The 144,179-nt window shown below is 42.2% G+C and overlaps 5 protein-coding genes across 7 annotated transcripts in view; 4 read left to right on the top strand and 1 right to left on the bottom strand.

Moving 5' to 3' along the window:
- The window catches only part of vps13c (vacuolar protein sorting 13 homolog C), a 77,352-nt gene extending 64,151 nt beyond the window's left edge, over positions 1-13,201 (top strand). For both annotated transcript variants that reach the window (XM_084436541.1, XM_084436540.1), the window contains 14 exons: positions 1,517-1,628; positions 2,149-2,262; positions 2,901-3,034; positions 3,163-3,244; positions 3,370-3,483; positions 3,954-4,029; positions 4,314-4,477; positions 5,173-5,218; positions 6,579-6,702; positions 9,226-9,340; positions 11,192-11,283; positions 11,520-11,643; positions 11,779-11,862; positions 12,398-13,201. In XM_084436541.1, the coding sequence (XP_084292667.1) occupies positions 1,517-1,628; positions 2,149-2,262; positions 2,901-3,034; positions 3,163-3,244; positions 3,370-3,483; positions 3,954-4,029; positions 4,314-4,477; positions 5,173-5,218; positions 6,579-6,702; positions 9,226-9,340; positions 11,192-11,283; positions 11,520-11,643; positions 11,779-11,862; positions 12,398-12,499 (1,483 nt within the window). In that variant the 3' untranslated portion in view covers positions 12,500-13,201. The remainder of the gene's footprint in view (positions 1-1,516; positions 1,629-2,148; positions 2,263-2,900; positions 3,035-3,162; positions 3,245-3,369; positions 3,484-3,953; positions 4,030-4,313; positions 4,478-5,172; positions 5,219-6,578; positions 6,703-9,225; positions 9,341-11,191; positions 11,284-11,519; positions 11,644-11,778; positions 11,863-12,397) is intronic.
- A 21,844-nt stretch (positions 13,202-35,045) lies between these two features.
- On the top strand, positions 35,046-43,800 carry LOC311308047 (RNA-binding protein, mRNA-processing factor 2a). The gene is made up of 8 exons (XM_084436973.1): positions 35,046-35,395; positions 37,345-37,422; positions 38,800-38,838; positions 39,229-39,291; positions 40,344-40,494; positions 41,520-41,668; positions 43,356-43,428; positions 43,660-43,800. Exons 1-7 carry the CDS (start codon positions 35,153-35,155, stop codon positions 43,419-43,421), a joined length of 789 nt encoding a protein of 262 aa, XP_084293099.1. The 5' UTR covers positions 35,046-35,152; the 3' UTR covers positions 43,422-43,428; positions 43,660-43,800.
- Positions 43,801-47,824: 4,024 nt separating this feature from the next.
- On the top strand, positions 47,825-52,296 carry LOC311307843 (ceroid-lipofuscinosis neuronal protein 6 homolog). Of its 2 annotated transcripts, none has more exons than XM_084436729.1 (8): positions 47,825-47,929; positions 48,525-48,642; positions 48,792-48,890; positions 49,573-49,761; positions 50,383-50,438; positions 50,527-50,649; positions 51,021-51,298; positions 51,504-52,296. In XM_084436729.1, exons 1-7 carry the CDS (start codon positions 47,871-47,873, stop codon positions 51,289-51,291), a joined length of 915 nt encoding a protein of 304 aa, XP_084292855.1. In that variant the 5' UTR covers positions 47,825-47,870; the 3' UTR covers positions 51,292-51,298; positions 51,504-52,296. The 2 variants fall into 2 exon arrangements, with proteins under 2 accessions (XP_084292855.1, XP_084292854.1); XM_084436728.1 differs by having other exon boundaries at positions 47,892-48,018.
- A 12,467-nt stretch (positions 52,297-64,763) lies between these two features.
- On the bottom strand, positions 64,764-65,788 carry rxfp3.3a2 (relaxin family peptide receptor 3.3a2; the record flags this gene model as incomplete). Its single annotated transcript, XM_084436528.1, is given in 2 exon segments — positions 64,764-64,790; positions 64,793-65,788. Coding segments are annotated over 2 exon segments (1,023 nt in total).
- A 1,847-nt stretch (positions 65,789-67,635) lies between these two features.
- adamts7 (a disintegrin-like and metallopeptidase (reprolysin type) with thrombospondin type 1 motif, 7) lies at positions 67,636-141,084 on the top strand (the record flags this gene model as incomplete). The annotated part of the gene is made up of 24 exons (XM_084437338.1): positions 67,636-67,759; positions 73,870-74,237; positions 77,369-77,549; positions 78,921-79,111; positions 84,308-84,391; positions 86,302-86,426; positions 88,115-88,264; positions 90,971-91,114; positions 99,829-99,973; positions 105,321-105,413; positions 105,743-105,888; positions 108,388-108,557; positions 110,254-110,387; positions 111,992-112,112; positions 112,996-113,240; positions 116,333-116,480; positions 122,436-122,562; positions 122,820-123,033; positions 124,843-126,768; positions 127,679-127,831; positions 128,184-128,357; positions 128,768-128,914; positions 132,877-133,045; positions 140,936-141,084. The coding sequence occupies 24 exons, from the start codon at positions 67,636-67,638 to the stop codon at positions 141,082-141,084; spliced, it is 5,628 nt and encodes a 1,875-aa protein (XP_084293464.1).
- Positions 141,085-144,179: the final 3,095 nt, after the last annotated feature.

Here is a 144,179-nt window from a genome sequence, read left to right as displayed (position 1 = left end):
GTACTTATGTATATTAATGTTCCAATGGAACCAATCAAAACCATTTATTGATTTAATAAAAAATTGAATTCCTAATTCCTTCCAAATCAAGGTTTCACAATTAATGGCAACCTTAAAGATTATTGTAAATAGCATCTACAAAAATTAATCCAGATATTAAATTCCTCTCACTGTACTTAAGCTCATCTAAGTCTTAACGAACTATATTGAGCCATTACATCACTTAATGTTTCACAATGGTATAAAAATGAGGAAACACGCATGCAATATCCCTTTGTCATCCAACACCATGAAGAAAACAAAAGAACTGGCAGTTCAAAAGAGACAGATGGTCGTAGACCTTCATAGATCTGGTCATGGCTTCAAGAACATCCACAAATGATTTAATATACCACTGAGCACTGTAAGGGCAACTATTTAAAAAGTCTAAAGACATGGAACTGTTGAAAACCTCATGGGTAGAGGACGCAACTGCATATTGTTCCCCAGGATACTGAGGAGGATGGTGAAGCAAAAATAATTGGAATCACAGTGAAAGAATGTCAGGCCTGGGTGGCGTCTCAGGGTCACCAGGTTTCAGGAAGTACCATCAGCTTAACCTCCATGACCACAGTCTCTTGGGAAGGGGTGCCTTTAGAAAGCCTTTTCTGACAAAAAGACACAGAAGCAAGCACATCCTGGTGACGGGAAGAAGGTGCTTTAGTCAGAAATTGAACATTTGGGTCAGATACAGCATTGGCATGTTTGGCGTTGAATCAGAGATGCATACAAGGAGAGGCACCTCATACCCACAGTGAACTATGGTGGGGGGTCAGTGATGTTTTGGGTCTGTTTTAATTCCAGAGGTCCAGGGGCACTGGTTAAGATTGATGGGATACTGAATTCCTCAAAGTATCAGACAACTTTGGCTGACAATCTGGTTGCCTTTGCCAGAAGGCTGGGACTTTCCAACAAGACAATGACCCAGAGCAATCCTCAAGATCCACACAGAAACGGCTCCCTGACAACAAAATCAATGTTCTGCAACGACCATCTCAAGTCTCCAGACCTCAATCCAATAGAAAACCTGTGGGCTGAGTTGAAATGGGCAGTTGAAGCTCAAACCCACGAATATGAAGGATCTTGAAATGGTCCAAAGTCTCTCCAAATGTCTCATTAACCTTGTCAAATATTACAGGAAAAGACTCCATGCTGTTATCCTTATCAGAGGGGGTTGCACTAAGTACTAAATGAGGGGTGCCAATAATTATGAAACCTTGATTTTGTTTAAATTAATTTGGCATTAAATAATTTTGATTTTGGTTGATTCCATTGAACTATTAATAAAGTACAGTATTTCACACATGTTGGTATATTCAGTTTCTCTATAATTATATTCTTTATATTTTTATGCACTTTTAAGCTTAGCCAGTCAGAGGTGCCACTCATTTTGCAGCCCACTGTCCATGTGAATAGTCCCATTCTGATAAGTCAGACAGTATTTGATGTCACCATGGTGTGGCCCTGTGTGCTGTAGGTACTTCATGGCCCTGGTTCAGGAGATGGCTGTGAAGATTGACCAGGGCTTCCTGGGAGCCATGTTGGCTCTGTTTACCCCAGCCACCGATCCACAGGCTGATAAACTGAAGGTAACAAAACCTCTCTCTCTCTCTTCTATCTCTCTCTATCTCTTCTCTCTCTCTCTTGCTCTCTTTCTATCTCTATCTCATTTCTCTCTCTCTTTCTCTTCTATCTCTCTCTTTCTTCTCTATCTCTTCTATCTCTGTCTCCTCTCTCTCTTTCTCTTTCTTTCTCTCTTCTCTCTCTCTCTCTCTTTCTCTCTCTTCTATCTCTCTTCTATCGCTTTCTATCTCTTCTCTTTCTTCATTTTTGTTTTCTTCCGCTGTGTCGTTGAAATTTCCCAGCATTCCAATTACCCTTCACTACATGGCATGGCGCCCTCATGTGCAGTCAGACCCTAAATCATTACATTTCACACAACTCCCGTTGATAATGTCAAAGAAATAACATCCTTTCGATTAACAAGCAATTAATCGAGTAACCAACTAACCAACTCAACTAAATTCTTATCGGCAATTAATCGATAGTCGATTAACTGTTAACATCCCTAATCCATATTCATATGAAACGCACTGTTTCCTCTCATAGACCAAGCTGATAGAGAAAGACCTGGAGATGCTGCAGGCGCAGCTGATGGAGGCGTCCATGACGGACGCGTCTGGACTCAGCTTCTTTGAGCACTTCCACATCTCCCCCATCAAAGTGAGATCCTCCTCCTCACACCAGGACACCGAGCGCAGATAGAGAGCACTACAGACACAGAGTCCTCCTCAATTTCCTACTGTTGTCTGCGTTGGAAATGTAAATGTCTCACATGAACTGGTGACACAGCTAATTTGATGGTGCCCTGGAAAAAAGAAAAAAATATAATTTGTGTGATTGTATGTGTGTTTTATGGCCATCTCGCCATCTTTTGGAATTTGATTGAAATTATCAAGTACATTGAGATTGACCTATTTCATTCATATGCTAATTGCATTTGACCACAATCGGGTTATCATTGCGTGCACTCGATTTGCAGACGAGAGCTGTCCAGGTTATGCCCGGATATGCGTGGTACTTTGCTCTCAATTTCAAGTTCACAGCTGCAGTCGAATGCAATAGGCTATATGCACAACTCCAGTACTTCCTGAAATTAGACATGCTTCTCTATTTCCTGTCCTACACTATTGGATGAAGTGATTAATCAGGTGTGCCTGACTGCAGCACAATGATCAGGTACTAATCAATAATCATTTCATCCAGTAGTGTATTGATGTGCTCTCACTTTACCATTTAACATGTAATAATTGGGACCGTTGGTCAAAGATCTAATGGTGTTCTGTCTCTCTCTTCTCCAGCTGCACCTGAGTCTGTCTCTGGGGTCCAGTGGGGATGAGTCTGGACAGCAGGAGATGGTGGCCATCCAGTCGGTCAACCTGCTCCTGAAGAGCATCGGGGCCACGCTCACCGACGTGGACGACCTCATCTTCAAGTGAGATGCCGGCGCCGTTCGACCACATGCTTGTGGTCAGAAATCGAAGTGTCATCGTTTGTGTAAGACTCGGGTTAACTGGTTCACGCTCGTCTTGTCTCCCTCGCTCCCTTCTCCGTCTCTGACAGACTGGCGTTCTTCGAGGTGAGATACCAGTTCTACAAGAGAGAGAAGCTGATGTGGGCTGTAATTCGTCATTACAGCGAGCAGGTTAGATGGCACGCCCCCCCGGTTCACCAGTTCCTCTGACCCATGTTAACACAAGGAGTACGTTGACATTCTGGTATATTCCACCTTAAAGATCACTATACTCTTCTGACCTCCCTGTCCTGTAGTTCCTCAAGCAGATGTATGTGCTGGTGTTGGGCCTGGATGTCCTGGGGAATCCGTTCGGTCTGATCAGAGGGCTCTCGGAAGGAGTGGAGGCCTTCTTCTACGAGCCTTTTCAGGTGACGCACACGCACACACTTGCACACACACAACCTGAGGTGCACACACCTACACACACATTCCAAATGATCTTATTGCTGTCCTAGATGTTTCGATATGCATTGGTAAATGGTAAATGGACTGCACTTATATAGCGCTTTTTCACCTTAGCGGCACTCAAAGCTCTTCACAATGGCCTCTCATTCACCCATTCACACACCAATATCGGTAGCTGCCATGCAAGGCATTAACCTGCTCATTGGGAGCAATTTGGGGTTAGGTGTCTTGCTCAAGGACACTTCGACAAGTGGACAGTCGGAGCTGGGATTCGAACCACTGACCCTTCGATCATTGCACTATATAAGTGCAGTCCATTTACCATTTTACCATTGAACGACCCGCTCTACCAACTGAGCTACAGCCACCATGGTGGTCTTTGATGGCTCTTGTCCTCTGCTTATCTAGCTGTGCCTTTCCACTACTCTCACAGGGAGCTGTCCAGGGGCCCGAGGAGTTCGCAGAAGGCTTCGTGATCGGAGTGCGCAGTCTACTCGGCCACACCGTCGGTAAGGCTGTACAGTATGTGTGTGTACGGTGTGTGCAAAGGATTGTGGGTGTTTATGTGTTTGACTGCATATGTATATGTATGCTTGCTAACGTCTACAATATTAAATCCACAGATAGCAAGCGGATCTGGGCCATATACAGGCCAGATCTGGCCCTTGTGGCTTAGTTCCGGCCCATATATGGCCCAGAATCATTACACATCCGCTTGCTATCTGGGTCCCATGTGGGTAACTGTGTTAAACAGTGCTGCCCGTCTGATTGTCTTTCCTCTTCTGTCCACCAGGTGGAGCCGCCGGCATGGTGTCCAGAATCACAGGCTCAGTGGGGAAAGGTCTGGCAGCCATCACCATGGATAAGGAGTACCAGCAGAAACGCAGAGAGGAGATGAACCGGCCGCCCAAGGACTTTGGAGAGAGTCTGGCCAAGGGAGGGAAGGGCTTCCTCAAGGTACTGCTAACATAGAACCATGCCATGATTATGGTAATGGAATTATGGTTATGGTACTAGCTGTTCAAGCAGACTTCTCTTTACAACTAACATAACATGGAGATATGAGGATATTAATAATTGTTCTGGGTCAGACCATACAGGGTTGACAAATGGAGGTCTGAGGTGACGAAAGCAAGTTTTAGCAGAATATATTTCAACCATGGGATTCAACCATCTCAAGTTTGATGTGCACCTCCTGTTAGCTTTATCATTTCAATATTTTTAGTTCCTTGATATCAGGATGGGGGATCTGCTCTCTACTGTGCTCTGTATTTCCCTCAGTAGTTAATCAGGGGTTAAGGCCAGACCTGTTCTGAACATCGAACTAGCCCCTTTTACTAAAGCCACCTCAACGTGACCACCTACTGTAACAAGACAGTCAGTCAGGGACCTACTGTTGAGAATATTAGACCTGTGACATTATGTATACTCACAGTACATAACTTCTGATGTTAACTTTCCATTTAGTACCACAACCCATTGCGGTTCTCTTTTTTCAGTTCAAAACACAACACGTTGAACTGAATGAGCTACTAGGATGCACTGTCCTCCCCTAGCACCCTTGTTAAGAATGCAGTTAGTCTATTTTGGCAAGTTTTAATCTTGAAATGATGTTTCCATGGCGCCCTGACAGTCGTTTTCTCCGCCCTCAGGGTGTCGTTGGCGGGGTAACGGGCATCATCACCAAACCTGTGGAAGGTACGTTTTTGTCCTCTTTACATTTTTTGTAGCTTTCTTGAGTTTTTTGACCAGTTCACCACAATTTAGAAGATGTTTTTATCCAGAAGGTAAAAACGCTGAGGCCGAAATAGGTGAGCTGTAAAGATTCTTACCTGGTTTCTTACCTCTCTCCGTGAGATGATCGAGCAAGCTCCTGGAAGATGTTTAAATCTATTGGCTAGGAACATTTACAGAGCAATAAACATGGTTTGAATAATTCATAGGAGAGACATGACTATCAGTAGAGTAGATACATAGTTACAGGTGTTACAGTAGCTACATCGTAGGCCATTATCAGTTAACTAATGTATCCATGTAGACCAGTGAATAAAGAAGAGAACTGCCACTCACGAGATGGACAGTAGTATAGTCTTTAAAGTTTTAAGGGGAGACACTACAGTTGAATAGGATTTTTTGTATAACACTTTCTCTCTCAAAAAAAGTTTAGGTATACAAATTAGGCAATAACTCATTAAATATGTGTAAATGTGCATATATTTCGGTACCTACTATCTAAACAATTGATAAAGTCAGGCTTAATGTTTTACTTTTGTTTTGACAATATACTAAAACCTTAAATATTAATAGCTGGGTTGGTTCCAACCCTGGAAGTTGAGATAGCAGGTACCAAGTGACGTCAGGTACTGAAAAAACGTAATTTTAAGAAAATGGCCGGTAAAGATAAGCGTTATGCATTCATATGCTTATTTCACAGGTACAACAATTAGAAAAATAGCAGTTTTTAATCAAGTCTCGCCATTTCTCTGTTAATGTAGTGATAGTATACATGTAATAGTAGAAGAATATTGAAAAATCTGAAAATTGAAGTTCAGAAGAAAAAACACCATTTTGACTGTAGTGTCTCCCCTTAATGGGCAAACGGACACATTTTGGCCTTAAGTCATCATCACCATCAAGGCCGAAAACTTGTTCATTTGCCCATTAAAACTTTGCAGACTATACTGTTAAGCCTCCTAATGACACTGTCAAAGAGTAACATGTATAGGCTGAAAAGTAAGGGCCCTAGGATGGATCCTTGAGCTGTGGTCACCAAGGGCAACAAAAAAATTCCCAACCGGTTAGATAGATCCTAAACAAATTTAGGACTGGACCGGAGAGGCCAACCCACTTCTCCAATCGTTCAGTGAGGATCACATGATCTTAAGTATCAAATATTAAGATACTAACGTACTAGAGAGGCCGGGACCACCTTTCCCCCATTGGCTAGTTGGCTAGTTAGCTCAAAATCAAACCACCAACTCTAGGCTTTCAACTATGGCTGTATTGTAGTAAAGTTAAGTAAAGTGTTGTAAAGTGAATCCAACCTGTCTGGTTTCAGGGGCGAAGAAGGAGGGGGCAGCAGGCTTCTTCAAGGGCATTGGGAAGGGTCTGGTGGGGGTGGTGGCCAGGCCTACAGGGGGCATCGTGGACATGGCTAGCAGCACCTTCCAGGGCATCCAGAGGTAAGAACATCACATTTATGCCCCTCTTAAAACGTTTTTTTGTGTTTTTGTTGTTGTTTTAATTTTCTACTTTCTACCATTTTATTGCATTGTCTACATAGTTGTGTTCAGCAAATAAGGATAGCTTCAATAATGTGTGTTATTTAGTTTGAATGATTTGTTTTTTAGTCTGTAGAGTGTAACAGTGTTTTTGTATGATTTGCTTTGTAGTGATTTTGTAGTGGTTTAATTTAACATGTGAGTGTTTAACATAATGCTTTACTATGAAGGTATATTTGGTGAAAAATAGCTGCACACCTGTAGAATATTTTCTCACAAATACAAATACTGCTCAAACACAAGTCATTAACTACAACCGCTTGAATCTGCCGCTACGAGTCACAAATCGCAAGTTCCACGCGGCTGTGACTTTTGCTCCTAACCTTGTGATACATATGGTGAAAAACTAACTTGTACACTTGTAAGATCGTTGTTGAAAGCGTAGAGGTGGTGGGCGGGAGACGCTTTTCGCAGAGAAAAGAGAGAGATCAGTCTACTCCAACAGCCCTGTCCTGAACATTAACGGCCAAGGTAGCAATGTTTTCTGATATATCAGCCACCAGTAGTTAATGACTTTTGTTTGCGCAGTATTTGTATTTGTGAGAAAATATTCTACAGGTGTGCAACTTTTCCTCTGTGACTACGAATTTACTGTTACACGTGTGGCTATTTTCTACAACTACGAATTTACTGTTACACGTGTAGCTATTTTCTACAAGTACAAATTTACAGTTACACGTGTGTCTATTTTCTACAAGTACAAATTTACTGTTACAGGTGCTCAGCTATTTTGCACCAAATATACCTTCATACTTTACTTGAGTTTGATTTGGTGTGTTGTCTGTCTGTGCCGTCATAACCACATCCTGTGTCTTCTGTTAAGATTCTTGTGAGCTGACTAATTTTTACCATTTTGTTTTCATGTTTTTGTCTCATAAGTTAATTCCTGGGAGATGTTGTTTTGTTTTTCCTTTTGTTGTGTGAGTATTTGACAAGTTGAGAGGGTCGTAGGGTTGTATCTGGGTAGTGAAATGAGGGTGGGGGGTGCTAGCTGGGAGGAAGGAGGCACATAGAGAGGTAAGTTCCTGCATCGTGCGGAAGTGGAAGACGCCATCATCCATTATGTACTGGCATACTGAACATGAGCACATAGCAGACAACCACAGAGAAATTATAGGATTCAAGCTCAATTCATTTGACCCTCCCCCCACACACACACACACACACACACACACACACACACACACACACACTGACTGCAGCATTGTGAAACCAACAGGGCTAGCTTGAGAGATGGAACAGGTCCAAGAGGAGTTGAAAAAGAAAACAGTTTGAGACTGAAAAATATGATAAGCACTAAACTATTCCCTCGAGTCCTCTTTTGCAGTAACTTGAGAGTCTAGCATGGTCGTTTTTAGAGCCCAGCAATGTAAGCTTAACCTAATTTATGCTTGTAACGCAGATTAATTTCAGCAACTCAACGTCCTGAGGCAGTTTGAGGCTCAGGATCGCCCCCCCCTCCTCCCCCACCTGTTCCCTGCTCTGGGCCTGGCTGACTGCACGTGCCCACCGCACCGCCATGCCCAGTTTGGCGTGCTGCACAACTGGCCGATCAACTGTAGACAAATGAAACACACCAAATGTCTCACGACTATTGGCCTCGTCTGTCCATAGCTCACCTGGGTGTAATGCATACCTAAAATGTAGACTGGGATGACATTTCAGGGAAATGTTCGTAACATTTGCTTTTAGCTTCCGTGTGGGGCTGACTCACATGAGCTAGCTCTGCAGGACTGCTACAAAATGAGTTAGCTCTGTCGGAATGCTACAACATGAGTTAGCTCTGTCGGACTGCTACAACATGGAGGACTTTCTCTGACCCACCCTGGCTTTGTTACCCCCCCCCTGCACCTCACCTCGCCCCCCTGCTTCTGTGTAACCAACCGTTGGCCCAAAACGCCCCCACTTACCCCCATGATTCTGAAATGCCAAAACGCGCACAACCTCACATAGTGTTTCAGTTCCATCAATCATGTAATACTCATCCTTCACAAAACCCAATCAATCAAGTTAATTCCGGATAATCTGATGAAATTATTGTTCCATGCTTTCACACTAGAGAGAATCTAAGGTGAGATACCAGTTTACAGACTGCACTCTTTGGCTCCTTATTGGAAATGGCCATGGCGTATGTTCTTATGTTTGGGCAGCCGCTATCAATTTAGAAATGTGCGTCTTACAGTAAGTGCATCTAATCTGCTGATAGGCGTCAATGGATTGTAATGTTTTAGGTCTTGTTTTAGTCTTGATTCCAAGACTTGTTTGATCAGACTTTTGGCTGAATTATCAATATCCCTTATTCAATAAGGCTTATTATGCTGTTGTCATGTGTCTGTCAAAGCTGCTTGTCATAGTGAATGTGTATAAGCCCTGATATGTATAGCAGAAGGTGTTTGTTAACGGCACGTTGTGATTGGTTGTCAGAGTGGCGGAGTCGACTGAGGAGGTGACCAAGCTGAGGCCCGTGAGGCTGATCAGAGAAGATGGCGTCATCAGACCTTACGACCAGGGGGAGTCCCGTGGCTATGACCTGTTCCAGGTAAGACCCCGCCCTAAACACACACCAGCTGCTGAACGTCGCCATTTTGAAAATAAACATTATTTTCTCTTTCTTTATCCATGGAACTGATCTGCTTACCAAACTTTGAAATGGTTAAGGAAATAGGCAGTGATTTGACTTATAATATAAAGGGTCTCAAAGGGTTGGTTTTCTATGTACAGATCTAGACGTCCTCAAAAATATCCTCAATGCATCCTTCATTGAAAGTGTTTTTAGTACAGGACTAGAGGAACCTTTTTTATGATTGCCAACTTGGTGGCTCTGTCTTTCCTTAACTTCTAATTCTGTCCTTTCCTCTCCCTGTCTCTCTCCTTCATGCAGCATGATGAGGAATAGGAGTTGGGCTTGTTAACGTTGTTACAGGGTTTTCTCCTAATTGTGTAATTCGAGTGCAGTTCAGTTAATTCGGCCACTTGGGTAAAAACAATTAAATGTAAAACTAAAGTACTTATTGTACAGTGTTTGCCCAGACTACTACTAGTCTAACGTTAAAGCCGATATTCAGGTTTCTTTGCAGCTGAATAGTTTTGCATGCCAAAGCAAATATCTATTTCCATAATACTGTATACCTCAAGCTTTTTCTTCTTCTTTTTTAAATCTAGATGTTTGTTTAATCCAGATTTTATATGATTTTTGCCAAACAAACTTGTCTATTTTTATTTTCTCTGGAGAACTGATTAGAGTAGTTTATATGTACTTGCTTATATTTTACTAAACTAGTAAAGTTTATTAAACTTTATAAACTAAAGTTTAAAGTTAAAGTTTATTAAACTTTATAAACTCTATAAACTAAAGTTTATTAAACCTGGAACACTGAATGACACACATTGAAAGATAATTATTTTACTAAAAAGATGTTGATTGTGTGGTAGCTTGTAGGAGTTGGTAGCAATATTTTTGTAAAAGGTTAGTAGGATCACCTTTAAAATCACTGCTTTCATACCTGTACATAACCAATCATAATAAGTATCCTGTATTTATACATAATTATATACTCCAGTATTTGTTTATATACTCCAATATTTGTTAGTGTATGAATTGATGTAAACTTCTGCAAAGGTTATTTATAAACAATGTTTGATGCATGACCAAATTTGCATACATTCTTTGATATATACACACTATACAGGTATGCCATAGCCTCAATAAACTATATATTTGTTGTATTTTATCTTTCTTAAGTTAGCCTTTGATTGCCTTAAGGTATATGAATGTATGTTATAATATGAGTAATATAATTTCCTTGATGTTCAGTGTGTGAAGTGTTATTTTTTGTGTTCTAAAATGTAATAAACATAAATGCTAATATATTGATGTGAAAATAAGATGGAACGACTTGTTTATTTAATTGTTTGCTTGGGAAGTAGGTATCATTAGCTGTGGAAATGTTTAACACTGCAATAATAGATTTTTTTCACATTTTGTTAAAACTAATTAAAACCACCTGATATCAGATTATTTCATTGAGCCATAGTGTTCTAATAGCGTCCAACTTCAATGACTCACCCCTACCAGTCTTGTTATTCTAGCATTTCTGCCTGTGTTGTCAAATTATGGTCTGTAACTTTTCTCCGCGTGCCTTAAACATACATTATACGTTTTAGGCCTTTGGTTTGTAAACAAGTCTCTTACTGCCATCTAGCGGTAGGAAATTAATTATTGCCACTTTAAGTATAGTAAATCATGTTGCACTGAGAAAATACAATTAATGGATTGTACAGATATCAACTCCCAGATCCACATGATTTTTATTAAGATTAATTATTAAGCTTGATACTGTATCAGTTCATCACAAATCATGAAGTCTGTCTTCCGTGTGCTTCTGTCCAGAGGTCTCAGATAAAGCAGTTGGATGGAGAGGTGTTCAGGGAGCACTGTGAGTTCCCTGGACACTGGAAAACTAACATCATAGTGACCAACAGGTACAGTATGGTTCTCTCATAACCTCAGTGCAACACAGCACCTGTATTGTCTTACAAACACTTTATTTTTTATTTTTTTAAATCTTAAATAAGTGGTTATTATAATATTGATTTAATTTAACAGTGATTGAGTTGGGCTGCATCTTGAGTATACAGTAATGACAGTATTTCTTCATCCATGTCATGCTCATCATTTAGTCCTCTCTCCATGGCTTTTTTCCTTTTACGTACCCTAGGAGAGTGATGTGTGTGAAGGAGATAGAGTTTGTGGGACACTTCAACAAAGAGTGGGAGTGCTTGCTTGAGAACTTTGTCAAGCCTCCAAACGTGCAAGGAGGAGACCTGCGGATCTACTGTAAGGTACAGTACAGTAGGACTGACCAACATCTTGCCTGACTAATAATCCCTGAGTTTTGTTACCAGCGAGGTATTTATAGTGGTGACTTGAGCAGCGTTTTCTTTTGTGATGGACCGGTTTCCCTTGCATCACTACAGGAACAAAACATATTGAAGATGCCAAAGAGAGATGGACACGACCCAGTGAGGGTGGTGCACCTCAAGTCCACAGACACAGCCCAGGTAAGAGCTCTGTTGGGTGGGTGGGGGTGGAATTTGTTTTTTTTTTTTTAGAAGTAGGTGGATAAGGTAATAGAGGCCTCAAGGTTTATCGCTGACAATGCTGCCTCTATGATCAACATGCTTTGAGTGGGTAGCTGTAGCAGCTACTACATAATGGAAAAGAGAGATGATTGTTCCTAAATTAGTTCACTGATGAATCATCCAATCCCAGTGTCTGTGCTGCTGCCTAGCAACAGACAATGTGGGGACATTTAAATAATGACCAGTCATACAGTCTGTTCTAATTGTTATGCAAACCGTTTCAAATCAACTAAAAACAAATGAACAAATAACATGCCCTGGTGTCTCGTTGTTTACCCAAGACATACCTGAAAGAAATGAATTCTGAAAAATGAAATCCGGCAGTGACAATCTGGCACGTTTCACTGCGTGTCACATCAGTTTAGAGTGTGTGTAGTGTTTAGAGTGTGTGTAGTGTTTAGAGTGTGTGTAGTGCAGATGTTTTTTTAATAATGCCTTTCCTTTTCCTCACCAGAAACTGCAGAAGGCCATAGAGGAGGCGCAGTTGGCGCGGCAGCAGCACAAAATGGTGAAGCAAAAATCTCAGCGCTTCCTCAAACTGGGCAACAAACCTTGACATCACTTCCACATGACACCACCACTTCCCCTGCCGCTGCCCTGCCCGCACAGTCTCACCGTCTCATTCGCTAACACATATATCACATGACCACTGCCTTAACTGACAACTAGGGTTATACATCCAAACACTTTTGATTATATCTGTCTAGATCTTTTTTGTGCCTTTTTTCCATAATTCCCTCCAGAATGCATCAGTGATTGTAATTGGATACATGTGCAATAGGAACATGAATAGGAATTTTCTTTAACATAGTCATTTAATTAGTCATTTATTACAAATCATTCTGAACTATTGGGGTAATAGTTAGATTAAGCAAATGCTGTAGGGGTAAATTGTTATATGGGTATTACAGTATTTCTTTTTTGAGCAGAATGGAGGATTTCATTTGTATCTACTATGCAAGTGATGAATAGTATGGAGCATGTTGGTATGTTGCTGTTATATTGATGCTGTTGCCTATACGTTTACAGTGCACTTAAGTTGACGGACCAAATGCAATGAACAAATTTGAAAAATAGGTTGCCTTTTGAAATTATATCTCGTCGGGTTAAATGTCTTTGAAATTAATTTAGTGAAATTGGTAACTGTGATTGCTGAAAAGGTTGAAAGGTAAACCGACTAACCCAGCACCACAATAACTGGGAGGTAGGCTACATGTTTTCTCCATTTTGGCCTTACTGTTAAATCTATGCTGTTCATTAAAACTGACATTTTATGAAGTATGCTGTTTGCCTGTCATTATATTCATTTTTTATTCGTATTAATGAGCACAAAGTAAGCTAAGGAATATGCTAATCTGTAGACATATTTCTCAGTGCATAGTAGTCCTACTGTAGCCTACCTAGCAAGCACAGTAGTATTCCTACCACCGAGAGAAACATGCTGGGTTCCACAGTGGGTTTTGGGGGCAATATAAAAAGGGTTTTAAGGGAACCGTTGAGATGGTGTCCAGCATGATTTCATGGTCTAAGGCAAGGCAAGCACTAACAGATACATTGTCAGTTGTTATAGGGCTACTACAAGTGCAATTGTGTAAGAACTTGAGATTAAAGTCGCACTGAAACGGACGTTTGAGATCATCTAACTTCCGTAGTTTGACGTATTTCCGACGCAAACAAACTATGAGGGTGGGACATATGTTTAGAGGAATTTGATTGGAACATTGACAAGTGGACGGGTTTTAAGAACTTAAGACAGATTCGATAGAAGGATAGCGTTGATTGACGGGTGGATGTCGTGAGATTATTAGCCTAAAATCTAAGGTACCTGTTGTCGTCATTGCACGTGATCTACCGTTTTCCAGGAAGTAATAAATGATATACTTTGATATAAGATTACAACAAAAGTAGAATTTTGTAATTTTTTTGGCATACATCGTTGAATAGGTGAACACTATGACCAATTATGTGAACCAAAATGGGACAGAATGCTTTTTTCATTTCAGTGCGACTTTAAATCTTCTGTAGCCTATTGTAGGAGGATGTTGTTAAACCATCAACAAGCAAAGATAGTCTGATGTCCGAAACCTACACTGTTAAGATCATGTAACCATTTGGCGCTAAAAAATGTGTTTGTCATTAATACCATAGACATATTTACGTAGACGCCCAGATAGATGTAGATGGCATATAAATGTCTGATATTCCTTACCTGTAGCTGCAGCTACTAGAATGTCAACGGACACCAGTGACCGACACCAGTGACCACTTGGTGAGTTTCCTAACCCTGAAAACCAGAGTTTATAGTGTTTTTGAGGGGTTTTGTCTATGCACCTATGGATCCATTGAGTGTAGCGGCGATGGGCTATATCTCGAGAGTGCACCATTTGACAGAACTTTGATAAATAAATAACATAAATAACCTTTAAACATGGCTTATAATGCTAGATTCAGAACTTGTCCTTTAAATGTAGCCTGACACTGACTGAATTTCCATTTCATTTCACTGCAATTTAAAATATGGAAAACTGCCACTTGATGCACTTGATGGAGCACTATAATGAAGACATGGTGAGTCTTGTGTTCAACTGCCTGGTCCTTTTTTAAATATCAAAGGGATTCATTTTCATTTTGACTTTCACTGAATTATTTGATGGTGCTTTTAGTTTTTAGGTTTTAGTCCTGCCTGGTAATTTTTTAATAGCGCATTTGTCTACCGACATATCGTTTGAGTAGTTGGGAGTCTTTGGCCACTAGATGGCGCTGTGTACCTACTCTTATCATATTGTGGTCCTGAGGCTTCTGGTGATCTCTATAATTGTGGTGTTTGTGCTGGTTGACAAATCATTGCACTTTTTAAAAGTAGCCAACTCAATTTAAATGTGTTCCTTATTAAAGAAAATTAGAAAACGATAAGGCTGTGTGTATGATTTTGTGTGTTTCAAAAGAGTTATCTGCCTCGGCTGAATGTCCACTATAAAGCTTTCTCACTGGACAAATTGAAAGGTTTGAGTTAGTTCATAAAACCCCTTTAACTCCTATGTGTCCATAGTGACATTCCTCCAGAGTTTGTAGAGGTATAATATTAGCCACAAGCTAAGGGTCAGAGTTGTTGGAGGTCGGGAGTAGTTTTTGCTGAAGTGATTATTGAAACAGCAGGTGGTGCTTCTCTGGCAGTGGCAGACATGCGTTATCAGTGTGTGGTCAGTAATGGCGACTCAATTGCTCGCAATCAGTTAAGCTGTTGTCTCGATTGATACCAGCTGCTGCCTGCTATACCACACATGAAGAGACATTGGTCGTGTTCCAGTCTGTCTTCAGAACAGAGATGAAGTCTTCTAAATGGCATAAACGTTTCAGCAATACCAGAATCATATCAATGCTCGCCTGTTGTTGTTGTTGACAGAACTGGCCCATTGGATACAGTGATCCATTCCTCTTTTGTTCATGGACTACAATAATCAGATCCCCCAGGCACCATACTAAAGTGTGACAACTGTTTCGATTACTTTAAAATTAAATCAACACAACATATAAATCAAAAGTAATTTGTAAAGGGCAGAGGCAATGAGGTCATGGTGTTAGTGCTCGCTCTCATTGTGTTGACCTATCGGTCCAGGCCCTCTTATGAGTGGGAGGATCTTGGCAGCTATGCCGTGGAATAGCCCCCTTGGCCTCCCGTCTGCAAGCGAGAGAGAGGCCCACTGCTGTCCACTGCGTCGAAGCAGAGAGAGCAAGACAGAGAGAGAGGGGGGGATGGAGAGATGGGGGAGCTGGGTAATCTGTGGCAGTGTAAACACAGGCCTAGAAAGGCACTGGAATGTTTCTGCAGTGGGAGCAGGAGGACGAGGTCAGATGGGGGCCAGGGCAGGTGGTATACATCAGCCCCAGAGCTGACGTCTCAGCACTAACTTATCCAAACAAGAGACAGGCGGTGCACTAGGCCGGTAGCGGAGGAGGAGTAGGAAGAAGAGAGGGAGGAGGTAGAAGAAAAAAGAAGAGTGGAGAGATGGATAGACAAGGGCCGTAGTATTGGAGGGAGTCCTTTTTCATCCTGGCTTCGCCTCTTGTCTGTCCTCGATGAGGAAAACAACGGTTAGCGTATGAGGCTAACCATGAGGCTAACCATGAGAGGGGACTGTGTTCCAAAGCCCTTGAGCTTATCTTGTGAGCTCCTGTCACAAATCACTCCAGGCAGGTCAGAGATGGTTGTGTTGCAGAACAGCAGAAGAGATAGGCTACAGCTCACCCTGGCCAAGCTGGAGGAATGTGACACAAAGATGAACTGGTTCTCTATTACCATCTTTGGAGTCTACATTACACAGACGTAAAACTTGACAGAGGGTACCTGTATACTGGCTTTTCTCTCAAGGCGTGTGAGACTTTAAACAGGGTCTGACAATGGTGTGATGACCAAAATGATAATCACCTTGTCACTTTTTGCACTTATGTAGAATAAATCCCCTATTTTTTTGGGCATCCGAATGCCTCATCTGTTGTTAGTGTGCGAGTCTTTTTCACTTATATGTTGAAACCATAAACAGTGCATTATGCCTAAAGAAATGTAGTGTTTTCACGTAAGTTCTCTTTAAAAGAACCAGTTCGGACCCAAGTTGAGTCAGACAGGCCCGACCATATACATTGGGTTAGGGCAGAGTAGGGCCTTTTTTCCATCAATAACATGGGTAACCATGTTACAGGGTATACCCTAGCCTAGGCAATAACCATGTTACATGGTATACCCTAGCCTAGGCAATAACCATAAGGTATAATTTTAATAAATTACAAAACGTGTTACCTGGCTGACTCAATTTGCTCCTGCACTGCTCTGATGCATATTAATTATTATGACAATAAACAAATATGCATCCCCTTAATACGGCACAGTAAGTATTGCCAAAGGAAATATTTTCATATTATCCAACTGATAAATGCGTTTATAAAACATCAAAGAAAAGTGTAGGCCATCATCACACCAGACTCTTACAACTCTTAAAAATGCACGTCAGGAAAACTGTAAATAGATAAAACAGCCTTGCAAAATGATATCTGCATATTAATGCCACTCAATATATAGCCTATGCATCTTCGAATTGAAGGATGAGCTCCCGCAATGGTATTCAATGGACAGTGCATCTGTCTGTCCATATGACTATATATCTGTCAGTTGTGTGTATTAAAGGTTTAGGGCGCAAGTCATTGCAATATGAAATATTGATAGTAATTTATTTTTCAGGTCGGGTTGGACCTCATATTTGGTAGGAGCAATCAGATGTGGGTAGAGTAGGGCTTGAACATACATGCGCACGGGTAGGGCTGAAATGTCAGGACTCTAAATGGAAACAAATAAACAGTTCCCTTTAAGTGAACCAAAAAGTGGGCCAGCAGAAGAGAACTCTCTTTGCATTCACAATGTCCCCTTCCCTTGAAACAAATCTTGACTCTTGAAATCCCGTCTCTTTCTTGTCAACTTTCAGCTCTCATTCTCTTAGTCCACTTTCCATTCACACTGTTCTGTTCATTAGATGCACATAGCCAAGGCTACATCTCACCTGCATGATAAAAAGGCATACCAGCATAATAGCCTAATTCAAAAAAGCTTAATGAATAAATATAATGTCAACGGCAGTGAACCTGTCGTCCCCCACCCATGATGCATGTCACAGCATGTATAGCTCAAATCAGATTTATAGATAAGCTGTTGGTACTTATTTTTGAAGTTCACAGCTAGCTATGACAGGGCCGGAACCAGTGATCTAGCTAGCTATGAACATAACTAGCTAATTCAAAGCAGTAATCTTCTGCATCATACCATGAAACAAGTCCAAATGAATGGGTGGTTGTGTGTGGGACGCTTTGTGGGCTCTCCACCTGCCCCCCCATTCCAAACCCTGTGTCTCTAGCACCCACACACAGGGAGCTGGTTTCACTCAAAGTGTTGTTTTGGCTCTGTGCTGTCGCTGGGGCGGAGGTAATAATATGGTATGGTAGGTAATAATATGGTATGGTAATCTGCTATTCATTTTGTGTGTGCCTCCCCCTGCTGTTTGCATAGTGTTACCGTGCCATAGTGGACCAATGCATTCTACAGGGTCTGACTTATGCTACGTTCACACCGGGCACGGTGAGAAAATTTGCGCCGGCCAGTTCGCCCCAATCTCACCGCGGGATCAATGGGTTGCCGCGCGAATCTGCCGCAGAAAGTTCAAAAAATTGAACTTTTGCGAATGTCGCCGCGCGGCGAATCCCGGCCACCGCGCCACCAAGTTTACCTGTTTCGCACCGCCCATGCCGCCTGCCGCCCAGTTCGCGCGAATTGTATTGACTTTCTATGTAAACTCGCTGCGTGGCCGGAAAAAATTGCGCCCGGTGTGAACACAGTATAAGAATAACCACCAAAAGATCTACTAAACACCTCAAGCTCTGAACTCTGTGGATGTAGCAAGTAGATGGCCTCCTGAGTAGAAAAGTCAGTACTTTTAATGAGGCACCAAGCATAGTTTTTATGTACCAAACAAAGTGTATCTGGCAATAGGAAAAATGAATTGTGTCTGGTCCCGTACGTCCACCCAGTACATTGCCAGGTGGGGGACAATAACAATACATGTTGATATAATTATTTATCTTGTTGATTATTGAATCGTTGTATCCATTGTGATCTTACTTGAGAGATTGATATGCAGGTTGCCATAGGACAAATGCAGGGCTCTCTCTCTTGTCCCATGATCAAGGAACACAGACTGTCATTGCACCTTCATTTTGGAAAACTGCATTCCGGAACTAAGTGCAGTGCTCCTCTTCAGACCATACAACTCATCTAGCAGCCGTGACTTCAGAGTTGCTTTAGGAGCGCTCCAGTGTTGTCATGTGAGCTGTGTATGCTACTAGAGTGCCAAGAAATGGATGCAAAAAAGTAATTGTTATAACATGCATACCTAAAGAGCTTTAAGTTCACAATGCATAGGTTAAAGGTGCTTTCATATATAGTTCGTATGGAGCGGCTGTTCCAAACTTAGCTCAGTTAGTGTGTGCGGATGAGGACACTATTCGCACTCGGGTGTGCACCAAACAACTGCTTTGAGATTTGCTTGAGAGGGGTGGTCTCGGTTAGCCTTGTGAGACCATCCTGATCTTGCGAGCTCATAGTTTTCTCTCTCACATCAGCCTGGAAAAGCTTGATATAAAATGTATCTGCCGGCCAATCAGCGTCCTAAGAGGGAGTTATGGGCTTGGTTTAGGTGTGATGACAGCGAGAAGCTACACTGTAGGGTACGTTGATCTGATTGGTTGATGTCTGCCCGCGATAGATGGTGATAGATGGTTCAATCATTCACCAGCCAAGCATTTTTGACAGTGCCTTCCCTTTTCCTAGTCTGGGCCATTCACTGATATCCTATATAATTGACAGCATTTTTAGTAGGCTATATGTACCTAGGTAGGTTCTAATTCACCATAAATGGAGTCATGATTTACATTGAAGTCATCAGTAATTACGGGCTTGTAGATGTGACCTAGTATGGCGATGTATTTACCAGCTGTTTATACTGGCACATAATGACAGGTTGCATTGCTGGCAATCCTTTCAGAGGAGAAAGCTGCTCTGTTCTTGTCTTGTTATGGCAATGCAGAAACTTTGACTAAACATTCATTGTATTCATTGTTTCTGTGAATTTTGTTAGAAGGATAAGCCAAGCCATATATATATGTATATATAATCATTAACTAATATAGATAATGATTTCATTCTGATTGGGAACCAAAGTTAGGCTTACTCTGTGTCTAGACTAGTGACTAGTGACTGTGTCTCATTGTATTGCTAACTGAGAACAAACGGTTCTTGTTATGGTGCTGGTCTGTTCCTGCTTCCACAGCTTGTCATTGATTGCCAAATAAGGCAATGATGTAGCTCCACTTGCTTAATGTGGAAACAGTCAAGGTACCAAGGCTGGAAAAAATATGTTGTTGAGACACTGTGGTCTTTGTCTTATACCAAACTTCCCTCTAAGTTAATCTACACACTACATGTAAAGATATAGGGGCAGCAGTCTTGCCTTGTTTGAGTACAGTAGTGAAATAGATGTTTCAACAACATCCAGCCTCCAGGACCAGTATGACATGGCTCCAGGATGTGGACACATGGACGAGCACACAGGCTATTGTCTAGTTTGTGACCGATGGAATGGACAGGCTCTCTCCCTGAGTCAGGAGACCCAAGACATTATCACCTTGTATCACACATTCTCTTTGCCTTTGTCTCAGGGAGGAGAGCCTGGTGTCTATTTACTTCACTGCCTTAAGCCCGCCCCTTCTTCCGGCTCGAGCCTGTAGAGCCCGCCTCCTACTTCCGCTTGCTTTATTTAAATCGATGGAAGAAAACATGGACATACCTGAGGAAATATTTCAAGAAGTCATGGAAGAAGTGTGCCAGATACATAATATCACACATTTGAAGCCACTGCAGCGTCTTAGCCTCCAAAATTATAGATACAACAACTGTTCTTCTTCCGGTCCAGACCGGAAGATTATGCGATGCAACATCCTAGGCGCTTCCCCCCCCCTAGGCGTTGAGTCAGACTACCCACAAACCAATACAACTCATTGTTTTACCCTGCACTGTCTACAAAGTCTACAAACTGTTTAGCGAGTGCATGAAGTAAATGGGCTTTCAATGTTCTGTTGAGCAGTGCATCTTGTCCTGATCATATGCAATACAATAGCACATTGTTCTCGGCCCGCAGTCGTGATGCCTACTCAAACTGGATATGTTGATCATATAGGTACCGAACATATGAACCAGAGAAGACCAATCAACGCAATTATACACATACACCATTGATGATCCATTTTCGATTACGGGTCGATCACCGGTGTCAGCGAAGAAAGGACTTCCAGAAATCCAACTTCCCGCAAAATTTGGACCAATCACAAAACTCTTTACAAGCGCGTGGTGTTGAAGGCGTATTCAGAACCAGAGCAGACCCGGAGATCGTTTGCTCTGTCCATATTGCTGTGTGAACACGAATCGAGCTAAGGTCCAAGTGCAACATTGTTCAGTAACATATTATTCTCTGAATCTGAATAAATTCAGGCATGAAAGTGTATGTACATTGGAGTTGGTGGAATGGGAGTTAACGCAGCCCCCCTCCAGGATTCCAAATTGCAGCGCTATCGTCAAAATTAGCAACCCAGTTTAAAACCGACACAACGCTGTTAGATTTGAAAACTGGAATTGTTTAGAGGACACTTCGAGCTACAAAGTAAGCTCAATTGTTATCACCAAACGTTGTCTGGTTTTATACATTTATAGTTTTTGTGACGTTGTCGCCTCAGAGTGGATGTTAACGTGTCTTAGTTAGCTAGCGACAGCTACCGGAACTAGCTGGCAGAATTAGCTAATAGTGGTAGGCTACGCAAGCACTGTACACTAGGCAAGGCAAGTTTATTTGTATAGCACTTTTCACCAACAAAGCCATTCAAAGTGCTTTACATGAGACATTAAAAGCATCAAGAGAAAGTGAAAGAAACACATTATAAAAGGACATTTAAAATGCAGGAAAAATAAAATACAAGAATAAAAGTATTCAGTCTTGATTGAAAAGAACTGAGAGTTGCAGCAGACCTGCAGTTCTCTGGAAGTTTGTTCCAGATATGTGGAGCATAAAAACTGAACGCTGCTTCTCCATGTTTTGTTTTAACTCCGGGGACAGAAAGCAGGCCTGTGCCAGACGACCTGAGAGGCCTGGATGGTTAATAACATGCAGTGCTTTATAAACCAACAGCAGTATTTTAAAGTAAATTCTTTGACAGACAGGAAGCCAGTATAAAGATCTCAGAATTGGAGTGATGTGATCCACTTTCTTAGTCTTAGTGAGGACTCGAGCAGCAGCGTTCTGAATCAGCTGCAGCTGTCTGATCGATTTTTTTTAGAGAGACCTGTAAACACACCGTTAAAATAGACGAGTCTACTGAAGATAAACGCATGGACAAGTTTCTCCAGATCCTGCTGAGGCATAAATCCTTTAATCCTTGATATATTTTTCAGGTGATAGTAGGCTGACTTTGTAATTGTCTTAATGTGACTGTTGAAATTCAGGTGTGAGTCCATGACTACACCAAGATTTCTGGCTTCGTTTGTGGTTTTTAGCATTACTGATTGAAGCTGAGCGCTGATTTTTAATCGTTCTTCTTTGGCTCCAAAGACAATTACTTCAGTTTTGTCTTTGTTTAGTTGAAGAAAGTTCTGGCACATCCAATCGTTGATTTGTTCAATTCACTTACTCAGCGCTTGTATGGAATCACAGTATAGTCCCCTGGTGATATAAATTAGTGTGTCGTCTGCATAGCTATGGTAACATATTTTGTTGTTATACATAATCCACAAGCACCATCCACGTGACACAGGGGTCAAACGTCAGGGGTCATGGATCAGCTAGCTAGCTACCAGTTAGCTAGTAGCTATGTGGACAAACTTTCGTCTGCTACTTCCTGCCTATGATGCCACAGGTCAGCAAGTCCTGTGTACCACAATTTTCGCCGACTTGTTGTTCCGACTTCAGGGGGCATTCATGTGAATTTTCCCAGTCGCAAACTCATTTGATCAATTATTCCGACAGCGCGTGAATGCAGCACCACTACTGGGTGGAGGAGACTGGTACTGAAATCATCCCACTACTCCGATGTATCTTATAATACATTTCATGACTCTAAGCCTACTAATTATAATAACTTCTGAGCCTTCATAACACCAACCCAAAATTAATTTTCAGGGATTCTGGATAAACTGGACTCCATTTTGACACTTTTCCAAGACATTACTCAGTACAGCTTTGTCTCTCACACCTCCCTACTTCGCTTGCTCTTTTAAAACCTTCGCTTAAACTGTCCAGCTGCAGCTCTCAGCCCATTGAGAGGAGCTTTTCTTCACCTTTGTCACTTACTCAAACGCTCATATCTATAAAGAATACACCATTTTCACATATTTTTACGTGCTTCCCTTTTGTATTCACGTGTTCTTCTTAAGATAGACTTGGCTTCAAAATTCTTTCACACAAAAGAGGGAAATTAATTGTTTTCAATTAAGGTATGCAAGCACTTGGGATGATTAGGTCAAAACTGTTGTCATCTGTTGCTGTGACTTTTTTGTTAATTCCTTCAGGTAGGTGTACCTCTAGCATTATTTTCTCTGGATGGTATATACATGGATGTAGATGTACATTTTAGACTGGAATCCATAACTGCAAGTGTTGGTGAAGGAAAACATTTTAGCATTCAAGCGTGTCAAGGTTGGGACACTAGAGATACATTAACACTGTAAAGTGTTACTTTTTTTTTTTCAGTTCTTGCTGCCCACTATGCATGTATGGTATATACTGAATGCACATACACATGCATGCTATAGCATATAGTTGTTACCATCCCAGTTGGCGGGAAAGTTTGAGACAGTCACACTACTTTCAACTACACCCCTCACATCCATTGTCTCAACTGGTTCGTCTTCGACTCGCCCCACAAAAATATTCCCCTAACCTCCATCTGTTACATGTTTTATAAGACTTGGGCACAGCACAGCGGGTGGCGTCTGAATTATGCAAACGTCAGCGTCCTCCTACGGGCAGAAGTAGAGTTGGGTGGAGTTGTGAAAGGGAATGCACCATGACAGGCCCATGCAACGGGGAAGGTGGGCGTTAAATATTGATGTTGCTAAGTAAGCCTCAGCTGCGTGGGCTGAGTGGAGGTGATAGGGACGATGTAATGGTGCCAGCCCATAGGACGCCCATGGGTAATGCATTTCTCCCTCACCCCAGGAATGTGCTTGTCTCTCCTCACCCTCTCCCTCCTCACCCTCTCCCCACTGCTACCAGTCTGCCACACTCTCCCAGCCTCAACACCCATCACCCTGGCCTTAAAAATGCTAAGTGGTTGACTGAAGAAGACCAAAGGTTATTGGTGAATATCCTTTGATCTTTTGGTTTCAGAAGTTTTTTAATGCACTTGCTGGCGTTAACCTAGTGTTGACAGACTTCAAAAGGTTCAGTGTTTTAACAGAGCTGTAGTTAGATGTGGCCATGTTTTCTTTATACACAAACTTTTTTTAATGTATGCTTGATCCAGACAAGCACAGCCTTTGTAAATGCTGTAACTCCGTTGATAAACACACATACCCTGTTTTGGTCCAAAAATGCTCAGACCCGTGTTGACCAGAAAAACGAATTAATCCCTGTTTTCCTGTTTGACTTCCCTTATGTGATCATATCTTTCTACATAATATTTTTTTAGGCAGAAAAACTGGATCTCCAAGTGGCAAAAGAAATACTAGCGACATTTTCCTTTTTACTGGTCTCATATTGAATTAAATAAGTTTCACTTCCTGTTCACTGCATCCCATAATCTTACATCATGCTCTATTCTCCCAGACTGCAGGAAATCCCAGAGGAACGCTGCACCACTGAACCAGTCTCCTAACCAGGTTTAATATTTGATGAGATTAGTTCTGCTCCCTGGTTCTGCTGTGTTACTTCAGCTGAGTGCCTCAGAGCCTTATATTGAGGTACTAGTACTCAGATTCCTTTTCTGTTGTAGGCAATGGCTTTTATTTCCAGAAAAACTAGACAAAATGGAAAAGATTCAGGAGAACAGCATTATTCAGATGCTGTCTGCCACTTTCAGTTCCAATTTTCCAAAGTTCCACTGTGGAAAAGCCCAGATTCTAAGTCCAAGTTTGGGGATGAGATATTAGACAAAGAGGAGATTTGTTTATTTGGAGTAGATTGATTTACCCCATCTAAGAGGGACAGGACGGTGTCTTCCTGCCACCAAGAAGCTCTTTTTATTGTCCATTAGTCTCTGGGCTTTGTAAGATAAAGAACAGGAGGCAGATGGTTAATCATATGTTTAGGTTTTGGTTCTTTGATTGATGTTTTGATGAAATAAACCTCCAACATGAATTCAGGACTCAGAGTGCTCCAAACTTGTAAAAGAGCAGGACTAGAGGGCTTTTAAAAGTAAAGTGGAGCCAGTAAACCTCTGAATAGCCTTGCTACACGTAAATTGAGTAAAAGCGTTGTCAAACTACGTAAACAGGGGGAACTAGGAGGCGGAACAGGAATATCAGCGTGAGATCTTGTTGGTGGACTGACTCGCCTGGGTGGTACATCTAAAAACAGAATCATGACTTCTATACATGTTAGGAAATGGTGTCATGTTTTTGTGCCGGTATAGAAAAATGACAAGTAGAAAAATGTCAACTAGATAGATAGATGGATAGACAGACAGACAGACAGACAGACAGACAGACAGACAGACAGACCAACACATAGATAGATAGATAGATAGATAGATAGATAGATAGATAGATAGATAGATAGATAGACAGACAGACAGACAGACAGACAGACAGACAGACAGACAGACAGACAGACAGACAGACAGACAGACAGACAGACAGACACATAGATAGATAGATAGATAGATAGATAGATAGATAGATAGATAGATAGATAGATAGATAGATAGATAGACACATAGATAGACAGACAGACAGACAGACAGACAGACAGACAGACAGACAGACAGACAGACAGACAGACAGACAGACACATAGATAGATAGATAGATAGATAAATAGATAGATAGATAGATAGATAGATAGATAGATAGATAGATAGATAGATAGATAGATAGATAGATAGATAGATAGATAGATAGACAGGCAGATAGACAGACAGACAGACAGACAGACAGACAGACAGACAGACAGACAGACAGACTAGAGTAGTAGTACTGAGCCTGAAATACTTGTAAAACCCTGGGAAAAGTCAAAGAATCTCGTCCCAAGGTTACATGGCAATATGTCAAACCCATACACCCATACATGGTATGGAAACCAACTGACACACTGACTGCATCACACACTCCAGTGATTAGATTATTGGCCTCCATACTCTTACAAGGCAAAGCAATTATAACCTCAACACAAACACTGTGTTGACAGCAACAGCCATAGAACGTCTGATCTGATACTGTAGAAAGAATCCCTATGAGAAATTCAGGTCAGAAGTGAGGAATCAGAAATGCTGCTACAGTTTTCTTGGTCAGTAAAAAAGTTGAGTAGGCTTCTGTTATCTTAGCCTTTTCATGTTCATTTGTATGCCGTTGTTTTTTCAATGTTGCTCGACTCCATTTAGTGGAGGGGGGGGGGGTTATCATGAGTTACCTTGAAAAGTAAAAGAAAAAGTGAACAAATGAAAAACAAGAATATTGTTAAACCAGCCTATGTTGTAGTGGCTACATATCATTTAGATGGACAGAGATGGAGGATGGTAGGTTATGTTTATAGACCAATTCCATGGAACAAGATAGAGCCGCCTCCCTTCAGGGAATCATGGGGAAATGTGGCCCACGCAGTTTGAGGGCGTTTCAAGCAACGACTGCTGTGATTCTTATCCAAAAGGGCTTCCTGTCTTTGAAATTCCTGGGCTGGTGAGATGCCATGGGTCGATGCCCGCTCTCCTCATAACAGTCTCAACCGTTACAACTGTGCATAAACACCGTGATGTCAGGGCTTGCTGTTTCATGATTAGAGAGTCCCAAAAGGAGACATCAACAGTTTTCCTGTTCGTACATTGCAGTTCTCTCATGGTCTCCGGAGAGACGTCAGTCTGTCAAGGGTATTACTTTAATTTACAGATAGGGGAGGAAGGGCTAAGCTATTTCACTCAGCAGATGTCATGTGTCTGGTCCAACGGTTATCTAGTGACACCTAGGATGAGGCCTGTAGCAGTACGTACTGTACTATAAATATTCCTTTGAGTATGTTAAAATCTGCTGCAAAAAGCTTTGGCCACATGACCCGTGGTTCATATTTAGTAGATGCATTTTTTAGACGCTTTCATTTTCTTTTCATTTTTTCCACACATACAGTATATATATATACTGTATACACTTTGTATATATACTTTATTTGGTATTCTGTTTTGCTCCTCTCCACCTTCCCCCTGAGTAACATGCAGCAATGTTGCAGATTCCAGATCTTCTCTGGGAATGTGTTTAATAGCATAACCCTCTGTGTCCATGTTCCATACACAAACAGGAAGTGAAGCCAGTGAGAATTGTTGTAAAGACAGGATGTGGTCAAATTGTTTGTGTTTTTTGTACTATTGATAAACAAGAAACTACCCCAGTTTTGTTCTGACTGATCTCATTTTGGTTTCGTGCTACACTTTCAAATAACACATATTTATCCGTATTGTTTGGCAGTTATATATTCTATTATGAATGTCGTAATGACAAAGTGTGTGTCAATATAAAATACATTGTTTTCAAGCTTGGCACTTCTCTTGTGTTTTTACCCTGATAATTTAGAGGAGCTGAGATTTTGTCACTACTGTTTACATATGAGAATGACCCCTATTTTCAGCCATCCCTGAGGATACATCGTCTCCTCTAGCATTTCCTGTTTTCTTGGGAACATTCAGTCTTAGATGGTGGGAGTATTAACTATGGCTACTCGCTGTCCACACACTTATTTTTAGTGTATGTGTATGTGTGTGAGCGTTTTGTGTTTTTGTGAAATAAAGAATTACATAATCTATGCTACTCATGTCTCTTTCTTCAAGGTCTGTCCATGACAAATGGTGGAAAGGCAAAGGAAAAGAAGCAACATGTAAGGGACCCTTTCTCTCTGTTTCATTAGCTACATATTTAGATACACTCACACTAATCCTCCTCAAAAAATAAATAAAGTAATCCTCTGGATGTCATACAGAACAGTTGAGGTAAAAGATAACATTGTAACAACTTTGCCTGTCATATTCCAACTTGGTTCTTGTATTTGATCTTTTATGAAACAAAAAAAAACACAGTCAATCTTGGCAGCAACTTTGTTGTCATTGGGGAAAAGAACAGAACAGCACTGAGGTTGTGAAGTGGTGGAGGCAATGAACTGGAGTTAGACTTTGCGAAAGCTTTTGTATCTCAGAATGTGAAAGACGGCCAAAATGCCAAAAGAATGTAGCATTCTCTCAACTGTGATGTGGACCTTCTTCAGAGGGGTGTCGTGTTGATGTGTGAGCCAAAAACGATTATTAACAATGTTTGATGTAGTCTTGACCGTGTGATACAGAGTGGAATTCAATAACATTTGTCATTTGGCTCACTTTTGATTATCTTTGCAATCTTTATCTAAATGAATACACAGCATGATTTCTTACAGTAACTTAAGATGGAAAACACAGCATGCGCCATTACAAGTTTATGGCTTGAGAAGTCTCTTGAGTGATTCTTTTACCAGCCAATCTCAGGCTTGTGCCTGCTTTCAGAGATGCCATTACTATAGATAGCCAGTGATGTCCATTTCAAATATTTATGAGGTTGTATGTAGTTGGAACATGATATCAATACCATTAGGTCAGTGCACACGGTAGTTAACACAACCAATAAGTAAAGTGAAGTATGGAGGGGTTTCAGTCAGGTGCCTTACGGACGCCCCTCTTCTGTGCTCTAACCATGGTCTGGAATGGTTTAACAGGTGAAAACAATATGTTGGAAACTACACCTACAGTAATAGCTCCCCAAATGACTATTGCGGAACTATCAAACCAGCAGCTGAAAGGATCTGGAATGGAGTGTGTTGACCATTCATGGTTGGTTGACCTGCCCTTTCACTAACCAAAATCATTTGAAATTCATACAAATGTTGCAATGAGTATTGAGTAATGAGAATGTATTTAATTAACTCATTAATGGCTGATATGTCACATAAAGCCAGAATAAGTCAAGATATCAGAAAGGGATTTTGTGCATCTCTGTGTGGGTAAGAACTTCAAAGTTTCTTTGGACTTCCAAACGGATGTTTCTCTCTCCCACAGAGGACACTGGGAACACAAGCTAAGTGCTTAAGCGCTGGGTAACGCTAATGCGATGGGACAGGCTCAGTGTGGCATGCAGCTGAAGAGTGCTGTGTGAGGTGACTTATGGGACAATGGGGCCGCTTTCGCAAATAAAATATGAAGCCTATCAAGAGACTCCAAACTATTCGCCCAGGCTTTGTGTCAGGTGCTTATGAGAGTATAGATAAGGATTAAGAGACAAATCAGACTCACTGCTCTTAAAAAGTTGAATTATATGAACCAGGAGGCTATAGTCTGATGTTTGAATGACAGGTCTGTCCTCTTTTACTGGCACATGCTGCAAAGCTGGTAGGAATCACATGAGGCTCTGTGAATCCTCAAATGAACAGTATCATACTTTGTTAAAAATTACATGTATTGTAGGGCTACATGAATAGATTTGGATCATTGAGGTGTATTATTTCCACTAACCTGAAGGACCAGTTCACGGTATGATAGTTCAAACTGAGGGGATTCCATGAGATCAGGTCTAAAGACCAATATATCTATACTGTACCGTAGCTATTGTCCCAGAGAATTCCCACAATAGATCCATCAATTCACCAAAACAGCCTTTGTCACATTACTGCGTCCTGAATGGAGTTTATCCAAACTAGCTAATCAATTTGGATTATGATTCACCGTTTGGGAATCTATGCCACTGATGTCTAACTAAGGTTCTTGAGCAGGTTTAGTGGAGGTCTGCAGGGTGAACCTCAGTCAGTCATACTCTGGCATGATGTGTAGAAGAAGCACAAGACTCAGTATAAACTCTCCATTTCATTCTGCGATCAGTATAGAAACATCATGACATTTTGGCCGCGAGAACTTTCATCATACAAGATAGATGGACAAAAAGCACCAGTTCAGAGCAGAGACTCGAGGGGTAGGGACAGCACGGGTGGTTAAATGCAATTATTGTAAGTCACTTTGGATAAAAGTGTCTGCTAAATGACTGTAATGTAATGTAAATGTAATATGGTACAATAGAAATGACAAAATCACTAGTGTACAAAAAATAAACCAATGGCTCAAAAGTTCAATATTCAATAATGCAAAGCACCTTGGGTAATACTGACAAGGAACAAGCGACTGGATTTATCCCATAATTCATCATTTAACGGTGCTGTACCAGAGTGGGCTGTTGATACAAATCCCCTGAAATCAGACTGGAGAGAGACGTCAATAAGATATGGTGACACAGAGCTTCTAAGCAAGGCTATCTTTGTCCATGAGTACTGCATTTTTTTGGACAAAAAATGTGTAGATTTTACCCTTAGTGTGGATGCCGGATTTTCTACATTTTTAAACTTATTTTCAGAGTACCACCATGTGAATATACATCTGTATGACGTCTATCAATCGAATCACAATGTTTCATGTGAATCATGAAAAAGAATGGAAAGGAAATCCTCATCATAATCATGAAATTACATTTCAGACTCCAGGTACTGTAGCCCCATGCCACGATGATTTGTAGATTATCAGAAGTAGCTGTGCATGTGGAGGTGCGAAGATTCAAAATCAAAACTGCAGTGGGGCGCAGCAGTGTCAATATTTTATAGCCAATGAGTGCTGCTGCAATGACAAATAGAGCGTGGTATGCCTAGGCCTTCTCAACAACTGATCAGTAGTGCTCAAATGTATCACACAACAGCTATTGATTCAAGGCACCATGTTTTACCCTTGGAGCAGATCTCTTTGTATCATCCTTGCATTGTTTGAATAACAAGCAGCCATTTTGATCTGTTTCCCATTCATTTTGCATCCCCACAAATTCACCACCCATAGAGGGAAAGTCTTTTTCAACTTAGCAAAAGTAATGAGGCCGAAGAATCGACTGTGTGGAAGAAGAGCAGTCAGATGGAAGAGCCTTGAGATGGAAGAGCCTTGAGATGGAAAACCCTTGGAGGTCTGCTAAAAGCCAGGGCTTGAGTTCTACCCCCCCCCCCCCCCAACCCCAGGGGCTATACATTGGAAATGCCAATGTATAGCCAAGAGGAACAAATTGTCATTGAATAGAGATTTGTTTACTCACGTTCCCCAATCATATTATGTGATAATGTAACATTTGTCTTGTGAACTATTCCCCTGACAGTGCATAAGAAGACAACAGTATACAATATCAAAAACATGTTATGTGTGTGTGTGGGGGGGGGGGGGGGGAGCTGTGTTAGTGGGGTTGGCAAAGGTGCGCATGGGTGTGTATAGTGGCAGCAGTGATGGTGGCGCTTCAAGGTATAATTAGTAGGACTTGTAAACACAACATTGACACTTGGCTCCTCCTCCCAGCTCCCCCCCCCCCCCCCCCCCCCCGTACCATGGTTGCCAAGTCAGCCAACATCTGCAAGTCAGTGAGAAATGAACCACATCCCACACACTAATAACACCAAAGAGCTCAATTGATCCACAAACACAGACAAGCTTTTCTCCCGCAGCACAAAGCCAGCGTGCACTATTCCACTTTAGTTAGAAGGATCTTTGCCAGGAAAATCCATTCAAAGTCATTTAAAGTAGATTAAAATAAAGTTCACTCCATACCGGCACCATTTCGACGTATCGAGGGTACCTACAAATACAAGCTAGTTGGCAAGCTAGCAAGTTGACGAGAACTAACACTATTAGCGGTGAACATCACCAGAATAGAGTTCTTCCCCTCCTATCCTCGGTGGTTCTATCGGGGGAAACCTCTTTTTATTGGGAGAAAACATTTTATATGATCCGATTGCTCAAGGAAAATACACTGGAGGGTAGACACTTTCTAGTGTTATCTTATCAGGAGTACACATTGGCATGACACCAGCTTGCCTAACTAGCTAATGTAGCTGGTTGGCTTGCTATCAGTGTTAGCCAGCTAGCTAACAATATAGCCCCCTGCAATTAGCTAGTGAGAGTGGCTTACCTGTCTAACGGAAAACAAGTCAACTCTGCATCACTCTTCATCCCCATACTCTCATCCATCCTCCCCAACCCCAGATTCAATCTCATTTTTGAACAAGCGTTGTCAGCTTGGCATTTTGCCTTGCTATATTTTGGTATTTTAGGTTCTGCCTCCGCCATTATCTTAGCTTCTCACTTTGATTCAGTTGGAGTGCCTCTCCACGGATATGGCAACTTGTGTATTGAGGGCTCAACCACCCGCGTTGTTGGTTGAGGGGTACCCCCACCCCACCTCCCCACAACTCCCCCACAACTCCCCCCCACCTCCCCTCAACTCCCCACCCCACCTCCCCCCAACTCCACCCCACCTCCCCCCACCTCCCCCCAACTCCCCACCCCACCTCCCCCCAGCTCCACTGTGCTGAGCTCCATGAGCTCCGGCTGATGATGTTGGTGAACCTATGTGCCGGGGCTGAGCCCTGGATAGCCCCGTCCCAGTTTGACCCCTGATTGTTACCTCTGCCCCAGAGACAGCACAGGTGGAGAGGTAATGTTTTTGGTGGCGCGTGTTTGTTTATTTATTACCTCTGCTCCAGCAACAGCGTCACAGGGCAAAAGGTAATGTTTTATTTAGTGGCGTATGTTTATTGGTTGGTTGGTTTATTTATCAACAGGATTACGCAAAAGCTACCTGACCGATTTTCATGCAACTCGCTGGAGGGGTGTAGCATGGGCCAACTTAGAACCAATTCAGTTTTGGAGTAGATCTGAATCATGGGGTGGGTCCACAAGCTATTTCTTGGTTTGTCCATTTACCTCAATTTCTTTTTTGGGCTAGGATTAGCAAAAACTACCAGACCATTTTTCATGAAACTTGGCGGAGGGGTGTAGCATGGGCCAACTTAGAACCCATTACATTCTGGAGCGGATCCGAATCATGGGGGGGATTGAAATGGTCATATCTGGACATGGAGAGGTCACAGAGACACAGGGTTTGGACTGGCAGGAAGCTCTCCACCTACAGTAACGAATGCAGCAATACCAAACCTGTCCCACCAAAACAAACCTTTGAGCGAAACCAGCACCCTGTATGGGGGGCGCTTTGAGACATAGGCTTTGGACTGGGGGATGCAGAGGAGGACCCTGGAGCGCACCGGACCGCCCCCCAACTGGGTGTGGCCCACGGGAGACACCCAGACATGGCAAGACTATTTACCTCCATTCATTTTTGGACAGGCCCAGGAGCAAAAAATCCCCCCCATTCATTATCAATGGGGGGATTGAAACAGCTGTTTCGTGATGTGGGAAGGTCACAGAGACACAAGGTTGGGACTGGCATAAAGCTCTCGACCTAACGAATGCAGCAATACCAAACATGTCCTGCTCACACGTACGTGCACACGCACAGAGCCATGGCATGCATTCATGGGCGGAGGTCTGTGCTCTCTGAGAACCCTTTCTAGTTTGTTCATTAGTTCCCTCAAGTCTCTGTATCATGATAAAGGAACTTTATGTCACTATATCTGGTTCTGATGGGATTCCTAGATTTTGTTAATTCTTTCAATGTGTGACTTTAAGTTAAGAAGGAGTGAGAGGCATAAAACAAAAATGTGTATTTGTCATTGGGATGTCATTGGGATCTCCATGTTATTGTCATCAACATAGAAACAAGATTTCATACAGATTATGCTACAGATCATGCCAGTATCAATGCAAGCACTGTTTAGCTAGCTTAGTCATTTAGTGACTTACTGATAATAAGTTGTTGTATTACTGTACACTATACTGAATGTAGTTGCTTACTGTGAATGTATGCTGTGAGTTAGTATACTTCAGTCCTTCGTATCCTAGCTCCATGCTGGACTCACAGGATATTTCGTGTACTGTAAACTCTTCCCTCTCCCCCCACGTGTAAGAATATTTTGTATGTTGTATTTCATCTATGTATAGAACATAACTCTCAGATGCACAATAAATATTGTCAAAGAATGAGGGACGCAAAGCTTTACTGTATTTCAACTTTACAAGAAAACATTAGGTCAAATGTTGCAAAAGAGAAAACATTTTCTATGGTCTATGGTGCCCCTGCACGGCTTTGTAGACTTGTTTTCCTATACAAAGTCAGGAAACCTCCTAGTTCTTGCTGAGGAATACAACACACTGGGAATCCGTCCACAAACCATTTTCCCCTCTTCCACAAGCCATTTTGAATTGGTTTAGATTTCTGATAATAGCACTGACACAATACGGTAAATTACTTCGAGTTATTGAGGAATCATGCAGGATTATGTTTTATAGTTAATATGATTAAGGTCTATTATAAAACATGTTGGTGACATTTATTCAACAGGCCTACATTCTGGATCAAAATCCTAACTTTTAATAAATAGTCTACAAAATAATGTTTTAATTTCGTTAATGTTAATTTATGTGTCATTGCTATATTGTTGTAATGGTACATTTACAAGGAATTGCGTTATTAAGGGGTGCTTTTCAATAGTATAGGAATTAGATCATATCATTTATTAGATCTAGTAGGCTACATTATTATTATCATTATTATTTTGTAATTGAAATCGAGGGGAGCCAAAACAATAGCCTAAAAAAAAAAGATGTGTGGCCAGGAAATCGAGCCGCCTATTGAGCCAAAACAGAAAACTCAAAGGAAGGGATTTATTCGTAGGGCTATATTTTTCATTAAGAATGTAGGCCAAGGCTATTACTTAAGCATTTTACTAAGATACTACCCAGAGCCTTATCTGTTATTTGATTTCCAAATGAATGATAAACGAAATAATATAGGCTATTATCTATTAATTTATTTTAGCTGTGCGTTTCATAGACTAGGTTTAGCTACATTAAAGTGATTTGTCATATTTTCCATGGCACACCAAAAGGAAGAGTTTACAACAATTTCGCAAAATAAGTAGCCTATAAGCCTATAAATAGAAAAGCAAAAGTATTTTATTATTATTAGCTAACACTGCAGTACCCTAGTATAAATTCAAATTGAGATGTGGCATGCACTAAAACGTGTTGCAATACAACTTTTATTATATTTATAGGCAGGGAAATGATCTAACGAAGGCCTTAAAAAAAGAGAAAATTATGAGGTTTCGGGGAAGATTTTCTATTGGCTCTTTGGATCCCATAGAAACGATGATGCAGTTATGAAGGGGCTGGGTTCTGGGCCAGCTGATGCGGATTTCGGGCATGATTGCCGCTCACACAAGACTAGAACATAATTGATGACCTAATTGAAAAACAGGAGAACAACGACGGAGGAGACGTGCTCCAATGAAAAAGTTTACTTGTTCTCCCACCAGAGTCCCATTGCAACGACGTTGATGTGAGCGGAGGGGTATACGCGCACTTATTTCCCCCTTTCACCCTCACAGTGCACTTATCCACTTTCTCACCGTTAGTTTATAGTTTTCTTTTTATGAATGATTCTCTCTCGCAATACATCTTTGGATACCTCATCGCCTTTTGCACGAACTCACTTCGGCACATCTTTCCTGAAGTTTAAACGCCACCAAGATTTCCTCTGCAACTACAAACGCACTTGGGGAAAATATTCAACACGGAAAAACTTCCCACTTTCTTCTACAACTGTCGCTGAAGTAACTCTCAAAATGAGCCTGAAGGCAGATTCCGAACCCAATAACAACGTATCCATTGAGGAAGAGGTAAGAGTATTCCAGCGTCTTAATAAAGTTTATCCTAATATTTAGGCCTATAGAGTAACGGCTGTGTTAACTCACACTGGAAGTCGCAGTCGGGAAAGATCCCTATGTTTCGCGTTGCTATAGATAGCCTATCAGAGACGTTAAACCGCCGGTCAACGTTGTCTAAATTGTCTTTATAGGCCTACAGTGGGTTTTAGTTTAAGATTTATATGGCAATACGGATGGACGGATATGGATGGTGTTTGACTTATGAAAAAGGGTGTGCCATGAGTTATCTGTTTCATCAGAGGACATGGGGGGCTAGTTTGTTAGACAGGAAGATGTGGATTCTATCCCCGTGGAACACATTAAAGCTCTTCTGAGGAAAATGTAGCCCATCATCTGCCTATTGTAACTTTTAATTGCATTAACGCATTCATGTTGATTCAGAGTTAATGTTTAAATGCTTCCATGTCACCTTAGCACATGCAAACTGAGGTAGGCTAATCAAAATCAATGCCTTGTAAATGTATTTTAAATTAAATCATTGGCGGCAGTTGAATTAATCGGAATACCATAATCTGGATTAATCCCTATTAAATCAGAATCATTCTTTTATTAAAATGTGAGCACATAATGACTTCCGTGAAAAAGTATTGCCTTCCCTCCCCTCTACTTCAGAATAAGTAGAATCAGAATTTCTTTGAGGAAAATCCATCTGGATGGTTTGACATCCCCTGAAACCGTATGATTTCACACATTACGGATCTGTAATCCTTAGACAAACATATTTAATGCCTTACTGGAATAACCGTCTTTTCACACAGTCGCCTATAGCCTAGCCTAATTTATAAAGTAGACCTATTCCTTTTGGCATTTTAATAAATGTCAAATAAATCAAATTGTAGATCGATTCATGTAGGCTAGAGAGACAATCTTTAGGGCCCTGCTTTCCCCTGGTCATGTGATCATGGAAAAACTGACCCTATCTACTGCTTCCTCTGTCCTTATCTTCCATGCTGCATAGCTATAGCCTAATAAGTCCATTGGCGCTGTGTCAAATAACGTCTTACAGCATACTGTAGCTACACGGTGACTTGCAAAGGGATTCCTGTTTCTACTGCGCGGCACCTGAAAACCCGGAGCGCCGTCGGGGCCGCGGGTCAAAGGAAGGAAATGGTATCACGCTGTGCACTGTCGTCCACCGCTGTTCCTCTGGCAGCCCATTGTACTCAGGGGCCTCCCTTCAGAGTGGGAACTAATAGGCCCGCCGCAGTCCTGTTTATTTCCTTAGCCACAGAGACCCAATGGACAATTTTCAGACTGTTTCTGTTGAATGCAGATGTCAAAACCCGGTGCTTTTGTGTGTCATGGTCTTCCAGCGCGCTTTGCTGCTGCTGCACATTTTAAACCTAGAACTACTCTTTTTTGTGTGGGTGTAACAAGCACCACTGCATCATTTGGTACCAGGTACAGTTTGGAATTCGTTGTATCCACTGGGCCAGTAGTGAGAATATCAATCTAGGCCTTAAATGGGTGTCGGACTCCCAACTGGGTCGATTTGGGGCCAAACATTCGGAAGGTTGATAATTCTTTTTGGGGTCTTTGTTTGGATATTTTACATTCTAGATCATTAACAGAAATATGAGCATAGTTTAATTTAGGTTTATTTAATGATACAAATATCCACTCCAAGTTGGCTATTACCCTACACATTTTTACCAGGTAAAATTACCCTACATTTTGGATGAAATGTCTTGGAATGCTGCATCACATGGCATCAATATTAATAAAACAATGCATAAATGTGTTTAATCTAACCAAAGGCTGTTTCATTGTTTCCAAAAAGCATAAATTCAACAATGGTTTAATTTGATATATTTTAAACCATTGGCTTCCATTTCAAATCGGTCTTCAGGTCAATGTCAACACAGTCTACTGTTTTTCACCTCGTCCATGTTGGTTTTCAGGTACGAACACTGTTTGTCAGTGGCCTACCAGTGGACATCAAACCTCGTGAACTTTACCTGCTTTTCAGACCATTCAAGGTAAGCCCACTGTTACACTTTTTCAGAAATGATGGCAGCATTTTATGCACCGTTTTCTCAAGTAGACCGACTGCTTTCAAGGTCACTGCCGAAGGGCAGTGCTCTCACCTACCGCACAGACCGCTTTCAAACTCATGGCGTCCAAATATTCTGTTTACGAAAGTGTGTTCTAAGGTAACTGCAAGGCTGTCCACATTTGAAAATGATCATGTGTTTGTAAATAGATTTGGACCAATTTAGCTGATCTTCATCCCAGGTCCCCTCAAAATATTTTGATAGGATTTGATGCATGTATATACAGTGTAATATGTAAACACTTAATTTTGACGGCCTGTTATGGTACTGTAGATCTCTGGCAGAGATGTACAGTACCATATCCATGCATGGATGGATTTGGCAGCTACATCACTTGTGAAACGTGCTAATAAGGCTACATTAATTGTTCACCTATGTTTTTGACCATACAATCCACATTGACCCACACCCCTAACTACCAAATTGGAAGCGGTATCCTTCACACATGGATGACCTTGTGGAATGCGTAAATGAGTAGCCGTGCTATTGGCCAACCATCCCAGTGACCTAGCTACCTCACTCTTTGTTAGGGAGATTTAGATGGTTCCATGTTTCCTCTCTGGGGATCAGCCCAAACATGGAAATAAGGTTATATCACTGAAGAGAAAAACACTGGTCATTCTGCTACGTCAGTCTGACCCTTGGTTGGGTTAATTTAGTTTGTCAGACGTCAGAATATTTGGTGTCATTGTGAATTGGGACAAGTCAGAACTGTACTTTGTATTGAGGACTACTATACCTTAAGACTGACTCTTCGAGAGGCCTGGTTTTACCAGATAAATTGATTTAAGATGTAAAATCTGGATGGAATATCATGTTTCTTTTTCCTGTAGTGGGTTAGGTTTTGATTTGTACAAGTTGACACTGCCTGTTACTTGTGTACTGTAGATGGTGGTTAGATTTATCAGAGTTGGACAGCTGTGCAGATATAAATGTACCCATCTGTGTAGTGGGGAAGCTTTTCTAATTTCCCAAGGCTGTAAATCTGTATTAGTAGACCTCCATCCGTCAGAAAAACCTTTAACCCATCCCAGGAATTAGCTCGTTCCTGTGTCCTTCATAGTCTTTCCGCACCTGACTCCATCAGGGCCGTCCTCAGCAGGGCTGTTAATGTCACCTAAATAGTTAAAGACGGTGCTCAGTTGTGTGCATGGCTGCCCTCTGCCCAGCTCGGGACGAGCAGGTCCTCCACAGCTCCGGCGCCATGCTGGCAGCTTTCTCCTCATATGGTGAGGGGAGTTCACGCCTCACTTCCTGCATGTGACTTCATGCTGCTTAATTGGATATATTTTCTCTCTGCAGGGTTACGAAGGTTCACTGATTAAGTTAACATCAAAACAGGTGAGCAGTTTTCCCTTATTCCTGCAGGGGGAGTAGCTCCAACTGTTCTATTTGGATCAGTTAAATGTATGGTCTCGATTAGAGCAGAGCAGTTTATCACGTTATTGTTTAGCTGTTGGTGAGAAGACCCTTCAGTAGAGTAAGTAAATGTGGGGACTAATTAAAAATGTACAAGTATGTGTTTTCCTTCTATAACCACTTGGAATGCATTTTTCCTTGCTGGGTGCAATGCAAATGTTTTGATATTCGCCATTTACAGTCAATTTTTATCCAAACATTGTTCTGACAATTTCTTCAAGTGTTTAAACATCTGTGTTGTGTTCCCACTCTTACGGTGGTGGGGTGGACTTCATGATTGCCTCCTTTGTCTGAATGTTTTCTCTTTTCCAGCCTGTTGGGTTTGTAACCTTTGACAGTCGTACTGGGGCTGAAGCTGCAAAAAACGCATTAAACGTAAATATCCGGCTGCCTTATATTCACATCAACGTTGCATTGTTGAAATTCCTGCCACCTGGAAACAAACATTGTAGGATTTTCCCTAAATGTGTTGCTACAGTTTTTGTTGCAGTTACATTTGACATTTCTTCTGCCCTCCTGTGACGACGGCTGGGGATCACTGAACAAATTGATCTCACCCAATCACTCAAAACAAAACATTTTCTCTCTTACAATTCAAGGGCAGGGCCATTTTTGGAGACCAGAATCCTGTAGACTTACGGTAGTTTACTTTAACCTTGGTACACCTTTAATTAGTTTTGATATTCTAGCTTTCCTAATTTGCATACCACTGCTTAGCCTTCATACTGTCATGTAGTATTTTTTTTAAACATCTCTTGTAGTACATAACCTCTTATGTTGTCACTACGTAGCCACATTGGCAGTATCTAACACTCCTCTCATAGCTTACAGTCGCTCTCCTTAAGTGAGCATCACTTCCAGAGACACCAGCAGTCACACACACACACACCAAGATACTCACCTGCATGTGGGCACAACTCTTAGGGCACAACACACAAAGCAGGGTCAGACACAAAACCGACACCTACGAGTCTTATCATCATCCCCCCCCTCCTCCTCGTCTCCTTCCCCTCTTGAGCACTGCTGGAAGGGGGCTTGGCTGCTGGAGCGATGGGCCGAATGCCCTTTCATGTTCTACCACCCCTTAGTGGTCATGAAAGTAGGAGACATGACTCTGTTCAGATACTTTAATGGTTCCTTCCATCAGTAGTTTTTCCAGAGGAATCACTGATTTATACGTGATTGGATTGGTACAGTAAAATGGACGCCATTTTGGAAACGTCACTTTATTCTCTTCCATCTTCCAATCCAATGGTGTACAGACCAGTAGTTACCTCACCGGAGGAAGGAGGGATAACGTTTCTAAAGTATTAGAACAGTGTCCGGGAAAGGGGGTCATGTACAATAAGACTAGAGATCCAGCCCCATACTCAGCCCACCTCCTTTACAATACTGTGCCCCCCCCCCCCCCCATCTCTCCCACCCAGGGCATCCGTTTTGACCCCGAAAGCCCCCAGACCCTGCGCTTAGAGTTTGCTAAGGCCAACACGAAGATGGCAAAGAGTAAGCTGATGGCCACACCGAACCCCACAAATATCCACCCCGCTCTAGGAGCACACTTCATTGCACGGGACCCATGTAAGTGTACGGCTGCACCCCTTAGGCTCTCACGCACTCTCACCTTGGCACTGCCAATCCAAGATCGCCCTCCTACCCGTCTGTGTCTCTCTGGGCTCATTGATGTGAAATATAAAGAAATGAATAAATAGGGCAGAGGGGGAAAAAAGCTAATGAATTAAGACTAACTCACCCTCCACGTGCATGCGTCATCCTTTCTGCAAGAGAATTAACTCCTTTGCTTTATTTCCTATGAGAAACTTGCACCATCTCACTGGGCTAGCCAGCGCTCAGCCCACCTATCTGCCTAGTCCTGTATTAGCTTGGGATCCTATTAGACAGGATGATGGTACAGCACATACAGAGCTAACGACAGTAGCCATGCCTGCCTTTGTAAGGGAAGAAGCATAACTCTTTTTTTTATTTTTTTATTTAACCTTTTTAACCAGGCAGGCGTTTAAGTACAAGTTCTTATTTACAAAGGCGGCCTGGCAAAAAGCAAAAAGCCTCTTGAGGGAAGGGGGTTAGGGGGAGTCTGGCAGTCCTACCAGTTTTGTTTTGATATGTAAGGGTTTAGATAAGAAACTAGGTCCATAGATGACTGCAAAGTACTCCCCCTCATTTGATTTCAACAGCAAGCCCATTAAATTGATGAAGTAGGGATTCATTAACTTGTTTACTTTTATGGGATGTACTAAAAAATGCCTGCGTTCCTGACCTCTACTTGAATAATCCAGGGCTAATTTCACTGTTCACTCATTCCAGAGCAAGTAGTACGTCTAGCAGTAACTTGGAGTAGCTTGATCAGCATCCAATTGTTCAAGTGGTTTTTATTTTGTCATATGTACGGGTATGGGAGTGTGGGTACAATGTACAGTGAATGCTTACTTGAACTTCTTATACAGACAGTAAAACAAATAATTTATTACTGTTCTAGTTTTATCTCCTGCCAACCCCCCAAACTAATTGCCCCTCAATTGGACGTTTGAGTCCAAAATTCAGTCCCCCTGGTACAGCTGCTCTTTTACGTCCTCCTCCTCCTCCAGACGACCTGACGGGGGCAGCACTGATCCCAGCGTCCCCCGACGCCTGGACCCCGTACCCACTGTACGCCACGGAGCTGACCCCTGGGCTCCCTCACACCGCCTTCACCTACCCCGCGGCCGCCGCTGCCGCCGCCGCCCTCCATGCCCAGGTGAGGGACAGATTGCAGTGGACAGATTGCAGTGGACAATGTTTTGACCGCTTTGTTTTTCATCTAGCCTGGCGAAGTCTTTCTGGTTCCGCATTGCAATAAATGACCCAGGAACAAACTAGAATGTGCAGGTAGTTTTTCTGTAGTGTCACCAGCAGTGTAGCCAGCATGGAGACTGAATACTCTCCCTCCTCAAGGTAGAGGTCCAGTTCGTGTGCAGTTTTGACTGTTGTTGCCTGATAGTCAGTTTGATTATCAGGTTAATTCCACATGGTTCCCTCCTACAGTGAATAATCAGTAGCTGCTATGAAGCCTGTGCTGCCCCCCCCACCCCCACCACACACACACACACACACACACACCTTCACTTCCACCGGCCCCCGCCAGGCCAGAGCCTTGCCCCTCTGCTCCAGGGGTGTGGCTCCTGGTTTAATGGAGCCCCCCCCCCCGCCCGCCACCTGTTCCTCCATGGGAGAGGCTCCATCTTATGTCAATATGCAGCCTCACACACAAGGGTCAAGGGTCAAGCAATAGATGCAGAGGCATGCTCATATATGCCAATATGTCAAACGTTTCAATTGGTAAGTGCGAACGTTGTGACCGAGTAGCAAATTATTGTCGGTCCTTACCATGGAGGGGTCTGTTTTAATATGCTTTTTCCTTTGTTGGGCAATTGCTGTCCAAGTGCAGTAATAATAGTGTTGGCTACCCTGCAGTAGTCAAGGCCTTGAGCAACAATAACAATGGAAAATATTTCTGTGAAGGGTCATTTTAAGTTCATCACTGAGCTAACATCCTCCTGTAACATATGAAAGCAGGGGAGTGCTACAGTGTGGAAAGGGCAGCCATTACGGCCCATTTTCTCAGCCGCTTTGGGATCAGGAACGCTCGGTATTCAGCGGGACCAGTTGTCAGTCATGACCGCCTTCGCTGGAGGTGCCAACTTACTGTCCACATCCTTGGCTGGAACATAAGCTGCTGTGTTGGAAGACAAAGGAGAAAGTCTGCTAATTGCGATCTGATGAAAGATCCCTAAAACACTGTACATTTTCTCCCTCGGCCTCTGTTATCGGCCGATGTCTGAGTGTGGAAAAGCCCTGTACATGACTGTATAGTCACACTAACCGCTACTCCATAGTTTTTGGAGGTGTCCTTATAAGTTCACCATACCGCACATATATACCGTCATTATTCTGATCCCTCCAACTCGTAAACAAACAACTAGCGTAAACAAAGCGAGCTGGTGCTGTGTTCCACCAATAGGATTTCCCCTTATAATTTGCGGCTCAGTTAAGGTGTGATTTGGAAAGGCCACCACTTAACTCAATGGTTACTCAGTGGAAATGAAGGCAATTGCTCAACTTAATGGTTACTCAGTGGAAATGTGTACTCGCCTCATTTCCATGCTTGTTAATTACTCTTGGAGTATTGTCCTCATTGAGCAGCTATGTGACCCACATTCCCATAGTTCCACAATTACCAGGGCTTAAAAGGACAGTCCATGGTTCCACAATTACCAGGGCTTAAAGGGACAGGCCATCCCAGGCTTGGGATCTTTGAAATGTTTCTGGACCCCGAGTTGTCAGTGGGTGTGATATAACATTTGAAATCATTAATTTTTGTTGTTAAAGAAACCAGGTGCAATCGCTTCTTAGTCTGTACATGACTTTGTTTTGCTGTCTTTCAGATGCGTTGGTATCCTACTCCCTCTGAGACCTCCCAGCCTGGCTGGAAGTCCCGGCAGTTCTGTTAAAGATCTAGTGAGTAACAAATGTTTTAAAAGAAAAGTTCAAAGGAGTGATTGATTAAAAGATGTCGTAACCTGTTCTCATGCACTTTTTTCCAAGTGAAATCAGAAAAGTAAATCAAGCCAGTGAAGTCAGTCTGTGAATGTATGATACTTTTTAGTGGCTGTGTAGAGTATAATGTACAACATGGACACCATTTAATTGATGAATGAAAGGTGAATAACTCTTTTTCTTGCCCTTTAGACCTCCATCAAAACCACATCTTCTCCGTCCAGTTGAAGAGGGGTTTGGCAAGTTTTTCATTAATTTAATCAGGTTTATTTAATGGACAAATGTGCATTACAAACATCCAGTATTTATCTCCTCCGGATGCTGTCTGGTAGGGAGGCAGAACTGAAATCACCTCGCCATCGATAGACCCAAGTTTATGATTCCTCTTTGGCAACTATTGCGGTACAGTTTTAGCACTAAAAAAAAAAAAGACAAAAAAAAACTAACAAACTCGCAAGCCAAGTCAACTCTATGGATCATATTTTCTGAGGAAAAGGTCATGAAGAATTTACACATTAAGCTACTGAATCCTTCCATAGGTTCGTATGGCTCGAGGGAGTCAGGAAAGGTCATTGCATGTTAAAGTATTTTGGCATGAATTAGAATGCAGAGTTCTGTGTATCCTCGTTTCTCCGTGCTTGTGTTGCCTCTTTACCTGGGCCTAGACAATGAACCCTTTTGTTTTGCTGTATGTACCCTTTTGTTTTGCTGTATGTACCTGGTTATGTACCTGGTTGGTCTTGCCTCTGTGAAAGGTGGGCTGTTGTGTAAATGGCTTATCTTGCATGGAACTTATGAATGCTTCCCTTTGTTCTAAAAACCCCAGTCTTGCTCACAATATCAATGTCTGTTAAAAGTATATTTGAGGAAAAAAGTACAAGTATTTTTGGACTTTTTTGCGTAATGTATATTTATGCATTTTGTGCAACCTAATAATGAACCTGTATAAGTTGGGTGTTTAGTCGTCCTTTTGTTTGGTGTTATTTTGATCCTATAATCCCATTGAAGTAGTTAAGTGCAATTGTATTTGTTTAAATGGGGAGGGGGGTATCTCTGTTCAAGCACGGAAGTGTGCTGAACGTTGCCCATGTGCCATTCTGACTGCTAAAATGAGATTGCTGTAAAATGCGAATCTTTCAGAATGTGAAACTGGACTACAAACATGAAGGGTTGCTTTGGGAGCCATTTTGAAATGGGCAGAAGGATTAGATTGGAATTTCAGTTTGTGGTTTAGAACCTACTTGTCTTTGTATCTGCTGTGCATAAGATGTAAAAATATTACCATCTTATGAATTAAACAAGCAAGTGAATGCATTTGTGTGTAGCTTCTTTATTTCAAGAGCTTAACCTTGACATTTCTTTGAAGCTTTGCTAATTCAATTCTTAGCTCTTGTAGCATTTAAGTTCCTTCACATGTATTTGTTTAAGACACAGCCTAGTGTTAAAAACCTGGACAAACATCATTTATTCATTTATTATTGCATTAGTGTCTTTATGCATCATGAGTTCAACTGTCTTCGGAGGTTAAGTAGGTCTGCTCAGCCAACCATGATGACCCTCAAGACTTTAAAGTGGCTTCTCTCAGTAAGACCAGCCGCTTAATTATAGTGGCTGTGATGGTTGTCTATTAACTTGGCATGGTCCACAGAGTTCAGTGAATTAACAAAATTAATACAACTCATGGCTAGGGATTTCATAACTTCGGGGTTGTGGCTTTTGCTCTCAACTTGGTATTGATGGGGATATATCTGGGTATTGATTAAATGCAATTGCAGTATCGTAGGGCTAATGTTCACAGGCTTGCAGGTTGAAATACTAGTCTACCATGGCTTAGGTATTCACCAGACTTAATGTTGGAATGGTTGTCTTATTTGCAGACTCTTCTGAGACCGTTAGGAAGGCACCATTGGCAAGTCCCAATCCCAATGAAAGCAAAACATCCATACTAACACAAAGTATATAAGGTCATCAGAGGAAAGAAGCTGAAGCATTCAAATCAAAAACTGTTCAGAGCCAAACATGTTTTATTTGATCTCAAAGCTACTTTCCAGAAAAGATTCTTCATTGATGACAAACACCACGAATGATTGTACTTTGATGACAAACCAAAGGAAAAAAACAGAGGGTTATGCCCTTGAGGAAAGAAAAGGGCCCAACAAACGGCAACATCACTAATGCAAGAAAAATGAATTGTCAGGAAATCAATGGGACCTGCTGGGACAAGCAGACTATGGATTGAGCACAGAACAGTGGTCCTTCTGGCCTCTGCAAACATGGCAGTGACTCCAACTGGAGGTTCTGTAAGAGGGAAACAACTTGAGCAATGATCACTGACATCAAATGATGGAGCACAATACTGTAGCAGTATGATTATACATTAATGTTTATATTATACGGTAGGGAAGTAAGGGAATTCCCTCTTTAATGATACGATTATTGTTTTGCTCATCAGTCATTACAATTGCGGATAATCACACTGTACTTGACACATTTTAAACATTTTCTTGTAAATGAGTATTACTGAACAAATACAAATGCTGACCCCAGTGTTAAAAATAAACATTCCCAGTTGAAATATGAGCTCATTTGTTTGGCATAGTTGTGGGAAAGAATCCTTTAAAATGAATAATTAACAATGATAAGAGTACAATCAAGAGAGAAAACAGAATTTGAAATGTTAAGTTTGCTATAGTTTGGCGATCTCTACATGCATACTGGATACCCAGCGATGGGAGCCTCATGGAACAAGCATGCCTCCTTGTGGCAAAATAAAATGCTGAAGGCAGGTCTACAACTAGAACAGTTGAATAAGAATAACTTAAACAAAGAATACAATCTGAAATGGATTACAAAATTCCCAAATTGTAAGAAAAAGAACATATGGCTATCCATAAGAAATGTATGTCATATCCTTATGTGTAAGTCTATCAAGTGTGTGTTGAGATAAGGCTACTGAAGTAAGCAGGATAGTTACAATCAATCAATCAATTAATCAATCAATCAATCAATCAGCTTTATTTGTATATCACATTTCATACCCAGAGGCAACACAATGCGCTTTACAGAGAACAAGGGAGGTGGGCATACGACCCACCCCTACATATTCCAGAGGGAAGCAAAAAACCAGTATCACACAGTTACGTGTACTGTATGTCATATGGTAAGTTGTATAGTAAGTATATCCATGTTGGTTCATGTCCTGTCCAAAGAGCCTCAGCACCCTTCAACCCTTCAAGCTGACTGAAGTCCATAGTGTCCACTGTCCAGCCGAGGGAAGCTTTGTCAGGACTATTATTGGACTAATGTGTTGGATGTGACTTGGTGTTGGATGTATTGGATGTGTAATGGATGTGTCTGGATGTGGAAGTCTGGATGAATGTACTACATTGTGGTTTTTAATCTTTGTTTTATAGCACTTTGAGATTTCTCAGAATGTAAAGTGCACTATGTATAAAATGTATTATTATTATTATTATTATTATTATTATTATTATAGCCCTCGGTCGAGCACGGCTTGGTGAAGATTCGTGTCTCTGCCCAGGCGGACCCCCGGGATCCAGCCCACCCTCTTATTAGTTCCTCCATCCCGTTGGGGTCTGCTGCTTCGATGCCACTACTCCAATGCACAACTGCACAGAAGATGGCGCTCACCACAACAGACTGCCAGAACATGTTCAGCATTGTTCTACATACATTGAAGGACCTGAGCCTCCTTAGAAAGTTATAGTAGTGGTGGATGTTTGTTGATGAAGGAGGTGGTGCTGGTGATTGATGGTGCTGGTGATTGATGGAGATGGTGAAGAAGAAGATCTCACATGCAGAGGCAGTGAGGATGGCTCTGGGCACCCCAAGGCCGGTAGATGGAGGGACCATGATGATCTAAGTTGATAACATTCATACTGTAGCTAGAGTGATTAATGTCAGTGTAAACGTGAAGTCGAAAGCTAGTGATGGCAGCTATGGACCATCTGGTTGCAGAACTGATTTTTTTTTTTAAACCAGGAGATAGTGTAGTAGTCTATACTTCAATGTGAGCAGCAGTATGGGAGTGAAAGAGAGGCTGTGCTTATAAGGCAAGAGTACCTGCGGAGGTCGGCCATTTTGTCTGCAGCCAGATGCATCTCTTATTAGGACAAGGTATACTGAGGTTTAGTATATTTTTACAAAGTTCAACAGGCCATGTAAGCCTCCTCGGTTATGTTTTCTTAGGGAAAGAGGGCTGGCAGGTAGGATTTAGTCCCTCTCTGATTCTGTTTCCCACACTCCAGCCCAGTAGGGGGCGGTAATGCACCATAACGTTGGATGGGCCTACCAAACGCCATAAAACGCCAAAAGAAGCAGAAGAAGGAAGGAAGTTGTAGACTTTGTAGCGAATTTTGATGGTGTAACAAAACTACGATACAATGCAGGCTGCTGTACGAAAAAGGCAAATCAATGCAGCCCTGCCGACATCAAACCCTAGGTTTGGATATTTAACATGTATTTATATTATCAGTGTATAATTCCCAAAGCAAATGTTAACTTTGGCTCTGACACCCGAGCAACAACAAGGTATTGAACCTAGCTAACTAGCTAAGCATAGGCTATAGCTAGCCCTAAAAGGAACATGACTGGTTATGTTTAGCTACCGTTACAGTCTCTTCCTCTCCATAAAGCACTCAGTCTATCTGAAAACTTGATGTCTAACGTTTTCTCCCAATGCCAATGGACATGTTCACATAATGTGCCCAACTAATTTCATGGTTGTTGATAGATTATCAACTTTCATCAGTTTTATGTAAGGGAGGGAGTATAGCCACAAGGCTTGTCAAACAACCTTAAATCACACAATGCTGATGTGCAGAGGTAACGTGTAGGCCTCGACTAACATACAGGGAAATCTCAAACATAGGCTACAACTGCCAACACAGTTAGCCTACCACTGTTAATATTCAATATAGGTAGGCCGTACACAATACAATTCTCAATCCCATCTTGTGGTAGCATAGATAGTTTAGGCTGTATTAGTGTAATCCGTAAACATCACTAGGCACTGAATGTATGTCTCTACTCAAAAGCAAAACTGTGTCAAAGGAAAAAGGGTCATCGGTGAAGAAGCCGCAGTTCCATCTTGACATATGGCTGTACCTCACACTACAGAACTGGATACTGGACTTTGGAAGGCCCATTGTAATGGTATGAAAAATGTTCCAATATGTGTGTTTCTGATTGTTATTGAGTGTATACATATGGACCATATAGTTGTAGCAGCAATGTGATGAATGTAACCATAGTACTGCATGTAATGCGTGTACAGTATATTCTATATCATATCTTACCTTCAGATTATCCTTCCTCTGGAATGGTTCCCTTTGAACAAGCCCAGTGCTGGGGACTACTTTCACATGGCGTACAACGTCATAACACCCTTCCTGCTACTCAAGGTAACAAAGTGTTTGTGTCTGTGTTGCAAGGGTATGTCTGAGACATGCCTTTGTTTGGACATAATGGACTGAACTTATTTAGGCTCCTCCTCAGTGGGACTTCACAGAGCTGTGTATCGGCCAATCACTGAGCCCTGAACGGGCCCTAGGGTGCAGGATAGTCCAGAAAGGGGACTGATGATGATCCAAAGCAAAAATAGAAGATGAATCAGGGTGAGTTAGATTTGAGATGATGGCCGGTCCTGCCCACTATTCAAGGGTCTGGTGCCGGGTCTACAGCACATACAAGGCAAGGCAAGTTTATTTGTAGAGCACATTTCAGCAACAAGGCAATTCAAAGTGCTTTACATGAGACATTAAAAGCATCAAGACAAAGTGCAAGAAACACATAAAAGGTCATATAGAACGAAATGCAAAAAAGGACATTTAAAACAAAATGCAGGAAAAATTAAATACAGGAATAAAAGTTACAGTGCAGTGTATGAATTAATAATTATTTGATTTAATAAAAAGCAGCGGCAAAAAGAAAAGTCTTCAGTCTTGATTTAAAAGAACTGAGGGTTGCAGCAGACCTGCAGTTTTCTGGAAGTTTGTTCCAGATATGTGGAGCATAAAAACAACGCTGCTTCTCCATGTTTTGTTTTACACTCTTATGCTCACGCGCGTGTCTCTCTGTGATCAGCTGATCGAGCGCAGCCCTAGGTCTCTGTCTCGCTCGGCGGTCTACCTCAGCATCATTACGTTTGTCATGGGTGCCAGTATCCACCTGGTGGGGGACTCCATCAACCACCGGCTCATCCTGAGTGGTTACCAGCTCCACCTGTCGGTCAGGGAGAACCCCATCATCAGAGACCTCAAACCCGCCTCACTGGTACGCTTCAACCTTGTTTCCTTTCATCAAATATGGAGATTTCAATTTTTGAGTATGATAGTTGTTTTGTGTGATACAGATAAACTGTCCAAAAAGCATGTAAAAAAAACAACATTAAATAAATCACAAAAGATATATCTCCACACACACACACACACAAAAAATTCTCTCTTGTGGCACATGCACTGATACTACTATGCTGTAGATATTAGGTGTTGACAAACATACTCCAGGAGCTTGCTCGATTGCCTTGTTGAGAGGTGTCAGGGAAGAATTTTTTTTACAGCTCACTTATCTGGCCCCCGGGTGATACTGTTTTTTTTGCTTCCCTCTGGAATATGTAGGGGTGGGATGTCTGCCCACCTCCCTTGTTCTCTGTAAAGCGCATTGTGTTGCCTCTGGGTATGAAATGCGCTATACAAATAAAGCTTTGATTGATTGATTGATTGACAAGCTTTCATCAAATATGGAGATTTCTATTTGTGAGTATGATAGTTTTGTGTGATTGACTTTTTTCTCTGCTTCCATTTCAGTGTTTTAGATATGTTACTTGGAGTTTTCCTTTGAGACGATTTCATGGCCTGGTTGTTTTTGACGTTAGATATTTTATTTCTCTCTTAGATTGATTCCTTCGAACTGCTTTATTATTACGATGAACATCTGGGACATTTAATGTGGTAGGTTCCACAAAGGGAGCAATTGTAATACATCATGGACAGCCAGTTTCTCACATTTGTTAAAATCTCTTTCTACTCTTCCCTTTAGGTACATTCCTTTCTTCTTCATCCTATTCCTCTACTTCACCGGTTGCTTCACTCAAATCAAAGAGGAGAAGAAGATGCCGCTGTCTGGTTGGCTGTTACTGGGGCCCAGTGCGTTCTACTATTGGTCAGTCCCCTCCATACTTCTTATGCCCCTCCCTCTGCATCACACACTCCGCCCATTACATAATTATTTGTTCTCAGCACTGGCTGTTGATGCTCAGGGATGAGTTCACATCGTCACTGTATTACATCATGGTACTGTAGATGTAGTACCTGTACTGTAAACATGTGCACAGTTCTGGCTGTGTGTTGTCATATCTTTGTCAGCTGCTGCCATTGTCATTTTCTACATTACAGTACTATGAAAAGCCATTTTACATTGGGCACTTATCACTACATGGAGTGGCAATCTTTGTTGGGACCCTTCCATTTCATTCTCTCATGATTTGACCGTGTCTGACTGTAGCTCTTACATCTGTCCTTTTGCCCAATCAGGTACTTGGTTACTGAGGGCCAGATCTTTGAGCTCTTCCTCCTCACGTTCCTCGCCATGGCTGCCGTGGTGATACACCAACGACGTAAAGGCTTGAGCTCAGACAGCAACGGACGGTTTCTGTTCTACAGTTTCTCTGTTACAATGGGGATAGTGGTGACCTGGGTGGCCTTTCTGTGGAGTGACCCTGTCCTGCGTAAGAAGTACCCTGGTGTCATCTATGTCCCAGAACCCTGGTCCTACTACACCTTGTACATCAAGGACAGCCATTGAAGGACAGGTGAGTTCAGGGGCACAGTGCAAATGTGTTGGATAGCTATTGATACAGTAGGAGATGGGTACTGGGTGCACTGGTAGTTTATTTTCGCCTGGGTTAGCCTCTTATCTTTGGCTGACCTGGCCTACCCTTTATCTGTTTAGCATATGGAAATGAGCTACTGAATTGGCCAATAGCACAGCTTCTTTTTTCTTTGGCTGGAGTGTAGCCACCTGTGTCCGGGAAGATGGTGCCAGCTTCCTTCTGGAAATACGGAGTGATGTCATCAGTGTGCGCCACTTGCTGTCCAGTCCAAAGTGGGTTTCACTCAATTGTTTGTTTACTGTATCTATACTGTGTTTAGATCAGAGTGCATGCTGGGTTAGGAGAGTTATTTTGTTCTATTGACGATTCACCCAACGGCAGACCATCATTTTGTGCCTCTCAATTTCACTGTTAAAGCTGTAACAACCCCACTCTCATCCATTAGCCACGAGAGACCCATGATGTTCCTCTGTGTGTGTGTTCATGTAAAATTGCACTTAAAGTACATAAAAAAAGGTCAGAGATACTTGAAAGTGTTTATACTAATTAGTGAGAGTAAAGAGGTTTTTGTTTTTGTTTAATCATGTTTTATAATAAATATTTAGTTTCCCCTTTTGTGTGTGATTTTTGGTTAACATACATGTACAGTAGCCTATTGCAGTAACCTACTTGGAAATAGGTGGAGTGGTAGAATGGCCACCTAGTGGCAATGGTACATATTGCAATCACCTCACGAAAAATGTTATTCTTTACTGGCATGCTTTAATGATGAGTCAAAATGGTAAAAGGTTAGTGGAATAATAAAAAGTTATTTATTAAAGCAAGACCAGTCTTCGGATTAAAACCTGTGTATCTTCTCTGTCTAGGAGTTGAGAAAATGAGCCCATGAGTTAATAAATTGGCTTTTATTTTATAGCCCAGTTGAAACTAGAAATCTACCACAAAAGGAATGTGATTGTAATGAACACTTCAGAATAAACTACTAACTGGAGAGAAATGTGTCATTGCAGTTTCTCAATTGATTTGACAAGTACACCAAAGGAGAGTCTATGCTAAAAGGCTGTCTACACAGACTTTACCTTTTCAGAACTAACTGAACACTGCTGCAAAAGCAACTGTTCTGTTTTAGCAAAAATCTTTATAAAAATCAAATATCTGCATCAAACTTTAAATACTGTCACCTATTCATGATTAGATCATAATATTCAGCCACATTCACATACCTGTAAGAGTGCAAAATGTCCAAAAAGCATGTAAAAAAAAAAAAAAAACATTAAATAAATCACAAAAGATATATCTCCACACACACACACACACACAAAATTCTTTCTTGTGGCACTACTATGCTGTAGATATTAGGTGTTGACAAGCTGTGCATGTGAGCAACAATGAAAGCACAGTTCAAATCATGCTTGGTCAACAGAATGGGCAGTGAATACACATCAGTATCATGTGCATGCTGTACAACTTCACGTTGTTTACTTAATTTTTAAAGATAAGCCAATCTTTTTTAGATAGTTAAAATTACAGGACCTAAAATCAAATGTTTTGAGATAGGGCGATAGTTATTTAGGTCACACGTGCAGGATGGGAGACACCCCAACCTCATGTCAGAAGCACAGACGCTTCGACTCACCCCAAGTACAGGGCCAAGTACAAAGTCAAAAGTTTCTCATGTTGTCATGGAAAAGGAAAGGCAGATCGACAAAGGCCTCCTGGCTGAAATGTGTAGGCATTTTTATATGTTCATCATGAACTAGCCCAAGAATAAAGGCTTTTTAATTTTGTACCAGAAGAGCTGCCTTAGTTTTTTCTTTTCCATGGTATTATGACTCCCTGCTAAAGAGCACCTTCTTGGTTCACCTGCCTCAACCCACTTGAGCACTCAGTCTGCTGCTTTGTTAGTTTCTCATGTTGTATTGACAGATACAGGACATTTCTGTGAACGTTTTCCTATCGGAGGTCGATGGTTTTCACAGCTCAATGTGTGATCGCCTCTTGCAATGGTTATCATTCATATTGATGGGTCATTGGGTCAAGGTGTGGACTGACTGGCCATCCTCACATAGCAACTCTGAGTTTGAATTCTAACATTAGACCGTTGGGTATACAGTAAAAGGAAATGTAGACCCTGGACAAGAGTTCTCTCTCTCTTTCTCTGTCCTTCTGTCTAATCTCTTATCATGAGGGTAGAGTAAGGTCCATAGGATCTAAACCTTAACTTTGTAACATGTTTGCCTTGTACTTGTTTTAACTAATTTGCAATGTATTGCATTGTCATTTGATTTAACATCACTTTCACAATTGTTGGCCTATGTTCATCCATAATCAGCTAGTATTTGCACAGTGTTAACTTATGTAAATGTAGTCAGATAATCAAGATTTGACATGTTTTGTTAATGTACCCTTCCTCGTCAGGCTAGGGGTCCTAGTTTTGGTTCTATTACCAATATAAAAACCCTCCACAAGGGTCACCAGCTCTGTGGAGCGGAGTACATGGGCTGCCCTCCAAACCCCGGGGATAGCACCAGAAATGAGGGTCAGATTCAAAATATGGGTTAAAGATTCAGCAATCAAGGGAGTGGAGAGCAGCAGTATAAACTGACCCACAGTGGGTTTGAACATCATACTTTAGCATTTAGCATTTAACTTTAGCATTTTGCACATCAGTCATTTGATTAAATGAAAACGGAGATTCACTAGTACTGTACAAGTTCTCATTCAAGTCGCCTGAAGGCAGAGATCAGGAAGTACAGCACACTGACTTCTTACATTGCATATTTTTATAAACATGACCATAAAGTATTCATTTGGGGCGGCTGTAGCTCAGTTGGTAGAGCGGGTCGTTCAATGATTGCAGGGTCAGTGGTTCGAATCCCAGCTCCGACTGTCCACATGTCGAAGTGTCCTTGAGCAAGACACCTAACCCCAAATTGCTCCCAATGAGCAGGTTAAGCACCTTGCATGGCAGCTGCAGCCATTGGTGTGTGTGTGTGTGAATGGGTGAATGAGTGGTATGTACATTATGTTCTTAGCGATTGTGTTTTAGCATTTTCTTGATGCCCCAGAGGAATGCGACTTGGGAATGTAAATGTTTGTGTTGTGTGTGTGTGTGTGTGTGCGTGTGTGTGTGTGTGTGTGTGTGTGTGTATGTTGCACTTCGTAAGTGTTTTTGTATTGTAAGCGATGCTGACTATTTTAATTTTTTCCTCAGAGGATCAATAAAGTAATCAATCAATCAATTGTAAAGCGCTTTGAGTGCCACTAAGGTGGAAAAGCGCTATATAAGTGCAGTCCATTTACAATTTACCATTTATTGCTACTTCTTGGGTCAATGTTGAGTTAATGATTATTAGATTGTCAGTTGGTGTTCTCTGATTGTCATACCTTTAGGGCCACTGTAAAATAATAAAATGTAATTGAGCATGTGGTGAAATGGTGTAATCTATTAAACCATTGTTTGAGTCAGATAACAATCAACACTTCAAGACTGGGTATAAAAGAGCAACACTGACACTTCAAAATAACCAAGAGATACAGAAACCCCAAGAGGAAGACAACCGGCCTTCAGAGTCAGAATGAAGCGTGTTGTTGTTGTTGTTGTGGCTCTGCTGGTGTCGCAGCGCTGCTGTGTGTCTGGAGCTCAGCTCCTCAGAGACCAGGATGCTGTCGGAGGGAATGAGGTCCAGCAGGTTGAGGACAGAGACGGCAGCCTGACGGAGAAGGAGGCTGCAGCTCCACCACCCGGCCAGCAGACCTGGCAACCTGACCTCCACACGGTGCTCAGAGAGATGAGCGCCATGATGGGGGAGCAGAGGGTGGAGCTGAGAGACCGTCAGAGACAGGTGGACACTCTGGCATCCACAGTGGATGAGTTGAAAACCCAGCTGGCATCTGCAGTGGATGACCTGACCAGGAGGGATGAAGGTAAATTAAATAATAAGTGGCAAATTTGGCGGCATTCAAATGTGTTATCTGAACAAGAAATGACCCCTGGCTTTCAAACTCATTAGTTGTGTGAATGTAATTTAATGTTGGAAACTCACTCCAACCTCACCGAGAGCCAAGTTGAAGTTCTGAGGAGACACAGTGAAGGTAATGAAGAGAACTGGCAGTTGGAGTCAGTGTCTGGAACAGCCTTGACCAATCAGATGAATTTGGCGTCTGTCTATTAAAGGGGTAATACTCTCACAAGTCTGTCAGATATTCTCAGGACCAAAACGTCTGATGTCAGACGATTCCATATATCAGTTTTGAGAAAAATTGAAGTGTGTGATGTGGATTCTTCTCTACATTGAAGCACTTTTAAAGAATGAGATGATATTGTCTGATCTCTCTACAGAGAGGAAGGTGGCTTTCTCCGCAGCACTTCATGCTGATGGTCAAAGTGGAAACGTTGGACCCTACGCCACTGGGATTACTCTGGTCTACAAACATATCTTCACCAACATTGGCAACGCCTACAACCCCACCACAGGCACGTATGCTCATGTATTAGTTCAGGTGTATTTGTGTGAACATACAGTAATGACTTGAACATGCATTACAGCTGGACAGGGTGCTAGAAATATCACACATGGAGGTGTATGGAAATTGTTGTAAATTGTGTGTGAACTATAAGAATGAAAGCGCAGTTCCTGTCTGAATGTTTGCCTCTCACACAGGGATCTTCACAGCACCAGTGAGAGGACTCTACCTGTTCAGATTCTTCATCTACGGATCTGCTGGATCTGGTGATTTTAGTCGTACTACAGCAGCCTTGCATAAGAATGGACAACATGTAGCTATAGCTCATGGTCATCAAGCAAGTCATGGTGTTAACTCCTCCAACGGGGTCTCCCTGGAGCTGGAGGTGGGAGATATTGTCTACATGTATCTCTGGTCTAGAGGGCAGATTTTTGACAGTGGGAATCGTCACTGTACCTTCAGTGGTCACCTGCTTTTCACCCTGTAGGCTAAGAGAATCAGTGGAGGCACAGCGCTCTTCATTATTCACTTCTTGTGTTTTATAGTTTTACAAATAAATATATGTTTGTATGACTGGTATGGGACTGTATGTTTGTTGATATATTTAAAACAAAATGTCTCATGATTAATTTATGTATTTCTGACAGATATTCAAATTAAAGTGGGGTTTGGAATGTACGTCTACCTCTCGCGGGTTTCTTGCATGGAAACGCTGCCATTCCCTGTTGTTAGAAAGGCTCTCCTCTGCCCCCTGCTGTTCAGATCAACACATCGCAGTCGGAACACGATCTTATGCAACCTAGAGGGATTCAGCGTCACTAACTTCAAAGACCTGTTTCCTTCACGGTGACCCTTGCTCAGGTGTGCGCAGGCACACACACACACACACACACACACACACACACACACACACACACACACACACACACACACACACACACACACACACACACACACACACACAGGGGTTGATATTCAGCTTCCCTGACTTTATAGTCAAGCAAAAATAGATTATAATCTGGCCTTTCTGGAAAATGATCATGATCATTTTGAACATGAACATGATCAAAATCCTCATGATCAAATGAGGAGGTGTGTTTCTGAACAGAATATTTCATTCTAAAAGTCCCTGCAGGCTGTACAATACAAGCTGTGTTTGTGTGTGAGTGTGAGTGTGTGTGCGTGTGCGTGTGCGTGTGTGTGTGTGTGTGTGTGTGAGAGAGAGAGAGAGATAGAGAGAGAGAGCAGTGATAGTGGCAGGGTAGGAGAAGTAGAGAGTTGTTTGCTTTAAGGTGGCCCTTGTGCACAAACATACTGACACACACACACATGCACGCCTCTTCCACAGCTGTAGTCAGTACTTTTTGTGCGTGGCGACACACCAAAGATAGCAAATGTCCGGTTGTCACTCCCTCCCTCCTTCCCTCCCTGGCTTCCTCCGTCGTGTTATTGACCTGCAGTTCTATGTTGCTACCACAAGAGGCAGTGGTCCCAGAACCTGTAGTTCTATGTTGCTACCACAAGAGGCAGTGGTCCCAGAACATCAAAACAAAAACACTATGACACATAGTAAGAGCATATTTTATAGCCCAGTTGAAACTAGAAATCTACCACAAAAGGAATGTGAGTATAATGAATACTTTTAAAGAATACGTTTACAGAATAAACTGCTAACTGGAGAGAACATTGTCATTACAGTTTCTCAATTGATTTGACAAGTACACCAAAGGAGAGTCTATGCTCAATACAGTTAAAAGGGCTGTCTACACACTTTCCCTTTTCAGAACTAACTGAACACTGCTGCAAAAGCAACTGTTCTGTTTTAGCGAAAAGCTTTATAAAAATCTAATATCTGCATCAAACTTGAAATACTGTCACCTATTCATGATTATTAGATCATAATATTCAGCCCATACACACACACACACACACTTTGTGAACCCTGAGCCTGCAGTGGAGTGGAGTGCCACCTGTCAGTGGGCTAGTCAGTTTCCTCCCCTTCCTTCACCTCACTGCTTGGCTGCTTAGTCCTAAAGGCTCTCTGCAATTTAAACTGACCGGCCGTAGCCCCAATAAAGTTGTCACCTTTTGTAAATTGTAGTAAACTAATAAATATATTATTATGATTATTGTTTATAAATGTCTTATTGCAAATTACTGATAGCTTCCACAATCCCTTAATCCCTTCCCTCCACATCATTCAGTATCTTAATAAAGAGTATAATTCATTGTCATCAGCATACAGTTGTTCAATGTGTAAGTGGAGTGGGCTTTTCTCATGTAGATGTATCTATAGAGCCGACATATAAACCCATCATTTTTGCTTGGTCTAAAGTGTAAGCATTTATTTGAAGGTAAGTAGTGAATTAAAATATCAATGATTAAAATGGTTAATATGAAAAGAACCGATGAAAAATTTAAACAGACCATGCAATAAAATCGTATAATCTACTGTTCATGTGCCAAATCGGAGGAGCTTTAACATGCTGGTAATTACAGTATCACTAATGTTTTGTACAGTAATTACCAATATTCAAAACCTGAAAATATGATCTGACTTGACTAGGCCTATAGATAACATGAATAATGTATTACCATGCAGCTGTGCAAAGTCCATCTTATCATGGATGCCAGAAAACAATAAAAAGCTATTGTTTCCTGTTTGAGATAAAACTGTGGCTGCCTGTATAAAGGCTGTTTCCGTCTAGATTTGAGTGAGAGAGCACCTGATGTCTGTACTGGTGTCCTAGTAGGCTAATACATTTGACAAAAATGAAGAATCTCAATGGAAAACACTCCATACTTCCGATGTCCCAACCATCAAAGTGGGGTCTGTCTCTGAGTGACTCACTCCAACCTGTTGGCTGTGTGATTTCTACATGCTGGGAAAAGAAGTTGCACTGCAGGCTAGTCTTCTAAGTGAGCGGTTCAACGCCACAGGGGCTCCTCAGCGACTGCACCTGGCAACCCCCCATCCTGAGAGCTGGAACATAGGAAGAAAATGTTTGTGTTCCAATATTATAATTATAACAAACATTCTTCATATTTGTCACATGTGAAACTACTACTTTTGTCTGATTTAAGACTGCAAGTGTTCTCCAGAGCTCACCTTTATAGCCAGTTTGATCTCAAACACGCTGATAATGTAAATTGCTGCTTCATAGGAGGAAGAGAGAGAATGATAATGGATCCAGTATCTCTGTTTCCACAGCAACAGGTGTTGTATTACGTATGCAGGAGGTGGACTTTAGAATCAGCAGGTGGGGAGGCACACCGGGCGGCAGAGACACTACAGGAAGAGAGACCTAGAACTGAAGACATGGTAAGAATATGGATTCTATGTTTGGTTTCTTTGACTTTGTGGTTTCACGGTCCCGGAAGATGAGAACTGATGGTGAATTGTTTGTTTTTACAGGCTAAATTCCTCTCACAAACTCAAATTAATGGTAAGTATGCAGGTACTGTATTTTAAGCTGATTGTCACCAATTCAATAAATTGAAATTGAATGGTGAGAAATATGCAAAAACTACTACTACTACCACTACTACAACTACTACTACTACCACTACTACCTACTATTACTACTACTACCACTACTACCACTACTACTACTACTACTACTACCACTACTACTACTACTGCTACTACTACTACTACTACTACCACTACTACTACTACTACTACTACTACTACTACTACCACTACTACTACTACTACTACTACTACTACTACTACTACTACTACTATTACTACTACTACCACTACTACTACCACTACTATTACTTCTACTACTACTACTACTACTACTACTACTATTACTACTATTACCACTACTACTACTACTACTACTACTACTACTACTACTACTACTACTATTACTAATACTACTACCACTACTACTACTACTACTACCACTACTACTACTACTATTACTACTACTACTACCACCACTACTACTACTACTACCACCACTACTACTGCTACTATTACTACTACTACTACTACTACTACTACTACTACTACTACTACAACAACTAATAATAATAATAATAATAATAATTTGCATTATTATGCAGTTTTTAATTGGAATATAATAAATTGCTACTCCATACACAAAATCCCAGTACTGAGATAATTGCTTTCTATTTAATTGTGTTTTAATTAATGTGAACTAATTAATTTAGTTCACATAAACATTGAAGCACACAATCATTCTTACAACCATATTGAATGAATTACTACATATGCACATGGTGTGATTGTTACGGGTACCTTCCACCCCTTTTTCCCCTTGCAGAGTTCAAGGAATGTTTTTCTCTGTATGACAAGAAGCGTAGGGGGAAAATCGAAGCCAAGGACCTGATCACGGTGATGCGATGCTTGGGCACAAGCCCTACCTTCAGTGAAGTGCAGAGACACCTCCAGATCCATAAGATAGGTACAGTATGCATGGCATAAATGTATTATAACTGTCTGCCTGTACTGCCTGGGGGCACCACATCTCCATCCTCTGTGTTGTTCTTGGGTTCCTTGTCCACTTTGACCCATGTTTAGAGACAACAAACTAAAATAGGAGAAAAAAATGAGATAATAAAGATGGCGTTGACATGTTCATCATCTACAAATAAACCTGCGTGTCCAATAAAAGTCACTTGAATAATTATCTTCCAGGGTGGATGCACTCAATGTGGCCAAATTAGTGCCAAATCCACCTCTAGAACTTATCCTCATTGCAGCTCAAAAATGTGAACAACTTTTCTCCAGTAAAGTTTTTGTGTGAGCAGTTAGTTGTGAGTAGGCTATATCATTCCATGGTGAGAAAGTGAAACCCTCGATTAACACAATTGTAGACACTTGGCCAATAAGATGAACATGCTTGATGTAAATACATTTGTTAAAACATTTTCTAATTAAATGGAGTACCTGGAGTAAAGTGAACATTCAGTGCAGGCAGCATTAGTGAGTGTCCAGTAGTTCATTTGTCTGTTTCCCACAGCAGCCAGCAGGGGGCGCCCAGTGTGTGCAGTACACACATGCTATACAGTAGATTGTTCATATTTGTCAGACTGTCAATCCCGAGGAAACAGTGACAGGGACAGATCTTTTTTTAATTAGGTAATTAGGTCTAATTGGCCAATTAGTGATTCTGTGCTCCAATGGGTATCAGAACTAGTTAATTGTATCATGTAAAATCCAGAGTTCAGTGTACAGGGCCAAAATAACAAAATGTATTACTATCTAAATACTTTAGGAGTTAACTGTATATTGAGTGTCCATCACCATCTAAATTGTGTTTTTTTATTTTATTTCCCCTTTTCACCTCAAAAGCCTGTTTGCAATTAGCATGTTGTGTTAAAGATAACTTGGGGTCAGGAGATTGTCCTGACAAAGGAGAGTCCCTTGACCTTTATTTTTGTCCTTGCCCAGATAAGAAGGCCGAGCTGGACTTCTCCACATTCCTCACTATGATGCACAGGCAGATCCAGCAGGAGGACCCAAAAGCGGAGATCCTGGAGGCCATGAGGATGACGGACAAGCAGAAGAAGGGCTTCATTCAGGCCTCCGAGCTGCGCTCCAAACTTACCAAGCTGGGAGAGAAGCTAACGGATAAAGAGGGTGAATGAACGTTGAATGTTGCACCTACTGTACCAACATTTGTCCTGGAGTCATCTTCAGATGTTTATCACCACACCTTTTGGTTGGTACAGAAAATAAGTCACTCTGATGTATCACAGTCTCAGTGCACATTCTGAGGTAGGCTAGTTATTACCTAATATACTCATATGTCTTTCCTGCCCTATCTTCACTTCGTAGTTGACGAGCTCTTCAAAGAGGCCAATGTCAAGTCTACTGGGAAGGTGCACTATGAGGAGTTCACCAGGATGGTGACTCTACCACCCGTTGACTACTGATGCGCTGGAGATGAAGGTGATCGGTTGTTCTCCGTAAGGAAGTGTAAGATTCTCATTGCTCATTCACTGATCATCTTGTCTGTTGTACATTGATGGCTAATGGCTTCAATGGTGGTGTTCTGGGATTCAGCTGTTGTAAATGTACTGTAGGCTACTCTGGTTTGCACTGTTTTATCATTTAAACACAAAAATAAATCTGAAATTAAAGGTTTGCTACTTTATTGCATCTTTTGCCTCACTCACTACATTACATTTACAGTATTACATTATGTCATTTAGCGGACCCTTTTATCCAAAGCGACTTAATATTTGCATTTTAACGTAGGAAAAGTCAGTGTAGGCCTACTTCTACTTGCCAGAACTCACAAACGCATCTCCTTTCTAAAACAAGTGACAAAGAGCATAATCTAGTGCTGAAGGCAAAGTGCAAGAATAGCAACCAAAAAATACAACAGGTGCTTAAGAGGGAGGATCGTGGTAGTACTTTTGAAGAGGTGAGTTTTGAGCCTGCAGTGAAAGATGGGCAGCGACTCTGCTGTCCTGACGTCAGTGGGCAGTTCGTTCCACCACTGCGGGGCCAGGGTAGAAAAGAGCCGTGACCGTGTTGATCGACCGCAGAGGCCTCAAGAGTGACGGGGCAACCAGTCGCCCCGAGATAACAGAGCGTAGCGGTCAGGAGTGAGTATAGGGTTTGACCCTGGCCTGGAGGTAGGAGGGGGCTGTTCCTTTCATTGTCCTGTAGGCTAGCGCCAGAGTTTTAAACTGGATGCGAGCCACTACAGGGAGAAGGGAAGTTGTGTGGGAGAACTTGGGGTGGATGAACACCAGGCAAGCAGCAGCTTTCTAGACAATTCCAGGGGTTTAATGGTTGATGCCGGGGCCAGTTACAGCGTACAGCCTCGTAGTCTCCGGTCTCCCCGTTGTCGCTGCTGTCGATCACCCACTAGGATACAGCCCGCTCTCCCTGATGCCATCAGCAAGCACACATGGATAGGACACATGGATAGGACACATACAGGAACATTTCCCCTAAGTTGACATTAACAGAAAAAATAGCGATCTGATGGCCAGAGTGCCACCCTGCACTCAACTCAAAAAGGGCCCAGACTCACACACACACAGGGACAATGACCCTAAGCACACAGCCAAGATGACAAAGGAGTGGTTTCGGGACAAGTCTGTGAATTTCCTTGAGTGTCCCAGCCAGAGCCCAGACTTGAACCCGATTTAACATCTCTGGAGAGATCTGAAAATGCAAACACTGACGCTCCCTATCCAACCTGATTGAGCTTGAGAGGATCTGCAAAGAATGAGAGAAACTACACAAAAATCGGTGTGCCAAGCTTGTAGCATCATAGGCCTACTCAAGAACACTGGAGGCTGTAATCACTGCCAAAGATGCTTCAACAAAGTATTGGGTAAAAGGTGTGAATATACATGTGATCTTTGGTGTTTTATTTTTAATACATTTGAAAATTCTATATTTTTTAAAAACAAAACATTCTTCACTTTGTCATTATTTGGTATTGTGTGTAGAATTGAAAACATTTGAAAAAAAGAATTTCATCCATTTTGGAATAAGGCTGTAACATAAAGTGTGGAAAATTTTAATGGATATGAATACTTTCCGGATGCACTTTATATTCAGGTAACAGCTGCCTAGCTAGTACAAGCAGAGTTGTTGTTTCAAACAGTCATTTTTGCCCTTTCTCACTGTTCCCACACCACTGGGCGTTAACAGTGGGTTTGGAGTGAGATTTTTTCACTTAGGCATAACACCCCCCCCACACACACACCCACGAGACGGCTCTCTCTCTCCTCTCAACCAAGACGTTTAAAGGTGGGATAGATAGTTTGCTTTTGGCTTTATTTGGTAAAATTGGCATAATATCCTTTCAGCTATCAGTAACAGAAGTGCTCTGAAAATAAACTTGGATCTTTGTGTTTACCGCTGCCTCTGTATTTCGGATCCAAAGAATGCACCACGCCCGAATGTATTGACCAATCAGGGTCTCTATCTCGCCACACCTACCAGTCATGTTTGGAGGGAGGGACTACATCATGATTGACAGGAGGGAGGGCGGGTTCTTTTGAAAAAGATGACCAATAGGAGGCGTCAAACTATACCCCACCTTTAATCAGTAAACGCTTTAATACAGCAGATGTACATTTTACAGACATTTTAATGATCTCTTTACATAATATCCAGATACTGGCGGTCACACAATTTACAACAAAAACATTAACATCGATAATACTTTACATAATAGCTCCAAATGTAGGCCTATGTAGGGTCTACATCTTGAGTCTTGAATCTAATCTGTAGCCTATCATTCTGATATCAAAAGACTCTGCGTCTCTTAATTATATTTTTTAACTTTTCACTTTAATATACTTTACGTTACAAGGGTCCCAGTTCATGCGTAACTGGTCAACTTCTTTAGGCTCAATGTAACCGCACTTTTGGTACCGCGCATTCCGCTCTGGAGCAGTCATATGTGCGGAATGGCGTTAGAGGCAGGTGTTGTGCCGAAAACCACTGCCCCATCAGAAAACGACCCTTTCTTAGGATAGCAAAGTCAGGGGCTTGTCGAAATATGACTGCCCCCCCCCCAACTCATGATTGTGTGTTCTGTCTGAGTGGAATAACTATAGCCTACACTTAAGAATTTAGTCTTAGTAAGATGCTATATTATCATCAGGGCAGGCAGTATGTTTAATCTAGCCTACAGTAGCCTATATCACATTCGACTCACAGGCACACAATCAGAATAGGCTATCAAGTAATCATTGATTAGCCTACCAGCTGACACCTGAGAAAATCGTATCATCTGACTCTAAAAAGTAGGCTATTCATAGGCTATTTGACGTATCCACAGTAGTAGGCTGATATTTCCTATATTTAAGGCAGATTCAGCGATATTCGGTGTTCATTTCGGGCAGGGCAGTCGTTTTTCGGCACAACACCTGCACTGTCCAGTCTCTATAGCCTAACATTTAACTGGGTAACCCCCTGGCTGTCATCGCAAGGTGGGTTGAAGGAGCCGGAAATCGTGCGTGTCGCTCAGGCCTTGGGTATAGCTGGAGATGGCAGCCTATTCTCCAAAACAATTCCTTGAGCATCTTTCTAAACTCCCGTCTCATGAGACAATAAAGCACTGGGTTCAAACAGCTGTTGGCGTGCGCGAGGCATACCGTCACAGGGAACACATAGGTGTGGACCACGTAGTACGATTTATCCCAATTAACAGCGTTGAATTTGACCAGGACGCCCCAGAAAGTGATGGCATGATTTGGCATCCAACACAGAAAGAACGACAAAACTACAATGGTAACGGATTTGGAGACTTTCGACCTCCATTTTGGGGTGTTAATGTGGTTTATACTTCTCAGGCGGATATACCGTAACAGCATCAGATAGCAAACAGAAACAATTAGCATTGGTATAATGAAGGCTATCAGGATTTTCTGAATGTGATAGAGCGCTAACCAGGCGTGACCTTCTGGGAACCTAAGAAGGCAAAGTTTCTCCCCCGCTACAACAGTCACTCTAGAGAAAATAGTCGTGGGGGCCGTGGCCACTGTTGCCGAGACCCACAGCACTGCACAGATCCATTTGACTGAACACGACCTTTGTCTGCCTCGGTTCTTCAGATCAGAGACAGACCAGTATCGCGTCACGCTCATTGCAGTCAAGAAGAACACACTCGCATACATGTTCATAACGGTGACGGAGAGGATGATTTTGCACATGGCGTCTCCAAATGGCCAGCTGAAGTCCAGCGCGGTGTCCACAGCCCAGAACGGCAGCGTCAACACAAACTGAAAGTCCGTCACAGCCAAATTGATGATAAAAAAGTTAATACATGACTTTTTTCGACCCTTTATCAACCTCATGAGGAAAAATACTAATAGGTTTCCCACTAACCCTACTGCGCAAACAACCGAGTACACCACAGAAATCAGTATCCTGAGAATCAGAGTGTCATCTGCAGTCATACCAATATCGTCAAGACTGCTAAATTTGTCCCAATCCAACGAAGTCCTGTTCATTATCCCATTCTCGTTGTGGTTGAGAATCTCTCCCATCCTCACTGTATAGCGGCAGCAGGTGAATCGATGAGCGCAAGGTCGTTAATACCGATATCAAACTCAGAATACATCCCTCCCTCCATAGGTAACTATTCCTTTTATGCAATATGGTATATAGATGTAGCCTAAATGTTTGTTGGCTTCACTTTAGTCCTCAAGGCAGTTCTCTATTCTCAAGGCATCAGACAGGGAATGTGGGGTCTTGATTTGAGCTTTGTATTGTAGGTGCGCTTTCGGAGTGTCTTCCCCCGCAAAGCAATGATTGGTTGAAAGAAACACGATTGGTATTTCTGGCAATGTGAAATCTGTATCTATTTCAATGAATGAAAAGTCTTGAGGCACAAATCACAATAGCAAGCATTGTCATCGTTATTTGCAATATGTTTTAACATAATGGCATGCAAACAATGGTCTTTTTTTAATGTAACCTTTATTTAACGTCCCATTGAGATTGATTATCAATTAATTAAATAATACATCAAATAAACTAATCAATTAATGAAACACTTAATAATTAATTCAAATATAATTTACAAGAGAGACCTGGCCAGCAGTATTGCAGACACAACAAACTCAAATCAAAGTTAACAGTCAAGCTCAAGGTGCAGGGGGGAAATACAATCATATAGGCCTAATGCTCTCTCTCGGCTCTCTCTCTCTCTTTACTGATAAATGTGGCTATGATAAAATTTAGACTTTTGACCTTGTATTTTTCGGTTTACAGTGTGGCCAAAATAAGCACACATTTTAGTTATCACTGTAATGGCATCGTATCCAACATTAGAGGGATTCTCTCGCTTTCTGCAAGTGTCTCGTGCGTCAAACAGGAAGGCGTCCTTGTGTATTCTCTCATGCATTTTGAACCAATATTCTTTCGATATGGACGATCTTTCCTCATTTACTCTCACTGCATGAATGTGAGGAACACAGACAGGTGTGCTAGTGGCTTTATTATTCCGCTAGAGGGGGCAACACGATGGGATAACTTAACAATTTCATTTTCTAGATTTTGATTTCATTATTTCATTTTTTCCCTCTTTGTACATAGGCATAGGCTATACTTGATATTAGTTTGGTCATTTTCTCACAATAATCCATTAGCCATAGCCTACTCTATACGTTTACTTAGTTAACTGGTCCTTTTACGCATAGCTTACATTTGTTGATGCTCTTTGTGAGCGTTTTTGTGTATAGTTCACACACACCACGATATGGCCTAATATTGTTAATTAACATTAATGATGAATGAAATAAACACTTTGTACGCTAAACAATACGATTTTTTTCATCAGCCTAGAGGTTGTTGGAGGTTTGACAGCGGCATTCATTTTAGAGTTAGGCCTACTTTACAAGGCGCACTGTTAAAACAGTGCGTATTTTCATTCCAATCGGCAACCTAAGTAGGCTAATTGGATGTAGTTTACCCCGGCGTGTCTAGCCTAGCCTATTACTGAGATACATTCATTCGTTTTTCTGAAGTCCACCCACTGACTACTTTATCTGAGAGGGCGGTTCTTCAGCAAAGTTTGGTTTGTCAGAGAACGTCTCGGCTGTCATGGGCTGCTGGAGGAGGCTGATGGAAGGGACATGTTTTAGTCAGCAAATAAAACCAACAGGTTATACATTCTTGGAATGCAAAAAACGCAATTTCACAAGCGCTGCACGAAGGATACAATGTCTCAACTTAATGAAGTCTGGGATCGTCACAATTTCAATTGAGGTTTAGATGGATGGTTGTAACACACTAAAAGTGTTCCATTGTTAATGGAAACTATTTGCATTTACAGTCTGCATTGCGTGGGGAAAGGATAAGTAAATGTTTAATTTACTTTCTTTCCAACAAGATGATTCACTTGGACTGCGGACTTCATGTTGGACAAACTTTCTCGCCCATTCACTTTTTGGTCGTAGCTGTTTTTTTAGCGGTCCTTGAAAACAGCCGAAGTTTGGGATTTGAACAAGAGCCAGGTAAGACTTTTAAATGAATGGTTAAATGCCTCATACTGGCTGGGGATTTGGCTCGTCTATCCATACTGGCAACTTTAAATTGAAGCCAGATATAGTAAGAGGGAGTGTAACTTTAAAAAGTTAGCCCTTTGTGGTCCTAAAGCAACTCCGGGCTCAGCTGTTATGGTTCAACCTGTAGTATCTAACGAGCAACCAGCCACTGTATGAACTTGATATGCGGCAGGTGTATTACTCAGGACTCAAGGACGTGCATGTGTCACATGTGGAGTTGTTTGGATCAGCAGTTGTAGGTGGGGGCTGTGCCAGTAAAAAGTAGTTCCACGTGGCAGGATAAGCTCCCTCTCCATCCAGTGCCTACTCCAACTAGAAATGGTGCATGGAGGGCACAGACCTCCACCCATGAATGCATTTCATAGTTCTGTGCGCGTACATGTGTGTGGGCAAGACATTGGTATTGCTGCATTCGTTAGTTCGAGAGCTTTATGCCAGTCCAAACCCTGTGTCTCTGTGACCTTCCTATGTCGAGATTTGGAGATCTCTTCCATCTGAATTTTTGGGACTTTGGTCCATGTTTAAATTCAATGCGCAAAAAAGCTTTTCTAAATCAGAATAACAACCACACATGAAACTGCTTTCCTAGTTAAATATTGTTGTAACTATGACATCTGATGGAATTGTTTCCCCCCCATAGACAGATGAGGTTTATAAGTCCCATGATCACAACTAAAACACGTTTACTGCAGAGAATCACAGGGATTTCTCAAACTAAACTGCATAAATACCATATGTGTAAACACGAAACTGCTTTTATAGTTCAGTCTTGTTGTAACTAAGACATCTGTTGGAAAAAATATTTTTCCCATTGACAGGAATCCGAGTGAGTTATTTTCTCTCTCAACTACAACTGCCTTGATATAGCAGGCTATAAAGCAGGCGAGTCCCTTGTCCCCCCTGTGTGTGGGGGGAGAGGGCTACCCCCATGTTTGAATGCAATCTACATGGGGAGTTCTAGGGAATAGAGAGTTCTAGGAGATTTTCCCCTGGGGGGGAAAGTACAGGGAAACCACCTATGGACCCGCCCCGTGATTCAGATCCACACCAAAATATAACAGGCTCTATATTTTTGCGTAATCCTGCTAACAGATAAATGAACGAACAAAGCAACCAACCAAACCAATAAACACGCCACATAAAACTTTGTCTCGCCCTGCACTGTCATTGTGGCGGAGTTAAAAACTGGATTAGGAATTGAAAGATGGCCGCCGGTTCATTCCAGTGAAAGTGGCTCCGGGGCGTACACCACCTACACAGCTGGGTTTTTCTTGCCCCCATATCCCTTTTGCCCATAGACCAGCACAGCGCTGCCATAGACACAGGCTACTTGGGGAAAGAAACAGCTCTTGGTGGCTTTTAAAGATTTTTTTTGCACCCAGTGGCCCTCATTTATCAACGGAGCGCAGATCCTATCGCAGAAATAATGGTACGACAGTGTCCCCCTGTGATCTATCAAACAATCGAATGCCGCCAATCCCATTGTATGAATGACCGGCTGTTGTTAAACATGGTGGATGAAAACAATCGTCATTTAAACATCACGCCTCGACATATTCTGGCCTTGCCACTGTGGTTTATGGCATGGAGATGCGCAATACAGCCAAGACAAGAAATTTCTCAGACTCTTGTCCAATAGCAACTCTTCAATCTCCATGGAAAGATCCCGGAAAACCATCTTGGATTTTACAATTTTATTTTAAGGGATGATTCACACATGTAAATGGACCTTTCCTATTCAGGCGGCAAGTATGACGTCCTCACTTCAGTGGACAGTTCGTTCCACCACTGCGGGGCCAGGACAGAGAAGAGCCGTGATCGTGTCGCTCGACCGCAGGGGCCTCGGAGTGACGGGGCAACTACTCGCCCCAAGGTAGCAGAGCGTAGCGGTCGGGAGGGGGTATAAGGTTTGACCATGGCCTGGAGGTAGGAGGGGGCTGTTCCTTTCATTGCCCTGCAGGCTAGTGCCAGAGTTTTAAAATGGATGTGACCCACTAGAGGGAGCCAGTGTAGGGAACAGAGAATGGAAGTTGTGTGGGAGAACTTGGGAGGGAGTTGCAGTAGTCCAGGCGGGAGATGACCAGGGCCTGGATGAGCATGTGCACCGTTTCATCAGTCAGGAAAGGGCGAATCCTCCAGATGTTGTAGAGCATTAATCTGCAGGAGCGTGTGACGGATGTGATATGTGCGGACAATGACAGTTGGTCATCCAGGGTCACACCCAGATTCCTCGCAGTCCGAGTCGGTGTCACCACTGTGTCTTCAATGGTGATGGCCAGGTCCTGGTGCAGGCAGCCCTTCCCCGGGAGGAACAGCAGCTGAGTCTTGTCCAGATTTAGCTTCAGGTGATGTGTCGTCATCCACTCCGAGATGTCAGCCAAGCACCCAGCTATGCGTGTCTCCACTTGTATATCAGAAGGCGGACTGGACAGGACCAGTTCGGTGTCATCGGCATAGCAGTGATAGGAGAAGCCATGCAAGCGAATGACAGAGCCCAGAGATGTAGTGTAGAGGGAAAAAAGGAGAGGACCGAGGACAGACCCTTGTGGAACCCCCGAAGTGAGATTATGTGGTTCTGACATTTAACCTCTCCATGTCACCTGGTAGGAGTGGCCCGTCAGGTAGGATGCAAACAGGGTTCACTCTCGCGGCATGGAGTGACTCAGTCACTGCAAGGAGGGCAGTCTCTGTTGAGTGGCCAGCCTTGAACCCTTGACTGGTGGGGGTCTAGGAAATCGTTCTGGTGGAGGTATGAAGATAGTTGGTTAAAGATAGAAACGATAGAAGGGAAACTGGTCTGTAGTTTTTGACATCAGAGGGGTCGAAAGATGGTTTCTTCAGGAGGGGGGTGACTCTGGCAGTCTTGAAAGCAGAGGGAATGCATCCTGATACAAGAGATGCGTTGATGAGGTGGGTTAGGAAGGGAAGGAGTTCGGGTGCAACAGCCTGAAGGAGAGTCGAGGGAACAGGGTCTAGGGAGCACGTGGTGGGGCAGTTAGATGATACAAGGTTAAGGACCTCGTTGGGGGAGAGGAGAAAAGTGGGATAAGGTGGGGCGTGGAGAGGAGGGGGGGAGCGGAGACGGAAGAGAGGGTGAGGGTGGGGAGGTGAGGTTGGTGCACGGAGCGTTGACCAGGGGATGGGAGAAAGACGATCGGATATCGTTAACTGTCTTGTCAAAGAAGTTGGCGAAATCATCAGGGAGAAGGGAGGAGTTGGGAGTAGGAGGTGGGGGCTGGAGTAGTGAAGAAAAGGTTTCAAAGATTTTTTTTAGGATTGGAAGCAGAGATTAAAATCTTGGAGCGGAAGAAAGCAGCTTTAGCAGCAGATGGAGAGAAGGAGAATATGGAAAGAAGAGATTGGAAGTTAAGAAGGTCCTCTGGGAGTCTGCCTTTTCTCCATTTATACTCAGCTATTCTCAGGCTCTGTCTATGGGGCAGGTGGAGTTGGCCATGCTGGCCTGGAGGTGAGGGGAACGAGATTGTCCAGAGAAGAGGAAAGAGTAGAGAGGAGAAGATCAGTGGCAGTATCAGAGGGTAGGAGAGAGAAGGATTCAGGGGCAGGGAGAGCAAAGGTAACGCAGAGGGAAGGTCAGTAGGGGAGAGCGAGCGGAGGTGGCTACGGGCGGTAACCATGTGGGTAGGAGGATGAGTTACAGGGGAAGAGCGGAGGGAGAGGGAGTAGGACATGAAATAGTGGTCAGAGAGATGAAGGGGAGTGACAGAGAGGTTACTGGTGGAACAGTGTCTAGTGAAGATGAGATCCAGCTGGTTGCCGGCTTTGTGAGTAGGAGAATAAGAAGAGAGGTGAAGATCGAAGGAGGAGAGGAAAGAGACGAGGTTACACTTTCTCACTCTGGATTCACCGAGAAGGAGTGCGGACCCATTATCAGGGAAGTGCGAAACTAGTCTATCAAGCTCTGACAGAGAGTAGGGAATTCAAAAGAGGGCAGGGAAAACTGGAATATAGATGAGAGGATATTTCCATTTTGGGGAAATAAGCGGGCCAGTACCACCACCGCGCCTTGCAGATCTGGGAGTGTGGGAGAAAGAATACACATCTGATAGGGCTGCGAGTGTGGCTGGTGTGTTCTCTCGTGTGATCCATGTCTTGATGAGAGCGAGATAAACTCAGCTTTGGGCACCGCCGACTGGCAATTCCAAAGTCCCCCTGTCACCACTTGCTCTTTATAAGTTGAGACAGTAGGATAGATGAGATTAGAGGGGTTACAGAGTCTGGGCGTGACCGCTGGAGAGGGGACACAACAGGAATAGGATGCAAACACATAATAACAAAATAGGTACAGAAGTAAATTACATAGTACTTTCCTGACACAGTCTTTCTTGAATAAGTCTCTCTTGAATAAGTCGCACGGTGCCTTTGGTCGCCCTTGCTTTCGGTCACACACTGGAGGGATCTGTTGCCGTCTAGGGCAGCAGTGACCGTCCAAGTAACACAGCATCTCGATCGTGAAGGGAGTGCTCTCTGACCTGAGATTCTTCATCGGAGACCATCCAATCCCTACAATATCTGAGCAGCCTGTCAAAAGCCTTGGCAGATGGTACGATGCAAGCCTGAAGGGCAAAGACCAGGTGCAACAGCTGCGCAAAGACATCAGCAGTGGCCTGCAGTCCATCGACAACACCCAGCTGCCTGGAAAGCTAAAGGCCTGGGGCCTGCAGTTTGGACTCCTACCCTGGGTGCTATGGCCCCTCACAGTCTATGAGGTCCCAATCTCCACAGTGGAGAATCTACTGTAGAAGGAGGAGTCACACAGTACATCAAGAAGTGGCTTGGAGTCCCACAATGCCTGACAGTGCCCGAAGTCCGACGAAACGGGAAGCACAGGGGACTGCTTATGTCCAGGGCATGCCAAACATGTAAAAATATTCAGATTATGATACATTTCACAGGAGAGCATACTGAGACTGGTTACACCCTGTGCTTCCTGTCTCAGAAAACCACTTTATCATAGTTTTTCCAACGCATTTACATATGCCCCATTGAGTTCTATTGTAGCCCAGTGAAAGCCTGCATAAAAACTGCAGCTAGCTCAATACTGGAACCACCAGTGAAATGATGGTCTCTATGTTTCAGGTTCATGGTAGACAGACCACAAATAGGGCTAAATGTCAAAAATAGCACACTACCCCTTTAATCTGCCTGGTAGGGGTGTAGCTAGTGCTAGTGTTGATATGAGCCTTGCCGATAACGTTACTGTATGCACAAGATTGTTATAAATATCTGGATATTATTGGCAATAATAAGTGATCTTTACTCATGGCTACTACGTCAATTTTATATGGATCCACACCTCCAATCAAACCTATTTTTTCTTCGTATCGTGATGAAGCCATACTGGCTCAGCTAAATTAGCATATTGGACACGGGTGCCCCGTTTTCATAGCTAGGCCTACTTCCGGGGTGTGCGAATAAGGTCTATACTCCGCTGACAAATTACATTGTGAATGTAGCTCTCAAAAGCATATTGTAGTCCTTTCTGTCTATCTCTCTCTGATGTTTCAGAACTATTATTCCAGAAATGTGCTATTATTTCCTTTGGAATATCTCTCACTGTCACTGATATAGTTGAAAACGCAAAGGCTTGACAGGCTTGACGGACGTAGCAACAGTAACTAAGGGTGCTTAGCAAAGGGTGGCATTAGATTATGCTGTCAGACAGAAAGAAAGACAGACAGACACACACATACACACACACACACACATGCATACATAAATGCACAATACATTTCTATGGACTGATCGCTAAGATTTCAGCGTGAGTTAGAGGCAAAAAGCAGGTGTTGATCACAAGATGTGAGAGTTGGGAGTTTTTGCAGCTTTTGAATGCATTGGAACCCAGCCTCTATCATAGCCATTGTGAAACATCTTCATATTTATCCATGCTCGAGACATTGCATACTGTACTGTTACCATAACTGATTTTATAGATGGTTTTGTTTATCCTTTTAGCCCAAGTTTGCTTACATCCTCACTGACAATGAGAGGATCATTGGGGTTTATTTCTTCTTCTTCTGTCCTCTCCATCCTTCCTACAGAGAGTTTCCTACAGGGATTGCCGCAGTATGAAGTAGTTCATCCTTCCAGAGTGGACGCCAAAGGTCATTTCCTGTCCAACTTCCTGTCCCACAGTGTCAACCGGGTACAGCGGCGGGAAACCTTGGCAGACCCAGGAAGCTTGGCACGTGTGTTCTACCAGTTGCAACACAGAGGCCACAATCTTCACTTCAACCTTACTCTCAATCCACACCTGCTGGCTCCTGGCTACCTGACTGAGAGGAGGTATGGTGGCCTGAAGGGGGCCAAAATACGCAGCCAAGGTTCCTCGTTGTGCCACTTTATCGGGGAGGTGTGGGATCAGGCGACCGTGAAGGGGAGAGCAGCAATAAGTACCTGTAATGGTCTGGTAAGTGTGCTTACTGTACTGACTAATGTGTGAGAAAGAATAGAAAGGAGGTGATAACAACACAACCTCAAAGTACTCTCCAGAACAAAATGTGGATATTTTTAGATCTCAGTGGTGGTCTCGTGTGGGAAGTTCTGCTCCATCCGGAGTGTGCGGATCTCACCACATCCTGAAATACCAAAATAATAGCACCACTTGGAAGCTCTAAAATGATCTGATGAATGCAGAACAAATATTACATGTGTGGCACACCCAATAGTGGTGGTTATGGAAATACCACCCCCCCCCTTTAAATCCCATGTGGCGGTGCCAAAGAAGAAAACTCAAAAGATAATCAACTTCAGACCAGCTTGTTCATAGATGGTTATGTATTCAATACCACTTTGCACTGTCATCCAGAAACTGTCAAGGCCAAACCTTTGGGTGTAGTTCTTTAACCGGGAATGGAAATTATGGATTGCACATTAATGTCAACTGACTTTGTCACACTCTTCCTGAATGAAACAAGTAGAGAAAATTCTGTTGCTGACCACTCGCTGCCTGAAGTTGACCAGAAATAAACAAAGTCAACAATGAGATCAATGTCAGGAGCCGATTTCTTCCTAGGATGGCAACGAATGTTTACTCCCAAACTAATTTCATTGGTTGTGTGTCACTGTTCTCTGCCCTGACCCCTAACCCTTAACCTTAACCAGTCATCCTAGAAAAAAAAATCTAGCACTCTGGACAGCTTCTGACAGCTCCAAACAACAGCCAAAAATGTGGCCCCAGTCCACCGAGCCAATAACTCCCAACAGTCAGAACCCCCACTCAGAACCCCCACTGTTTTAAGCAGACCGTCGGCTTGGTGTATTTCCATCTTATGTTGACAGGTGGAAGTTAACATGCATAAATGAAATGGGGGGGAAATATTTAATGTTTAAGGATGAATGTGCAGGTTGCACTTTTGTGCATCACAGTGGTGCACAAAATTAAGTATGATTTAGGCTACTAGTAAATAGAATAAATAACCACTTAAACTGAGTTGGGAGAGACACTCTGATTGACCGATGGCCAACGCCGATTTAATGTTGAATCAGGCATAAAATGAGTCCAACCTCTCGCGTTCAGCTCCTACAGTACATCAGCCGACAAAACCAAACCAAGTGAATTGGACTTAATGTTTAGATTAAATCAGTGAATTAGAATTTTTTCTGCAATTCCATCTTCCTTGTAGGGTGACTGCCCCTTTAAGGGGAGATACAGATTTAAGAACAAACAATGTTGAATAGTGGTTGGTTGATTGGCTGGTTTGTTAGCAGGATTACACAAAAACTACCAGACCGATTTTCATGAAGAGGGGTGTTGCATAGGCCAACGTTGAACCCATTACATTTTGGAGCGGATCCGAATCACTGAGCGGATCCATGAATTAAAACAAAACTTTGAGTGAAGGCTGCACCTGTGTGGAGAGACATGGGGTTTGGACAGGAGGGTGCGGGGTAGAGTCTGGAGTTCTCCGAACTGCCCCTCACTGGCTGTAACCCAAGTGGGGCACCGCAGAGTTGCCCAAACACGGCCACCCATTCACCTCTGTTCATTTTTTGGACTTACCTGTAGGCTTAGGAGCGACTATTCCTCACATTCATTGTCAATCGGGGGATTGAAGCGGCCATATCTCGACGTGGAAAGGTCACAGAGACGCAGGGTTCAGACTGGCATAGAGCTCTTGACCTAACGAACGCAGCAATACCAAACATGTCCTGCTCACACGCACATGCGTGCACACACAGCCAAAAAATGCATCCATGGGCAGAGGTCTGTGCTCTCCAAACACCCTTTCTAGTTTATTATTAAAATGAATGTCTGATTATTTTAGTGTTTTAATGATGTTTTAAAGATACACACTTTCAAACATGCTCAAGCTCTTTCTCTTTAGGAAAACCGGGTGTGTTGTTGAGGACATGAGCCATGTTTTAAGAGGATGTGTTTGATCTACTGCATCGCTGCTGTCAAAGTACCTTTCATCCCCCCAAAAACTGGCATGTCAGCTATGATACTGATATGTGTGCCTACTTGTACGTGTCTCTGTGTGTGTGTGTGTGTGTGTGTGTGTGTGTGTGTGCGCGCAACTCAAGCCCAACACAAATGATGAGGAATTATCTACATAAGTGGCTTGTCACTCTTGTTTACATCTCCTTGCCACGATCATCTCTCATACAGACCCTATGACAATCCGCCTCTCTCATATACTGTAGTGTAGGACACTTTCCCTTTGATGTAGTAATTACTGTTCCGATTTGATTTTCTACCATGTGAACTGCCATTCTAACTGTAGTGAGCAATTACTTAAAATGCGTTGTTAAACTAGGACAAAAGCAGAAACGGTGCCTACACTTCACTTCACAGTGCCTCATTTACATCCATTATTTTGCAGGCCCTGGGTAAAAAATGAAATACAGGAAAATGAAGATTTCTAGCCTTAAACTAGTTTCGTTTTCATTAAATGTGCATGACCCTTTGGGACACATGTATAAGCAGGTCAACAAGGCAAGCATGACCCTGTGGAAATGAGCTCCGAATATCCTCTGGCATGGTGGTCCTGTTCTTGAAGTTTCAAGAATCTTAAGTGAATGCTCTGTAGTGAGCTGGATATTTTAGGTTGACAAACTGTGCTTAGTGGGGGATGGCTGCTGGACTGGAATTATTCCTCTGTTCCTTTAAAAATGATAAGAGTTTAATGTAATTATGAGATATCGTACTGGCTCCAGGCCACAGCCACATAATTTGACACAAGCTCCCACAGCTCCCACAGATATTGTGAGCTGTTGCACAGATATGGTTGAGAAGTTTAGAGTTAGGAGGGTTGACAAGCTATAAATTTAAATCGTTGTGTTGCATTCCGATTTAGCAACATCCCAGTCATTTTCTTTGTTGGATAGATTTTCCTCATTTAGTCTCCACAGGGCTGATAAAATAAACACAGCAAATGCTAATGCAATACTATTTCCTTGGGGTATTTGATATATGGGTCCTTTTTCTCATGAATAATTTGACCACAGAATATGTTCAGACTATAGGTGTATTTTCTTATTAGACGAGTTATAACACCTCATACACAAAACTAATTATGATCCTTTCCCTCTCTATAGACTGGGCTGTTCAAGATGTCCAATGATGAGTTCTTTATCCGACCGTTGGGGCAGTCCAGGGATGAGACTACGGGGCCCCAGGCCCATGTCATCTACAAACGTCATGCCTCCCCCACCCAAAGTCAGATGGTACAGCCCATATCTGGAGAGAAGACTGTCAATGGTACCTGTGGAGTCAAAGGTAAGCATCCGCTCCTGGCCTCACACCACACCCTTTATCAAATCTCAGATATGACCCAGGTTATCATAATACAGCTAGAGAGACAGAAATGGGCCTGTTCCAACACTGAGAATGAAGTCCTGTGGGGAACAGTGATCACAAATTAAAACAACAACCGGCTGTGCAACAGCCAAGGTCAACAGGTCAAGGCATGAATCACAAATCATGAGTCAACTCATCATCATACCAATCCCAGTCATGTCAGATCTGTGATCACCCCAAGGAAGGTGAGGAGAGGAGCATGAATCTCCAATATATATACAATTAGGAATGAGTCTAACTGATTCCCATAAAACCACCCCAATCTCTCTAACACACTGATTGCCACTCTCTAGACAAGAAAGTACCTGAGCAGATTGGCTCATGGCTCATCCACATACAGTATGATGGGGCTTAACCATGCCTGAAATTAAGTGAATCTCCCATGAGGGACCTTGATAGAATATAGAAATATGACATTAGAAGTTCAGTCAAATCATGGCAATGTGAGTTGAATTCAAATTTCTGAAGTACTGTATCTCTTATTTATTATTAGGTATTACACTGCTTTTCTCTGATACCAGGAATAGGTCAAGTGGAATTGATATATTTGGCAGATGGCTTAGTATCATGAAGGATCCTGAGGAGTCAGGCTGGCTTACCAGGCCTTTTATGGGTAGAAAACTGTTTCCAGGAGAGTATTCTGTCTTGAGTGTAAATAATCATTCTTGGATTAGGTAGCACCTGCAACGAGCGAGGATAGGCATGCGTAAAGCTCCAAGCTATTTAGGAAAAACTACAGATGTTCCCCTTCTGCTCTCATACTGTCTTAGCTATTACAGCTATTACACTAGGATGGTTGTGCAGATGGTGTTCAATAATTGCTGGCTTGTAAAATTCTGTCACAAAACAGGTATTGCTGTCCAGAATGTTTCGCTGACTGCAGCTAGGTCTCCCTATTGGTCGATCGGTTGGTTTGTCAGTTAATCGGTCCATTAAATTGTCCACGAAAGTGGAATGCAGCTGTGGTCCCAAAAATTGTGCAACATTGTTCAGCTCTTATCCACTAATTAGACGAGAGAAGATTCAGCCAGATTGAAAATGCTTGTGGCCTTCTCTGTAGCTTGTATGTGATCACTGCTATTGCTATTGTTTTATCATATGAAACATATTTTCCAGGACTGGGCTCAGGGCTAGGCAAAAATAGAGTTCTATTATATGTTAACACCCTTTACCGATATATTGCATTATCTACAAAGGATAAAAGCACTGTGTCCAATGTAGCTATTCTAACTCAATAGGGTGCCACAGCTGCAGAAATAACATCTGTTCTGGCTTCATCCTCCGATCCAGATGGAGTTGCGGAGCGTGTCGAAAGGCAACGGGAGCGCTGGGAACGCCGCCAGCGGAGGAAACCGAGGATTCGCCAGCGCTCGGTCAGCCGGGAGAAATGGGTGGAGACACTGGTAGTGGCCGATTCCAAAATGGTGGAGCACCACGGCAGCAAGGACGTGGAGAGCTATGTCCTGGCCATCATGAACATCGTGAGTGCCTGGTAGTCAAGTACAATGCTAGGCCTATATCCATATCCACACCGAGACCATCTCCCTCTCAGGCACTTGACTACATCCAATAGTATGTAATCGATTGAATAAGCAGGAATGCAGAATTTCCACTCTGGCTAGAAAGAGAGTAATAATATCCAACCCTGTCATATCGATAAAATGTTTGGGGGTTGGGCTGAGGGATTTTTTAATATGTACTTGTGCATGTCTAAGTGCCCATGTTTAGCTAAGTGGTGTTGCAGGCTGAGATTGACTCACCTCTCATGGAAACAATAATAATTAGATATAGATATTGACTTTCATGGCTGAGGTATTGATCGAAATATCCCATTGTCCAAACTTTTGCAGGCGCATGCACGCGCACGCGCGCGCACACACACACACACACACACACACACACACACACACACACACACACACACACACACACACACACAGTGACATGTTCCAATTGTATTTCTGCTTCCTGTTATAGCCTACTGTAACCTTTTAAAGGACAATGCTCGTTTTTGACAACCTGGACCTTATTTACGACATATTATAAGACGTTTGACTCACCGAGATCCATGTAATGGCGGTGGTCGGGGCACTTAGAATGCAGTTTCTAAAAATCTATTTTCTGCCGCGAAACGGTTGTTTTCATCAATCTGTCTTTATGAATCGCTAGTTGTGCTTACATAGAGCATAGGCCTGTTGTGGTTTTTCACATGCCTCTGTAATATGATCTTTAGAAACGTCTTTCGAAACGAAATAGCTTCCTCACTTGCTCCAGCAGGCTGTGCGCATGCGTGCTGGAGCAAGTGAGGAAGCTATTTCGTGTCTAAAGACGTTTCTAAAGATCATAGATTTTTAGAAACTGCATTCTAAGTGCCCCGACCACCGCCATTACATGTATATACTGGCTCGCGCTGGATTTTAAATTTCTTCTACATGCCTCCGAACTACACCAAAGTGATCTCGGTGAGTCAAACATCTTATAATATGTCGTAAATAAGGTCCAGGTTGTCAAAAACGAGCATTGTCCTTTAACCTCTGCTCTTCTCTCTTGTTCCTATTACAACTTCCCACTTCTCCACTGGCCACAACTTCCTGTCCACAGACCCTGGTGTTATTACCACTTCCTGGGCCAAGGCCAAGTCAGCTGACCTCTTTTCTAGTACCGTAGCATTTAGCGCGTGAACCACATTTTCCAAAATACAGTGAGTAGGGCTGGCCACAGCTGCTAAAAGGACGTGTGAAAGGGGATTTCAGTGACAGAAGTCGATGCTTTGGGTGGCCTCACAGACAATAATACGTAGAGGAAGCAGCCATTATCCTCCACATCCTCTGAGATGTCCTGTTTTGAACCCCCTACACCTGCACATTGAATTTGAAAACCTGAAGCATAGGTTGCCGAGGGAAATTGTAGCGTAGAGACGGCCAAGTCCAAACAAACACATGGCATCAGCTTTTCCATTGACTGAGCATGTTGACTTAGTGTTGTTTCACTTGCAGGAGGTTCACGTTGTCATCAGGGGTGTCCATGTCTTTTGTGGGATGCAGTTGGCTCACTAGGTATCCATTGATCAGGATAAATAAATTACATCGCTAATGAATGTCTAATTAGAGGTCAAACAGTCTCCTTTGGCGGTCTGGTAGAATTTTCATTTCAAAAGACTCGGGAGAGAAAGACGGCAGTGTGACCTGAGACTATAGTTCGGGTGTCTGCTGAACACAGGGCCTGTTTGCTTGGCATTGAAGTGCTTTTGGTTTAGTTGAATTTCAGCCTTTAAACAGAAGGTTTTTTTCTTCACTTGGCAGCTGGGAAGTCGTGAGAGACAAACACTGTTGATGATGAATGGGTGTCATTATTCATTGTGTGAGAGTTATATTGTCTGCAGTGTCACAATGACAAAGCCGCTGCACAGACGTGTCGTGTGGAGACATTTGACGACGAACAAGAAAAATTAGTGGAATTTGACCCTGATGTTGGGAGAATTTTGTTGAAATGTTAAAGAACAATGCTTGTTTTACGTTTGTTTATTCACATGGCAATGAAAGTAGAGGGAAATGTGTTGTGTTAGTGTGGTGATATGAGAGTCACATACAGGTAGGCTACAGTAAGTGGCTCAAAATATATGTTTCTGGCTTCAAGTCATGCACACAGATGTCGTGAGGCATTGTGCTGTTTATTGAATCAGCTTTAATACCACACAACCAATAGGTGTATTATAATTCTTTTCCCCCCATTTTTTTAAATTTAAGCTTTATTTATGCAGGGAGTTCCATTGAGACATAGTATACTGCATTTCTTTTGCAAGGGAGCCATGTGCACAAAACACACAATAAAATAATACAATTGAACTTGAAAGAATTCTGGAGATTGTTCCATTATGGTGCAAAATAACTAAAAGCAGACCGTCGTGATTAAAGTGACCTCACACCTTATCCAATCATGAGTGCTGTGTGGTGTCTCGTGTATCAATGAGGTTCGCTATGGTGGTAGGATCTTTAGAGCCATATACACTGATGTGTATTGAAACTATAGCCAGTGATAAAGAGGACTGTGATAGAATGCATTGAGTAGTTTTAGTACAGTGGTAGCAGTATTCATATAGATAATGTCTTCATAATAAAAATTATGAGTAAGTAAATAAATAAAAAGCCATGAAAGTGGACTGGACTATGTTTATGACTGCCCAATGAAAGGCATATGCTGTAAGAAGTAGCATCATGACTCAGTTGTTATTGTTCGTAACCACATTATAACACTGATCAATGAAATAATCTATAGATGCTACTCATAACCTCCCATAGTGAACACAACTCCTAACTCACTGAACTGGACAATATTACAAACTTTACACAGCTCATACAAACCTCATACAAACCTCCAAACAGGAAGAAAATCACAGGCCCAAATGTTATTTTTGCAATTGATATGGCTTTTATATTGCTTACCCAGCTGTTATTTCTATAGCGTCTTGCTGTAAATTACTGTGTAGCACAGTGTTGTAATTGGGCCCTTTACTTCTGTGCAAGTGTTTTGGAGGGCTATTGGAATTTGAATTGGCTCCTATAATTTAGGGGTTCCCAAACTTTTCAGCCTCCGATACCCAATATAACGGTGCCAGAGACCCGCGGCCCCCACTATACCAGAGGTGGTTGAGGCATGCAAACGTTCACATGCACACACATTAATAGGCCTAGGCTATTCCAACACCAACACGAACACCAACAACAACAACACCAACAACAACAACACTGGGAATCACTGCCATAATCACTGAGAGACTCTTTTCCCTTAAGTCCTTATTATTATGTCAAAATATGCAAACACTCAAAGCACACAAAGTGCACCACGAGCTACTTGACGACACATTGGCAACACATGAGCAGATGTCGGCAGCTGCAACCTAGTATGTACTTGGCTGCTTAACAACCTAGTATGTACTTGGCTGCTTAACGAGATGAGCTCTCCATTCTGTTTAGCATGGCACCTCGCCACCTATTCAGCCAGTCTCTACCTCAAGCTGATTCTAAACGATACAGGCTAGGGAGGCACAAGAATAACTTAAAGGAGTAGTAAAGGGAAAATGCATGTTCAGCCCTGTTTTAAGGTTACTTATGATCATATACAATGGTTCAGATCAATACGTTGACAAAACTAGCACTAGTAATGATACTAGTAATTATCATAACTGATTGATAATAATAATGATCAAGTCTGATAATTGCTCTATCACCGTTTAGGTCATACAATGGATGTGGGTGGGCACCTTGAAAAATCATTCAAAAACATGTTAAACTCTCGATTTCAAAGACAAGAAGCTCACTGAGGGGGTAATTGGTGTCCGTTGGTGTTCTGACATCAAATTCGCCGCAAAGTATGAATCCTGTAGGGTTTTATTGATCATTTTATGAAATCCATTGACTTGTATTGAAGCGACCGTTGTAGATGTGTAGATCAATCCGCAGAGGTGATTCAGGAAGCAGAACTACTTACGGTAGCTATTGTTATTGTTTATGTTGCTAGGCTACCTAGCTTGCAGAGGTTTACACACATATGTGCTGCGATTAAATAGTTCTATGCTAAATATTTAAAAAAGCCTTTCCAGATGAACTAGAATCTTACTTTATGGCAAATTATATGTCAGAACGGCAACTAACACCTCAGTGAGTTTCTTGTCTTTGAAATTGAGAGTTTAACATGTTTTTTGAATGATTTTTCAAGGTGCCCACCCACATCCATTGTATGACCAAAAACGGTGGTAGAGCAATTCAGACTTTCTCAAAAGTGCTAGTTTTGTCAACGTTTTGATCTGAACCATTGTATATGATCATAAGTAACCTAAAAACAGGGCTAAACATGCATTTTCCCTTTACTACTCCTTTAAAGTGCTCCAAGAGGCCTTTGGAAGGGGGAGTGCAACACTGATCTGGGTGGGAGGTGGGTGGTAAGATTTGCCTTCTGAGGAGGTAAAGCGGTAGGAGTTTATTCACAGCTTGAGAGAAGGTAGTCTCATAAGAGGAAAGAGGTAGAGACAGAGAACAAAATGGAGGGAGGGGGAACAGAAGGAGAATTAAAGAATGGAAGGGTGCATACAGGGATAGGTGTCTACTGTATGTGTGTGAATCGGTGTGCATGCACGTTTGCGTGTGTGTAACTGTGGGTGGGTGTATGTACTGTATGTGAGTGTGTGGTCCCACCTGGAAGAGGCACATGCACATATCCAATTACCTGGTAATAACTTCCAGCCTGTCAATAAACTCTAAGACTGAGTTAATAAAGTCAATATGAGTGATGAGTAATGAGTCAATAAACTAAGGTTGATTCTGATCAAACTAAACTTGGAATGTTCCTGAAGTGAAAAGATTACAGTTGATGTTTACTAGCCTACCCTTGAGCAGGCCGTTACCCCCCAGTCAGACTGTTGTGATGTGGCTCATTATGGTGTTAAACAATACAGTCCTGATTGAGGCTGTCATTACTTCCGCCCCAGTGATTATTGTTTATTGTTTGTTTGTTTTATTATTTATTCAGGCACTCGCTCTATCAAACGGTAGTATCAGTCATTTTTGAGTCTCCAAGCATTTGTAGTATTTGGTTGTTTTCCCCACATAGCCTACTGTATATATGCAAGAATAACATAATAATTTATAATAATATAATTCTAATAAGACTTTCTTTTTCAGGTGTCAGGGCTGTTTCGTGACCCTAGCATCGGCAACTCCATCAACATTGTGGTGGTTCGTCTGATCCTGCTGGAGAAGGATGAGGTGAGAGAAGATCGATATTTATCTCAACACAGTGGTCTAAGATTGAAAGAGATCAAAGTGTAATTATTGGTTTTAAAACACAATCAATAGCCACTAGAATGGATACACTACAGTAGTCTACTGTATACTACATCTAGTCTGAGAACTTAAATGTCACTGATGTTTGAGCTCACCAGTGAGCAGTGTTGGGAGTAATGTGTTACCAAGTACTGTAACTTCACCACTTTTGGCAGTAACTAGTAATGTAACTAATTCATTTTCAAATTAAAATAATCATCAATAATCAATTAATAATAATCCCAGCTCTGACTGTCCACATGTCGAAGTGTCCTTGAGCAAGACACCTAACCCCAAATTGCTCCCAATGAGCAGGTTAGCACCTTGCATGGCAGCTACCGCCATTGGTGTGTGAGTGTGTGTGAATGGGTGAATGAGAGGCCATTGTAAAGCGCTTTGAGTGCCGCTAAGGTGGAAAAGCGCTACAGTATATAAGTGCAGTCTATTTACCATTAACCATTTATATAAAGATTTATCTGAAACGTCAATGGAGTGAATTAAATGGAAATTCACTTCCGGAAACAGACCCATCACTGCAATCACTGTTGAGCTCTCTAATGTTCAGATGTTCCCTTCCGCCTCGATAACTGCCACTGAATATACACTTTGATAGAGTAATAGGGATAATTATATGTTTTGATGGAAATGAAATAGATGGCAATGACCACTAAAATAGTTTGTAATGGATTGGTCATGACTTCTCACGAATATATTTTAGTCATTCAAGACTAACTGATGCCCAGTAGGTTGTTATAAGAAATGTGTACGGACACAAAGAACAGATTGGTAGCACTATAATAGCTTATGATAACTAACCATTGCATAGTTTTTATAAATGATCAGTAGGGCTAAATGATTAGTAAATGCATAGAAACACTATATTTACTAACAATTGACTGATATATTATTGTTTTATTATTATTATTTGTTGTCATTATCAAAAAATAAGAGTTTTGTAACACACTGAAGGGCTCTTCTTTTTTTTATAATGACCGGCTGGCCAAATGTTATCTCACTTATTACAGGGCTGCTTACCAACGACATTAATATTAGTAAGCCTACACTTTATTTCGGCAGCAAAATTATTCTGTGTGCTTGGGCAATGAGCGTTTTCAGAGATTCCCTTTCACATACAACTGCCAAAACTGTTTAGAATGTTCAGCAACTTAAGACAACTTTCTACTGTCACCCATTAGGTCTATAAAGTACTGTATTAGCAGCATTGCTCGCTTGCCCTTGATGTTGGTCTATTATGTCAGGGATAACGTATGGCCAGTCCGTGATTATTGAAAAAGAAGAGCCTTGACAGTGCATTGGGAACCCTGTGGTGAAGCTGAGAAGGATAGCCTTTCTGATATTTTTTGGGTAAATTTAGGAGCTAGTGTTTTCCGCCATGAAAAAATGAAGAAACAGAACTACTGCCCAGAATGAATTTTGTAAGGAAGTTGTAGAGAAAAATACTGTCTCCATAAGTTGTAAGTTAAGTTTTATACTTCAATCAATCACATTTTATTTGTATAGCACATTTCATACAAAGTAATCTCAATGCACTTTACATACAGAAATAAGATAAAAGAAATGTATAAATATGGGACACTAGTAGACAATAAATATATAATAAACAATACATCCCTTTCCCACCCACACCCAAAAACATAGAAGAAGAGAGAGAGGAGAGAGGATAGAGAGGCAGACAAAGAAAAAAGCACTAATTATTCGTAGGCCTGGGAGAATAAATGTAATACTTCAATACAACACTTTCAATTTCTTGAATAAATCTTATTCCTGCAAAAAAAAATAATCTCATTTTCGTACTTCCATCCTGTGAGAATAACATTGCTTATTTTTGGCAGGAGGACCTGAAGATTACACATCATGCTGACAACAGCCTCAGCAGCTTCTGTAAGTGGCAGAAACGGCTTAATATGAAGGGAGAAGAGCATCCACAACACCACGACGTAGCTGTCCTGCTCACAAGGTACACAACAGAACAACCTGTATTTTCAAGTTCAACTTTTGCACAAAAAAACGGTCTTCTTTCTGTTAACAAGACAGAGATTAATTTAAATTAATACTCTTACTCTGGACGGAGTGAGGCACCTGATTAGCAAACTAAAGCAAAGCTCATTCAGAGAGATGGCCTTAGACCTTCTGAACAGTTAAATAAATAATAATAGTTAAATAAATGAATAAATGAATAGGGACAGTGCATATTAATAAACATTTAAATAAATGAAACCCATAAACATCAAATACAGATAACGCATTCAGAGAATCAAGGTTATAAATGGTGGCTAAGAACATGAACAGGCGCGTACACACACACACACACCGAATCATTGTTGACACTGTTGGTTTTCAATGAGCCATTTCTTAACACTGCACTTAAAATAATAGTAGGATAGGGAGTCTCTAATTGATTGAGGCACTGAATTCCACTGATGAGATGCTCTGAAGGAAAAGACAGCCTGGCTAAATGCACTTTCTCTGAATGGGGTTGTGCAGTCCCCCCTAGCCGCACCTCTAGTAACCCTGGTTGACGTGGATTTAAAGTTTATGACGCCAGACAGAGGAGGAGTCAATCCACGCATGATTTTAAAGACTAAGCAGAGATTTTGTATCAGAATTTCTACAGAGGCTCTGCAAAACAGACAGCAGGATTACAGCTCTTTATAGTACTTTTTTTGTTTGTTTGCAACCATTTTTCATAATTGGCTTTCATGGAAGTCCAAGTAATTACAATAGTACACTTCCAGACAGATAACCTAGTCTTACTTTAAATTGATCAGCACATGCAACAAAAATCCTGTATTGAGAGCAGGAAGGAAGATACAGGAAGCTACTGTAGATTGCATCCGTTTCAACAGTGACATCACATATCCAGATCCACACAACAGATGGTGTGAAGTCATTTCGACGCTACACACCACCTTTGCAGGGAGTAGTGGTATCATTTAGAAGGTTTCTATCATGGACATAGCAGATGGGGGAGACAGAGAAACACACTCATCAGGAATGGATAGCAAGGGAGCTGATCGAGACAGATGTCGAAGCAGGTGAGGGGATAAGACGAGAGATGGAGCGGGGTTGTGGAAAGGGGAAGAGAAGAGAGAGGGATTAGGGGCAGAGAGCGAGAGAGAGAGAGAGAGAGAGAGAGACTGGAAAAAGAAGGAGGGGAAATGGAAATGGTAGTTACATCCATAAGTTACATGAAAGAAGATGAGAGAGGGAGGTGAAGAAGAGTGTTTAAGGCCGAAGAGATTATGACAAGTCACCGACAGAGATGGGGCGAGTCACTGTGGGGCGAGTCACTGTGGGGCGAGTCACTGTTGAGAGTATTATCGTTTCAGGCAGGTTTTTAGGAAGACCCCAAATCTTGAAAGACCACACTATCACTAGACCCAGTGGTGACTAATGCTGAAGAAAGTAACAACCCCCCATCTTTCTTTTTCTCTCTCTCTCTCGATCCCTCTCCATCCCAACTGTCCTTCTCCATCCATCACTGCCCCCTTTCTCAATCTTTGGCATGTCCCCCTCCATCACACCCTCCTCTTCTCTCCTTTCTCCTGTCCATCCTTGTTTTCCTCCAACCCTAACCTCCCTCCTACTCTCTCTCAAATATCCCTCCCTGCTCCTGTACCCCCCTTCCCTGTCCTACCCTAACAGGAAGGACATCTGCGCAGCCATGAATAAGCCGTGTGAGACGCTGGGCCTGTCCCACGTGGCAGGGATGTGTCAGCCCCATCGGAGCTGCAGTATCAGCGAGGACACGGGCCTGCCGCTGGCCTTCACCATCGCCCACGAGCTGGGACACAAGTAAGGCACCAGCTCCCGTCTGCCAATCAACTCTCCAGCACCCGCCAGCCAAACAACTCTCCAGCACCCGCCAGCCAATCAACTCTCCGTGTTGTAAATCAGCATGAATGCATAATGCATACACCAGCTCAAGTGGAAACACGATACACGTGCCAACAAATACACACACACACACACACACTATTCTGCCCAAACATAATGATCCTTGAGGAGAACAATGTGTGTGGGTTCTGAATGGGGACATGTGAACTTTCCTGGAACAGTGTTTTTTTCAGCATAGTATTTCTGTACTGCAGATGGACTTTTTTTCTATAGGCTTACAGAATTCCTATATTGCATTTACACATTCTTATCTAAAATATACTGTGTATGGTGTACAGTATGGTGAGTAATGAGTTAATCAGTTAGGTCCATAAATATTTGGACATTGACACATCAGGTGAATGGTGTAGGAATTACAACAAATTGTACATGTGGTACCCTCCTTTTTAAGGGACCAAAAGTAATTGGACAAACTAATATAACCAAATTGTCATTTTCAATATCTGGTTGCAAATCCTTTGCAGTCAATGACAGTCTGAAGTCTGGAACCCATAGACATCACCAGACGCTGGTTTTCATCCCTGGTGATGCTCTGCCAGGTCTCTACGGCAACTGTCTTCAGTTCCTGCTTGTTTTGGGGCAGTTTCCTTTCAGTTTTGTCATCAGCAAGTAAAATACATGCTCAACTAGATTCAGGTCAGGTGATTGACTTAGACATTGCAGAACATTCCACTTCTTTGCCTTGAAAAACTTGTTGGTTGCTTTCACAGTATGCTTCGGGTCATTGTGCATCTGCACTGTGAAGTGCTGTCCAATGAGTTCTGAAGCATTTGGCTCTGAATCATTTGAGGATATAATATTGGGGCAGCTGTGGCTCAGCAGGTGGAGCGGGTTGTCCAGTGACCGTAGGGTCGGCAGTTCGAATCCTGGCTCCTCCTGACAACATGTCGAAGTGTCCTTGGGCAAGACACTGAACCCCAAATTACTCCCAATGAGCAGGCTAGCACCTCGCATGGCAGCTGCCGCCATTGGTGTATGTGTGTGAATGGGTGAATGAGAGCCCTTAATTGTAAAGTGCTTTGGATAAAAGCACTATATACTGTAAGTGCAGTCCATTTACCATAATATTGCTTGAAACACTTTAGAATTCATCCTGCTGCTTTTGTCAGCATTTACATCATCAATAAATACAAGAGAACCAGTTTCATTGGCAGCCATACAGGTGCAGCTCAAAACATTAGAATATTGAGAAAGAGTTTTTTTTGTCACTCATTTCAGAAAGTGAAACTCGTATATTATATAGATTCATTACACATAGAATCATAAGTTTCATTTAAAATAGTGTTCGTGATTAAAGTTTGTTTCCTCTGATGTATCTGTTACCAATATATATTTCATATACAGTAGCTAAAATATGACTTGACTTGCCACATCCTCTGTTTGGTTTTGCCACCAAAAAGCGAGCGATTCAATGACGAGGGTGGGCGGTTTTTATACTGAGGAGTGAGTTTAACCAGGTCGTCCAGTGATCGTAGGGTCGGCAGTTCAAATCCCAGCTCCTCCTGACAACATGTCGAAGTGACAACCTCAAACTCGATGGGAAATATCGTGTATATATCTCACAATATTTCCCATTGAGTTTTGGCATGATACATTATTTGCGGAGAAAAGCAAGTACAAAAATCAGGTGTAAATGAAAAAGGGTGTATCCACAATGATAAATGGGGCCCCCTGTGTCTTTGTTAACTGGACCTGAACTTCCTCCGACCTTATTAGTTAGAAAAGGACTTCACATTCAACCCATCAGGCTCTGATAATATAATTACAGTATTGGTGAGTCTGACCTTTGACCTGGCATGCTGTGCGTCTTTTCAGACACAGTGCAGGTATATTGATGGCGAGGCCCCCTATAGTGATCAAATGCCACTTCCCATAGGGGATAGCCAGTCAGCTTGAGGTTGAAGTCTGGCAATTCTGATGAAAGCAATGCTGCCCTCTTGGCACTCTACTGTTAACAGCACTATACTGTAAACAGCAAGCCTTTATCAAACTGCCAAAACACCAAACATTTGAGGTGTGTGTGGTTGTGCGTTTTTGGGCTGGACCTTTTCCTTGCTATAAACTCATTTAGGCAACCACTTTATCCTCTCTAACTTGTGTGTGCTACAGATACAATATATATTGACCACAATATTTTTCATTCATTCATTCATTCATTCATTCATTCATTCATTCATTCATTCATTCATTCATTCATTCATTCATTCATTCATTCATTCATTCATTCATTCATTCATTCATTCATTTAATTTAAGGCCAATAGCTGCAGATGTCAAATGTGTGGATATATCACAAATGTACATTTATGTTATGTAGAATTTAGCCTATAAAACCATGACATTCACTCAATACCACTTTCCTTATATTCAGAATGGCAAATATCCTTGATATTACATAATGCACCAATTAACATAGAAATCATAAAAATTTCACTCAGTAGAGTGTGCTGTGGAGTATTATGCACAGTGACTGTGTATGTGTTGTGTTTGTTTGTTTATTTATTTATTTATTTATTACATATCCAGTCTGTGTGCTTGTGTACTGTATGCCGGGCCCACTCACTCTCCCCTCTCTCTCTCTGTGGGATGTGCTTCTATGCCACAGCTTGGGGATTCAGCATGATGGCAACGGCAATGACTGTGAGCCCATTGGGAAAAGACCTTTCATCATGTCTCCACAGCTCCTGTACGGTACGGTCAACCTCAGCTGGTCTCGCTGCTCCCGTCAGTACATCACCCGCTTCCTCGAGTGAGTGTCACGCACCGGTTGTCTGTCTGGACCTACAGTATACTGGAGCCTATGTCTGTCCATACTGAGTGCTATGGTTTATCTGGTCTCTCTCTCTGTTTCTGTCTTTCTGTCATGCTCTCTCTCTCTCTCTCTCTCTCTCTCTCTCTCTCTCACTCACTTTTACCGTGTATGTATTTCTCTCTCATTATCCCCCTCTTCCAGTGTGCTTCCATTGTCCCTCTCCTCTGTCTTTCTCCAGTCTCTCACTCTGCTCCGTTGTACCACCTACAGTAGCACTCCCTCTTTTCTATGTGCCTCTAGCTTTATTACTCTACTTCCTATATTTTTTTCTTATTCTTATTCTTAATTTTATATTTCTTTTCCATTTCTTAGATGTCTCTCTTTTGTAATTCTGCTCTTTCAGCATCGGTCCTCTATGCCCTGACCCTCTCCACACTCCCCTTATTTCCTGTGTCCACCCCTCACTCCTACTAGCTTTGAGTATGTAAGAAGTACCCATTCCAATACAGACATTAACAACAACAACCTTTATTTATTCTCGGAGGACAATTGAGTTTTCCCTCATTTGCAATGGCGCTGAGTTGGACAAAATGTTTTAATTATGAGAGCATGTTAATAGCTCCATTACCGATCAGTTGATGCTGCTATTAAATCTCAGATACACCCATGAGGCCTTCGTGCACACAGGCCCGGCGGGAGGCGATTGGCCGCACTAGGCAAAATCACGACAGTGCGCCCCCGACAAGTTGTTGAGCGAGGGGGGGGGGTGCTAGCGGACAATTCAAATTGTCACAAAATTCTAGTTTTCTTTCTAGAAAACTGAAATGACTTTTTGTGATCTGTTTTAAATTGAGGAATGAATCAATTTACTAACGAAAAGGACGGTTATTAAAGAAATTAAACTTTATGAGAAGGAAATAGCCTGGTTGTTGTAAAAGTTGTCAAACACGGACGGCCATTCACCTCCATTCATTTTTTGGACTAGGATGCATGGGCCAATGTAGAACCCATTCAATTTCGGCGTGCACAAAGCCACACAATGCATTCAGGGGCAGAGGTCTTTGCTCTCTGAGCACCATTTCTAGTGTGTGAATGATACATCACTTGCAAGTATACAGTGTCTTCTATGTAATGATACTGTGTGCATTTAACGCTCTTCTGATTTAAAAGTCAGAAGACACTGAGATTACAAAACAGTAACATAGTTGTAAATGTAAATGTGACTTACATGGTTATTCGTCTGTAGGCTTCATTTGGCACAAATTGCGCTGTAATAATTCTGCACACGTTTGAGTATGCGTGGCAATGATTGAGCCCGGAGGGGTATGCACGCAAAGTGCCTGCGCTCTAATGGGTTTGGTGCGGTATGGAGCACACACACCATCGCTAGTGTCTTGTTGAATAATAGAGTTTTGTCTTTATCTCCCCTCATTTGCCTTTGACTGACTCAGTGAGTGTAGCCACAATAGGCCAGTGTTGAGCCTCCTGTCAAAGTTGCTCCGCTTCCTTAGCTAAAACCACCATATGGAATCCATTGACCATGACTTCATGGTTTCCTTCTTGCAGCTTGACTCCCAAGTTAGAGAAGAGGTGAGGGGCACATACTGACGGAGTCCTTAACGTGATGGCGACTGGCACCAGGACACGATTCATAACTCCATAGCTCCATATGCATGTTCTCTTTTAATGGCATTTCAGCCTTCAGGATTTAAAAAAAAGAAGCATATGGAGCCAGAGTGTGAAAAACACACTTTTTTCCTGTTTCCAAATGGCTCTGATATTGTCCATACTGGCACCGAGGGACAAAGCAGGCAAAAAGCCAGTGCAAGAGGACTTTAAGAAGCCCAAGGACAATGGACAGATTTTTGTAATGTGTTTACACCCAAGTGCACATGTTTTATTCTTTGTCATAGTGAATTAGAGCAATGGTATTAAAGTATGGAGTCTGTTCAAGATGACTTATAATCCGTATTTAAGAGACCATCTGGAAAGACCTTTTCTTCTGTAGACCAGCTTCCCTGTAAGAACAGTTGGGTCTCTTTGGTCCACTTTTTCTTACTTGTCGTACTTTTATTCTTCTCGCTTTAATTTGTTTTTTGGCATGTAATTTTTCTTTGTCCTATGAAACATATTTATGCATTTTGTGTAATGAATAACCAAACTAGCAACAAGCAAGCCAATATGGGCCAGAATTAAGCCATAAGTTCCGCATCTTGCCCATATACTGCATGGCTTGCTATGCATGAGTTCGAGGAAATGGTGCAGTTTTGTGAACATCCCGTTTTTAGAAGTGGTGCAGCCACTTAAATAAATGACGTGTCTCTGTGTGTCCATGTTTCCCTTCGTAACATGAGATTTAAAACCATTGCACACCAGCAGAAAGCAATAGAGATTGCTCATATACCTGCACCGCCTACTTCACACCACCTGGGTGTGATTTTTTAGAGCGAGCACTACTCTGACTTTTGCAGCTCCAAATGTAATTCAATTCAAAATTCTTTATTTTCCGTGAGGAACATCATTTGTGCAATGAATACAAGACAGATAAATCATTGAACATGGGCATTAAACTTCAAATGTCGTGTATTATAGCCTAATATGGGTTATTTTTTAGGCCTTGATGAAAAAAATCCTTGATCCATGGACAAGTGGAAGTAAACCATGGAAGTAGTTTAAAAGCCACCACCAAGCATGTCAGAACATTGTCAGCGACATGAAGAAATGGTCATGTTTCCTATTTTGAATATTCATTTTACGAGTTACACATCAGGATGTAAATCATCCAACAGTGGAAAAACAACTATTCAATTACAATACCAGTCAAAAGTTTGGACTTTCTCATTCAATTGGTACTGCACATGCAATACATCTGCTGCCAAGAATAACATTACTTTAGTAGCATGTTTTAAAAACCAATCCAAAACCGCTGGGTGGTTGTGGTGAGACTAGTGCAAGGTTTAGGGAAACCGATGACAAGCAGTTGGTCAGCCACTCAGTTCATAGTACTCCCACTCCAGCCATGCTCCTGAATGAGAGAGTGTAATGCTGTGTTCACACTGGGCGCAAATGTTTCCTGCGGCGCAGGCGAGTTTACATAGAAAGTCAATACAATTTGTGTGAACTGGGCGACGGGCGGCGCGAATCGCAGACCTCGGCGGTGCAGCGGCCAGGATTCGCCGCGCGGCGACATTCGCAAAAGTTCCATTTTTTTTACTTTCTGCGGCGGACTCACGCGGCGACCCATTGATCCCGCGGCGAGATTGGGCGAACTGGGCGGCGTGAATTTTCTCGCCGCGCCCGGTGTGAACACGGCATAATACCCCTCTCCTTCACCATTTATGGCCCATCCCTATCCTTTTATGCCTAGTATGTCCAGCCATCAGACCATATCCCCTCCCTCTCTCTCCCTCCAGTCTCACATCAGTCTTTCTTATTATCACTCCCAACACCTGAAACTAGTACTGTAATTACCTCCCTTCCTCATTTTCGGCCCATGTCTGATTATGCCACCTCCCTTTGTCTTCAATTCAAAATCGTACGCTCCTTCGCTATTAATTTTTCTCTCTCCTTTGTGCTCGTTTCTTCTTATCTGACTGTCTCTCTTTCCCTGATACCACAAGGGCACCATTGTGCAGCTCAGAAAATTAGGAGTTCCTCAGGGTTCACTATTCGCCCCTTTTCAGATGTCGGCTTGTAGGTGTTCTTAATCGGGAATGTGTACGGGCATGCTGAAGCTGTCTGGTTCAGGTTATCATACAGATGGGCTTTGCACAGACAGATATCCCCTAATGTCTAGATCAGAGTATTTTGAATGCCGGTTGGGGGGAGCGTGGGTTTCAAAAAAGCCCCAAAGCTTTTCATGTGTGTAATTACAATAAAAAAGGAATCTGGATATTGCAGGGAGTACAGTTAATGTCTACGACTTAATTGTGAGTAGGTGGAAGGCCAGTATATTCAAGCAGGGAAAGTATATTCAAACAATTTGAAAGTTTGTTTTATGCCTTTGACATTACATAATACTATAAGCACAACAGTATACCAAACAAAATCCACTGTGTGTAGAACATGAAGCATAGATATTTCCTGTATAGCTTTCAGTCCCAAAGGCTGCTTCAAACCACTATTTTCTCTGAGAACCTAATTTCAGTGAACCCCAGAGTCCAGAGTCACTCATGGAGAACATTTTAATTGCTGTCTCATAGTGGTCAATATTATGTCACCGCCATGTGCTTGATATTTTGATTTGTGAACAACTTCCAAAGAGATTAGAGGTGAACTCCAAGGTCAAGGTACATCAGTGTCAGATCGCACCATCTGTCGCTGTTTGAGCCAAAGTGGACTTCATGGAAGATGACCGAGGAGGACACCACTGTTAAAAGCAAATAATAAAAAATGGAGACTGGAATTTGCCAAAATGCATATTGACAAACCACAAAGCTTCTGGGAGAATGTCCTTTGGACAGATGAGACAAAACTAGAGCTTTTTGGCAAGTCACTTCAGCTCTATGTTCACAGAGGCAAAAATAAAGCATACAAAGAAAAGAACACTGGACCTACTGTGAAACATGGAGGAGGCTTGGTTATGTTCTGGGGCTGCTTTGCTGCATCTGGCGCAGGGTGTCTTAAATCTGTACAGGGTACAATGACATCTCAAGACCATCAAGGCATTCTGGAATGAAATGTGCTGCCCAGTGTCAGAAAGCTGGGTCTCAGTCGCAGGTCATGGGTCCTCCAACAGGATAATGACCCAAAACACAGATAAAAACACCCAAGAATGGCTAAGAGTAAAGCATTGGACTATTCTGAAGTGGCCTTCTATGCGCCCTGATCTAAATTCTATTGAACATCTGTGGAAGGAGCTGAAACATGCAGTCTGGAGAAGGCACCCTTCAAACCTGAGACAGCTGGAGCAGTTTGCTCACGAGGAGTGAGACAAAATACCTGTTGACAGGTGCAGAAGTCTCATTGAGATTTACAGAAATCGCTTGATTGCAGTGATTGCCTCAAAAGGTTGTGCAACAAAATATTAAGTTAAGGGTACCATCATTTTTGTCCTGGCCAGTTTCATTACTTTTTTAAAATTGTATTATTATTCTGTTGAACCACAATTCAAAAGCAATGGAAGATTTTCATTAGTTTATTTTCAGTACATTTTTATTTATTATTATTTTTGTCAGTTTTAAGTTATTTCAGTGACCATTGTGGGTTTTTCTTTCTTTAACGGAAGGGTACCAACATTTTTTCTGTATTAGGCCTATGTACTGTATGGAAGCAAATGTTTGTGCTAGATGACAAGATAATAAAAATAACACATTTTATTTGTCATACAGTGAGACACAGCACTTGCTGTGGTGTTGGGTGTCGGAATCCGAAACACACACACACGCACACACACACAAAGTAGGACCGTCCACAGATTAAATGTTTCTCTGCTTTTAACCCATCCATGCTGTCCTTCCTCCAAGGGCAGCCAGGAGCAGTAAGCAGATGCATGAGCTGCGCCCGGGGACATAGCGAAGTTTTCTGTCCAATCCTGGTCAGGAACGGACAAAAGAGCGGTCTGTTCTAATGCATGTTTTTTATATTGGGGTTCTTGGGTGGAAAACCCTGTGAACACGGGGAGAACATGCAAACTCTGTACAGAAAGGCCCGGGAGATACCCCACCTGAGTACCTGACAACCCAGGGAGATACCCCCACCTGAGTACCTGACAACCCAGGGAGATACCCCACCTGAGTACCTGACAACCCAGGGAGATACCCCCACCTGAGTACCTGACAACCCAGGGAGATACCCCACCTGAGTACCTGACCACCCTGGGAGATACCCCTACCTGAGTACCTGACCACCCTGGGAGATACCCCACCTCAGTACCTGACTACCCTGGGAGATACCCCACCTGAGAACCTGACAACCCTGGGAGATACCCCATCTGAGTACCTGACAACCCTGGGAGATACCCCACCTCAGTACCTGACTACCCTGGGAAATACCCCACCTGAGTACCTGACAACCCTGGGAGATACCCAGCCTGAGTACCTGACTACCCTGGGGAGATACCCCACCTGAGTACCTGACCCCCCTGGGAGATACCCAGCCTGAGTACCTGACTACCCTGGGGAGATACCCCACCTGAGTACCTGACCCCCCTGGGAGATACCCCACCTGAGTACCTGACTACCCTGGGGAGATACCCCACCTGAGTACCTGACTACCCTGGGAGATACCCCTACCTGAGTACCTGACTACCCTGGGAGATACCCCACCTGAGTACCTGACAACCCTGGGAGATACCCCACCTGAGTACCTGACTACCCTGGGAGATACCCCACCTCAGTACCTGACCCCCCTGGGAGATACCCCACCTGAGTACCTGACAACCCTGGGAGATACCCCACCTGAGTACCTGACTACCCTGGGAGATACCCCACCTCAGTACCTGACCCCCCTGGGAGATACCCCACCTGAGTACCTGACAACCCTGGGAGATACCCCACCTGAGTCCCTGACCCCCCTGGGAGATACCCCACCTGAGTACCTGACCCCCCTGGGAGATACCCCACCTGAGTACCTGACCACCCTGGGAGATACGCCACCTGAGTACCTGACTACCCTGGGAGATACCCCACCTGAGTACCTGACCACCGTGGGAGATACTGTGAGGCCACAGTGCAAAGCACCGTGCTGCCATGCGACATGACAGGACAGCTGATGTTAGCCCACTGGCACCCACTCAAATATATTCACAGTAGCTGTCACGATAAAGGCTGTTTGGCTACTATCATAAAACTTAACAGATCTGCACATGTACAAGTGTGAAGTGCATTTTAGTTGTGCTCTGTCTAGCTTTTCGGCTATGTCTCATGACTTCATTACAGTGGGAAATGAAAACTTTTACAAAGAAATGTAAAATCTCATGTGAGCCTGTCATTAAAGGAAGATGCACTCTGAATTTAAGATTTTGAAAGTGAATTGTACCCGTTGTCAGCAACATGCAGTGAACAGCTGAGTAAAACCATCGCCTACAGTCCATATGAGAATTATTATAATTTTCTACACATCTGGTCTGTGCAGCTGGCATCAGGCACCAGATAGCTACCCCAGAATAATGTTAGCCTTATGCAGGCTTTATAAATGTCTCTCTTTTATTTAGTTCACCAGAGTTGTCCTTGTCTCAACTCTCTTTTCCAACACACCATTTGTTAGATCTAGTAAAGAATTTAGAAAAGCGATTCTGTGAATGCATTTAATCTAGGAAGTTAAGTGAGATTTATCACGCTCTGCACTTTATCAATTAATTATACAGGCAGCCACAGAAAAGGTAATTATGAAACAACCCTGTTGCCTGGGCAGTACTTTCTTGCCTTACCTTGGTAGACCTATATTTAGCAGGGCAATCTTTTGTTCCAGTACCCTACATCAAATGCACTGTTTGCTTTCGGTATGATGTTTTAGATTTAGCAATCTGTTCAGTTTCCCAAACCCACACACAAAATGTTTTGCATTGTGAATAGATGTTTGCCTGCCAGAAACTGTGCTAGTGATCATGTATTGTAACTGTGCCAGTGAGGCGTAGTTAGAGAACAGAACAGGGATAGGCTCTTTAAAGCACTTTATAGTTTTGAGCTCTCTGGGTTACAATAGGATTTGGTCTTAGTTAAGTTGAAGCAATTGAGAGACTATTCTTAGCCTAATTACTTTTCTCTTACTTTTCGTATACTTAACATTAAATCATCATGGTGTTATGTTACAAGACACCAGTGGGGAAGCAGTATCCTCATATTGATCAAAATAAATAAAAGCAGCATAAACATGATTCATAGCATTAAAATAGTTAATTGATATTTTGCGGAATAGGTTTTACAATGACAATCAACCTGTAATGTAAAGAAAAGCAGCAGAAACCCCCAGTTGCATCACTACAGTACTATCGCCCCATTGGACGTCTAGAAGTCGACATCACTTCCTCCCAGCCTGGACTTTCATGCTGCTGTCCCTCATATCGGTATTCATTCCTGTGGGTCTCTGCCCTAAGCTCAGCTATAAATCCTCTCTCTGAACTCGTTTGAACCCCCCTCTCCTCGACTGGGGTGGGGTGAGCAGTGGAGTTAACTTCTGAGGACTGGCTTCACTGTGATAGCGTGCTTGATGTGATGTGCCACAAGCAGCTCTGGCATCCTTACTAGGCACTCTTGTCTATTCCTCGCCTGTTTGGTGACGTTTCAAGCTATTTTCAACTCTGTCGCTATCAACTCTGTTACTTATCGCCTTGTCAGCTCCGTCACATAGCGGCATAGTTTCTTATAGACTGGAAGTCTGAAAGGTCGACTATATGCATGAACAGATAGACATGCTCTGTATTTGTGCAAGTAATGAGTTTGTGAGTGTATCCTGAAACAGACAGGTGTGTGCGTGTGTGCGTGCGTGCGTGCGTGTCTGCACGTGGATACATGTCTATTTGTGTGTGTGTGTGTGTGTGTGTGTGTGTGTGTGTGTGTGTATCTGCACGTGTGTGTGTGTGTGTGTGTGTGTGTGTGTCTGTGTCTACGCACGTGGATGCATGTCTGTTTGTGTGTGTGTGTGTGTGTATGTGTATGTGTGTGTGTATCTGTACATGGATGCATGTGCGTGTGTGTGTGTGTGTGCGCGTGTGCGTGCATCTATGTCCAGTACATGCCTGACCACTCTGGACATGCGTTTGTCCCCCCTAGTCGCGGCTGGGGTCGGTGCCTGGACGACCCCCCAGGGAGAGACGAGCTGGCTCTGAGCTCCGTCCCCCCCGGAGTCCTGTACAGCGCTGCCCACCAGTGTCGCCTGCAGTACGGGTCTGGCTCCGTGCTCTGTGACGATGTGGATGTAAGACACACACACACACACTCACACACACACACACACACACACACACACACACACACCACACAGACACCACACAGACACCACACTCACAGACAGACAGACAGACAGACAGACAGACAGACACACACACACACACACACACACACAGACTCATGTTCATTTGTGTCTGATATCCACAAACACTTAAGCTCAATCTCCTCCATATGGGAGGCTGAACACCACTGCTTCAACCTACACATGCAAAAGACAAAAACACACACACACACACACACAATCATCTCTACACAGTTCAGCCATGTGTCCATTAGATCTTCACCCACTCCTCCTCCTGTCTTCTCCTCTCCTCTAATCTCATGTCACACATTCTACACATACATTCTAATGTTACTCTTCTTCTTCTAGTCTCACCCCAGCTCACCCCACATCCTGCCTTCCCACCCCTACCATCTTCTTCCTCCTCCACCTCCTCCTCATCCTCCCTCCCCCCTCCTCTTCCCCTTCTATCTAATCATCACCCACAATCCTTCACTGGACAGTCTCTTCACTCACATTCAAAGTGCTTTACATGAGACATTAAAAGCATCAAGACAAAGTGCAACACATAAAAGGTCATATGAAACAAAATGCAAAAAATGACATTTAAAACAAATACGATACGATATAACTTTGTCAGCAATGCTGAAATTGATCTTGCGACACAGCTCACATACTGTATGCAACACAACAGTACACGCATTTGACAAACAAAAACAGTACTATATCCATACACACACATGGATGTAGCATGTGTATGGATGTAGTACCCTACTTATTATTATTTTTTGTTTGTCAAATACAGGGGAAAAAAAATACAGGAATAAAAGTTAGAGCAGTGCATGTCTAGTAGGCCTTTCCTTCCTTTCCTGTCTTACTCTCTCACCCGGCCCACCTCTCCATCCCTAGCGTGCGGTGATCCACCTGTTCTCTGACCACACAGAGATGTGGATTAGCCCCAGTCATGGTAAACACCTGAGTGAACCAGAGTAATATGCATGCAGGTGGCCAGGTGGGACCAATAACTTCAAAGGATCAACACATTGAATAATCCCACTTCAGTGTCGGGAAACAAGCAGCGTGTCAGGACACACACTAACATCCCAGCCAGGGGGAAGAGGGGCTCCAGGCTGCTCACTCTGCTCTGACATCCAGGGAAGCCCACTAGGACACAGTCACTGCTCTGCCAAGCCTCTTCAGAGCCTATGCCGCTAGAACCAAAGAAAGATATCTGAAATGAATCAGGCAATCCAATTTCCTAGTTTTCTGCTCTCTGCTTTCTTTCTGCCTTCATGCTCTGGGGTGCTCAAGGCTCTGTGTTCACATGTTTTTCCAGGCTCTGTGTTTTGTAAGCCAAGGCAAGTTTATTTGTATGGCACATTTCAGCAACAAGGCGATTCAAAGTACTTTACATCAAGCATTAAAAGCATCAAGACAAAGTGCAAAAAACACTATAAAGGACATTTAAAACAAAATGCAGGACAAATACAATAGAGAATAAAGAATAAATTTACAGTGCAGTGTACGAATTAATAATTAACTGGTCTAGTTATTTATAAATAGTTATTTGTAGTGTAACTAAACCAGATTTCCATAGTAACGGCCACCATTTTGTTCCATTAATTTGAATGCTTGATTGAAATTGAGGTTGACATTGTGTGCTTTGACACAGTATCATGTACAGTGAATTACATTTAGTTGCTCATTAGAGATCATTGCATTTAGCATTTTGAATACAGATCATTAGATGGCATTAAGTTAGACTTTGATAGCTAAAGAAGTATAAATACTGTATTTGCGTGAGGGAATGCTGAGAAAAATGTGTCATGTATGCAGATCAAAGGAGGAATGCCCACAAAAGAAAAAATGGTTACTAAATTGAATTATTCATAGTCTAACCACATGGAATTTGACCTTAACAGAATTTGACCTTCAGCAGAATCATGTGAAATCATATGAAAACAACTTCATTGTTATCATATAAAATTTTACTTATGTAAGAAATGTCACGCACACGCACACACACACACACACACACACACACACACACACCCTGTTGGGCTTGAGAAAGCTAATTTGCCTAGCAATAACCCAGTTGTTTTATAATGCATAGACACATTGATTGTAGAACAACAAGAACAACACCCATTCATCATGGCTGAAGAAGCTGCCTACTGTGACCTTCTTTCCCATTCACTTTTTTAAATCTCCATTTCGATAACCATGGCAGTCCAAAAAGCATACACCTTTACAAGCTATTAGCTATCTTCTTGCTAGTTGAGACTCAGTCTCAAAATTTACTTGAAAAGGTAATCAATCAACCAAAGAAGGGCATCATATCACTCATCAGTGGAGTTGCCAAACCATTGTTCAGATCCCTACACACAATTCTGCTGACCACAGAAAATGAATTAATCAGCCACTGCACATTTACTCCAAATGTCAATGCCTGAAAGCTACAACAACAAACCAAGTCCCAGGACCCAAATAATCTCCCATCTCCCTCTTAATGATAAACCCTGAAATCGACCTTTGGGCTCTTATCGCCCCCTCAACAGACAGGCACCACCCCCCCCCCCCCCCTTGCCTGAGAGGCTTTTAGCAGCACCCCTCCACATTGTCTCATGTCAGTATCTTGTTGTTATCATAGTACACCCCCCCACCTTAAAGTCTCTGACCCTAGGTCAGTCCTTAGGAAAAAGAGCTCCTAGACACAATTAGACCCCAGATTTAGAGGCGTTCTCAGGCCCTGACACAAGCCATCTGCTTGCCGATAAGAAAGCATGCTGCCCAGACAAAATGCTGAGGAGTGCAAATACTATGTGGCGCCCAACTTGGGTAAAATTTTACTTTCAGGGTACCACTATAGATGGTCTACTATTAGAAGATGTTCGACAAGCATTCAACTATACACTACCCAAACTCAATTCATAACTAGTTTTTCCATGTCAGTAGTGAGTCGTTTGTTGAGTTTGAACATCTGTTTATCATCTATAGTAGCTAGTGATGGGCAGTCCGACTCTTTTCAAAGATTCGGTTGATACATCTAATTCTACCGAACCTTTTGAACCGTTCAAGTTTTGATATTTTTTTGTGTGCAGACGCCAGCCCAGTACACACACATTTGACAGCTGATCCCACAAAACTTCTCTCCAGTGCAAAGAATGCATGCATTACCAGTCAACCTCTGTATTTACATTAATAAAGATAAAATGTTTGTAGTTCTGCTGTGTGCGTTATGTTTTTAAAGCTAGCAACAATCCAGTTTGACACAAGAGATAGCTCAACTGTTTACTCAAACTCTGCCACACATACTGACAATGATACACACACACACACACACACACACACACACACAGGCACACACGCACCACACACTACACAGCAGCTGATCCCATAGCAACCTACTCTATTGTTTGTGTCAATTCTGTCAAAGCTGGAGCTGGTGTGTGCATGACCTGTATGTCAAGGGAGGGAGAGGGTGGGCAGTATCAAAACAAATCAAATTAAACTTTATTTGTATAGTGCACTTCATACACAGAGGCAACACAATGCGCAGTAGTACTCGGATGTTCGACAGACTGTTCGGTACATATCGGACACTAAAAAGAGTTGTTCAAAAAGATTTGTTTGTTCATTTTCGCCCATCACTAATAGTAGCACCTCAGAATTAAAATGTTTCCCAATCCTGTTTTGCTGTGTCAAAGATTGGGAGCAGTCTTCTATTTTCAGAGGCATTTCCAGCCTTGGTTAACAGAAAATTGGTTTGTACAGTAGATAGTTAGCATGACAGTGTTCAGCTGAGCAGGTGTACATGATCCAAAATAGTTTGCCATACACAAGTACTTTTCCAAGATTGAGACTAAGTCAGTCTATGCTATGATTTCAGGGAACATATTTAACATTATTTAAATGTTCTCAACATTACATTTATCAATGGTTGGCGTTAATAGATCCCCCTAGCAAATAAAGTCGAATGAAGTTGAATTAAGTTGACCCGGTAGCATGCTATGGAACAGTATAAGGTGCAAGTTGGCACCTTGCCCAAGTCTAGTTGCATCATACTGTGAAGCATACAAGGTTTCCAACCTTGGGCCTCAGCGTATGCATAAAGTTAATAATCATCAGCTGGAGTCAGTGGACATTTGAGACACAGGTAATATCTTAGGATACCATTTCATGGACATCTGCAGTAAATACCTTGATTCTGGTTCTCTCCAAAGAGTAATCCTGGCAGCTTATCTCTGACATTTTGAAATGCCTTGTAATATTTGTTGTCTCTAGTCCTTTGCTGAGGTCAACTGGATTGATCAGATATTGCAAATGGAAAACATTCGCTACATGTGAATTTATGTGCACGACTTACTACAGCACACACGCAGTCACGTGCGCGCACACGCATTCACACAAGTTTAATGTCCACTCCGACTACTGTTTCGTGATTATTGTAATTAACATCATACACAATTGAATATTAACTAATATAGAACTAGAATGCAGACCTCCGCCTTGATGATGCATGTCGTCAGCATGTGCAGTGACATTAGGGTACCGATAGGCCTGCTTAGATGTGACAAATGTCAAAAATATACTAGTGGTACAGCTGGGGTTAGCCAAACAGGTGTTCTTCGGCTCTGGGCTGAGTTTCCCAGAGGCATCGTAGCGCTACGTTCATCGTAGCGCTACGTTCATTGTAGCGCTATGATGAACGCCATAACTTACGATGAACGTAGCACTACGATGCCTCTGGGAAACTCAGCCCTGCTCTCTGATGTAGCCTGTCTCAGCTATCTAGCTGGATATGATCGGACCGACAGCAGTAATCTACTGTAGCTAGCTACGAGCGTAACTAGCTAATTCAAAGCAGTTGATTTTCACTACCATGATTAAATTATTTCAGTCCTAATACCTGCGAAATAGCTAGCTTTGAATTAGCTAGTTACGCTTGTAGGTAGCTACAGTATATTACTGCTGTCGGTAGTCATATCTAGCTAGCTAGCTGAATCAATCCGTCCCAGCATACTAATGATTACGTTATAGCTAGAAGCTGCAGTAACTAGCCATGGATGTATTAAACATCATTAAAAAAAAAAAGACTGCTCGACTTAAAGAATCTGTCGACTTTAGGATCTCCAACTGATGATTCGACTCGTCGACTTTCAGGGGGCAGCCCTAGACATCCAGTACAGAAATCCTCCTCCCCCAGACTTGGTCCTGGGTGGAGGTAACTATCAGGAGTCAGAAGCAGTCAAGACAGGGAGAGCGGTATCTGTGTATCTGTGTAATGGGAGATGTGGTGGTGTTCCCTGTGCAGAACGTGTGCAGTACGCTGTGGTGCACCGTGGAAACCACCTGCCACTCCCGGCTGGACGGGGCTGTGGAGGGGACCAGGTGTGGGGAGGACAAGGTGAGAAGGCTGAGCACCAGAGCCACTGAACTGGTCATCTTCATCCAAAGATGTTTATGATCTCTCATGTTTATGATCGGAGTTTACATTTATTACACTGTAATACCTGTAGGAACACAATTGTAATCACTTAGGGACTGCTTTACATTTTAGTTTGTTTTTACTATGTAATTACTGTATATAGTAATACCTGTAGTAACAATTTTGCATAGGAACTGCTATATAATTACTAATAATTATTGAGACAATCACTACTGTACTTACAACCCAAATAACATGGGGATTTCAAAGTGCAACATTAATGATTGTGAGATGTGTGTCTTTGTCAGTGGTGTTTGGACGGGGAGTGTGTGGCCGTGGGCTCCCAGCTGGAGAGTGTGAACGGGGCCTGGGCTCCGTGGAGCGAGTGGTCAGCCTGTTCCAGGACCTGTGGAGCCGGAGTGCAGAACGCCCAGAGAGACTGTGTTAACCCTGTGTAAGATAAAACTCTGTCCTTTCATAAGTTTGTACACTGCACAGTATATTATGGTCTAGATCCTGCTTTCCACTAGCATTCAGCCTAATGTTAACTGGAGCTAGCATGGATTCTCTGAAACTCTAGGATTACTTTCAGAAATATCTGCATACTTCTGCTATACTCCCAGTAAGTACATAAATAAGATAAATGTTCCAACTCTTGGAGCGCCCCTTCACCAAAACACGATCAGTGTCAACATCCACCTACCCCGGACCCCCTTCTGTATACAGTACCATGTTCCCACTTGTGTAATAACCTAGGGTTATGTGTAATAACCTAGGGTTATGTGTAATAACCTAGGGTATACTGCTAAACTGTAATGCCATGGAGCTTCATTACACTTCCACATACATATATTAGGGCAGTCAATCGATAAAAAACTGTCATCAAGTTAATCACGATTAATCACCAGTATTTACGTATTATTTTTGGGGGGGAGATGAAATGACCTACGTGTATGGTATTAGAATAAAGAAATGCATGACATATTAGTAGCCTGGCATTCAGATTCAGGGGCTGGAGATGGCTCATTAGAGGAATCAGAGTTGTTTTTTTTCTTCGGTGGAAAGACACCACTGCAATATGTGCAAACAACTGGTTTTACCGAAACCTCCGCCTTGAAGCTTTTTGAAACGATATTCACCATGCAGAATGTGAATGTCGAATGTGAATGTTGAATATGAACAGCGACAACCTGCTCAGCAAATGATTCCAAACATGAGTGTTTACCTGGCTGATTTACTGCATCTGAAATGCCTTTCAGTAATTCAGACAGGTAAACACTCATGTTTGGAATTACAAGAGGAAGCTGGGGTCAATTTTGGAAACATTATTAATTTGCGTAAATTCTTTTTAACGTGTTAGTTTCTAGATTTGTCTACATACAAATGTTATCGATATCACCTTTAAAGGTATAATATGTAATATGTGGATTAAAATAAACATTTTTTCAAAAATAATACATCCATAGGGCTTTGCGAAGGCGGCAGAGTAAAAGTATTGCTTTTCCATAAAAAAATATATTTTGTCTGAAATTATTACATTATGAAATTTTGACTGCCCGACAATGACACACTGTTGATATCATACCAGCCAATAGTATTACAGCGTTGGTACCACTCCCCGACACCTTCTTCCAACTGTGTAAGAATGTATGCTGCCAAACTTTAATACTATACTGTAAGCAGTTGCTCTGTAACAATAAAACTGTTACCTCTAACTATAATAGGCATGTTATCATCTATCTATCTATCTATCTGTCTGTCTGTCTGTCTGTCTGTCTGTCTGTCTGTCTGTCTGTCTGTCTGTAACTGTGTTTCCCTCAGTGCTGATAGAATAACTGGTGGACATGTTGATTGATGGTTTGCAAGTGGAGCATCTGTCTTAAGACTCATTCTGCTTCCTTGTCTAGGGGGACAAATGTGAGGAAAGAACCAGGTTTAATTCACGTTGTTCCTCAACGAGCGCGGAGGTTGGGGGAGGAGAACAGCTGGAACTGTGATTTAGCCTCCGGTGCAGTAGATGTGTTTGAGATGCAGAGACTGGTTGAAGGACCTGTTAGCTCCCCTAAGCCCTTGGTCCTGATTATAAAAAGGCACTCTTTCAGTGCAGCTTTCAATTTTGTGTCTTATAATGACTTGAAAGTGCTCACTTGAGAATAACTTGGACACTATTAGCATTTGAAAGGTTAATGGCCATTGCTTGCAACTGTAATTGCAGGCTTTAGCACTGAGCTAGAGTCGTCCTGTAAACACTATAAGTCCTTTCGCCTCATACAACATACAACAGCCATCCCTTCACGCTGTAAACCTTTGAGATTCGGATGAATTTCATCCCCTTCATCTCTTTACAGTGTGAAGAGATGGCTGTTGTATGTTCGGTGAAATTAGTACAATTAGTTTACAAGTTACTGTTGTTTCAAAATGCAGAGGTGAAATGACCTATGGTGTTTACAGGACAACTTCAGAGCTTGGTAAGCATAAACCATGTAATTCCTGAACTTGAAATCCACGTATATCATACTTTTTCGAGCGTGCCCATAGCTACCAACGAGCCAGGGTGTGCGCTCCGACGTTATTGACACAGAACTCTGTACTGCACAAAACAGAAATATTTTAACCTGTACTAGTCAGATACATGCCAGGGGAGCCAAGAATAGGGCTAAACATGAAATTCAGTGTCCTCATCCTTTAAGTGTTTTAGTTATGTAACAGTAATGTGTCTCACATGGCCTACAGTATTATCATGACATTTGATGAAATACAACCAAAAGAATACCAGGAACTGATGTGATGTGCATTTATTTTTTAGTCAAAGAAGCCAAAGAAATCTATTGCTTGAGTAATGTACAGTCTGAATTGACTTACAGTACCTTTACTGTTGCATCATGTCAAATAAACAAATATTCTATAGTGCATTTTGAAAAATGCTTATGTCATGTCTCCTCTGTTCTTCCAGCCCCAAATTTGGAGGAAAGTACTGTCTAGGTGAACGTCGGAGATACAAGATCTGTAACAGCACTCCCTGCCCACCAGGCCAGCCCACCTTCAGACAAATCCAATGCAGCAACTTCAACACAATGCCCTCTAGGGGCAAGTTTTATAAGTGGATGCAGGTCAACAACAGAGGTGAGTGTTACGCTGCACGAGACCTTGCTCAGGTACTTCCCAGTACTTGCATGAGCCTGCCTGGACTGCTGAATGGGCGGGGTTTACCCCCTTACAACAATGTTTCCAATCAATGTCTGAATGTCACACCTGTGAATGCACTCTATAATCAACTACCTCATTAAAGCAGTGCTGCACTCTCTCTTTGTTGCTCTGCACCCTAAACAAAACAAGCTGGAAAACGAATTGGGGGACAAACTCTCTGGTAAAACAACAAGGCTACTATACTGTTGTGTTGACAGCTGGAACGTGTTTACAGCAAACACATTTGTTCATTCATCTGAAGCTATGCGTGCTGCAGGGCCATTTTAAGCCATTCCGTGACCCTGGGCTATCTGAAGGGCCGTCCCACGAGCACACACACACACACACACACACAGACGCATGGGGATTTACACAGCAGTGCATCGATCTCCAGGCAACAGAACCACTCTATTATTATAATCATAATTATTATTATAATCATAATAATAGAGTGGCCAGCATGAAGACTGAGTCAGACAGGCTTGCTTCAGCCCTGCCGTCAACACTCAGCCGAAGGAGACGAGTGCTGGGAGGAGGCAATTACCTCCATCAACTTCTCACACTCCAGCTGCAAGGCATGGAGCATCCTTACCAACCTCACTGGTAGATCCAGACAATCCCAAATCCCGCAAACAAAATCGCATCACAATTTGTGAAAAGTGAGACATACGAGGGCAAAGACCGCAAATTGTCACGTCTCGTGGCAAAAGAAGTGTCTGATAATTGAAATTGAACTGTAAAGAGGCATTTAGCCAACTGTCAACCAATCAGATTACTTGGTTGGATTTACTCATTGTAGAAGTGAGAGAAACTGCACCATGTGTGGTTATCTGCCCATCTTGTAGTTGATTATCCCATGCATGCAAAGGCACACTGGATATTTGCAACATTCCATCCCACCTTACATTATGACGCATATATTATGGAAACATCAGGAGCAAAGAACACATTTCCCCCCCTCACTTTAAACAGGCACATGATACAGTAAATCACTCAACGTACCTCCCTTTGGAAGATATGGGAACTGCATGAGCGATGCCCTGTCATACATTTTTCCAAGGAAACCAGTGTGTCTACAATACAGTTCACTGACTCCCTCGTGTGCATAGGCCACAGTGGAAGAATGTTGAGATAATTGAAAAGTGAACCAGAAAACCCCGCTAAATGAATGAGAGGTGATAGCACTGAGCCTTAGCAGGGTTCTACAAGTCTGCACACGGTCTGCGTATGGTGTACACACAGTCTGCACAGTCTGATGTTTTTTTTTGCTTCCCTCTGGAATATGCATACATTATATATGCATATATGGGTAGGAAAGTGCAACTTGCCCTTCTGTGGGTCTGTGCCAGGCAGAATGTGGTTTGACCCATGTGCGGTCTGTTCGTACACACCATGCCATGTTGTCAGGCGCATGGTGCGAGGAAATAATGGCAAAAACGGGCGCTAACAGGTCATTGACTCAATGAATTAAGAAATAATTTCAGTTGCAGACATATTCTTATAATTTCACTTAGAACAGCTTTTATTTAAGTGATTTCAAGATTCAAGATTAATTTATTTTTCCTGCGGGAAATTTCTCTTGGACATACAGTCTGCTAATTTCTCAAGCACACCCTGTTTCTCTGTCTGTCAGTCAATCCTTGCGAGCTGCACTGCCGTCCCCTAAATGAGCACTTCTCTGAGAGGATGCTGGACGCAGTCATCGACGGGACCCAGTGTTATGAGGGGAGCACAAGCCGAGACATGTGCATCAACGGCATCTGTAAGGTACTGGAAATCCTGCTACATCTCACTCTCTCTTTCTCTCCTTCAAATTCCTCCCAGCTTTTTATACACAAAAAGTGTACACACATCAAGTTGTTCTAGGTTTTCTATCAGCTTGCCTTGTTTGATAACGACTTCAAACATCTCCATTTAACAAGCTGGCTAATCCTCTACCATCGACCAAATATTGTATAATTATTATTTCTTAATTATTAATTATTATTAATATACCACGGGTTATGCTGCGGTCATAGGCATGAGGCCTGGAGAAAAACTTTGAGGTATTTCTTTGTACAGATGTGAAGTCTACCCATGGTGCTTGGGGACTGCATTGGACATTCACATTACATATAATCTAAGGAGTGGAAGAAGAGGGATTTAGTAATCACAACACCGCTGATCGTAGATGGAAAGCTTATTCAGAAAACAGATGAACTTTTTCTTAGAACTATAATGTCCATGGAGTGAAACATCCCAACAGTACCAAGACTCACAGAAGCTTTTCCGATTGTCCCACTGCAAAAGAGGTCGGGAGTTGAGTCCATCTGACACGTACAGTGAAGCCTAATGCATTAGGAGATGATATATCTCCAATCTTTAATGCCAACATAAAGACTTAACACATACAGAATACCAGATGGGAAAGGCTGATATGTGGCCTCAACAAGTCTGTGACCTCAGAAAGCATTCAAATATCTTTCAAACTTATTGTTCAGTTGAGCATGAATTGACTGCAATAAAGCTGATTCCCAAGCCCTGACATGCTTGTAGTTGTTTCTAGTTTGCTGACTACTGATGGGTCTGGTAGCATAACTTCAGACAATATTAATCTCCCATGCTCTTAGTTGTTTTTTAAATAAGTTGGGAGACGTTTATGTCTGGGGGCGGCTGTAGCTCAGTTGATACCACAGTTGGTGGTCGTTCAATGATCAAAGGGTCAGTGGTTCGAATCCCAGCTCCGACTGTCCACATGTTGAAGTGTCCTTGAGCAAGACACCTAACCCCAAATTGCTCCCAATGATCAGGTTAGCACCTTGCATGGCATCTGCCGCCATTGATGTGTGTGTGTGTGTGTGTGTGTGTGAATGGGTGAATGAGAGGCCATTGTAAAGCGCTTTGAGTGCCGCTAAAGTGGAAAAGCACTATATTAGTGCAGTCCATTTATCATGTCTGCCAAACTCATTTGAATACATATGAAGTATGCTTTACCTGCTAAAGTGCTTTTGGAAAAGATGCCTGCTACAAAATATATGAGTGCCATATAATTTGAATTGAAATGCTTTGAGAAAAGCATTATGTCACAAAGGACTTAACCGCAGCCTCAAGAGCATGAAGAATGTCTTAGAAATATCAAGGAAAGTCGTACTGCATTTTGCTCTCTCTATTCATTCAGAAGGTGGATATAGTGAACCCTGACCAATGACTATGGAAACGGATGCAGAAAATGGTATAACTCATGAATAGGATTTGCACATTGTCGTCATTTCAGGATATCCTCTATTCTTGATAGGTAGCTCTGTCAATCTTCTACTGTCCCTGCAGTTGTTCTAGCGGTAGAATATGTGTTATGTGGAGTGTTGAACTTGTTTTGGGTGTATGTGTTGCAGAACGTGGGCTGTGATTATGAAATTGACTCCAACGCTGTGGAGGATCGCTGTGGGGTGTGCCTTGGCAATGGCTCCACTTGCGAGACTGTGAAGAAGACTTTTGAGGAGAGTGAAGGGCTTGGTATGACAACACACTCTGTTTTCGGTTACTGATATTAGATCATCACTAAGATCCAGACCAAAGTTGTTGTAACCTTAGGCTGTGTCCACAGACAACCTGTATGTAGTTGAACTGCGCCAAGCTTACAGCTCCTTAGACAACACTAGAGCTGGAGTTTAGAGCTGGCTAGGCTACCGATGTTTTACTGATACGTTAGCAATTAGTGTCGGGTTGTTGCAGACTGCAGATTAACTAGCCAAGTTAAGCTAGCTAGCTAATGTTAGCTAGTGCTAACGTTCGCTGCCTCTGCGGTTTTGCCAAAAAACGACCGCTGTCGTCATAAGTCTTTTACAGCCTGTGCTCTATTCCAAAAAGTTAAACTTTATTCAACTGCAAAAAAAAGCCTAGAGCTCATGGTGCTATAGCGCTAAGCACTGGGAACACAGCTCTCATCTCTAGTGTCCTAGAGCTCATTACCCGTTGTAGCCTAAACAACGAGAAAACGGCGTCAGCTCTAAAATACAGCTTGCACGTGGACACGCACTTCATCATAAAGCTTCAGATCTGGATCAAATACTGTTTGTCAAATACAAGCATGCAAGTATTTCAAAGAGTGATGACCAGCACAACAGTATTGATTCTCTTTTATAAAACGTCTTTTTCCGCGCATTTCGTAATTGTGGGAACATCTCAAAAGTCAGCCTAGATTTTGAATACATTCACCTTGACTTTAGGCTACAGATATAACTGGTGCATAGCCACATTATCTTCATATCCATTACTGCAGCCAAATGGATTAAGTTAGAGCGCTATGCAGAATGATGATGAATGAAAGATCTATTTTCATGCCAAATGACATCAACTTCCTTCTATCCTTTTTTTTACCATTGACACCGTCTCCTAGGCTACGTTGACATTGGACTGATCCCAGAAGGGGCACGGGACATCCGCATCGAGGAGGTGGCCGAGGCTGGGAATTTCTTGGCTCTCCGAAGTGATGATCCGGAAAAGTACTTCCTGAACGGTGGCTGGACTATCCAATGGAACGGGGACTACAAGGCAGCAGGGACGATATTTACTTATGAGAGGACAGGCCACTTGGAGAATCTGACCTCCCCTGGACCAACCATGGAGCCTGTGTGGATACAGGTGGAAGACACACTCAAACACACACACACACACACACACACAAACACACATGCAATTGTAATGAAGACTAGTTTAAAAATGTACACTGAACATAGGAAGTGTGTTTAAGGTTGCGTTCACACCAACCTAATCCTCTTGAAATGAACCAAACCCCTTGGTACGGTTCGTTTGGGTGTGAACGAAAAGGCAAAATTAATCATTATTTGCATGTGTGTGCAAAAACAAAATATCCCTTCACGGACATGGAATTTTGGCACAAAAATAACACCAAAAATAACCTGACAGTGCTCCATGATGTGGGCTACCATACCGTAGACTATGATATACAGGTAGAAATTGCACAAATTGGTTGTCTTTTTACCCACCAATTATATGACCAATAATCGAACGGCATTTCCAACCACATGGCGTTTGTTTACAATTTCTGAACCGTTTGAGTAATGGCCTTTATGAATGCAAACTAGACCAGTTGGAAAATTTAAACAATGTATAATCCTCGCATTCATACGAATCAGAAAACTGATTTTTAGGTGTGAACGAGATTTAAGAGCCCATCCTCACACGCGCACACACACACACAGAGCCTGCTAGGTATTACATTTTCTACTCATTTTTTATTGATTCAGAGAGCTTGGGGCTCTTTTCCTAGGGAGATATTAATTTGGTTGACTTATGTCGTTCCTCTCAAGATGTGTCTGGATTAGATAAGTAATTATTCTGGATTAAATTGGCCTTCAAACAGAGAGTGTCTGTTTCATAGGGAACCATATCAAAGGCTTAAAACAGGCCTATACAATCTGGGTGCTACACGGGAGCAGTTATCAATTATTGTTTGTTTTTGATCTCCAAAGAATGTAAACTCTATCATCATCTCATACAGTAGGATCGTTATTGTCGTGGGGTTCTGAATGTGGATTGTGGTTCACTTGGCATATTGCAACCTCTTGAACACTATACAATTTCCCTTTAAGAAGTGAAGTCATGCAAGAAGTGAAGTCATAAAAAAAACTTTTATGCCAATTTCCCAACTCCCATGGCTTGTCTTTGATATTCCTCCCTTTTATCACGTATAGAGAACATGCCAGGGGAATCCTGATGATCCCTGAATTGAATGAGGCAGCTACTGTTGTGACCACATGAAAGTGTCGGCGGGCATCATTAGCGATGTAGGCCAGGCAGGGGGGGGAGGTGTTAGGGGAGGGGGCGCTAGGCCGGGGGGGGGGGTGGCGTTAGGGAGGCGGGGGAGGGGGTCTTAGGGGAGGGGGTGTTAGGCCAGGTGGGACTCCATCCCTCACCAGGAATCAGAAGCTCGCTCCACACCACACACACACACGTTTACCTCTCTTAGTCATTTTGGAAATGCTGTTATCACTAAAAAACTTTCTGTAACCTGCTAAAACTTGTGTGAAAGACAAATAATACATTATTATTTTATAGTGAGTTTGAGCATTATAATGTGTTAGCTTTCTATTACTAATATCAGGTACTTATGCCTACTGAGGCACTCCTAATGCAGTGCCTTCAGGGGAATATGATAGGTTCAGCCTTGCCTTTGCTGAATTTTGTCATTTTGATTGCTTTACTTGACACCCTGTGACCTTGGATAACAGCAAAATAATGTCTTGTTCAGTATTTTTAGCTGTGATGGCAGCTCTACTGCTTGCTGGTTGGTTGGTCCACAAAATGTCCACAAAATTTGGTCTGGATGCACATGTGCGTACAGTACATGGTCGCAGCTATTGTGAATTTGTACTTGTAAAGGGGGTAAAGAGGTGTTCAGAGATGTTCAGATTAAACTAGGTGAAATGGTCAACAAAGTGAGTGAAACTGATATGATTGTATTTGGGTAACCTTACTGTACGTCATTTCCACACACCATGCATGCCAAGTTATTTTAGCGTAATTTGCCTGACCAGTGGAAACAGGTGAGATCTCCAACTACTATGAGTTGCTTTGGGACATACTGTATACCACTCAAAATTCCATTCCTTTCTCTCTCTCTCTCTCTCTCTCTCTCTCTCTCTCTCTCTCTCCCCCTCTCTCTCTCTCTCTCTCTCTCCCCCTATCTGTCTCTCTCTCTCTCCCTCGTTGGAATCGTTTACATGATAAATCCCTTTCAGAGACACATACCTCAGCCCTGTCCCAGATACCCCCTGGAGAGCAACAGTTGAACAGACGCTCAGCATGCGGCCTCCAGACCTTGACTTTTAACTCTTCATTAGTGTCGAGGCTCTGTCTCTTCCTCACTCTGTACCCTCAGCCCACAAAGCTCACACACCCCCCTTAACGTCAGACTGTCCAAACAAAGGCTGAGGAAATTACAGCACTGTTACGTTTTCTTAAATAAGCACAAAGGTTCATTGTAACAAGCTTCCACTGATAGGACTGAAGAATCAGTGGTTTGAGAAATAGGAAAATGAGTCAAAAGACTGCCCCGAGAAAGCAGGAAGTGTAAATTCTAATACCTGTATATTGCACAGTAGCTCGAGGATAGCATCGGTTCTGTTTGATTTAACTTCTTTGTCCCTTGTGCTTGATACAGTATAAGTGGCTCTCCGAGTGGTTCAACACTCATATCCTAAAACTCTCAACATCAGCCTAGGAACAACTGGAACATGTTGTAATTAAACACGAATAGCTGACATGTTTTTGTGATCAAACATACAGTTCTCGTCCAAATCCCTGCACTGACGCTGCGGCGGAGATAGAAAGAGAGGGAAAAAAGAAGGGTTGTGAAAATAAATGATAAAGATACCGAATGAGCGGAGGGGGTTGAATCTATACACTTGAAATGTCTGAGGCGTCCATCTTTTCTATGGGGAGCCTTTTTTTGACAGGAGATCAAATGTTTCATTAACAGTCCATTTAACCATTGCCAAAACTGATTAACACGTCTCTCCCCATTGCTAACAGCAGAAATATTGCCAATAAAACTGCCCTTATCATCAACTTCAACCTTCAAAACTCTTAACAAAGCATGTGCTTTGGTGCAGGGACTAGGGGAGGGCTTGTTTGTGTTTCTGTCTGTCTGGTTAACCTCCTTTTATCTCAGGGATTCTCTTTGCGACCGATCCTTTCCTTGTGTGTTCCAGCTTCTGTTCCAGGAAACCAACCCTGGCGTGCGCTATGAGTACACCATCAGTAGAGAGGTTTCTGGCGACTCGGACAACAACATCCCCATCACTGATTTCTTCTGGAAGTATGGATCATGGACTGAGTGTAGTGCCACCTGTGGTACAGGTAAGAAGCTGTAAAGTACAGTAATATCAAACACATAAATGAGCAATTCAAATGAGCAATTCTCTGTATCTGGGGTATGAGGTCCTGTTCTGGACAGCGTTACGGTTATCCGCAGGGGTCCAGGCCAGACGGTGATGGGGACAGATTTTTTTATTTATTTATATTTTAGCTAATTTTAACTAGGGATATCACAAGAATTGATACTGATACAAAACATATGCAGATATAGATCACGTATACTTTTTTAAAAACCTTTTTTGACTGTGATATCGAACTGGGTATCGAGAATCGTGGAATTTCTCTGGTATTGGTATCGACCACTACATTTTTGGTATTGTGATTTTCGGTATCGTCCCTAATTTTAACATAAAAATAAAACATTGCCCCTTCCTTTCACAGTGTGTTGCTCTAGCATACATATCTACTGCACCCAAGTTAAGCCAGCCAATAGAAATACTGCTAGAACTCCGCCCTGATACAAACATTACTCTCTGAACATTCTATCTCGTACCAGTGTTCCAGCTACTCTATCATTATTTTGCCATTGGTCAGCTTTGTCCAAAATTAGTGTGTTCTATTGTCCACCCTGCACAATCAATCAATCAATCAATCAATCAATCAATCAATCACAATCTTTATTCAGTATTAACAGTATTAACAACTGAAAGGGTGTAGGGTGACGCCACGCCATTATTATTTCCTACCCCTTGTACATTACAAATCATTGATAATTAAATGAAACAATAGAGTATAAAATTCAGACAAATCCAAAAATAGTAACTTAGGTATCCATACAATAATGAGACATGATATATTTTTTATAAAGTTTCTTAAAACCGGATGATGTATTGCACAACCTGATATTTTCAGGACAGCTGTTCCAAATATTAACCCCTTTTACAGAGACACAGTGATTTGTAACAGTAGTTCTGGTCTTAGGTTTCTCAAATAATAATACTCCCCTCAGATTATGTGAGGTTTCTCTCATTTTAAACAACTTATGGACACTTGAAGGAAGTGATTTGTTTTTTGCTTTGTACATGGTTTGTATAGTGATAATCAACCAGGTCTTTAAATTTCATAATATTCAGGCAAATAAATAGTGGATTTGTTGGCTCGTGGTAGGGTTTTTTACTTATGATTCGTATTGCTTTCTTTTGCAATAGAAATATTGAATTTATATTTGTTTTGTATGTATTTTCCCAGATCTCAATGCAATATGTCATGTATATCATATAATGAATAATATAAAGTATGTAGTGACTTGACAAATGAAATCTTGGGCTTTGTACAGAATCGCAATGGATTTTGAGATTTTCAATTTAACGTGATTTATATGTGATTTCCAATTTAATTTCTCATCAATGATTGCTCCAAGAAATTTGGTTTCTGATACTATTTAATTTTTGGAGTTGTTTATAGTCAATTTCCTGTTTAGATACTTGGACTTCTTTCCAAATATAATACATTTTGTTTTCCCTAGATGAAGTGATAATCAGTTCCTTCTGTCTTCCAATCTGTCTTGATGAATCGCTAGTTGTGCTTACATAGAGCATAACTGTTGTGGTTTTCACATGCCATGATCTTTAGAAACGTCTTTCAAAACGAAATAGCTTCCTCACTTGCTCCAGCACTAATGCGCACAGCGCGCAATCGCTGCTCCAGCACGCTGTGCGCATGCGTGCTGGAGCAAGTGAGGAAGCTATTTCGTGTCTATAGACGTTTCTAAAGATCATATTACAGAGGCATGTGAAATACCACAACAGGCCTATGCTCTCTATGTAAGCACAACTAGCGATTCATCAAGACAGATTGATGAAAACAACTGTTTCGCGGCAGAAAAGAGATTTTTAGAAACTGCATTCTCAGTGCCCCCACCACCGCCATTACATGGATATACTGGATTTTACATTTCTTCTAAAGGCCTCCGAACTACACCAAAGTGATCTCGGTGAGTCAAACGTCTTATAATATGTTGTAAATAAGGTCCAGGTTGTCAAAAACGAGCATTGTCCTTTAACGATTCAAACAGTTGTTGCATCAAAATGTCTTATTGTCAATTAGCGATAAACGTCAAGAGGTCGACAACTGGATTCCTCTCAGCCTACAGAATCAAGCTATCTGCTTTTGAGCAGTAAAATACATTTCCCTGTTTATTCTGTATGTCACCCGGTTCTGTTACCCGGTTCTCATGGGCCTCCTGTATCTCGCTCTGGATAAGAGCATCTGCTCAATGACGAAAATGTAAATGCATCGCAATGTGTTTAAATCAGAGGGTGCTACAACATGCAGAAAGAGAAAGATCTGATTTGATACAGCAACAGCCACAGTTCAACTACTGTTTAAAGGTCAAGCTGTGGTCAGGTTAGAGTTTATCCTCTTGCCATCTGAGACTAGGTGGGTGCCCTTTTGGAGGGCAATGGAATGTCTATCTTCTATCTGTCTTCATTAGTTCTCCATCTGTTACACAAACAGGGGCTAAAGACATTATCTGATGATGCCCCTGTTTTCCCGCCTTATGTGAATATGCCACTGATGTTGATAATTATTTACATACTGCACAACTGCTTAAAAGCTGTGGCTAGTGACCTCTGAAAACCTTGCCTGACAGCTTCCTCTGATGTAGTGGGTATTTAATCCCTCACAACAAATTGTTGACGTTTTGTTTTCCTTTGGAGTTGTTTTTCCATAGAGAATTCAGGCTTTCCCTGATAATAGTTTAATTTAATTTCCTGTGAGTTGTTTTTCCATAGAGAATTCAAGCTTTCCCAGATAATAGTTTAATTTAATTTCCTGTGAATATACAGTTATGTTCCCCAGAGGTGTCAAGACGAATACATTAAGTCTTTATTCTTTCCTTCTCAGATTGCTGCAAATGCTTACGGTTGATTAGACCCTGGCTTTCCTTTGTTTGTAAAATAAAAGACAAACATGTTGTTGTTAGGACTGTTTGTTGGAGACTTGACCTTGAATCTTGTTGCCATTGTTTCAGCCCCGTAGTTCCCCTAAACCAGCATCTGACTGATGAATCATGTTAGCATTGAATGCTAATTTGGCTCTCGCTGCCTCACCAGCCCCGGGAATAGGAGCTGAGAACATGAGATCACATCTTGAGACACAATGTTGGGCAACTAATACTACTGGTCATGGTATGTACTGTATAGTGAATAGTTTGACAAGGAAATAAAGAAACAGATAGTGTTGATCCATTCTTTAGGTACTCTTTGATAAAGGTAACTAATAAATTACATTTACTTAGCAGTGCATTGCTAAGACTATACTCACACCTGTAAAAGATAAGTGCCTTTAAGTTATTTAACACATTACATTACAGTCATTATCCAAAGCGACTTACAATAATTGCATTTAACGTAGGAAGTCAGTGTACTACTATTCACCAGAACTCAAATGCACCAAACACCAAACCACAGATAAATAACTTGCAGCAGCGTTTGCAAAGGCCCACCTCATAGTTTACTAGTCAAATCGTTTGGGCCTCACTTTGGACTAAAAGTAGGAGCCTTAAAACAAGAACGAATAGGAGAATGAGCTGGTGTCAGATTTCCTACCTCACATCTAAATGTTACTGCCTTCGGTGAATTTTGGGTTAGTCCCTATGAACACAGAGTTTATATGGGGCCGTTTCCAACAGAATCCATGGAGCATGATAATAATCCCCAAATCCTGCTCAGGAGACGGACTATTCATTCACTTACTTCATTAGGCTTACTGTACTTCATGTAAGGTATGTTTCCCTGTAGGCTACAGTAGCATAGAAAATGCTATACACACTCACACACACACACACACACACACACACACACACACACACACACACACACACACAAGCCACTTATCCCTCATTCAACTGCCGCTCTGTGAACTTGATGAGATCCAAAAATACCTCAGTTGTGCCTTGCTGTTTCCGAACATTTAACAGGCTCTGGTGGGCAGTATTGATTCACAGCCTGTCAGACTGCAGATGGGAAGCTCAGTTTTGGCGTCTGGATTTGCAGTTTTAACATCTGGATTTGAGACGACAACTCGGATTGTGAATTAATTAAATTAAATTAATCTAGTTATAGCGTCACTGTGCATTTGCTAATGAAATCTTGGTACACTTGAAGGTTGAATTACTAATGATTCAACCATCAATCATTGTACCTGTCTGTAATCAACAACTGCTGGCCAATCAAGACAGCTCTCTCTAATCAATGGACTGAGTCAATGATAGAAGCAGTGGCATAATTGGATGTCTGGTGCCCTGTTAACAAACCTCCCCAGATCTGAAGTGCGAAAACACCTGCTGCCAATACAGTAGGCTCCAAAATTACTGGCACCCCTGACTGGCAATGCACAAACAATACATAATGTTTCAATGAAATCAACCAAAATCATAATTATTACTGCCAAATAAATTTCAACAAAACTAAGGTGTCAGAATTATTGGCACCCCTCGTTTAGTACTTTAGTGCAACCACCTCTGGCAAGGATAACAGTATGGGAGTCTTTTCCTGTAATGTAGTTTGAAGTACTTTTACTGTAAATACGTTGATTTCTTGAAGGGGGAACACAATATAGGCCTACTACATTTAAGAATCGTTGCAGACATGTTTTATGTTTTGCATTCACTCTCTAGTGTCATTGACGTCACCATTCACTGGGCGAAAAGGGTCTGTGTCTGGGAATACATTTATATATATTTGTCATATCCCGAGCATATCAGAACTCAGGAATGGGAACATATCAGTATGCAGTGTGTTAGGACTCTGTATATTCATATATTCTGAATATCATCAATACATGGTGTCCTACAGTAACACACTGCTATAGTTTGCTTTTCCCTAAAATTGCATTTCCTGCTTTTCTGAACATAGTTTGGAGGTTACTCTTTAGTACTGTTCATTTGTTTGTTTGAACTGCAATTACTGTGAACAGACTTTTTATAACACACTAGAACATTTTGCTAGATTCAAAACTATGCTTAGGGCTGTATTCCTCATCCAATGTATTATCTTGGAGAAGCTGCACTTTAGCTATGATCTCTGTATGCTATGCTGTACTGTAGTAATTTGACATGGTGGCAAACAATTTTCAGTTAGAATCAGAAAAGAAACTAACTCTTCATGTTTTGTGTAATTCATCACATACTGTGTTTGTCGTTGATGCATAGCAGTCTGCTGTTTTTACTTTCTACTGTTTGATGGGTGTGTGGGTATTATTCATTGTGTTTATCTTATAGCATAGCATTTGTGTGTGTGTGTGTTAATGAAACTGTTCAAATTGACTGGTTTGCCTCATCCCAACTTAGCAATACATTTAACAATATTGTCGAAAGCTCTCCTAATACTCTGGATATTGTCATGATTAATGAATCCACCAAGTCTGTATTTATTTTAGAAATTGGATGTTCTTTTGAAATGTACTGTACATGGACACTTGCTTTAGCTATAAAATATCAAAATATCAACCACTAGCTCATGCCATCTCTGCATGTGGGTAGAACTGCTAAATTATAGTTTTGATATTTGGCAGCTTAGGGCACGTACATAAAATGTGTGTGTGAGGACTCCAACTTGCTGGACTGGCAAAAAAATCAGTAAAACAGTTAAGTACTGTTCTGTGTCTGCCATCATTGGCAGTCATTTCATATGGAAAAGATGCTGCTGCCTATATCCATAAATAGCTTTGAACTCCCTGCTGGGACTACATTATGTGAATGTGATCTTTCACTGCGTTGTGTGACTCTTGTTACTGTTGAATTTTGATATTGATTTGTATCTTTGATTCAAAATCCAATAAAGAAATTGAAATGTGTGTGTGCGTGCGTGTGCGTGTGCGTGCGCGCGCATGCATGCGTATGTGTGTATGTGTGTGTATGCGTGTATTGAAATTATGTGTGTCTGTGTGATACATTTCAAACAGCTGTTCCACTCTGTCCCTCTGGTATTCCAGGTGTGCAGCGGCAGGTGGTTCACTGTGTGGAGAAGACCTCTGGCATCGTGGAGGAGCGCTACTGTGACCCCGTGACCCGGCCGGACGATAAACGAGCCAGCTGTAACGAAGTGCTGTGCCCTGCCATGTGAGTTCACCCACAGGAGCTATTAGGGCGCATCACACAGCGGTGCTCACACACGCTCTAACACCATGACACACACACACACACACACACACACACAGGCTCTAACACCATGACACACACACACACTGATAACAGAAAGGGATTCCACGAAACGGAGGTCAACAAATCTTCTATGCCTTGACGTTTTCCATTGGTTGATCACACTCCTAGGACTTCCTCTCCCAGTTACCCTCCCTAATGTCCCCCCCTTCCCTCAGATGGTGGATGGGGGAGTGGCAGAAGTGCTCGGCCACCTGCGGGAGGCTCGGCCTGGCCAAGAGGACGGTGCTCTGCATCCAGGCGGTTGGTCTGGAGGAACAGAGGGCCCTACAGTCCTCCCAATGCCAGCATATGCCTCGGCCTGAGTCTGCGGCATCTTGCAACACGCACATTCCCTGCCCTGCTGACTGGACCACTGGCAACTGGTCAGAGGTGAGGACATATTGCAGGAATGTGGGTCAGGCAGTTGCCGGGATGAGTCATGCAGATAGGGGAAGGTTTGGGATGGGAATCATCTGGAACGGTCTTGTTGGGTGTGAAAGCAGAAGACAGGAAAATATCTCTGAAAGTTGCAGCAAGTCGAAACAATAAGGCTAGTTTTATATTTAAAAAGTTGCAGTTTACTACTTGCTAAAGGCAGTTTCGGTTAAATTCACAAGTTGGTTGTTAGTTCTTTTGCAGCCTTGCCCAAACACATACTTATATTTTGCTTATTTTTGCTTATACCTTGTGTTAGTATAGTAAACTTTACTTTTGCTCCGTTAAATGTATTGGTAAAACTATTATAAGCTTGTACGATGTATATTTTGATATTGATTTGATATTTGATTATGCGAAATGACTAAGGCCTGGATTACACTAGCACAGACGTCCATGGCTACGTTTTTGAACGGGGAAAACGATCTGCGATTACACACAAAATTGCAAACGCATATCACACCACTATTAAAGAGCATATCAAACAGGTTATTTACGAGTTTGAGCCATAGCAATCAAGGGTATATTTTCCTTGGCTAGTAGCATATATCTATAATGTTGTGAGTTTAAAATGCAGCTGTCGATCCATCCAACCAACGCCAATTGTAACCAACAAATACATGTTCGTCACCAACAAATACATTTCCATCCCGTAGTCTTTTAAATAATAATACTTTTTGTGATGAATCCAAAAATGACATTTTATTAAAATGTCTAATTGTTCATTCTAAATCAGCGAAGCTGTAGTAACAATTTTATAGCCTAACTGTTCACCTTATTTATTTATTTATTTATTTATTTATTTATTTATTTATTTATTTATTTATTTATTTATTTATTTATTTATTTATTTATTTATTTATTTATTTATTTATTTATTTGTTTGTTTGTTTGTTTGTTTGTTTGTTTGTGTTGTAAGAGATTAATGGTTGTAGGCTTAACTCCATGAACTCAGCCGATATTGCCACTAATTTAAACAGTTCCCTTTGCTTCCCAACCACCATGTCATCTACTTTGTGTTGCAACATTTTTATGTTTTATTCTTTCATGTTTTTGAGCGCAATCAACTTTACCTAGAATACCAATTTAAGTCCATCCATTCACTCAACTTTGTCCTCGAACGCAGCTAGCTAGATAAGGCCTTATTTGGTTCACCACATCATCATTTTGCATGACTCCTGTTATTCTTATTTCCAAATTTATATTAACTATAGTATCCACTGAGATAGGCTACTATATAACTCAAACTCGTAAATCACCTGTTTGATTGTTATAATGTGAAGTGAACACAGCGTTAAAGTGTAGCCCTATTCCTATCGTTTTTACAAAAGCCTGCGGATCTGCCTATTACATGTACTGTACACTAGAAAAGATCTGCCTATTACATGTACACGAGAACACAGCTCTGGATTTAGACCTCCAAAATGTGGCTCCGCCTGTATTGGTCGGCCTCTGGGTTAAAGCTTTGTTTTGGCCGTGTTCGTGTAATTGCTAGGTGCAATCGTAGGTCTTTTTTGGGAATAACGCCGAAAAACATAGTAGTGTTATCAGGGTCTAAAATGCACATGTAAATGTACATTATATCCCTTTGGCTGTATTTACTTCTCTAGGCTCATTGATGAAATGTTGGTCTATTCAAAATCACAACAGAGGAGACAGTTTAAGTGTGCGACTTTCTTATTATTTTTTACTCTTCTAGATACTTCACACCAGTTTTCAACCAGAAGGGGTTTGAATCTGTGTCTCTCCTCTACTTTCCCATAGTGCTCTCTGACATGTGGCGGTGGCGTGCAGAAGCGAAACGTGATCTGCTCCAGAAACACCGGCGTCGACTGTGATCCGCGAAAGAAGCCCAGTGATGTCACTTCCTGCTACCTGCAGGACTGTCCCCAGATCCTGGGTGGCAGCGATTGGTCCGGAAGTGGTTCGTCCAGCAAGGAAGTCTTCAACGAAATAAACTCCATCCCTGATGCCAACCCTCCGACCAAATACAGCACAACGCGAGCACAGCCGAAGGATCGCAACGACCTGAATAACATCATAGAGGAAGACTTTTCCCAGCAAAATCACATAGAAAAAACTCCAGACAAAACCATCAAGAATAGCGTAAAGGTGGACGACTTTTACTATGACTATAACTTCATCAAATTCCATGAGGACTTATCATACGACTTTGACTTGGGAAACAATGGAAAAGGCCAAGAGAATAATCTTGGAATAAATCCACAACAGGAGCCTAAACACGGTAGGAAAACTACGATACCTCCCACATCTACCTCTGCCAAGAATTCTAATATGACTCCCAATACTTTGGAAGATGATAAACATGAGGAACTCATGGACAATGTTGAGGACAAAAGCAATCAACCAATAAAGAAGCACATTGAAATAAACACAGATGAGGAGGATGATTTATTTTCAGAAGACTATTTTATGCCCGTTTCCTCAACTGCTTTGCCGCTGGATTCAACAACTAGATTTTCACAAAAGTGGAAAGAAAGGAACAGTAATGTTGATCGGCCTCAAAATCTCAGCACAGCACCCAGCCCGGTATTGACCCCTGAAGTGGCCCTTGAGGACCCAGAATGGGGCCAGCATGGAGAGGAAACGCTTGGGGACAGTGACATTTTTGGACATTTCAGACCTGAGGGAAGTCATAATGAAGATATTGATGAAACTGTGAAAATTAAAACGACTACCGTTACTCCAGTCGGAAACGAGAACAAAGATGTCAGTCTCTCCACAGTAGCAATGAGTGAGGAGAAAGAGGATGAGAGAGATTTGGATGACACTTTCCATGAGGAGACTACAGTTGGACTACACTTCTCTAGCTCCAGAGTAGAAATGGATAGTTCAGTACCGCCTTTACATCCTCCTCCTGGCTCTATGTTTGAGTTGGAGACATACAAGGAAAGCTTTTTCACCACAACTCTGTCTCAATGGGATGAAACATCAGAGACTCATCCAACCACCTCTCCTCCATATGTGCTGTCAAACCCGACTGAAGAAGGCTATTACAATGCCCTTTTCCCTGAAGAGACAGACTTTGATCAACAGGTGCTTGATACAGATCGCCACGCCGATAAAGAAGGCAGTTTAGGGGTCACTGACAGTGACCTCACAGTGACCTCACATCCTGTCTCTCAGGAGACACCTCCTCTGGCCACCACTCTCTTCTATCCACGCTCAGGAAACCATGAGAATGCCAATGACAACACATGGAGAACTGGAACTGGCGCCCCCCTACCTCCTACACATCTGGAAGTAGATGCAGAAACTCCACCTCCGTCTGTTGTAACCCAGACCCAGTCTGCAGCTACAGCCAAGTCTGAGAAAGACATTTACACACCGTCTGTCCCCACTGAGGAAACTCTCTCTGGTAGGACCAATACTAGTCCTCCACCCCCATCCTCATATGTCTGGATGGAGACAGACTACAATGAAATCCAGGTACCCCCTAGGATGCGATTCAGGGGTGCAAGCCACCATTTGGCCACACACAAACACCCTTCTGGCCTCACCACCCCCACTACCACCGCCAGCCTCACCACCATTCCCCAGGACGACATGAGACCAACGTCCCCGCTGCCCACACTGCCACCCCACACCTCCACACCCGGGTCCCGATCTGCCCCAGTGCCTACCCGAGTCATCACAGCTGCCTACTGGGTGGCTGGTAACTGGAGCGCAGTGAGTGACTGCTCGCCATGCATTCCACACATTCTACTGGTGTAAATGTGGCATGGGGGAGGAACAAGGCTCAGCAGTGTCCCTTTTAGTGCTCCAGTCCGCCTTCATTATACTGACTCCCTACAACCCCAGGCTCAGGTTACCAGATTAACAAGTGCCTTAGGGTGATAAAATAGCCTCTCCCTGACTTGAAAAAAAATCTCCATCATGAAGATATATGGTCTATTTTTCTGTTTGAGGAATTAAATCATTGATATGTCTAGTGCATTGCACTCTCAAAGCCAACACAGGCATAATCTCTGTCTGTCTCTCCAGTGAATTGAATTAAAGGGCTGATAAATTACTGGGGTTGGCACATTCTGACTCACATATGGAGGATTTTTAGCCGATCTTACTGGTTGTGCTTCACATACTATGCTAGCATAGGTACGTATTTGCAGACAGTTTCAAGAGAATAGTATTTGGGCAATCTTAGAAGGTAAACAAGGATACATGAACACACTTACATTTTTACATGTATGAATTATATAACCTAACCAAGATGCTTAGATTTCTATTTATTCAATGTCAAATTGTGTGTGTACACAAAGTAGCAGTATTTAAACTTCCAACCAAAAGTGCTTTGATAACAACTAGTTGACATACAATTAGTTCTGTTTGCTTATCCAAATTTGGTGCATTGGTAACTCTATCTTCTATAAATCAATATGAAAATCTTCAATTCAGAAATGGGAAATATGAATTCAGAATCAGAAACCGTTTATTGCCATGCGGTTCTACAATGTCCTAGGTATTTGCTTTCCGACGAGGAGCATAGCGTTTAGACAAGGTTGGACATGGAGCAGGAAAGAGACGGCACAGTGGAAAGACAGGAATGATGCCCCATTGTTCCACATTCTGCTATTCACAGTGCTCTACCAGCTGTGGCCTGGGTGCCATCTGGAGGTCAGTGGTCTGCAGTACGGCTCGGGACCCCCACTGTGACCCAGCCAAGAGGCCAGCCCCCGCACGCCGCTGCTACCTGCGCCCCTGCTCCTCCTGGAGGATGGGGGAGTGGAGCCAGGTGAGGCCCATGGAGGGGTTTGGGGTGGGGGAGTGGAGCCAGGTGAGGCCCATGGAGGGGTTTGGGGTGGGGGAGTGGAGCCAGGTGAGCCCATGGAGGGGGTTCTTGACTGATGCTTTATTTTGAGTTTCCCTAACTATGGACGAAAACATTACTTTTATTTGCACTAAGCCTAACCTCAACTGCACTGTATGTTTATTCAGTAGAAAGTTGGCATGCCTCTTGATCATCTACTCAAAATATTCAAAATCTTGAATGTATCATGGAATTCAAGAAGTTCTGTAAGTAACTGGTGCAACACTAGAGTTTCTGACATTAACCAACGTTTTGATTGTGAAACATCCCATCCCAGTGCTCCAAGAGATGTGGTGGAGGGGTGAACCTGCGTGAAGTCCAGTGCTTTGACACCCGGGACCAGAGGCCTCTCCGACCCTTCCACTGCCAGGCTGTGTCCCCGAGGCCTCCAGCACGCACGCCCTGCAACACCCAGCCCTGCCTGGACTGGTACACCTCCTCCTGGGGACAGGTCAGGATCAGCCTCCATCCTTCTCTCTCTCCCTCCCTCCCTCCCTCCCTCGCTCTACAGCTCTCCAACATGACTGATATTGAGCTCTGTGTGTGTGTGTGTGTGTGTGTGTGTGTGTGTGTGTGTGTGTGTGTACTGTACTGTGTGTGTGTGTACTGTACTGTGTGTGTGTGTGTGTGTACTGTGTGTACTGTGTGTGTGTGTGTGTGTACTGTACTGTGTGTGTGTGTGTGTGTGTGTGTACTGTACTGTGTGTGTGTGTGTGCACTGTGTCTGTGTGTGTGTGTGTCTGTGTGTGTGTGTGTGTGTGTGTGTGTGTGTGTGCACTGTACTGTGTGTGTGTGTGTGTGCACTGTACTGTGTGTGTGTGTGTGTGTGTGTGTGTGTGTGTGTGTGTGTGTGTGTACTAGTGCTCTGAAGTGTGTGGGGGAGGGGAGCAGCAGCGTGTGGTCACCTGTCCAGAGGAAGATCGGTGTGACGAGGACCTTCTGCCCAGTAACATCCAAGCCTGTAACAGCCAACCATGCGCCCAATGGGTGACTGGCTCCTGGGGACAGGTATGACAAACACACACATTCACACACACAAACACACATTCACACGCACAAACACACACATTCACACGCACAAACACACACATTCACACGCACAAACACACACATTCACAGGCACAAACACACACATTCACAGGCACAAACACACACATTCACAGGCACAAACACACACATTCACACTGGCAAATATGCACATTGCTTACCGGTACAGAGAAACCTCACATGTCAGCCTGTGTCCATTTTTAACCGTGGATGGAAAACAGTAAAGAGTTAACTATACAAGTGCAATTGTAGCCGTACTGTAGTTTACTCTTTGCTGGGTTATGTAGTTCACTCTTTGCTGGGTTATGTAGTTCACTCTTTGCTGGGTTATGTAGTTCACTCTTTGCTGGGTTATGTTTAGGGTAAAAGAATGTGGCCCTATGAGGGGCAGGTAAGCCCTGGCACCTACTCCCTTATGTTATCAGTCCTAGAGGAGGTGTTCTCAAAGGGTTGGGGTCAGGCATATAACCCTGGCCCTAAGCAATTAGGAGATGCAGTGTGTGTAATAAATTAAGAAATGAGCCAGGAGCACGGACGACAGGAGGCACTAGTTTGTGGGTTGAGGAGTGTAAGACTGTGTGTTAGTAAAGTGTTACAAGTCAGATCCTAGCAAAGTGCAACCCTTTCTGTTGTGCTACTGTAGTGCCTAACCCTAAACCTAACGCTAGCCCCAACCCTTATCCCAACCCTAAACCTAACCCTTGCCCCAACCTTAATCCCAACCCTAAACCTAACCCTTGCCCCAACCTTAATCCCAACCCTAAACCTAACCCTAGCCCCAACCTTAATCCCAACCCTAAACCTAACCCTCGCCCCAACCTTAATCCCAACCCTAAACCTAACCCTAGCCCCAACCTTAATCCCAACCCTAAAGGGTTAGACATTGTATTCAGCCAATGTAGGAATGAATTAATCACCTCCAATGTATGCCGGGTGAAACATTCTGCTCATCAATGCTCTGCCCAAAAATCTGTAGTCTACGTCATCATCAATCACTTGGCGGACATTGTTTACTAGCTAGAAGTTCAATGAACAATATGAGCAACATGAGTGGATATAAACACTAGAACAATCTGGAACACAGAAAATCCAAACTGCCAGAATCAGACACATACTGTATTTACAGTAGTTTTTCCTCATTGTTTAGTGAGGTTAGCACAGCCTTTCTGTTAGCTCTCCCTCCCCCCATTCAGTCTCCAAACGTAAATATTATTGATTGGGCGAGGGAGTTGGTGCAGTGTGGATGACTTGGCGCATTGTGAGTCTCACAGCGTGCCCTTCCAATAGTAGTGAGTAGGCCTGCTTGATGAACTGGCTGCCGTGCCGTACCTATTAGCGATAGGTAAATGTTTCTGAACGTTGCTACTGACACATGAGCTGTGAGTGGGGCTGACCTCTTGGCTGCGTGCTGTTGATGATTTGTGCTCTATGTATTCACCACAGCGCATGGGGCGGTTTATATACAGCCTGTACGGGGCCCGCTCCTGCGCTCTGCACCTGGGCCCGGGGGGAACTACTGGACAGTAGGCTACTATTTGCGAATGTAAGGGCCCATGGAGAATGTGTGTCCAGGGCCTGTGCTCATGATGATCCGTCCATGCCTACTGGAGGTACTCAGATAGACATTTAAAGGTTCCCAAACTGGGGTCCTCATGTCTGAATGATATGTTGGACATTTACATGTCCCCAATTTGCACAAACACATTCACTGCTGGTCTAAAAACAAAACAATATGCAACAATACTGTAAGCTATATTGGTACAAACCTACGCATCAATTATGTTACCAAGCTGCATTCAGCATTAATCATTTACGTGATTGGGGGTCCATTATTTCAAGCAAGTTGACATGCATACCTCAAGCCTGCATCTCACGTTGATCACCCAGCAGTTCCAGTACGAGTCAGGCCAGGCGTATGTATGTCCCCCCACCCCTCTCTCCTGCCTCAGACACACCACAGCTGCCCAGCAGGCCTTTGATTCAGAGTGTCTTTAATCCTCAACCACATCTAGTGGCGTATTTAGGCATGGGCAACATGGGCGACCGCCCAGGGCGGCATCTCGTGGGGGGCGGCAAGAAGAGCAGAAAAAGAAAACAGAAGGAAAACACCCCCCCCCCCCCCCCCGCTCAACAACTTGCCGACAGTCTATTATTCGAAAGCCCGTTCATTTCACGTTCACAAAACGAAACTGAAAGTCGGGGGTGCCGTAGCGGGAGGTTCACCCAGGGTGGCATATAAACTAGAAACGCTACTGACCACATCAACACAGCCAGTAACCCCCTCCAGAGCCTTTACACACCATCCACCAAAGAGGAGGCTGACCTCTGACCTCAGAGAGCCTGCAGCATGTGCACACCCACACACGCATGCTGACACACACACACACAGACACACACACACACTTCACAAATACTAAACAAATACCCGTGCACACATTAGTCATGTACAGTAACATCCCCACATATTCTCATTGTATACATACACAGTACATATTGACATAATCATTATGTACTGTACACACACACTTTCATATACTAACAGACAACCATACATCCCCCACCCCCACACAGCCATCACCCTGTCTTTTCATACCCAGAACCTTTGCTCAACACGTGTGGGCTTGCACATACTGCACAGACACACATCCAGACTTTCTAAAGGGGTCTCCACTGGAAGGTTTATTTATGTGTCACACATATGTTCATCTTGAGGGCTTTATTGGAAGAGTTGTGATTGGAGGATGACGATTGATTTGGCCCCACCCACAGCACAGCGGTCATGGATGCGTTCCACAGCCCAGGGACCTAGTAAAATGCTTCCTTCCTCCTTGAAATGTCTTATAATTTACTATGATATAATAATCTTATAATAACATATAGGTTTGTGCTTCTGCACATGGCTGTCACAAATCCTGTCGTATTAGATGATATAATACCGTGTTGGTTTGTGGAAACAAATGTCCTGTCTTTTACTGACTATTAAACGTCCTCACTAGCTTATCGCTCCCTGTATTCCATCTCAGGCCTAGTGGAGTGGTACTGTGATACTCTACATGTTACCCTAAGTGATGATGGGCTGCTCAGTGCAATTCCTCTCACGGCTGGACCAGCTCCTTCTGTACAGTATATCTCAGGTTAAAATCCAGGTGTACATAAGTTCTGAAAGAGGGAGGGTGGAAAGCCTCCCAAAACATCCTGTGTCCAGAGGTTGAGGTCTCTTACCGTAGTTCCAGCACTCGACAATGTGTCTTCTCAATGGCGCCCGGCCTCAGTGGACGTTCTCCCCGGCGTGTCCTCACCTGTAGCTCTGCTGACTTCATGAGCTCCAGGCCTCGGCCCCGATTGCGTGCTTGGACCCGACAAGCACGACATGATACCCCCTTGTACACTGTCAATACTAGCCCTTCCTAGACACAATCCACTGATATTAACACAAACGAATCTTAATCAAACAAACTAAACTTAACCTAACTAACCTAAAAGACAATGGCCGGGTTTCCCGAACGAGTTAAGAAGCACTCCAAAGTACTTCTTAACTCCCATACAAAGGCTTGCTTAAGAAGGGTTCCTTAAGAAGGTTCTTTATCGGGAAACGCGGCCAATATCATAACACTGACATTGATATCATAACACTGACCTTGATATCATAACACTGACCTTGATATCATAACACTGACATTGATATCATAACACTGACCTTGATATCATAACACTGACCTTGTCCCTAAGGACTTTTTATGCACTAGTATTGGTGATGTGGCAGTTTGTCTCTTATCATGTGCTTTTTATACAAGTCACTACTGCCCCAGTGTTAATGGCCCAATGTTGAAATGTTATAGTGTCGAAATACATGACATGTTACTGTCAATGTGATGGTTTGTGTGAGTGTGTCCTCAGTGTGAGCTTCTTTGCGCGTCCTATAGTGCTCTGCGTCGTGTGGCGGCGGCGTGCAGCGACGTCTGGTCAAGTGCGTCAACACTAAGGCCGAGACGGAGGAAGAGCAGGAGCAGGAGCGCGCTCAGTGCGACCATGAACCTTGGCCAGAAAACACCCAGAAGTGTAACATCAAGGAGTGTGACAGCGCCCCCTCTGGTGAGTGAAAATCTACCAATTGGCTTTACCTCTGGTATTTACTCCAGTTGGAATTCAGGCAACTCTTTCAATCGGTCTGGCTCGCTATTCATCTACGCCCTACCCATGAGGGTTGCAGTGTTAGCATGTAGAATAGTTACGAGTAGCCAAATGTGGTAATGTTCAAACAGACCCTTGCAAAGACTTATTTCCTACAGCGAGTCAGATGCAAGATGGACTTTCCCAGCATAACGTTTCCTCAGAGAGACTGTATAAAACCAATGATTTGTTGGGAGATACTGTAGTGAGAGATTATATGCTGAATCAGGGAAATGGCTCTTTCACTATGAGGAAGGTGGGCACGAATCTCATGGAGATTGTGACCAAAATTGGGGGCATCTTAGTAAGACGTTCAGCTCCACATCCAATCCAGATTGAGAGCGAAAGAGAGGATTGCTCTTTTAATGATGACGACTGACTGGACTGAGTGATTTACACTGTTCAGATAATGCTATATAGCTCCTACAAGTGCTTCTGAATAAGAATGAAAATAAAATACATAAAAGCTCAATGCATTTGATTGCATTATGAATTGTAGACATAATAAAAGCAGCCAACCAGTATGAATAATAATGAACAATTCTAGATTCTAGCTGCTTAGCAGCACTGGGTCAGGGCTGGGCGTTAGATCTATCTATCTATCTATCTATCTATCTATCTCTCTAGGCCTACATACTGTGATGGGAATGAGTTGTGGGACTCTGGACTGAGCATGGATTCACTGATTGACAGAATTCATTGGATTGAGCACAGGTGGGACTGATTGAGATGTAAGCAGACAAAAGACTGGTCAGATGAGATGCAAACAAGATGAAGAAACAGTAACAGTACCTGCTACAGATTAGGAACAGGCTGGGCTGATCTAGCTTGAAGCAGCACTACGCATGTTCTACAACCGCTAGAGGGTGACAAACACATTCAAGTACAACAAAGAAACTATACTCGGATATACGCTAAAGACAAACAGATATTTGTCCCAGTCAAATCGGGACATCTGGTCACCGTATGCATGTCTCCAGTGCATGTTAACAGCTAAGAGATCCAATCCAAGATTGTGGAGAAATTGGCTTCTTTTTTTTATCACACATTTGGTTACAATTTTCAACAATTATTATCAACAAGTATTGAAACTGACTGGGCATGTGTAGCCTATTACCATGTTGTTCCATGTCAAAGCATTTGCATCTGGAAAAGGAAATTAAATTGTCCATTTTCCATCAGTGAGTGGGTCTTCCAATGATCACAGGGTTGTCAGTTTGAATCCCGGCTCTTCCTGTTCACATGTCGAAGTGTCCTTGGGCAAGACACTGAACCCCAAATTGCGCCCAATGAGCAGGCTAGCACCTTGCATGGCAGCTGCCGCCATTGGTGTGTGAATGTGTGAGTGAATGGGTGAATGAGAGGCCATTGTAAAGCTCTTTGGATAAAAGCACTATATACTGTACTCTAAGTGCAGTCGATTTACCATTTACCATAATGCTGATATATAACTACTCTTCTCATCAGCGCTTAACCGGATTCAGTCACCATCGCTCATGTGTATTCTTGGGTATTCTCTCCGTCAGGGTGATACAGTATGGACAAGTTGCTTTGTAAAAAATGTTGTGGTTTGTGGCGTTATAAAGTTAGAACTTTATGCTAATAATTTGACAATTTTGACCATAAACTCATCTCACATGTTCTTTCTAGCTGTGACTAGCAGCTCTATAGCTTGCTCTGTCGGTTGATTAGTTGTTCGGTTGGTCTGCAAAAGTCGGGTCTGGCTACACGTAGGGCTGGGTTTAAAAAATGTATTCATCAATTCAGAATCGATTCTGAATCAAATGATTCAGAATTGATTCATGAATCCCAAAATCGATCTTTTATTTAATGAATGAATGAATAAATGAAGGAATGAATAGTTCATTCATTCATTCAATCATTCATTCATTCCTTTTTGGAAATCAGTATCTATACCCAGCCCTAGTATTGATGTGTTGCATAACTTGGCAGTCATGTAATTAAGGTTACAACTAAAAAAACAGGTTTTAGTAACACTAACCAAATCGATATTGAATCGAATCGAATCGTGATAATCGATTCCAGACCTTGTGAATCGGAATCGAATCGATTCTTGCTAATTTAACTCGATACCCAGCCCTAGCTACACGTGTGTTGCACAATCACGTACTGTATGTGGTCGCAGCTATTATGAATTTGCACTTGAAACTCTATACCTGTTATGTGTGATAATGTTCTCTTTTGAGTTAATGCCATAAACTGGATGTTAATTTTCACTGAAGATGGCTGTTCTGTGATAACACTGTGATAAGTCAACCAAGGATGAAAAGGTCCAGTAGTAACCACAATAGTCAAAAGGTTTGCAGTCTGTCCTCGTTTGACCTTGCCCCACTTCATCTCATCTTAACCATTCCAGTCACGTTGCTCCGCCCATCGAACCAGAGACTTCCTGTTTCACAGAACATAATCTAGTATCTCTGTTGACATGGCCTTACTTGGCTGTTGCTTGGAAAATTATGATTAATTGCCTCAGCTGTGTTTGCTAATTAAATTTTGATGGACTTCATGTTCTGGAACAGGTTTCTTAGAACCCCCTACAAAAGTCATATTTTGGTTTGGTTTGGGATGGAAGTACAGTAGTATGGAGGTCAGTTATAAAAGTGACTGAAATTAGTAATCTATAAATTACAATAGTATTTGTGTACAAGTATATTTCAGAAACATCCTTCATGCAGGTGAGATGTTTGGTCACTGGTCTAGAGCAAAATCTTCATTTAAACTCATACTTGCTAAGTTAAGACCATTCTCAGAAGAGCTGCTCTGTTTATTGGACATGTGCATCAAAGCAGCCTCATGCTTACTCAGCAAGCGGAATGGGCTTGATTTCTGTGGTTGGGAATCTGGTGTTTACATGTCGCTATCCTAAGGCTTTGAGTATAGGATCAAAACTCAAACAGAACTGGGTTGTTTGTCATCAATAGATATAGTTTAGACCAAGGTTTGGAAACCTTTGTGACAGCAAGAGACATTGGAGAAAAAAAAATTGTAGCCTACCTCAAGAGCTGCAATGGATGAAAACAATGGGCCTCATTCAACAATATCTTCCTAAGTTCTGTTCTTAAATTTCTTCCTAAGAACGTTTTATGGAAAGCTTCTATCTGATTCACGACATGTTCGGAAACCATTGGATGAGTTTGCACCTCATAATGATGAATCCCATGGTTTCACAAAAACAATCATTTAATTTTGTGGTCAAAAGCTAACTAGATTACTGCCTGTGATTCTTGTTTGTGATGAATCCAAGAGTATTTACTCACATCTTTCTGCACCTCACAACTCTTTCCATGTTCATGTTGGAAATCTCAATTCAAAGAACACTGCACCGAAATGGATGATTAATGTCATGCTGCTTTTAACTGGGAAAACTGGGCAACAGCAATCGATGTAATTTATAACCATAGCCTACATATTTTCAAATAAATCAAATTATACAAACCCATGGGTTTGATAACCTATCCGTAAAAATACCTAAACCAAAATAACCGAATTATAAGGCTGCAGATAAGCAAGTCCAGCTGAAAATGTTTGTTTTGTAACGTGAACGTTAGGGTTGGTTGATCTGTCCATGCTTGTTTATTGGCCGCTCTTCAGGTAACCCCGTGTTTCACGTCACAACGATATGAACTGTGGGTAATTCCCTTTGGCAAAGTCTGCAGAAGTGCAGACTTAGGTAAGGGGGCATAAAGGGCTCAAAATGTCTGCCAGAAAGCCCTCATGTACTTGATGATCTGACAATGGGACAGCCCTAAGCCCTCACACACTTAGTGGTGACACACCAAGTCTGTGAGTCTGTAACTGGTCTGATTTGCGTTCATAAAGGCTAATACTCAAACGGTTTAGAAATTGTAAACAAAAGCTATGTGGTTGGAAATGCTGTTCGATTATTGGTCATACAGTATGGTGGGTAAAAAGACAACCAATTTGCGCAATTTCTACCTGGATATCATAGCCTGCGGTATGGTAGCACACATCATGGAGCAATGTCAGGTTATTTTTGTTATTTATGGTGTTATTTTTGTGCCAAAATTCCATGTCCGTGCAGGGATAATTTGAGCACGCAAAGATGTTTCGCACATGCATGCAAATAATTATCACTTTTGAGCAAAGGAAAGTCTAGGCTATATTATACTCAACAAAGGTTTATCAGCATGCCTGCTGAAGTCCATACTGTACGCACAATGACTGATCACTTCCTTGGTCTGTGTGGCTCAAAACCTGCCTCTGCGCTCTCTCATCCATACCTCCATCTGCTCAAGACAAAAATAACACCAGAGCATTAGAAATGTGCCACCATTTTAGGGAGGTATCTGACTAGGGCTGTCTTCAACCAAAGAAAATCTTGACTGACAGGCATCTTCTTCTTTTTTCCAACCAAGCTATTTTGGGCCCTTTTTTTTTTTCAGCCACTTTTTTCCCCAGCCCTATACATTTCTAAATTAGGCTGATTATTCATTAGTAACCAACTAATAATTCGTATTTGGCATATGTTATTGTATTTTATTAGGATATATAGTCATTTAATATTTATGTAGGCCTGCTTCCCAGTAGGCCGCTTCCACTCCTGGAGTTTGCGCCAGTCTGGACATGAAGCCTCCCATTTATCCCAATGATTTAATTAAATTAAATGCGCTGGTATTATATCATTTAATTTGATCATAATCATAAACATCTTTATTGTGGGCCTCAGGGCCTATAGTAATAATCCAAATGATAACATAGCCTATGTAATGGCATGGCAAATGCGCTCTGCTCTCCCAAAATGCAAAATGTAGACAATGACATAGTAAAAAGCATTACAATGACAATAGGAAGCCTATTTTCAACTTGTAGGCTAGACACTGTGGGACTTAGCCTAGTTCATAAAACAATGACGTGTCTAGCAATCGAGGTCAGCCCTACATCTGACTTCATTGCGTTTGTCCCCTGATATTTTCACAGAATACAAACTAGTGAGAGTGTCACTTCTCAGCAGCTTTGCTGACGCGACTACCACAGGTTTGGTCTCAAGTCTCAAGTGTGGCTTATTATTAATCTCACCCTACCTCATTCCAGTCATGTTGTTCTGTGAGAGAAGATATCTCCTGCTTCACACCACATAATTATCTCTATTGAAACTGACTTACTTGGCTGTCATTGGGGAAATTATGAGGAAATTGCCTTGGTGGTGAATAATTTAGCTTACTAAAATCTGATGTGTATCGGTGGGCCTGGAGCAGCTTTTTTTGACCACACTGATTTGGTTTTGGAGTGATGGTGTGCTCATGGCTATAGTTTGTGATGGAAGTACAGTAGTAAGCTAGAGTATATGCAGGTATGTGATTCAGTAGTATTTGTGTATGTTTCAGAAACATCCTTCATGCAGGTGAGATGTTTGGTCACTGGTCTAGAGATGTTTATTTCAATGCATACTTGCTAAGTTAAGACTATTCTGAGAAGAGCTGCTCTGTTTATGGAACATACAAGTGGAATGGGTTTGATTTCTGTGGTTGGGAAGTTTGAGCTGATGTTGCTATCCTAAGGCTTTGAGAATAGGATCACAACTCCACAGAGCTGGGTTGTTGGTCATTTTCAGACATAGTTTAGACCAGGCTATAAGTTCTTTCATTCTGTCCCTGTAAAGAGGAGAGAAGAGATGCAGCTTTACTCACAACTACCACACTCGTAGAGATTTGGTCTCAAGTCTGTGAAGCATTAATGTAGCAAGAAACTGGCATTGAGTTTTGGTGTTTACATCCCCTTGGCTAAGTTTTGTTGTCCTGGTGAAATGGAAACACTTAAATTGTTTGTGGTGGAAATGGAGCTTTATAAAACTTGAGCTTTATATTTTATTAGACGTGGTTGCTAGGTTAGACATGGTTATAAAAATGTTTTATTGATGAAAAGGGTAAAGCTGGAAAGAGAAAATAAAAAACTCACATTACTGTCGTTATCCCAAACGAACTAACAGACTTGGGTAATGTGGAATCTGTGCATTGATCAATTGATGCAGTCCGTTCAAATAGGCATCAAAAGATAAAGTAGGGCTACTTAAAATTACCAATTAAATCCTCAAATAGGATTATTCCATAAACATCTTAAAATAGCCTATAGCCATAATTCAAAGTAGCAGGGGGAATAAATAAAGTGAAAGGATGCCCAGTGGCGCACGTGAAGCAACTATGGTCTATTAAGTCACACTGAAACAACCACAAAGAAACTCCATTCTTCACAGAAAAGAACCCCCCCCCCCTCCACACAAACACACACACACACACACACACATACATACACACCACCCCCACTGTCACAAGCACTGTACAGCACCATAACTGACAGATGTATTGGCTCAATACAGTGAGAGTGGAAAAGCAGGAGGAAGTCGACTATGGGAGAGTGTGTGTGGGTGTATGTGTGCATGTTTATGCATTCATTTGTACGTGCGTGTGTGTGTGTGTGTGTGTGTGTGTGTGTGTGTGTGTGTGAAGGAGTTATTGGGGAAGTGGGTTAAGGAACAGGGGAGGACGGATACAGGAAATACGGTGTGATTTCGTTGTAGCTGTGACCTCTGACCCGTCTGATGTCATCGCTGTCTGTGATCTGGCACCATGGGGAAAAGACTGTGCTGACAGCAGGGTTCGAGGGCTGGGATGAATGGGTGGCTCTGTGGAGAGGACAGGCTGCCAATCAGTGAGGTTCCCTTAAACAAGTGCATACTGGACTGCCTGACTCCACTGGCATGCCATGTTTCCATCTAGAGATGGTTCTGAAACACTTAAAGGGATTGTTAGTTCCATGTGCTTTCCATGTCTCTGCCTTTATGTTCCAGAAAAGATAAGAGTGGCTCATTCATTGTCTGAAATTTGGCATCCTGTTTATACATTAATATTGTTAATTCTGAAGACTTTTTGGTGAACAAGTTGATGGTTTGCTGGGTTTACATTGATAAAGGAAGAGATCGTAGTGCTGTATGCTGTTCAGACCTGTGTTTGGCCAATTCTAAAAAGGATTTATTCGATTTTAAATGTTTAGGAACCAAATGTTCAAAATGCAGGTTTCTGTCCATACATATACTTGCCCTTCACAAAACCCCTGACTTCCACGCCAGCACTTTACACTTTAGGTCAATATAATATTCTCACTTTTAATTTACAATGCATACCCTAAATACATGTATCTGTCAAAAGCATAGCCCGTATATGCAAAACCAACTTCTTAACAGTCCATCCTGGTATCTTATTTCAAGACTTCCAGGAAATGTCTCACAGCCTTGACTGCAGAGAACGTATATCAGTGATGTGGAGGATTCTAATGTGGTACAAAGGGGAACAGATCCAGAGAAGTACCAGCACTCATGGAGTTAATTTTTTAGGAAAAATAATGCTTGCTCATGTCACTGGCAGACAGACAACAAACGTTTCAGCCTATATGACCTTCCTCAGCGTCGTCAGCATCAGAGTGACAGCCATTTGTATATCTACAGCCAACGATTAACCATTTATACATTACTATGTGCTCCATAGTCTCCTGAGTTAGTTTTTTTCCTGTCCATTTTCTGCACGGCGACTGAAGACTCATAGGAAGGAAGTAACGTTTTCTTTCTTTTTCTTTCTTTCTTTCTTTCTTTTTCTTTCTTTCTTTCTTTCTTTCTTTCTTTCTTTCTTTCTTTCTTTCTTTCTTTCTTTCTTTCTTTCTTTCTTTCTTTCTTTCTTTCTTTCTTTCTTTCTTTCTTTCTTTCTTTCTTTCTTTCTTTCTTTCTTTCTTTCTTTCTTTCTTTCTTTCTTTCTTTCTTTCTTCCTTCCTTCCCTCCCTAAGGTGTGACCTGTCTGCGGAACCGCCTGACGTTCCGGTTCTGCCAGACTCTGCAGTGGCTCGGCCGCTGCCACCTTCCCACTGTTCAGGCGCAGTGCTGCAAGACCTGTGGCCAGCGTTCCCGTGGCAACGAGCGCACATCTCGCCGCTGAGTTCCAGGGGGTCTCTCTCTCTCTCACACACACACACACACACACACACACACACACACACACACACACACACACACACTAACTGGAGGTGGACTTTGCCACTCACACAAAGAAATGTGTACACCCACTCCCTCACAGTGGCTTAGACCTACAGTGTGCAAGTGGTATAATGGCACAGAATGTCATAGCTAACTATATACAGTAACACTCATATTATACACACACGATATTCTGGACCAACAGACAAAAAAACATTTTCTTTTGATAATCAGTGTTCTACTAGCTGTGGTGTGTTGGTGCTTATTCAATGATACTGGGAAATGCTGGAGGTTACTGCAAGTAATACACAGCACATATTTACACAACATCTGTCCATCCTGTATTACTTCAGCATGGGGCCTCCACGTGTGGTAGAAACTCATCCAAAACTGTACATTCATTTTTTTTGTTAATACAGTCTAAAATGTGTTGTAAATGTTTGTTTGCATCATCCTAAGTGTTGTGGAATTTGAATTTAGAGGAATCATGCAGCTAGAACAGGAGGTTTGGTCTCATGTCTTTCTCAATACCATAGAAACATGGGACTTGACCAGCATACTAATAGCATGCAGTTTTTACATAGGTTACTTAGCTTACATGCAAGGAAAGTGCCATGTACAATGCTCTATAGAAGGCAGTTGACACTGTACAGCACAGCTACAGTATATCCAAGAAATAGGCAGATGAAATCCTCATGAAGCATTTTATACATCTTCCAATAACAATAATATTTATTCACATAAACACGAACACATCCTAATTGACCTGTGCAATGGGTAATGTTTCACTTCAGCCAATGAAGGTCTTATGAAGCTACAGTACTGTGTATCAAGTGAGGTTTTATATAACCTTCTCACAGCTTTGTGGCTTGCACTTGGTTTTTAAATACCAAAAATATTCAAACATTTATCTGAATACAGTGCTGCGAAAATAACCTGGTGCTAGAGGCAAATGCAGTCTCCAACTCTTTTGGGTCCGGTTTGATAAAGGTCCATCTCCTTAACTACTTGAATCTCATCCTATTTGCCACTAAATTCAAATGTCAGTCAAACTGAACTATTACCATTGTGAAAAACGAGGATTGTGGGTTGAGAGAGAGGGGTCCATTTACATTATTTTACTGTTAATGCTGTTGTTCTGATTTAATGGAGGAAATCGAGGGTTGTTCACAATTTAAGGGAGGGGAATATTAATCTGCAATCTATCAATGTATTACTTTGATTTATATGAGATTTTATTCTATTGTGTATGCCTTTCAAAATGATTTGTTTCTCTTTTTATGGTAGAGGGTAACTTCTTATTCAGTGTTCCTCACGTCACCTGTTTACTTAATGTACGCATTCAGATCTGTAACAAATACTAATCACAATAATGGATTGTCTCAGAGATGATTGCATTTATTGCAAGAATTCAGGAATTATATTGTTTTGTCAAATACTCAATTTGAGTACAATTCTTGTTTCATATCATGGCACTGAATTACCATTTTGCATTTGCTTAATCTCTGAGCCCTTTTTTTTTTACCTTAGTTGTAGTCACTTTATTGTATGACTTTTTATGCTATTTTGCGTGTGTGAATTTGAGACCATTTTTTCTCACGTTTGATTTTGAAAGGTTTGCCTGGCATGTTCCACTCAGAGAAAGAGAACTCATACCTGCAAACTCGTCTCCTTATGGCTACAATCGCCGTTTTTAGTGTCAATTAGGTCATTCACGTGAATCGTGTAGAACCGGAGAGTTTTTAAAAAGGGGGCTAGCTGACAAGCTGAAAATATGAAGATAGACTGATGTAATTGTAGGAGAGTCGGTTACTTTTCCATTGCCGTTTAAAATGTAGCTAGCACAAGCCCAGAAATCAGTCGTCGCAGTGTTTGGGCGTTAAGACCACCGCTCCCGAGTGCGGGAGTACACCACTCCTTACGCTAGCTAACTGACTGACTCGCGGACTAAGTTAGGCATCCAATAAAGTGATGTTTTCATCATAAATTAATCGTAAACTACACCTCTCTTTTGGCTAGTTGCTAGATGTGAACTTTGTCGCAGTTTTAGCTCATATTTAGCTCGTCAAATGCGTTTATTTGTGCTAGCTAGCTAGTTAACCCAGTCATGGAATGTGGAGGCTAGTCCATAGAGGCAGAGGAGGTTGGTGGTCCTCTTTTTTTGAGAGGCAAGAGGGAGATTAAAGTGAAAAAAGAGTCATTGGTTGACATAAACCATTATCAGATTAAATTACCAAGTATTATTTAATAAAATAGTTCTCTCTTTTTAGGAAAGAATCCATTATTATTGAAATTCGGATTAAAAATGCTTCAACAGGGATATATCTAATTGCAGGCCCGTGGGGGGGGGGGGGTGGATCGGGTGGATCGAACGAACCCTCCCTCACGACCAAAGGTCCAAGGCAAAAGGCAAAAGGTCCACCCCCCCCCCCCCCCCCGCCTCGCCTCGTTAAGAAAACGTCCAACAAACCAAAAAAACGGTCCCCCACCGTCAACAAATCGCCGGACAATCAAAATAATCTGTCCGCATATTTTCTTTCGGGGGAGGATGCCTCCAGACCCCCCTACCTCAACTTTTGGATCTTATCACCTTTTTCACTACTCTACAGTTTGCAGGTCGGAGAACTGAATGGTCGATAGGTTCCCAGAGTGCTTGAATACCAGTACTCAGTATGTTGAATACCACTCATATGGTTCATACTCATGCACTTTTGGCAGTCAAAGACATATTTTTCACTTTACCCTTACCATGAATATCTTTCATGACATTTGAACCTTCTATTGTACAAGCCATTACGTGGTGCCATTATGACGCAAATGTTTTCACATTTTTAGTCTATAGTGCATTTCTCTTTTGTAGCATACATGTTTTTACTTTACATTTTGTATTTATACCACTTTAAATAAAGTATTTGAAAGAGAACCTTGGTGCTCTTTTATTGTTTCATAATAATGAAAAAGTATTCCAAACCCTGTCCCTGTTCTTGTATTTCAGACCTCAGAACCGACTAAAGGCTTCAAAATCACAGTCATCTTTAATTTTGTGTTTCAACTTTT

Source organism: Borostomias antarcticus, assembly GCF_949987555.1.
Source record: "Borostomias antarcticus genome assembly, chromosome: 4".
Lineage (NCBI taxonomy): Eukaryota > Metazoa > Chordata > Actinopteri > Stomiiformes > Stomiidae > Borostomias > Borostomias antarcticus.
Note: the sequence above shows the minus strand (reverse complement) of the source record. Positions and strands in the feature narration are given on the sequence as shown.

Bases quoted from the DNA above. Each gene is read 5' to 3' on its own strand.
- LOC311308047 (XM_084436973.1), top strand. From the start codon at position 35,153: ATGATTCTCTCTCGCAATACATCTTTGGATACCTCATCGCCTTTTGCA. The intron at 35,396-37,344 runs GTAAGAGTATTC...GTTGGTTTTCAG, and splicing joins ACGTATCCATTGAGGAAGAG to GTACGAACACTGTTTGTCAG. The intron at 40,495-41,519 runs GTAAGTGTACGG...CTCCTCCTCCAG, and splicing joins CTTCATTGCACGGGACCCAT to ACGACCTGACGGGGGCAGCA.
- LOC311307843 (XM_084436728.1), top strand. From the start codon at position 47,945: ATGTATTTATATTATCAGTGTATAATTCCCAAAGCAAATGTTAACTTT. The intron at 48,019-48,524 runs GTATTGAACCTA...TCTACTCAAAAG, and splicing joins GACACCCGAGCAACAACAAG to CAAAACTGTGTCAAAGGAAA. The intron at 48,643-48,791 runs GTATGAAAAATG...TCTTACCTTCAG, and splicing joins TTGGAAGGCCCATTGTAATG to ATTATCCTTCCTCTGGAATG.